The 144,179-nt window shown below is 36.1% G+C and overlaps 1 protein-coding gene across 1 annotated transcript; it reads right to left on the reverse strand.

Moving 5' to 3' along the window:
- Positions 1-6,571: 6,571 nt before the first annotated feature.
- Positions 6,572-110,792, reverse strand: LOC145675236 (putative tubulin polyglutamylase TTLL9). The gene is made up of 12 exons (XM_081745619.1): positions 110,419-110,792; positions 109,573-109,894; positions 104,159-104,251; positions 102,551-102,714; positions 99,920-99,995; positions 93,578-93,684; positions 57,585-57,777; positions 54,218-54,358; positions 51,387-51,583; positions 44,232-44,345; positions 25,662-25,798; positions 6,572-6,864 (listed from the first exon to the last, which is right to left on the reverse strand). The coding sequence occupies exons 1-12, from the start codon at positions 110,790-110,792 to the stop codon at positions 6,728-6,730; spliced, it is 2,055 nt and encodes a 684-aa protein (XP_081601745.1). The 3' UTR covers positions 6,572-6,727.
- Positions 110,793-144,179: the final 33,387 nt, after the last annotated feature.

Raw genomic sequence — 144,179 nt, forward strand, 5'->3', positions numbered from 1 at the left:
TTCTCCCCAAAATATGTTAAATCGCCTATATGTGTGATTTGTTTACATTACGATGTCTATATAACACTTAAAATGTACCCAAAAGGGGGTTCGAACCACCAACCATATGAATACTGGGCGGGTGTTCTTGCGACTTCGCCACGGAGGTGAAGAAGGAGACATCGCTTGTAAATGGATAAATCGTTGAGATCCTTTCAGTTTGGTGAATCAGAGTGCTCTTTTAGCCGTATATAAGTGACGATAACTGTTTGGGATAAGATAAAAGTGTTCGCCATGTAATTTTATAACAAAATCACGCGTGTCTATTTACTTTATTTCATAGTTCTCCCATACTCACTTTCTAATGATCGACGACAGTTGCCATCTAAATTCATACAATTATCGCACGCAAGATTTTTCACTTCATGATGTTGAGGCAGAGGTTATTCTTGAGCCCCGTAGCTCACTTTAAGAACAAAATCGTCAGGAAAAAATAATATATAATAATTACCGCATACATATGACTGGCGATAGTTCGTGTTCGTCCCTTCGCGATTCTCCGCGACGAATCGAAGGAGCGCTGACCAAAACGAAGTCCTCCCTGCTACGCGATGGTAACTTCAACATCCCGAATCGACGAAACCCTGCCTGCAGTGTGAACCCAGCAGCAACCCTTCGACTCGTCTCTATATTGACGATCGACGTTTACCCGCAAGTGGGCCACTAGATGTTGGCGACGTTTACGGCATGGCATAGATCCATGTTTGGTATAGCCTAGCTGCTGAAAAGAACGTTAAACTCAAAATCAGCTCAACTCAACTCAACAAAGAATACAGTGCTTCGCATCATATATCCATACATGCTTACTATGCGAGTTATAATAATTACTGAAGCTTGTTTATTATGGAGCGCTTAGAGCATAGGACAATCAACCCATAAAGTTCTGAGAAAAATAGACAAAATTTGTAATGTAAGGTTCTGTATGTTGGTCTACGTACCTTGATTAGGGACTTTCAAATTTCATCCGTTTTGCCACTCAAAAATATCGATAATTCAACACGGAAATAGGTACACTATGATAATTTGATTGAAATTCATCGTAATTTGCCCATGACAAACACTTTACCATTTTATATCGTAAAGGTCAGATCCATCATTATTGTAACAGAGCGGTGCTTGAGGGATTCACCGTAGAAATTCAAACTCCGATTAGTTAGAATTTGACATCCTGGTTTTATTACAAGTATAAACTCTTTAATCGGTAGAAAAGAGGACGTGGATCATGTGTCAGAGTTGATGACGATGTGTTTTGGTGGATCAGTGGTTCATGGTGGGTGGTGGGTCGGAGTGGGTCCTGTGGGTAGTGGGTCAGCGTGGTCCAATGTGAGTGGTGGATCACGGGTCAGAGTGGGTCGCGGTGGGTGATGGGTCAAGTTTTCACTGAGCCATGCCATCTCTAATCAAATCTGTAAAACCAAATCCAACAAACAGCAATATTACTACGCAAAATGCTCAACATCTTAGCTATTCATGACAAACTATTGCATGATCCGAATAACTCTAGTATATCCACAAACTATCATTTGTCATATTTTACCGAAATACGTCATGACTTTTCCGACAATCTGATACTTTAAATGTTAATACGCAAAGTTCATTGATCTCATCACTTATTCACTTATTCTCATCTGATCGTCACAATCTTTAGGGTACTTCCCGTAGATACAGAAAGGAGAAATATAGTGTCCAGGCTTGGTGTAGCGTGCAATTAAACAAATGAAAAGCAACAGGATAATATTTTCCTCCTCCAAACCCCCGTAAATTGGAGTGTGTTGATTATTCAACAAAAAGACTTGAAATCCAATCAGAAAATTCATAAAATATAAAATATGTAGCCAAGTCTTGGCTTTGCAATAATAATAATAATAATAAAGGAATAACAGAATTACAAAATCAATTACGTAAAAATTCCTTACAATTATGAAAAAATATTCCAACGACGCAAGGCCGTAACTTGTGGGGGCAGTGGAGCCACTGCAACCCGGGAAGCTCCGCGCCGTTCGAGGGATTACCATTTTAAGACAAAATTTTCTTACTCCATATACGATACGAAAATGAAATTATAAGTGAAGCATCAAACAGGTTCGCTACATTACATAAACAGAACAGCACACTAAGGGTAAACAAAACAATAATGAGTCGTGGGTCCATTTCAGTAAAAAAAAAAAAAAAAGTCTACTATTAGAGGCACTAGAAATAATATATATTCGTATATTATTGTCAGATTTGTCAATATAGTCCCCTTAATTAATTCGTCGTGTATGAAACGGGCCCAGAGGCGTAACTAACGACCTCGCAGACTTTGGTGTGCGGGAGATTCTAACAATTTCAGATAATTTCTGATCTTATTGGCCGATACAAATAGGACATCAAGAGTCATGACCTACATATAGCGGAAATTAAAGCCAACTGCTGTTGGCCCTCGTGACCGAGTGTTCTAGGGCAACGTTCTAGTAATGAAAATAGTTTTTGGCGTGGGTTCAAACCTTGCCCAAGAATTTTTTAGATTTTCATAAAACATTTTTCATTAAAATAAGTTTCCAGTTTTACTATACAGATCCATAGTGAAAATAATAATAATAATAATAATAATAATAATAGGAACTGGTAAGAAGCTTCGTAGGGGTTGGTTAGGTTCTGTTCTCTTGCTCTAATTTTTCTGTACATTTTACATGACTAACTTCAAAAAGCTGGCTAGGGTAGCGCGCGAGTACTGAAATTCTTAGGATCGGCGGAAATGCTGCCGGATCTTCTTCTTTGGAAATCAGAAGTTACGATAAGGAGGAATAGTAGTAATGTAAATCGGGAGTAGTTAAAAACTATTAGGTAGCCTCAACTTGAACAACGTTTTGTGATGTTTTCCTCATTGACGAAGTTCTATATAACTTGCTTTTGAGTTAAAGAAGGAAATCTCGAGTAAGTCATTGACACTCATAAGGAACGTCTTCTCCTATGAGCATTAGTAGTTTGTATAGTCTTACATGCAACGATTTTAACTAGCTAAATGTTTATATAAAAGGTTAAGTGTTGCCGTAGTTAAGTGGTTAGCGTATTGAACTTCTGTTCGTCGAGCCCGGATCCGAATACCGGCCAGAATGAAACTTTTTCAAATGTTTCAATTTCAGTACATATTCAGTGTGACAAGAAAGGTCTTCTCTCCTCCAGAAAGAAAAAGATGTTGGAATGAAGAGAATTGGAAACGGTCTCTCAATGAACGCAATCATTTACTAACTTATTTCCAGCAGTTGTTCTAGGTTTGATATTTTCAGCTACTTTTACCTAAAAATTTAGAAGAATCCATGGCGCCAGGTCCGTAAGTGCTCGATGTGTTTCCCTTGGTTCCTAACAGTAGCCAGACAGCGTAATTTCCACTGTGATAAGCTTCTCTGTATAACTGGGACGGGAATCTTGTCCCATTACAGCAATCAAAATGCACAATAGTCCACAGGACTTGCATCTGGAGATTTAAGAGGTGCCTCATTGAAAGGTAGCATCTGTATACCATTGCCTCCTCCATCTTCCTGTAGAATGCAAGGGACGATCGTGAGGCATGTGATGAGGCCTTGTCCATGCGAATGCGCACCAGATTGGCGTCATTTCCGCACATTGTTGAAATCTCATGTTCGTAGATCGGCCTCATGATCTGCTCCTCAAACACTGCGAATTTATTTTTGCAGTTCTTCGCCACTCTACGAATCTTCAGTTTATCTCGGTAACACTAGCAAGTAATAACCATGAACCCTTTTGGAAAGGATTCTTTACAGACGCGGACGAACCTTCTGAAGTTCTTGGCGCCTTTCTCTCGGTATATGATGGCTCTCGGTTTGCCGCAGTCGGAAAGGTAAATCCATGCTTCAAGGAGCCTTACGACGTACATCCATCTTTGTTTAGCCAGATGCCGTTCGTACAGCTTCCGGGCGTTACACATTCGTTCCTTTTGGTAGATATCCGTGAGAAGATGGCCGCAAGCTTTCATGAGCTTTTCCAGCTTGAGTTGATGGTGTAACGTCCTGCTCACAGTCCGCAAAGACACATCAAGACGATTAGCCATACACCTTTGTGTTGGGGGATTTTCTTGCATTGACATTTTGTGAAGTTTCCTCTGCGTGGTGGAGGTGGCCTTGGTGCACACCCGATTCCTAGGCAACTTCGTTTGTGATCCAAATGATGGAGCTTCGTTGCTCTTGTACTTTTTAATAACATTTTTATTCCACTTAAACTGATGCTGCAACCATTCTTCTTGCACTGTTTTCTGATTACAGAAACACTAAAGTGGGCGTCATAATGAGCTGCAACATAGGCTTCCCCAACCCGGCGTAGTTTGGGCGGCATTTTGGTCAGAGATAGGAAACGCACACACTTGGAAACAAATTTAACACAACACTCACAACAATGGTCCTGTTTTGTGCGTTATTGTCGTCCGCGCGGGAAAACAACTCCGTTCCCAGGAAGCCACTGCACAACACTCCAGGACGTCACGAGCCAGGTCGGGTGAGTCCATTCTGCCCGGGAGAGTGAAGGAACGAAATCGGCCAAACGTAGGCTGAACAACCTCTGTATATGGTGTTCTTTGGTAAGCACGATCCGAACCATACAGATTCATCTTACAATGGAGAATTGTTTCGTTAGTCGCTACTTTGCAATTTTACATGCATAAACACCCGGATCAGGGCTACCAACTGTTGTGAGTGCCGAGAAAAGTTACGTGTAAGTTCGGTTGCATCTGTCTAGGCATTCTCACAACTGAAAATTACGTGGACCCCAAGCAATGGAATTAGAGCACTTAGGGGGAGATACTTTTGTGGTTGAGTGTACAATACTTAGTAGTTGTGACATAAGATACCACTAAAGAACATTTGCTTTTTTTAATTCAACGTAGAAGAAGACGAATATTCGCAGCAATTATTAAAATGGGATGTTCGTATCTCGGAACTCCTTGAGGTTACAGAAGTGAAATTTGGTTTTTGAACTTTTCATTTACGAGAAGTAATCAGAAAGTAAGGTTACAAAGCCTGCAGTGAAACGTGTAAATTTTAACTCATTTAACCAATAGTACATACATTATGTTAGTTTTCGACATTGTTTGCATATCGGTTGAGACACTTGTCGTAGCGTGGGATGAATTGGAACATTCCCTCCTAGTAACCTAGAGTTTCACCTTCTTGTATGAACCAAAGAGACGGCCTCCTAGTTGATCCTTCATGTGCGGGGACAAGTGAAAGTGGCGAGGTCTGGACTGTAGGGAGAGTGGTCGATGACGTTCCTGTGAAACTGCTTCAACAAAGTGGTGGTCTTCTGAGGAGTATGTGGTCTCGTCGGTGACGTTTTCTACATCAGCCGCAAACTGTCGATACCATTCTGGGACATACTGACGAGACTTTACATGTTTCGCCCACAGAAATTGGATAGCTGAGCGGATTTCTTCGCGAGACCAGTTTTCCAAACGAGTCGCCATTTGTGTTTACCTACAATTATCACCGTAGGTGCACAGTTGCTAACTCTATGTATGAAAAATTACTGCACAATCCTCACTCCCCTATAACAGACAAAACTCCAGAAAAATCGGCCTTGCAACCTTAATTTCTGCTCCTCCTTCGTAAAATATTTAAGAAGTGCTTAAACATTTTTGATATTTGAATTAGAAGGGAAGAAAAGGGGATTGTATAGTTTACTAAGATACTCAAATTAGTGTTTGGATTTCGTGCAAGACGCCTCCGCAATTATGTGTGGAAGCATTTGCTAGTATCTCAATGAAAACCTAGTTCACAAAATCTTCTTAATGGTAAATTACATAAATCCGGCTCTTATGTGATGTTTTCGAACACCCTTTATGAATATTTCCTGTACTTCAAAACGACCCGCTTGGGAGAGTAATGCTCCCAGAAGTACCTTTTTTTGCGCTCTACTCTAGCCAGCTGCTTTACGCGCTATCCTAGCCAGTTGTTTTAAGTTGGTCACAAAATTTATATCAAGGTCACAAGGGGAACAAAACGAGCCCTATATCATGGAGTACAACGGAAAACAAAACAAGCCCTGCGGAGCTTCTAACCCGCTCCTCCTACTACTACTACTTATCTGCACAAAAGTAAGTAAATCACCTATTTTGAGTATTATTTTCATATTATTTTAATTTAAAAAGTGTTAAAAAATGTAAAAAAAATTTCCTCGGGCCGGGTTTGAACTCACGCCAAAAGAGCTTTTTGTTACTAGCATATAGCGCTAGCCAACTCGGCCACGAAGACCGACAGAAAAAAACGTTTGATTTCTGCTATTTGAAGGCAACGTGGCAAGAAGTGGATAACGCCAACCAATCAGAACTGTTTTTCGTTCCTGCTTCCGGGAGCATTACCTTTCTGAGCTATTTCTATTTCAAATGGTAAAGACTTTGTAATACCATATTTCTCTTCACAATTACGTGTCACTAATTTACTGATACTCAAAGAAAGAAAATAAATTACAGTAGCGCAGCGACGAAGCGTTGTCAAAGACACAAAGGACAAGGGACAAAAAAATCATAGATCTGAAACACACTTCTGTAATTATTTTATTTGAAGCATAAACAGAAAATTCTGTACAGTAAATTTTAATTAATTAATATATTTCATTTTAGTGTGTTTAATTTTAGAAAAAAAACGTAAATTTCATTTGATATTGTGATTCATTTTCTTTTATTTTATTTCCAGCATCACTAATGTTGACTACCTGTTAACTTCTCATGTATTACGGCCAAAATATCTTCATCTTGTAAATTGTCCTCCACCCTCTTCACCTGCTGAATTCTTTCTTTTAGTTCTTGAAGCTGAATCTCTCGATCGTTGTAGCCACCTACAAAATAAATATTTATTCGTTTTTGTATTCGTATAGAGTGAAAACAAACATGCTTAAGTTGGAAAAAGCAATTTTCACATTTTAATTTTATTTCTGCTCAACAGCATTTTTCGTATGGTGCAAGCATTTTACAAAGGGAAACTCCACGCAATTCATTGTTGACTCTCTACTTCATTGACCGGTGAGTACCAATGGGTATGTAGAAAACCGTTAGGTTCTCTAGGTTATGAATATGTTAGTTTCTATGTTGTAAAGTGCGATGTGCTCGAACAAGAGTCGAAAAACCGATAGGCAATCTTGCTAGTGTTCTAGTCACTTCTCAGGTCACAGTGCGCCAAGGGAGAGCCTTCCAGTGGAGATCTTTGGGTCTAACCTCATCTCCTGAATGGTGCGTAATTCTATGCCCCCACGATGCCCCTGAAACCACAGAGATTCAGCAGGATCTTCACAAGAAGTGACGAGAACTGGCCCAGTAGAACCGATTATTTACTTGTAGGAACATGGATCTCCGGTATCCGACGAGCCCCTCGGCTAGGTGAGCGTAGGAAGAACGGTCAGACACGCTAGTTTCCGAATATAGAAACCCCAAATCCGCATTTGGAGGTTCCCAGTACCAGTGCACAAAACAGCAAGACAGCGCTGGTCTCTCTCTACTATTGCGAGCAATGCGTCAGCTCAGTTTGGTTTGATTTCAGTTGAAACCCATTCTTGGGCTTGGTTGTGATACACACCAGGCCTATTGCTAGGAGTGTGTTTTGGGGGAGGCCTAGTTAAATATGTTCCCTGGCCCATACACATACATGCACAAACCAAGCTCAGTGACACATGAGTCGAAATAGCCGAGAGCGATCAGCAGTGTCTAGCTGTTTTGGGCCGTGTCACAGGAAAAAATCAAATTTATGCTACACGGAAATTTTAAGGTATGTTGTCACATTGCACCTGTGTTTGCAATTTCTGATTTTTATTTTAGTGCATTATGCAACACTGAAGTTAGCAAAGAACAAGACCCAGAGTTTAAATTGCTTCCAATATACATGGGTGCTATTCAGCCGGTTCGCACCTCACTAGAACCAGTTGTTAAAGTATTTCCAGTTCGCAGAACCTATTGTTATACCCAGACACAACAGTAAATTTTCCCAGGTATACCCAGGGACAGTAAATTTTAGTTTCACTGTCTTTGTTTTTAGAAATTTTTACAGCTACAGGATTAAACATTTGATCTCTTAGAATAAAGTATAAAAGTGTATTTCTTAATCTCAAATGCTCAGATTTCAAGAATGGGAACTGGGAAAACATGAGTGTAGTGGTGAGAGTTATTTCCATTTCAACGCATACATACCACTGTCAACAATTCTCTATTCATTGCTGGATTAAGGTCTTTCCAATACTTTCTGGCAAGCAGCTATCTTGGATAATTCGTTTCCAAGATATTTTCAGTCCTAGCTAATTTCGTCATACTACCTTGTATGAGGATGCTGTGTAGGTCTCTACGTGGTATCCAGTAAAAATTTATTTTGTCTACCTAGCAATATATATATACATATCGAGAGAGAGAGAGAGAACCGGTTCTTAAAAAATTAGAGTAACACCATTGCCAATAAATAACCGTAAACCACATTTGCACGTAAGTTTCATCCTTATTGACTCAATTTTTATCCTTCAGCCTAAAGGGCATCTCCTTAAAGCCTAAAGGGACGTTGTAAGGAAAGGAAGTATAAAGTGGCCAGGGCGGGAAAAGTAGTCATCGGCACTTTTCTAACCTATACTTGACACATACCGTAAGTAGGAACCAGTTGCGCTAGTTGCCATTGTAGTTCTAGACGACAAAGAGGAAAGACGCAATTGTTCTGCTTGTATGAAGAAAATGTGTTTTCATCTATTGTAGATCTAAGGATAAGTATTAGTTTAACAATGATTTTCTCCCAACTGTATAGAACCTGATGACTATATAATATTTTTATTATCTAGTGTAATGCTTCTTAATAATATTTCTATTATTTAGAGGTGTTTAAGTTTTTTGTTCAGAGCGAAAAAAAAATGTGGTGCCTCCAATCGGGTAAAGTAGTCAGAAGCAGAGGCGGATAAAGTGGCTATCTCACTGCGCCTGTGGTCACTTTGCCCGACGCTTCCAATTGTTTCAAATATTGCTAAATTATGTAATAAATTTGGCTCAATATTTTAATAGTCAAATAGCCGTTCACTTATTATATACTTATAACGCTAGATACACTCTATAGACTTAGGTTTATATTCTTCATCGAGAGTAAGAGTAAAGATTTTATATGAGTGCGTTAACGACGAAATAATAAAGAAGTTATTCAGCTATTTTCTTCTGTTAACCAAAAAATGCATTTGACTATTTTGAAAGGTGTGGTTTTGAGTTGACTTGATTTTGAGTTTAACATCCCTTTCAGCAGCAAGGCTATATGAGACGGGTCCTACTGATTAACGTGCAATCCGAACCACATTAGCTCCCGCCGAGAATCGAACCCGGGTCTCCCACGCCAAAGGATAATACGTTAACCGCTTAGCCACAAAGGAGCTCTAGTTTCTAGTTGAAATCTCTATATTCAGTATTCTTACGACTACAGGTAACCTACTGTAATAACAGTTTCTGCGAGTCTTTCAGATTAGGTGGACTCTTAATAGATGACTATTGGATATAAAGATGCATTTTAACCACCTAAATTAACAAGTCAATTGTAGTCCATAAGTTCTCACACCGTATCATGGCACTGCGATTGATATCCCGTAAGCAACAGACATTGTGGGGAAGCGTGTCCACTTCATGCGCCTAGGTTGGATAAAGTAGACATTTTCTGACTTGAAATTATCAATAATTACTTCCTAAAACTTCTTCGAAACAGGTTCATTTTAATATATATTTTACAATTTAAAAACGAAAGTACATTACAAAACTTGTATTTACTTATTAACATGTTTTTATAAGACTCAAAAAAAATCTTAAGGTGGTCACTTTAGCCACCTTTCCCCTATATGCTTATGTTCTTAAATGTTCGCGATTAACTTAACTTAGTTGGTAATGGACTGTAATTTAAGAGTGGAAACTTCCAATACTTGTTTCTAGTTTTTTTGTTGTAACTTACTAAACACTGGTTATCACTAACACTTCAAATAAACCACGCAGTACATGTAATCACTGCACTATTGTTCATTGCACTTAAACAACAAACTTAAATTGAAATTTTAGAAATAATGATAGGTTTCTCGTGCCTAATGCACCATCCTTCTTCAACACCCTCATCTTGAATAACAAACGAAGTCTAAATTTCGAAAAAACAGTGTTTCCAGTTCTTAACAAATATTACTATATAATATATGACTTACTAGACATTGAGAGTAAAGATTTATTTACTTGCCAAGTAAGATGTAAGAAAAACATGATTGATTGCAATAGGGCAGGTAGTATAGTGCTTGAAAGGAGACAAATAGGTTCTTAGAAGAATAATACAAAACGTGGGTTAATTGCATATGCGTACATAATATATGACTGTCACCAAAATGATAAGAGAGAAATGAATAACATTTAAAGTAAGTGAGGGAATGGAGAACATAATAAATAATATTTTGATTTACACGGGGTTACATATTCTCGTTCTTATGCTAAGACTGCCATATGCCTATTTCATTACAATAGCAAACAGAGTTCATGTTTGCGTACTTACACTTGGCTGAAGTCCATGATCAGGCACAGTCAATTGACAGCTGAGCCTGAACACCACTAACGCTAAGTTGAACGCCACTGTAAACGATGTTGTGCGAATGCGTTGAGGTTGAATTGTGATTGTAATGTGATGATTTTTGTAAGATTTCTAGAGTATATATATTTATTTTCCATACTTTCATTTTCTATTTCGGATTTGAGAAAATAGGATTGTTCCTTTTCTCCTGTGAAAGTCTTCCGTGTTTACAATATTTGTTTTTAACTTTCACTATTTTTACCAGGATGTTTCTCGATACTTTATTTAAAATATTTCGCTTTTACTAGTTTATTGTTTGGTTTCCCCGAGAGATTAAGAAAATACTTCAGTTTTTAATATCACAAAATAAAAGAATATCTTAATCCTCGGCTCTAAACAAAAGTCTTTTCGTCATCTGTTCTTTTTAACCAGTGACGTAATTAATTTTCATATCACAAAAACACTAACACACCAAAAAAAGCACTAGTAGGTGGGATCACTTTGGGAAAAGTGCACAGATACACAAAGGAAATCCATATGGATGTCCAGAGACCAGCAAACTGGAATGATTTGAAGTGGTGCTGGTTGAATACCATTTAGGAAGTTGCACCAAAGGAGGTAGCATTACAGGTTCATCTCTTCCTTGGATTCCGCAGGAAATGGAACTGCTGGAAATTAGATTGCTGCATCTTGCTGGGATTCTGCAGGAACTGGAAGCAGGACTCTTGCATCTCTCCTTGGTTGCATCTCTTCTTGGGAACTGGAACGGCTCGGAACAAGTTGCCGCATATTTCTTCTCGGTTCTGCTGGAACTGGAAGCAGGACTGGCTGCATTTCTTTTTGGGTTCTTGCTTTGGTTGACAGTAGCCCTCGTCCGGAAATAGCTGTCCATGGCCAGGTGAAGAAAGGGTCCAGGAAGTTTGATGAAAAGGAACTCAAAAGACGTAGATTATGAAATGAAAGTAGGCTTGTGCATGAGTAACTCTGTCAGATTGTAGGCAAGGCTTTTCATTATTTTCATATTGCATTGTAGGAGGAGGAAAGAAAAAAGAATATGGAGAGACAAGTAAAAAAATGATGGGACATGTTTGATACTATGTATGCACCACAAGAATTACTGTTGACAAAGGTCATGGGTGAAAAAAATGTAATCGGTGACAGACGGAAAATGGTGCATTTAGTGCGTGGCTGTTTAAGGGGCCGTGATACCAGGTGATGAAAGTTGATCTTGAAGGAATAGCGGAGGGGTTGGGGTAGGGGTGTATTGGACAACAGAGGACGAGGATCTGCGATGAAGAGGGAGTGTGCAACAGTAAACGTCGGCGAAGGCAGTAGTAAAAAATAATTAGGCCAAGTAGAATGAAAATGAAGAATAGGACCGGAAATGAAATATAGATGTATATCAACCGGGAATCGAAAGCAGTTACTGTCGGGAGGAGGGATAATAGAAAAAGAACTTGGCTGCAAAGAAAAAAGGAAAAAACGTATGAATGGGTAGGTATTAAAAATGTTATGAGTATTTTTATTTTATTTTTTATTTTTTATTTTATTTTATTTATTTATTTATTTATTTATTTATTTATTTATTTATTTATTTTTTGTACTAAAGAAAAGTTGTAATGAATGGATATTAATGGGTAGACAGTGCCAGATTGAGTGTTCGTAGCTTGGGAAAAACGGTAAAAGGCCATTTCGGCTGTAACCCGAAAGTAGGTTACAAAGGTCAATGACTGGCGGAGAAGTGTATTTGTGGAAAAGTACCGGAAAGTGGTTGAAACAGGGTTTGCTGATGTCCTTCAGTATACGTGTTGTACTTCGAAAGAACGGATCGATAGTGAGTGAAAAAAGATGGAATTTCGACAAATGGTTAATACGTATGGGCCGAAGGAGATTACATGAGCGATGTTTAAGGGCATACCGGAATTGGGAAAGGAAAAGGGACCTGAGATTGCCACTGGCTTTTCGGCGGGAGGTTTTGGGGAGGGAAAATTGGAGGAAATACCTATTGTTTATGATGATAAAAGTGACGGGGGGATGTGCGGGAAGAGAGGATAACGTCGGGTGATTAACGTGTACAATGACGTGGAAGTTTGTGGTGTTTGAGATGTGTAAGAAAGAAGAGTGAGGTGATGAGGTGAGTATCACTTTTTTTTATGAAATCATTTGTGATCGCTGTGTGAGTGGAATTGTTTCAGGAGGAGGGGAAATAAAATGTGTTTGGATATGACTTTGAATACGCCTATAGAGGATGTAGATGAAAGCTGAATTCACCATGGAGAGAAAAAAGACGAGTAGGGAAAAGGAACAAATCGTAGGGCTATACGGAATTAGTGAGTGATTTTGATGTACCAAAGGCAAAGGGGTAATAGGGGAGGAAACGACATAGTGGCGGAGTTAGTATTTCGTTGGGGTGGGTCACGACGTAACCGTCTATTGAAGTAAAAAGGAATGCAATTTAATCACGTTGTATTAAGATACTATGTCAGGGATGAAAAAATGGAAAGGGTGGGTGTTTCTGTTCTTATATAAAGAATGTTTATCGAGCGTGAGTTGTATGAAATATTCAACAGATTTCGTTCGTGCATCTTAAGGCGGCAATGTTTGAACAGAACCAGCTGTTCAAGAGTAAGATACAGGAAGGAAATAAGTGAATATAAACGGTACTTTTCCTTGCATGCTTAGAAAAAGGTGTTTTAGAAAATTAAGTGTCGCTATTGTTTAAGTGGCGGGGTACGTACGTGAAGGGAAGAAAGGTGAAAAGGGATAAGAGGTTAGGTGGTATGTCGGGAAGTGAACCAATGCCTCAATATGAAAGCAGGATTCGGGAGGTAAGATATGAGTGCATTGAACGGCCGGAAAAATTATTGCACGGGAGAAAGATTCGCTGTGAAGTGTGGTGCCTACCTAACAGGGGAGTTTAAAATAAAGTTCCTTTAGAAATATGAATGCATGGCAGAACGAGATACGAAGTCGGAAGTTTTGCCAGCTTAAAACGTTAATTAGATGATTTCAAAAAACGCTTATATTTCATTTCGAACTCCGGATGAGGTGTTGTTGGTGGTACGTAATGTTTCAAACGAGTCTTTCCTATAAGGGTAGGTTTACCGTCTATGTCAACTAAGACTTCGTTTGGAGAAACAGTTGACATGAGCCGATAAGAGCCTTTATAAAGTCTGGAAAGTGGTTTGCAAGAATCAGGCTAAGAGGATGTGTCAAAAATCATAACTTGAGAGTCCGGTAAGAACTCTGTGAGCGGTTTTCTGGATTCGACTTTTTTCTTAAAGTCAACGAATGCTTGATGCTTCTTATATTAAACTAAACCCCGCATTTCCTTTAGTGCCAAAAGGCGGTCCTGTAAATCTAGATGTTCTTTCTCAACATGCAGCAAATTATCAACTTGTAGGCGAGGAGGTATTCCATATAACAACTCATGAAATGAGACACCCAGAGATGTACGCGGAGTTTTGTTAAGTGCGGAAGTGGCATGAGGCAAATATTTTGGCCAGAGTTTCTGGTTAGATTGACAGAGAAATTTAATACTATTTTGTAACGTGCCCAGACGTTGCTCAACTTTGCCTAGTGTGAAATGTTGATATGGTAATCCATACTTAACTGTAATATTAAGTGATTTGAGAAAGCTCAGGGATAAAGTGGAAGTGTGGCTTGATTGACGGTCAGTATAAATACAGGAAGGAACGCCAAAGGGAATTATGATTTCATTGGGCATGAAGGAGATAAAATTTTCAGTATTTGGGGTAGTGATGGGTTGTGTAATGGTAAAGCCTGTGCAATGTTCTGTTACGGCATAGAAATATTGGTATTCTCTGGGTCACTGGCTATGAATTTCCCTGCTAAGTCCAAGCTATAAACCGAAAATAGGGGAGCTTGGGGAAAGCGTTGTATATTTGGGTGTTGGGCAAATAATTACGTTTGAAAATTGCACACTGTTTGCAAGATTTGAGTTCACTCGCTAGCCAAGGTTTCAAACGTGGAACGTAATATTTATAGCGTATCATCCAATAGAGTTTGTTAAAGCCTTCATGAGTAAGTTCACCGTGATATTCTTGAAATAAAGCAGATTTTAGTGCGATCGGAATACAGACTAGCAAACGAGTTTGCGAGGCACGATACATTTTCCTATATAAGATGTTGTTCTTAAGAATGTACTGTTTTGTGATACGTTGAGAGGCCGGATCTGATTCATTTTCAGTGTTTAAAGTCGGAATAATTTTGCCAAAAGAAAGGTCCTGAACTTGAAGATTTGGGAGGTCAGTGTTGTTATCTATTGTAGTAAAAATAGTAGGAGGAGTGTCCTCCAAGGGTAGGTGGGTTTGGTCAGTATCGGTCTTATTGGTAAAGAGGACGGCATCGGGAGTGTCATCTTGTTCTAAGGCAATGGCGTCTGCTCAGATGTCTAGAGGAAAACGGCTAAGTAGATCAGCGACTGCATTGGACTGGCTTTTTACGTGTTCGATTGTAAAAGTGAAAGTGTTGATATAAGTGATCACCGGAGATTTTTTGCGTTAGGGACAACAGTTTTCCTAATAGCAAGGAGAGAAATGTTGTCAGTGATCAAGGTAAAATGTTTTCCTAAAAGGTATTTTTCTAATTTCTTAAGCGAAAAGAAAATTGCATATAATTCCTGATGGAAAATCGGGAGTGGGTTGACAGTTTTGGGATGCCTGGAAGAAACATAACAGACGGGCTGAATGACATTAGAGCTAAGGTCTTTTTGTAACAATACGGCCCCAACGCCTAGGACTGAGGAATTGCACATTAAAATATGTTCTATGTTCTTTGTTGAGTACAAAGCAAGAACTGGTGGGGAAGTGAGGGGTGCTTCATCTGGTCGAAGGTATGGTCACGTTCAGGTGTCCATGTCAATTTGTGATTTCCATTCGAAATAGGTTCATAAAGTGGGGCTAATATGAAAGAAATGTGATGGAAGAACTTCCTAAAGTATTTAGCCGAAGGTAACCAACTCTTTAACCTTTTATGGTGGTCGGTTTTGGTGCATTCACGAGGGCAGCGGTTTTGTCAGGATCAGGTTTGACTGTATGATTTTTCACAATATGACCTAAGCAATTAATCCGTCTAGCGTCAAATACTGATTTGTTAGAAGGAATATTTTGTAGCTGTATGAAAAAATGCACGTAAAACTGTCATCATATGGTCAAAAGAATCAGCATGGATATACAGGTCATCTACGAACGAAGTAATATTATTGGTATATAAATCCCGAAAAATAGTTTGCAGTACCTGTTGTAATAAAATAGATGAATTTTTGAAACTCATAGATAGAAGTGAGTTGCATATGATTGAAGGGCAAAGAGAGGCCCTTTAAACTAAAGGCTGTTGCAGGGCGATCATCAGAATGAAGGGATAATTGATAAAAAGAGGAGTGAAGATCAAAACTCGTAAAAAAAAAGTGGAATCACTAAGCGAGTCTATCACGTCCTGTATGGCCTCTAATGGAGAAGCCAAAGTACGGCATTTACTATTAAGAACCCTCAAATCAAATACGGCTCTGAGAGATTCAGAATTCGGTTTTAAAACAAAGAGGATGTTGTTTTTATAGGGAGAGTTTGATTTTTCAAACATTCCTTGATTCAAAAGTTGTATAACTAATTCTCTCGCTTTAGGCCTTAACTTGTGCGGGATTACAAAAGAGTTACACTGAAATGGAGTTTTGTCTTCTAAATCTAACGTTGCCACAAAAGAATATATCTTGGTGAAATGGTCCTTTGCCTATTGAAATAAAAAGGCACATTCGGAAAGTAATTCCCGCATTTGAGCTTGTTGCTCCTCATTCATGTCTGGAGACACCTGAAATTTACTAATATCTATAAGGTGATCAATTTCTTTAAGACGTTTTTCTTTGTTGCGTGCCGCATCTTCGTCTGTAGGAAAATATATTTGCCTAACAGTCAGAATATTGTGGTCATTGTCTCGTTGGGAAAAGAGAGAACCTATAACTACTGGATTATGAGCCTGAATCGTTTGCTTTTTGTCCGATAGATTAGCTAACGGTAGAACAAGGTTTTGTGTGGAAACTACAGTATGTACCATATAACATTTACTTTAATTCCGAGAAATTGGTGTATGTAGGCGAAACTGTGTGACAGGGAAATAACCATTAGTAGCAAGTGGTACGAATCTAACAGAATGAGGGGGAATAATAGTAGTGCGCCGCGCAAAAAATACAACCTGAGGTTTGGAGTGTTTTTGAAACAAATGCGAGATGTTAATAATAACTGGGTTATCTTTTACAGTATGCGGCATTTTTCCAAAATGTTTCAAGGGCAGAGTGCCTTTTGAGTAATCCAAAATGGATTGATGATCTTGCAAAAAAAAAAAAACGTGACGAGGGAAGGTGTGGGAAATTTTTGAAGGGAACTAACCGAAAAAGAATGGAGTAATTGCGACCATTAAAGTTAATTTTGTGGATAGTAGCACGATTTTATTGCACAGGCTTATCGGACAGGCCGTGGAGAAGGGAGGGGAGATGGAAAGTATGTGCGTCTGGTTCCAATAATTCAAATGGAAATAATCCCACGTCTGCACCACTATCTAGGCAAGAAAGTAAATCTTTGTTTGCGTAAGTGTCTTGTATATAGGGGGATTTGCCCTCAAACTGCAAGGGAAGGGTATGGTAGTCCTGGTTGGTCGCGGTGGGAGAGGAAGTTCAAGGGAAAGGGGAAGATTGGGTGGTTAACGCGCGGGTGGGTGAGTCCTGCTCTAATTTAGGCCGTTGTTTGATTTCTTAGGCGTGTTTTGTGTGGTCCCAGGGGCAGAAGGAGGGAACGGAGGTGGGGGATACTGGAAAAAGGGATGATAAAACGGGTATGGAGGAATAGGTATTTGGGTAGATTGTTTGGTAAAACTTTCTGGGATGGAGGTTGTTTGTTCCGACTGCAGCGCCACTGTTTCTTGGAGTTCTTTTGTTTGGTATTGTTTGTAGATGAAGGTTTGTTTGTGGAGTTATGAGAAGGATGGGAAGGGGTTGAGGAAACGTGTTGGCGGCATTGATGTTGCTGTGGGTTACAGTTAATGCAGCAAGGTGTACTGAGATTGGTAGTATGGGAATGTGGGAGGGTAGTGGAATGCGTAGGGCAAGGTGCACATGAGGTTGACGTGAAAACAGTGGAATGAAAATGTGGAGAAGTCGGCGAAGAGCAGTGTTGGTAGGAGGGAATGAGAGAATTGGTGGGATGGGAATGTGGGAAGAAGGAAGAGGAAGGTGAGTGAGTTGGGTTCGGGGAAGAAGGTCGGGATGGTTTGAAGGAGTAGAAGCGGTTATGAGGACTTGGAGAACGGGAACGGGAGGGCGAAAAATGGACAGATGCGGATTGGGAATTTGAAAGAGTATTAACATGGAGACGGAGTTGAGGTATTTGATCTGTTAGTTCGGAAATAGCCTGCGCTGTGGGAATGGTCGAGGAGGTGGAATGTGGCTTTGTTTCGGTTTCCCGTTTGTGAACAAGGTGGTTGGTTCGTTCCAGCAAGGATACTTCCTCTAGGAGGGTAGAATAGTCAGGAAATGAGCGTGTCCCGAACCAACGAATATATTCAGGTCACATATTAGAAACATTCTAACAAAAGTTCCTGAAAGTCTAGCTGGGTATAAGTTTGGACTGCTAAATGTTTTTTTTTTTTTTTTTTTTTTTTTTTGGAAAAGATATAATGGGAGAGAAGTTCGTTGGGGAACTGAACGCGTGAACGGTATTGCTGAATACGGGAAAGAGGGACCTGATCTTGACCAAACTGACGTAAGAATTTTCATTGGATAGTTGCCCAAAGTTGGGATGAAAGGTTCTGGGTGGAAAATCAGAAATGAGCGGGTCCAGCTAAGGATTTTTCAAAAATCTGCACACATTTCGAGTCTGACCAATTATTAACTAAGGCGATTTTGAGAAAATTGTTTAAAAATAATTGCGCGGACGGGTGCGTACTTGGATCATATATGTCGGGAATTATGGAAATTGTACCAGAAATATTATTGGTATTGTTGTCTGAAGTGGAATTCATGGTGAGGGGTATGAAAGATGCTTGTTTACGAGTTATAGGCATATCATAACAAGAAAATGAAATATGAAAATAAAAGACTTGCCTTACAAATATATGAAATGTACACAAAATAGTCTTAACAACGAGAGTTTAAATTTCTCGGTAGTATCCCCGCCTGTCACGCCGGGGACCGGGGTTCGATATTCCGCCGGGGAGCCATAAGACGTAAAAAAACGATTGATTGCCATAGGGCAGGTAGTATAATGCTTGAAAGGAGACAAATAGATTCTTAAAAGAATAATACAAAAAGTGAGTTTATTGCATATGCGTACATAATATATGACCGTCACCAAAATGATAAGAGAGAAATGAATAACATTTAAAGTAAATGAGGGAATGGAGAACATAATAAATAATATTTTGATTTACACGGGGTTACATATTCTCGTTCTTATGCTAAGACTGCCATATGCATATTTCATTACAATAGCAGAGTTCATGTTTGCGTACTTACACTTGGCTGAAGTCCATGATCAGGCACAGTCAATTGACAGCTGAGCCTGAACACCACTAACGCTAAGTTGAACGCCACTGTAAACGATGTTGTGCGAATACGGTGAGGTTGAATTGTGATTGTAATGTGATGATTTTTGTAAGATTTCTAGAGTATATATATTTATTTTCCATACTTTCATTTTCTATTTCGGATTTGAGAAAATAAGATTGTTCCTTTTCTCCTGTGAAAGTCTTCCGTGTTTACAATATTTGTTTTTAACTTTCACTATTTTTACCAGGATGTTTCTCGATACTTTATTTAAAATATTTCACTTTTACTAGTTTATTGTTTGGTTTCCCCGAGAGATTAAGAAAATACTTCAGTTTTTAATATCACAAAACTAAAGAATGTCTTACAAGATTCAGTCCAAAATGCAAAAAATAATGGTATTGGAAGATACTCTAATGATCATACTCACCCAGTTGGGCGTGTGCTGTTTGGTCAATCATTTCATGTCATGAGTTCTAGCACCACAATTAAGTTTCTTTTTCGTAAGATATCTCTGTGTATGTGTGTATTATGGTGCGAACGTTCCATTGTTCCTGAATAGATATGTAACGTTGATCCAACATTATGAGAAATTGGAAGCTACATAAATGTCGAACTAGCAAACGTTTGTGTAGAAACCAAAATATAAGAGCGATGGGAAATGATATCCTAACGACCAATCATCTTAGAGAAACTCGTTTCGTGGTGATATTCTTTCGTACGATATAAACCTATTCACATTTGTTTCTTGCTAATTAGCTTAGTCATATAATGCCCAGAAAACGCAATAATCAGCTAATTTGGTATTTCCATAATACGTACCTATAGGGTACGTAATTGAACATTATTTGTCGTTTAATAGACTTTGACTTCATACTACTGTAATAATATAACAAGCGTTCAAAATCATTCGAAATCTAGGTACAGAAGCGTTTGTGAAGTCCTAATCTTCGCGCTCGAATACATAAATTTTCCCTTAGCCTCATGAATAACGCGCTCAATTGCGGTACACGCAGTTGAAGGTTCAAAAATTTATTGCACTAGAAAGCTCTCGACGCAAATCAAAGTGATGATATACAATCTCTTTTATACCCTTGATGGTGGTATTGCATCAGATTCTTAAACCTTGGTGGTGTCGCATGAGATTCTTAAACTTCGGTAGTGTCGCATGAGATTCTTAAACCTTGGTAGTGTTCCATAAGATTCTCAAACATTGGTGGTGTCGCATGAGATTCTTAAAACTTGGTGGTGTCTCACAAGATTCTTAAATCTTTTTGGTGTCGCATGAGATTCTTAAACATTGGTAGTGTTGCATCAAAGTCTTAAACCTTGTTCGTGTCACATGAGATTCTTAAACCTTGGTGGTGTCGCATAAGATTCTTAAACCTGGGTGGTATCGCATGAAAGTCTTAAACCTTGGTCGTGTTGCATAAGATTCCTTAACCTTGGTTGTGTCGCATAAGATCCTTAAACCTTGGTGGTGTCACATGATATTCTTAAACATTGGTGGTGTCGCATAAGATTCTTAAACCTTGGTGGTGTCGCATGAAAGTCTTAAACCTTGGTGGTGTCACATGAGATTTTTAAACCTTGGTGGTGTCGCATAAGAGTCTTAAATCTTGGTGGTGTCGCATGAGATTCTTAAACCTTGGTAGTGTCACATGATATTCTTAAACATTGGTGGTGTCGCATAAGATTCTTAAACCTTGTTCGTGTCACATGATATTCTTAAACATTGGTGGTGTCACATAAGATTCTTAAACCTTGGTGGTGTCACATGAAAGTCTTAAACCTTGGTGGTGTCACATGAGATTTTTAAACCTTGGTGGTGTCGCATAAGAGTCTTAAATCTTGGTGGTGTCGCATGAGATTCTTAAACCTTGGTGGTGTCGCATGAGATTCTATAATACCTGTCGTCTCCTGCTGTCACTCTCTCTCTCTTTATAACGGCATTGAACGATCCCAAGGAGTAAGACAATGTTCTTAATTATAAGCCCTGATTTCATTAATATTCAAACTTTTTTGACTATCGACGCAGTTTTCTGAACGCCCACTACACCCCGATACACTCATTAGATTTTATTAATCTTTACATGAGGATTGAGGAGTAAGTCATAGCAACCCAGTAATATGTCGATTACACTACTCAACAATTTTTTACTTTTTCGCTGTAACATGAGAGAAAACACATCATCGTAAATGACCTTTTGGCCCTGAATTCGAATATGCATTCCGTTTTTCCCCATCACGTACAGATATTCCGTGAGAGAGGGATTTTAGAGAAATTCCCTCAAAAATACCTTTTTTTCGCGTATTTCACCACACTAGCTCTTGTCCGCTTACAAATAATAACACAAGAATTAAACCAAAGTAAACACTGATTAATATTCAATAAACCCTCCAAGTTTCAGAACAATCGCATTATTATTTCTAGAGAAATAAAGATACTTATTTGTATACTGTGTGTTTTGTTCATTGCATCATACTTCAGATCTATTGATTTGGGGAAAAGAGTTTTCTTCATTACCCCACAAGCTGTCCTTTTACATAATAGAAAACAAAACCCAGGGTATATTACTTGAGCATTCAGTGAAGATTAAGGAATCCTATGACATGTTAACTTTGTTAAATCTTATACATTACAAGGACCATTGTTGGCCAATATGTTGTGATCTCAAGGTAGTTGGTATTTTACTAGGACTGCAGTACCAATGTTTTTTATGTTTTTGGGATAGCCGAGCTGAGGACAAATATTATGAATTGAAGGACTGGGTACCTACAGTGAATTACTTTCCTGGAGAATGCAATGTCAAATATGCTCCTTTGGTAGATCCTAACATAAGACTACTGCCACCACTTCATATGAAGTTAGGACTTATGAAGAACTTTGTCAAAGCCATGGACACACGGGTAAAGGTTTCAAACATTTGCGATATACGTTTCCTAACCTGAGATATGCTAAGATTTCAACGGAAGTGTTTGTTGCTCCCAAGATTAGGAAACTCATGCTCGATGATAGTTTTGACAGCACGTTAAACAGTGCCGAGCTTACTACGTGGACAGCGTTTATCTGTGTTGTGCGCAGCTTTCTGGGCAATAACAAAACGGTGAATTACAGTGAAAAGGTTCAGGAGATTCTACAGAAATACAAAGAATTGGGTTGTAGGATGTCTTTAAAAATTCACTTTTTACTTTCTAAACTTAGCTTCTTTCCTGCTAATCTACGTGCTGTCAGTGATGGTGCTGTCAACGACGAACGAGGGCAAAGATTCCACCAAGACATAATGAAAATGGAAAAAGAGTACCAGGGACGATGGAATCCTTCAATAATGAGGATTAAGGTTGGGGTTTTGTGACAGAATAGAATACTTGTCAAAAGAAGGAAGTAGTGTACATGACATTTTTGTATATTTGTATTATTGTTTGTTGTAAATTGTGATACATCTAAATTGTATTGTAACCTATTCTAAGTTTGTGCTTGTGTTAATGAAGCAAATCATGTTTTTACCAAATCAAAATATCTGAAAGCATAGACATATAAATATCTTTATTTCTCTAGAAATAAGAACGCGATTGTTCTGAAACTTGGAGGGTTTTTTGAGTAACAATCAAAGTTTCTTTGGTATAATTCTTGTGTTATTATTCGTAAGATAACGAGAGCTAGAGTTATGAAATAGGCGAAAAACGGAATTAAGAGAATTTCCCAAAAATCCCTCTGTCGCGGGAAAACTGTACGTGATGGAGAAATATTTAATGCATATTTGAATTCAGCGCACACAGTTCATTCAATATCAGGTTTTTTTCTATTATGTTACAAAAACCTGGTTAACTACTGTATGCGAAGAATGTGTTAGAAATGAGTTATATACAACCAGAAGAGTATCCGTAATGGATATTTCGTTGGTAGGAATTATGAAAGAAAATTCAAGCATATCTGTGACAATGCTCATGTTTTAAAACCTCATCTCATTGTGATAAACTCTCAAAATACGTCATGGTAACCCAGTAACTTTTGTCAAGTGCCGTGTTGGAAATACATCAGTCCGTTATATGAAAAAAACCAAGTGGTTGTTACGTGTGGTAGAACTTCTTCAACATCATTTTAGGTAGAATGATCAAACATTGGACTTTGAAAGTAGTCTTAATTCGAACAAAATTCAAGAAAATGGTTTCAATTGATAGTTAGAAACTATCCCTACTATATTAGAAGATTGAATAAATTTCCAATTCTTCGTGACCAAATTAGTGCGAGAAATTTTAAACTTAGTAAGTTGATAAAGGTTTTTGAGTTAAACACAGTGTGGCTCACAAATTTCCGGACTGATTTTATTTAACCACTCTCTTACAACGCTATTTGTGAGACTAGGCCTACTTAACAAAAGTGCAAATTGACGTTACTGCAGTTGCAGTAGTTTAGAAGGGAAGGCATGTAATCGACACCGCTGTTTTCTGTTTGTGCCGAAGTGTAAAATAAACAAGAAGGACGAACAACATTTATCAATTAAATTGTACTGTAAAACCGATATGTCTGCAACAGTTAACACGGAAAATAATTCAGAAAGTTTGTAGTGATGCAGCAGTAAGTCAAACAGTTGTTTTTGAGTGCGAAATTTAACCTGAACTGATGACAATATCCTCATCGCAAAAGTTGTCAAAGATATCGAAAAGTGACGTCTCGGTTAATAGAAGATACACTCAGCATAGCGAAAACTGTGGTTTTACGAATTTTAATTGAAAACTTAAGAAAACAGAGTTGCGCAAGATTGTTCCACACTTTCGTAATGAGAAACAAATCTTAAATTTGTACCATGCCCTTTACTCTACAGACCTGTCTCCCCGCCCGATAGTTTCCTGTTTCAAGATGAAGTTGCAAATAAAAGGTGAAAATTTTGATATCACCCAGGAGATTCAAAAAGCTGTGACCAACCAGCTAAACAGGATTCCCGGGCAATCAAAATGTTACAAATACGTGCTCGGCAGTGATTGCTTCAAATGGAGGCTATTTTAATTTTTTAAAAAAAATTATGTTATCAGCCTCATTTTTCTTCAATAGTTCTAGTCCGGGAAATTGTGGATCCCAGTCTGCATATAGTTTTGAAGGGAGGATCGACAATGTCATTGAAACACAGCATTGGCTGAAATGTTGATGCATTATTAACATCGATTTCTCTAAGACTATCTAATTATAATGGCCTAAATATGTATGTTGATAGTTGTTATAATGTGGATACATCTAAATGAGAATATGTATGTAATCGACTATGTTTCTCACAATGTCCAAATTTAAGATTTTTCTTCGCCATGACTGCATCAGATAGCCAAGCCTCGTACGTAGATGTTTATCAAAATTTAAATGACTTTGAAGAGACAATTGTGATCTGCTATACTTTTGAAAAATAATCAACTAAACTGAAAAATTCGCTAAGTGTAGAAGAGATTTGTGTTACTAACTCAACGAATTCCTCTGAAATTGAGTACGATTAATCAAAATAGCCAGCTTTAAAACTTTTCTGATGAACATTAAAAATTTAGTGAATAAGTTTTCGTATACTCACCTGAAAAAATGTATAATGTATAAGCTATTGTTGTTATTAGCACTGTTATCAAACATTCAACAAATGCATAAATTTGAATATGAGTTTCCAGAAGCATTAAAGAATTTCGTTTGTAGCAATAAAGGAAAAACAAAACTCTATTGTTATTGAAGTTTTTCGCTCCTTTTTATTACCAAGCCTATGAAAGTGGGCCTAGAGTTGAAAGTTGAATTCGAACCACCATAATGCGTTCAGCGCTTTCCCATCAGAATTCAAACACCGGACCACGTGCACCGAAAGTGTACGCGCTAGCGTCTAGGCTACATTCGAGTTAAATTGTATGAACATATACTAATGATGACTTCCCTCCTAGTTAAATGTTTAAAATAACTGTCTTTGGTGCAGAAATCAGGTAGAGTATACACACATAATTCGAATTTTATGTTAGCGGATTGTAATACCTTATTGAGCGACGATGGGATGGTGAAAAGTGATATTTCAAGTGACTTTGTGGGTGGTATTGATTACAAACGTTTATGCTGTAAAATTACCTAACTAACTCTATGGAATATTGAACCCGGAGTTTCAATGCCGCGTTCACAAAAGCTTTCCATTGACTTCTATCCTTAGCCAACAGGATCCAGTTTCTACTTTGTATTCCTATTTATGCAATCTTAATATTGTCCTCCTATCTGTGTCTAGGCCTTCCTAATGGCCGCTTTCCCTTTGGATTTCCAATTAAAACATTGAAAGCGTTCCAACTTTCTTCCATTCTTGCTGCGTGACCTGCGCACATAACCCTCCTAGATTTGATGACCCCATCAATGGTATTAATTATCCGGTACCTCATTATGAAGTTTTCGACATTCCCCATCGCTGTTCCTCTTGGGTCAGAATATCCGTCTCAGGATCTTGTTCTCAAATACTTTCAATCTTATATTGTAATATTAGGAATAATTAATGAAATTTTATTACTAATAAAAACATAATTAGTAAGTATATATTTACCAAGATATGCATTGAGTAACATTTTGGATGATTTCGAGGACGATTCACAACTTTCTACTCCAGGAACCCTCATATACACTGGTCCATCGTCGTAGACAAGATCAAAGCCACCCACTCGTCTCTCTTGTCCTGTCAATCTATCATTACGAAAGACATAAATTTAATAAGCATAGTAACATACATATAATAATTATTTACTTATTTATTAACGAGAAAGCTAAGTGAAACCAAACTAATGGTCTCAGCGATAAATCAAACGCCATTATATCTCTAAATCCATAGCTGTTGCTTTGCTTTGAAACCTCATAAATCTAACATTATCAGCAAAATAGGGAATCTTATGGCCATATAAGTTATATAAATTGATAGTGTGAATTTTGCAGTATTTGTTAGTTTCTTTTAAATCTTGCAATGTAGAGTAGAGTTTGCAGACATAAGTTGTCAGGAGAGGTGAAGAGCTATTCGAAAATACCTTGTCGTTATTAAAAACGTTCTATATTATGTAGTAAAACCTTTCATGAAGATAGCAAGTGTCCTGGTATACTCTTATCAGTTCAATATTAATGAAGTATAAATAATTTACTTATAATCTTACTTCTCCCCATCTATGATTGAATTTCGTACGTTAAAGGTTATCATAAAATAGCTAATTTAAAGAGATAACTGCGAATATATATGTAATCTAAACGCCTTTTGAAAAAAAGTCGAACTTATCTTAGTAACATGATTTTCGAGAATCTTCAGGTTACAGCATAACTAGTATTATCTCGGTATTGAGATATCAAAGTTGCGAATAATTTGGAAACCGTTCTTCATGCAGTGCAGCAGTCATTTACGTATGCGATAATGGAGGAGGAAATATTCCCGTAACTCGGTGCTCACAAGCTGACTGTAAATGTTCAATAATACGATATTAAATTCTGGAGCTTACCCTAGCCAGGAGACTGAAGTTCATCCTGATGTAACTAACCACGCCCACACAGGTTAAGTTACATGCTTTGAAGAATTGTAATCTCAGAAAACTGCGTCGTCGTCTATTATTTTGCTGCAAATGAAATGTCCGTTACAAGTGCATCATTTTCAAAGGCCAAGAAACTGAAACTGTAACAGCTGGTTAATCAAACTATACGCCATCTGCAACTACACACCTCTGTTATCTTTCAGGCAACAACTGGATTCCGCAGCTAAACAAGTCTGGCATCTGCGATTGCGAAAAAGTCCTCGACCCTCACCTTACACTAGTCAATCATGAGGAAAGAACTCTCTTAAAAAGTATTCGAGATGCCGTAAGATATGATAGTAAGTGAGAGAGACGTTAGGAGAATATAGTGAATGAGGAAGGATTTCATATTGTAAGTCTTGGAAAGTGTTTAATAGCGTTTGAAATAAAGTTTTATGTGCACTGTTGTGAAAGACGAAGACCTTGTTATATCTTTTGAACATTTTTGGATGTTTGTAGATAATATTGTGTTATACTTCATACCCTTGAGCAATGCAACGATCTGCAGAAATAGTTTCGCCTCGATAGAGAATGATATAATGAACCAAATCCATCGTAGTTCACCATACAAGCAGGGCACCAACATCTTCTAGAGGTTTGGAAATCGTCCTGTATTTTAATTAAGATCCAACCACTGTGCCCATCGTTTAGGGTTGTCACAACAGATTCATTTTCATCAAAAGTGTTAATACGACACAGGAAACTTTCTCGGCTATTTCTTACACACAGAGAGAGAGAGAGAGAGCCCGAAACGACTCAAATCGACACAAAAATGCATGTCTTCAAATTTGGACATACTTTAATGTATACATATGAATTGCTTTCTTATGGTAGACATAAGGAAATATGTCGATTTTTTACATTACGGATATGTCCGCCATGAACATATGAGCAACTATAGCATGTCAAAATAATCTATTGACTAGTTTTCATTATTTTTGACGGATTAGTATGTTATGTTCTGAACACTGGGGCAATGTATGAGATGATATAATTGTACGTCAAAAATTTATACACATGCGCGGAAACGCGAGGCGGTTGTCATTTGTCTCTTGTTATCAGCGTTACCAATGTAGCAGTATGTCGCTTGATCTAGAAATTTTTAAGGATATTTTTATCAAAAACAATTGGTTCATTTATCATTGTTACAATAGAAATTTGACACCTTTCAAATGTTGTCTAGTGACTAAACTAGCATTATTTCCATTAAAATTAATATTTCTAGCGTCTTCTTGCAGTGTGTTTAGTGACAGTATTATTCACGTTGTTGGCAGTGTGTTTAGTATCATTACGATATGTGTGTGTGCCCTATTACGGACAGGTTTGACATATATTTTATGCCATACCTTGTCCTTCGGGCTCTGTCTGCAGGAAGCTGAGCACCTCCAGATGGCGATTCTTGTTGGCCTCTGTTAACTCATTAATCCACGTTTCTTAACGATTGGTTGGCATCACCAAATGAAAGGTATTCCCGGCTCGTTTGCTATAGCACAAACACTTTTCCGATGGTCTGTTTAAATGTTCTTGCTGAGTAACCTATCCAAATATGATGTTGGTAGGTACCCATGGGGCTTGTATTGAAATGCTGCCATCCGAACGAAAAACGACAACCAACGGAAAATGATACAAATCACTCACAGTTTTCAGTTTTCTATAGTGCACTTTCAAAAGACTCTGTCTAACAATACACTACTCCCTGACTGCCTGAATAGCCTAACCACACGAGTAGTTTGTGACGCTGGACGTATGACCCTAGTCCATTGCTGTGTTGCGCTGCTTAGCTAAGTATTCCATCCAACATGAATGCGGATACTTAATTCGCATCAACCTAATATATAATCATTGGCAGCAATTGTTCCTTTGAAATTAATAATAGGTTCCTATCTTCCCTACTTTTGCTATGACAGTCATATTTTTCCGGAGAGGGCTCGTGCCTCACTAGCCGTTTCTCTGCAGAAAATATTTTTTTCGCTTTTGCTATGTGTACTATCTTTGTACGCAGTTTCGTTACAATCTTGCATTAGTTAAGTACGTCTGAGCTATCTTTATCAGACATTTTGACACTTCATGGTCATTGTTTGGAAGGGACTGTGTTTCAAACAACCATTTCATCAAGGAAAATACGAGACACGTATTCTCTTATTTTATATCTACTATATCTATGCGTAATTTCATTGGCTACGTTCTATACTTCTCCCAACACTTTTAGCGTCCATTAATTTGGGTGATGCCCCCCCAAAAAAAACAGTCATTTCCGCAGAAAGAGAAAATACATATTCCCTTATTTCACGTCTATTATTGCCAAATTTCATCGAAATTGTCTTGCATCACTAAGTTGGTGTTCCTTGTTAGTAAAAATGTCTCATTAGCAATTTTCCACATGACTCAGTGACATCACACGTTCATGTGGTAACATTTTACAACATAACATAGATGTGATAACGCCATTAACATCCTACCAAACGTTTCTGGGTATGATATTAATTTCCGGTTGAACGAATTTGTCCTTCTAAAAGTAAACACAAATTTATGCATGGCTATGCTAAAATATCCTACAGTACTATATTCTCCATTTTTAAATCATGGATATAAGAAAGTTAGGTAGTCAACAGAGCCGGACTTAGTCCGATTGATTTGATTGTTTCCAATTAGGTTACGCGCTCCAGGGGGCCTCTCGCAAGCATGTAATCTACTCTTGGCTTTTCAAAAACATACAAAAACATATAACAAAGTACGATTTTCTTCACAATTCCAGTGTCTGTAGCATCTGGAGAAAGGAGATTTTTCCAAGTTGAAACAGATAAAAACGTAAGTTTTGGTTGCCAATACAGCAAGAACATTTTAAACAATTTTGCAATTTTGTACATTGAATCTGAAATAAGAAGGAGTTTGAACCTAGACAAAATTCTGAGTTTATGAATGTTAAGTGATTTTTAGAAGTTCAAAAAATATGATTTATTTTTTATTTTATTTTTATAGAAACAGAGAATAGAGCAATATTAAGAAAATGGAAGGAAGCGTAACGGGTTAAGAGAGAAAGAAGTGAAAGATTAATGAACTGTATAGATGGACTTTAAATACATGAATTAATGGATAGATTGTTAGAACGAATTGAAGGATAACAGTCATGGATATCAAAAATTATTAAGAGAAACAATAAAAGCAAAATTATATGATAGAACATTGAATTGAGAGGAAACTTCAAAATTAACTGATATTTGGAATAATCTGTTAATATATATAAAGAGTTGTCGTGCATCAATGACGGAAAATTCGGGAGATGAATCTTTAGGTAAAAACAGCAAAAAATGTCATATGAATATTGGGTGAATGCGGCTTCGTTTAGACGCTAGAGGCGTCTGAAATGTCACATTCCGAGGCGGCAATTTGCAATATCTCAAGAACGGAGAGAAATACGAATGTCGGGTCAAAACATATCAAAGGAAACCTCCATCCGGAGAAGCCAATTATGCATAAGTGATTGTGAAACAGTGGCGCCGCTAGAGGGAGGCACAAAGAAAGTGAATCAAACATGGAGAAAAGTGAACAATTTACACTGAAAAATTGTAGGAGAGGATATTACATGGAACATCAGGAAGAAATGTTAATGAACAAAGGCAACAATGTCTACGCTGTAGGGACACTATGGGAGGCGGAATGTAGGAATACAGTATCTTTGTAACGCAGACAAATAGAAATGTCGGGTCAGAAGATATCAGAGGAAACCCCATCCGAAGAATCCAATTATGCGCACGTACTGCGGCACAGTGGCGGCGCATGGGAGCTACAAAGAAACTGTTAAACACTCTTAGTGATGATACGTGCAAATCGTACAAAACACGAACGGAAGATGAAGCCCAGTGTACTGTAAAAACAAGAGGTATTGTACTTACCGTGGTCAACATAATCCTGTCTTAAAGGTGTTCAATATATCCTCCTTGTTCTTCAAGACAGACAGTTATACGATGGTGTACGGATTCTCTGACTTTTGGCAATAACGCTAGAGTTTGCCGTAGTGTAGCAAATATAGGTCATACATACTAGCGAAGATCTTCAATGGCATGCACGGGCCGTGTATACACGAGACTCTTCACGTAACCCCACAGGAAAAAGTCTAGGGTATCCAGAACGGGTGAACGTGGGGGCGATACTCCTTTGCTTCCATGATCTATCTACCTGCTTGGAAATTTTTCGTTCAGATATGCACGAATAGTGGGAGATGAATGATAAGGGACGCCATCATGCACAAGCCACATATACTGTCGTGTGCCCCGTGGCACGTCTTTAAGTAAAATAGGTAGGCCCTAGGTCAGAAACTGGAGATACGATATTGATTGCGTCCAATCGCTGTGGTAAGAAGTGTTGTTTCACAACGTCGTCATCAGTAATACCAGCCAACACATGGAATTGGAAACGCTGATGATGCTTCGTCTCTACAATTGCATGCAGGTTGTTGGGTATCCATCGATGGTCATTGCGGACGTTTGTGATGCCACCCCGTATGAATGCCTCACCCGAGAACAACATATGTGCTAGAACTTTCTCCGCGTTTCATTCACTTTCTTTGTGCCTCTTGGGCCGCCAGTGCTTTGCGATCACTTATGCATAATTGGATTATTCGGATGGGTGTTCCTTTGAAAACTTCTTACCCGACATTCCCATTTCTCTCCGTTATACAGATACTGTATTCCTACATTCCGCCTCCCATAGTGTCCCTACAGCGTAGCCATTGTTGCCTTTGTTCATTAACATTTGTTGCTGCATGTTCCAAGTAAAACCCCTCCTACAATTTTTCAGTGTAAATTGTTCACTTTTCTCCATGTTTCATTCACTTTCTTTGTTCCCACTTCTAGTGCCGCCACTGTTTTGCCATTACTTATGCATAATTGGATTCTTTGGATGGGGTTTCCTTTGATATCTTTTAACCCGACATTCGTATTTCTCTCCGTTCTTGCGGTATTGCAAATTGCCGCCTCGGAAGCTGGCATTTCAAACACTTCTAGCGTCCAAACGAAGCCGCATTCACCCAATGTTCATATGACATTTTTTGCTTGTTTTTACCTGTAGATTCATCTCCCGAATTTTCCGTCATTGATGCACGATCACCCTGTATATATATATTTGTTCTCTTCACCATAGGTTGGTGGGCAGCATAGAAATTTAGAACTTTTCTCTTCCTTGGGAGAGCTGTTTTATAATTTGATAAGGTATCTTCTTCGTAACTGCATCTAGATATTATATCCTTGGTCTTCCTCTTCCTGGTTTCCCTCCTGTATTTCCCTCTATCAACACAGTGATCCAATCAGAGTGCCGAATAAGATGGCCAAGCATGCTGTTTCTTCTTTTTCCTATTATCTTCATGATCTGTTTACTTCATTAGTTTACTTTAGTGCGTCTTCATTCCTTTTCCTTTCGGTACAAGATACGTGCAGCATTCTGCGCCAACACCACATTTCAAATGCTTCCAGCTTGGATAGTTTAGCTTTTCTCAATGTCCACGTTTCTGATCAGTAAAGCTCCACGCTCCATACCAGTATCTTAATAAATCGCTATCGAACGTCCAACGATACATTTCTTGATGTTAACAGTATTCTTTTTCTATTGAGGGGGCCGCGGTGGCTCAGTGGTAGAGCATTCACCTCTGGTGCTAGGAGTCACGGGTTCAAACTCTGCTCCCGCCAAGTGAACTTTGTGGTGGACAAACACCGTGTGCGTGGGTTTTCTCGGGGTTCTCCCGTTTCCTCCCACTTTCTTCATTCCACCATTTCACTCATTACTCATTCACCGTCTCCTTTAGCCTAATCGGCATAACCGTGGGACGTAAAACTGAAAATTTCATTTCATTTTTTTTCTTTTTCTATTGAATGCTTATTTAGCCTGCGCTATTCTGGAGCTTATGTCTTTTTCACTTCTTCCGTCCGAGAATATTAGACTTCCTTGGTAAGGGAACGTCTTAACGTCTTCGATTTTCCCTGCTTCTAGCCATACCTTTGCCTCTTCCTGTCCTGCTCTTGTGCACTTTATCACTTTGACTTTTCTTCTTATTTATCTTCATTTTGCATATTTTCTCCAGTTGTTCGTTCAAGACTGAAAGTGTTTCCTGCAATTCCTTTTCACTCTCTCCGCTATCAATACTATCTCATCAGCGAACTTTATTGTGCTGAAAACCTAACCATTTACTTTTACGCCTTTCTTGTTGTTATCAAAGAATTCTGTCATAGCCTCTTCTACTGTATATAGACGTTGAACAGGAGAGGTGAAAATCCGCATTGTCGCCTTACTCCTTTACTTATTCTTGCTTCCTTCTGATGTCTTCGTATATCAACTGTCGGGTTCCTGTAAAGTTGGTATTTTATTCTTCTGTCTCTGTAATCCACTTTCAGATTCTTCAGCGCTCTGAACATGATATTAAAATATACGTTATAATAATAATAATAATAATAATAATAATAATAATAATAATAATAATAATAATAATAATAATAATAATAATAATAATAAAAGAGAAAAGTAAACATAATAATGATTACACTGGTCAGCATGGGTTCAGTTATCTCAAAGGTAATAGCTGTTTCTTAATAATGTTGACATGCTCATTCCGAAAATGAAAACTGTTTGTTTCTATCACGTATAGTTTTTCCACAAAACTACACTTATTATTTATACTTTCCTTACTTTAAGAGAAGCAAGTGTTGTTTCAGATGTTGTTAGATGGCGCAATGTAAACATGTATTTTTACGTTACAAATCTTTCATTTTGCAACTGAATGTGAATAAAAATAATATAAAGAGAAGCAAGTGTTGTTTCAGATGTTGTTAGATGGCGCAATGTAAACATGTACTTTTACGTTACAAATCTTTCATTTTGCAACTGAATGTGAATAAAAATAATATAAACCCTTATTTTGCATTGTGTTGACATGCTCTTGTTAAACTACTTTAACTTTGGGTATTTATACGCCTATTTACTTATAAATATCCATAGTATTATTAAAAATGTGTTATATGAGTTATCGCGTGCGTGTAGTTATTTTGCGAGTGCTATGTTGTTCTGAGTGTTGTGTTGTTCTTTGATGGGCTGAAAAATAAAACGTACTTATTTGAGCAGTGTTTCTGGTTGACGGGCATTGACTGAAGCGAACTAATTTGAAAAGAAGTTCCTATTCTGCTTATTTTGCCAGTGTAGTGTTGTTCTAGTTAATGTATAGTGACTTAAACTAGTTAACAAATATGTTTTAATGTACTTATTTCAGCAGTGCTTCTTGGATAACTTGCGGTGACTCAAGTTAGCTATTTCAAAATATTTTAATGTGTTGGTACTTATTTTGGTAGTGTTGTGTCTTCCTGGTTAGTGTAGTTACTCAATTGTTAGAAAATGACCGCGTAAATGTTTAAATGACCCTGATAGTTTCTGTTATGTGCGTGGCAGTTACACCGTGCTCAAACAGAGACTCCTTATTACAAGTTTCATAAAGAAAGTGTACTTTTCTTATTTTGGTATCAAATTAGGCGATTAAGATAAATTGTGGGCACCTCACAGTGTGTGCAGAATATGTGTAGAAACACTGAGATCGTGGACGAACGGTAAAAGGAAAGGAATGCAGTTCGGAATACCTATGGTGTGGAGGAAGCCTCGAAACCCCCATGATGACTGTTATTTCTGTGCAAAAAAATGTTAAAGGATACAATGCAAAGAACAAAAAGGGTATTCTGTATCCGGATAACATACCAGGGCTGGAAAGAAAAAGTGGCAACACTGTACTATCCCCGCACAGGGAATTTTTAAGAGCTGTAGTTGGCAACAGTTGTAGTAGGTGGATGGAGCTATACAACGTGGGTGGTGTCGCTAGTGTAGGCGCCGCAGTGATCATAGTGAAGTGTGTTGAATGCACGTTGGCAAAGCACACCGTTCTAAAGGTGACATTTTCCAAGTTAGAACAACGTTCATGGATAAAGATCGAAGTGACCCGTGGCAAAAGCGCCACGGAATGTCACTCCGGACTACGTGAAGCATGTGGTAATGACGCATTGCCGTATCGGACTGTGGTACGTTGGTTAGCAGCGTTTCGTGCAGGACGTGGCAGTGTGCAACAGGAACCAGGTGGAGGACGCCATGCGGTCGACAACTGAGTCATTGAATTGATGCAATCGTTGCTGCATGTGGACAGGAGATGGACTGCGAGGGAATTGGCGAACGAGGTAGGAACATCCCATACCACAGTGTTGAATGTGTTGCACAATGTCCTTTGGTACCGAAAAATTGCATCCTGGTGGGTACCACACCACCTTACAGACGTTCAGAAATGGCTGAGATACGCCCTCGCAGGTGATTTGACACGATACAGACTGGAAGGTCGCGCGTTCCTGGACAGGATTATCGCACTTTACGAAGCATGGGCGCGCTCGTATGAGCCAGAAATGAAGCGCCAATCAAATGAATGGCGCCACCCATCATCTCCCCGACCCAAGAAGCAGCGTCAGGAACCTGGGAATGTGAAGGTAATGCTGATAGTGGCATACGATGTACAGGGTGTCATTTTACGGCATGCATTTCCTCCAAACCAGACTGTCAATGCAGTGTACTACTGCACGTTTCTGGAAGAACATCTACGTCCTGCACTCCATAGGAAACGACCCAACTTTATCAGGGATCCACCCATTGTTTAGCATGACAACGCCCGTTGCCACAACGCAGGTGTTGTGAGGGACCTGTTTGAACGATGGGTTGGCAAGTTCTAGAGCACCCACCCTATTCACCGGACATGAGTCCATGTGACTTTCATCTGTTCCCTTTGATGAAAGAACCACTGCGAGGGATGCGTTTCGAGCTATAGGGCTCTCTCTTGCAGACATCAACAAAGAGGGCACCGCTGCTTGTATCCTGCGACTTCCCCACATCTGGCCACGGGTGCAACATGCTGCAGGGGTTTACATTGAAAGCCTGTAGAAGTTTCATGATTGTCCAATAAAGAGTTCCTGAATGACTTGTGTGTTGCCACTTTTTCTTTCCAGCCCTCGTAGTTTCAGCAATTCAGCCCGTTCCTCATGGTGAAAATCTACCGATTCCCAATCCGCCAGCCTCTATGGGTGTTTCATCATCATCTATAGTACTCGCGCCGAGTCATGAAGCTTGACCTAGAACTACCGATTTCGCCACCCAATAGAACGCGAGGATATGTTCCAGTCGTCAACCCCCACCCATCAAATTTTGTCAGTGTCTTCTCTCGCGCTACACGGAAAACATCTCCCGAGAGTACAGTGTTGTCGGATTGGCGTCAAGTTCCGCTTTTGTTAATTCCTTTTCGTTGCGTTATATTTTCGTTGTTACTATTTGTGCTATTGTTTTCATTTTAGAATAGTTGTTACAGTAATTATTATTGTGCAGTGTTATTATTGGTAATTTTTAAATGCCTTTTTTATATACTCGTTTACTGTCTTCAAAGTTTGGCAACATAGTTGGTGAATTCAGCTGTTCGACGTTTCCCCAAGTGTCCGCTCGGGAAGTGGCTCTACGAATTTTACCGAAGTTTTCCGATGTGTTGGAGCTCAAGCAAAATATTTCTATGATTGGTTTAAAGCCCACGCTTCACGACTCAGTGCGAGTACTATAGTAGTAGTGAAGCAGATGTTCCATGCGAGGATGTGTGTTGCCTACCCTTCTCTTCCTCACGTAGATGAAGGCCGAAGGGAGTTACTAATTGATTTATTCTGTCCTGATTTACTTTTGGAAAAACATAATTTCTTTAAATTTAGAACTGTATCCAGATTGCGAGTTCGGAAACACGACGGTGTGGCCCTTGGAAGAAGGTGGATAATCGGATGTAATCTGTAAATCCTAATTTAATGTACACTTAGTTAAGTTGTAGAAAGCAATATTTCAAGTAAGTATACTAAACACGTGACAGACTGTTACAGCTATGTAACACGAACGAACCATGCAACGACCATGAAATCAATGTGAGCATTACAAACATATTTGCATTTCATCTCAGTTGCAATTCATATAATCTTACTCCTTTCGACTTAACCTCACATGTGTACACTAATACAATTGCTTCTGTTCATCGTTGCAATACTATAGCAATATGCCACTAAATAATCATACGTAGAATTAATTAACATATTCAATCTTTTTTTAAGAAACATTTATATTAGTGAACGGAGAAATCTGAATTACAACATAAATGAATAAGTATATTGATACGATTTAATACATTTGTGATAAAACATCGGATGGTCAAGTTAACGTGTCTTCAGAAATCATGTCGTGAACTAAATAGGATGACTTCAACAACTTACGTGTATTGATAATGATAAATTAGAAGTACATCCGATATATTTCTGCACAGCAAATGTTAGGATATAGTATACATGAAGCTGCATCAGTTTCCGAAGGAGCAGGACGCTCATACTTTTAGGGATTATTCATTGAGTATGTACGAACTTACAAAGGGGGTAACAAAGCGACTTTTATTTACTTATCGACTGATACGAAAATATAAAAGAACGTACCTGTACTTTATATCTGCATGTGTAGTGTCCTTGTACTTTATCTATGACTATGTGTGAGGGGGGGGGATTTAACGCATATCGCATGTCTTGTGAACATGGATACTTCTTACTATTGCACTACGTAGAAAATTTATGGTATTTCATGTCGAAGTGGTAATAGAACACAGAAGAAACGCAGATCAGGGGGTTTCTTTAGGATTCCGAAAGGATATTATTTTATAGACCTCTTATGCCATCATTTTCTCAGACCTCTTATGCCAAATCAAACAAAATTAATTTCAAAGTAATTTGCCGTTACTTTTTCTTTTACGACGACTACACAATGTATATCACGCTATAATTTGTATCATTTATCATTCTAAGTTACAAAACTTTCAAATATTATTTAAACCTCCCAGAAAATCAATTTATAGCATTCTACGTGCAAATAAAGAATACAATCGCATATCACGAGAGACTTAATAAACAAAATGGAATATGAACTTCATTATACATAAACCAAGGATCTTATAAAATAGAGGATCTGCCCTTACAACAAAATCTTGAAGCCATACGCCACAGTTTCACCACCCCGACTCTGCCCACAACGCCCAATAGGATCGCAATGTTTTGAGCCAACAATCATGGCAGAAAGGAAAGTACCCAATCAGTTGATGGCGGAAACGAGAGTAGCCAATCAGACGTGTCTATGCTCGGTTGTTTTTTGGCTTCATCAATTTAATAGAATGAAGATACATATGGGCAGATCCTCTATTTATAACATCCTTGACATAAACACAAGATAATTAACAAACACGTACAGATTGATATAATTTCGGCAAATAACAAATAAAATTAAATCAGCCAATATTGAAAAGCTGAAATAAAAATGAACATTAAGGAATTAATTCATGACATATTACTCTGTAAACGGATCGGTAGAAACGGTCCGTTATAGATGATATCAACTATCCTAGCATGATTCCGCAGCTGTTTACACAATCAGAACTTAATTGTCTTGTTCGAGATTTAAATCTACCAAAGGAGAGTGCAAAAGTTCTTGGGTCTAGGCTTCGTTCGAAAAACCTTTCGGCCAGTGAGACATATTACTCAGGCAAAGGCGCCGATTTCTCTGTAAATTTGGGGGGCCAATTCAGATGCAGAAAGTATATATATGAAGATTTTAAGACAAATTGCACTCAAATTATGCCAAATATTGTACATACATAAATACAATAGGAGGGCCCACTTGATCTTTGGTGGGACCCGGGCCCTCTCGTCCCCCCTAGGATAGGCGCCCTTGTACTCATAGTATAGGCACCGAGAGAGAGAATTTCTTCCTTATTTCTCTGAAGAAGACGGGTTAGTGTTCTGCAACAACATTCCAGTTGTTGTGGATGCATTGAGTGCTTCTTATAGCGCATCTGATTGGAGACTCTTTATAGATGTTTCGAAATCCAGCTTAAAAGGAGTTTTTTCTGCATAATGGAAACAAACTTGGATCAATTCCTGTAGCATATTCTGTTACATTTAAAGAACCGTACAATACCTTGAAATTAATACTTTCTAAGTTAAAATACGAAGAACACTGTTGGTCTGTTTGCGAGGACTTGCATGTCATAGGTCTTCTAATAGGAATACAGCCAGGATATACAAAATACCCATGCTTTTTATGTGAATAGGATAGCAGGGCCAGAGACAAGCACTGGAATTTGAGAGAGTAGCCTCAGCGCTGTGATTTGTCTGTAAGTAAAAAACGTAAATTGCACACTCCACTAATTGATCGCAATAAAGTGCTACTTCCATCACTTCATCTGAAACTGAGACTTATGAAGCAATTTGTGAAAGCTGTGGATTAGAATGGGCCCTGATAGTGTTTGCAATATATACTAAAACTTTTCCATCACTGAGTGCAGCAAAACTTACGGAAGGTATTTTTTACAGGGTCACAAATTAAAAGGCTGTTAGTAGATGATGCATTTGAAAATTCAATGACCGAATTGGAAAAGAACGCCTGGCTAAGTTTCAAAAATGTTGTAGGTAACTTTCTCGGAAACAAGAAACAGCCTGACTATGTAACAATTGTAGAAGATATGTTGATCCATTTTCGCGCACTTGGGTGTAACATGAACCTCAAGATACATTTTCTACATTCTATCTCGACTTTTGTCCTGCCAATATTGGTGAGGTCAGCGAAAAGCAATTGGAAATATTAACACAAAGATATTTCTGAAATGGAGAGCAGATATCAAAGTAGATGGAATATCACAATGTTGGAAGACTATTGTTGGATGATGAAGAGGGATCGTAACAGTTACGACAGAAGTTGTAGGAAAACAAAGAGGCGTGCATTTAAAAAGGAATAAGTGGTTTCTCATTGAACTTGAGAACCAACGCAAGTAAGTGCATTCAACATTATACCGTAGGAAATAATGTTTATGATAGTATTATGTGTGTATGACATGTAACCAGAGCAATCTATTTGTTTAAATTGTTTTCTTGACTTGTTCTGCAGTATTATTCGTGCCTTCCGAAATTATATAATACTATATACGTATTCTGCTATACTATATACGAAATTACAGGTATATAATACTACAATATCCCCCATCAGCCATCCCAGCTCAAGTATTTTAAATATGCCAGGGACAATAATTATTGAACCTTCCTCGTATACGTAAAAATCATTGACAATGACCCCTATTAGTGCCGAATCCGTAGTTTTCGGGATCGTTGTGATGAACAGTGGCACTTCCGAAGCAATTTAAAACCGAATTCAGCCATGCAACATGGGGAAAGAGAAAGGGGAGAAATACAAAAATGCTCTAAAGTGACCGATATCAGAGAGCGTTTTAGTAGCAGTAAACAGTGACTCATTAATGTAACTTTTTTTAATTTAACCCTGCGAAGTGGGCAATTAATGCTAGTTTTGTATATTGGGAAAATTTGCCCAATTTAGAAAAAAAAACAGCCGTTGTCTTGCGATTCCGTTTCGGTCAAATTTTGCTGTAGTTATTCGTGATTCTATGAACGTAGTTTATAGCCCAAGACGTACCTGGAAGATCAAAAATAGTCCCCATCAGCATCAAAGACCTTCTGCGAACACTCAAGAAAGACGTAGATTCCATCGCGCTAGAACTGGGTGGACCGTGAAGCGAAGAAGGTACCAAGTACATTTTGCACATCTACTAGGGGTTTGAACTGGCGTCCTCTAAGGTGACTGTACAAGGAATGGAACAGGTGATAATCGGACGGTGCAATTTCCTGAAAGTATGGCGGATGCAATAGCATTTCCCATCCAAGGCGTAGAATAGTGTTCCGGGTCATCCTAGCCACAAGTAACAGGAGGACCCCTTTGCGATTCAGAAGTGCTAGATCCAGAGTTTTGAGTTTTCTTGAACACGGCTCAACTGCTGACAGTACACAGCTGCATTGATGCTCTGACCAGCTGGTAGCAGTTCCCCATGAACGATACCGCGAATAGTTCACCAAACACACAGGAGAATCTTCTGGTGCAGTGATGGTTTCGGCTGTTTTGGAACAGGTTGATGAGATGCTAACCAATGATGAAGGAGCCGTGGAGCTTCGTATAGGACCCACTTCTCACCACATGTCAACACCGTCTCCATAAATCGCTCTTTCCTCAGATGAAACAGCAAAGAAACATATGTGACTGCTCGCGTTGCCTTCTGGTCTGAAGTCAAATCATGTGGGAGCCGTCGACCCAACTTTTCTTCCCAAGTTTACACCGAATGGTTTCTCCACTCACACTGAATTTTAGTCCCAGTTCCTGACATGTCTGTCCACTGTACGTCTCAATTGCTGCCTGAAGATCTTCATTTTGTACACATGTTGGTCTTCTGGCACGTGGTGCGTCTTCGAGTGTTTTTTCACAGTCCTTAAACTTGTTAAACCAAGGCTGCACTGTTCACGTAGTCATGACACCCTCACCAAAGGCCTGGCATATTTTCCGCTTCACTGCAGCGGCGTTTGACCCCAGTTTGAACTCGTACAGCATACACGCTTTTATGACGCACTATGGAGGTTCCATGTTCACTCTATCCTTACGCAAGTTCACGGTGTAACTGAACTGCCACAACCAGGTACTATGTTGAATATATCCACACCAACAACTGACCTTTGCCTTATCTCCATTCGCATTCAACTCACGGTATGACGGCACGGTAAGACCTGCACAAAAAGCGACAGAACTTTCTTGGTTGCCTTTATGTAATCTACCACTTCTGATTGCAATAAAGGGCTAAGGTCGTAGGTGTAATCCGTTCTTGAGTCACTTAATGTGTATTAAAATCGTTTCTCCCTATCTCATAACTTTTGCTCTATGAAAATCAATGTAGCTGGAAGTTTTGCTGTATTTTAAGGAAATGGTTTTACCAAAAACTCCTTTATATATTTGCATTATCTGTATGTGTATCAGTCCATTGAGAAGAGAAAAATATCTCAGGAACTACTGATAAATCACAATAAAAATTTTAGCTAGGATGTAGAGGGTCAGAACCTAGGAATGGAGGTGATATTAAAACCGAAAGTGGTTGAAATAAACAATTTGTAATTTTAAAGTTGGTTACCGCCCGGGCCGATTGCCCTCTTCTGAAGGACTCGTCCTTAAAGTAGTACTTTTTCCCTTCTACAGAGGGTTTCAGGATTCACTTTTTTCAACCTTCAGAATATTTTCTTTTGGGCGAACCGGTCTTAGTGTGCGAAAAAAGCCTTTAGATAAGTATGTATGTTTGTCTCTTCAACTCGAAGTAATTTTGTCATCGTGCGTAATCGACAATACTGCATCCACAATTTAGTTTTGTGGCTTTGGTGAAAGTACATACGGCTTCCGGTTATTAAGTTAAGTTAATTTCATTAATAAAATATTATATACAGGATTTTCATAAAGTCTGCACGGATTTAATTTGCTGATAATTTTCATCAAAATGCTCATAATGAAATCAAATAAAGTGCAAACGGTAGCGGAAGGATTAAATTTTTAGTTGGCAACACTGTTACCGTATCAAAGATGGCGTCGGTGAAAGAGAAAGCGCAATGTGTTCTGTGGTACGCAGAGCTAAAATCAATTCTGGTGTGTCGAAAGTTCACCAAAGAGTTCAAAAAGCCGGCACCGACTGAGAGTGCAATCCGAAAGTGGCATGCTAAGTTCTTGGAGACAGGAAGCGTCCTGGACCGTCCTCGAAGTGGGAGGCCGCCAACATCGCCTGCAACAGTGAGCAGGGTAAGGGAAAGCATCATCAACAGCCCACAGAAGTCGATTCCTAGTGGCGCCCAGTTGGAGGTGTGGCGGTGAATGAACTGAGCTGGTGCAGATTACAGGTAAAAATTTAATCCTTCCGCTACCGTTTGCACTTTATTTGATTTCAATATGAGCATTTTTATGTAAAGTATAAGCGAATTAAATCCGTCCATACTTTATGAAAACCCTGTATATTCAGTTTTATAGAACCCTTTGGTTTGAGCGCATGACTAAATTCCTTTGCTTGGTGTGCACAATCACTATAGAGCAGAAACGGTAGAAACGTGTAGAACTTACCTGCAATCAATTAAGTGTCCCAAACATGCGTTTCATCTTAAGCCTTAACTTTCTACTAAAACCTGAAGTAATAGAAATGTAGTACAACTTCTGGCTTCAATATTGATTCGCACAGCGCAAAAAAGATAAGAGACAACGAGAAGCTGATTTTATGATCGATTTCGTGCGATAAGAGTATTTTCTCTTAAGCCTCTATGCAAACCGGAAGTATCAGAAGAAAACCACATTTGGTTTTAACGTGGATCGTTATACAATAAAACCCATAACACATAGCGAGCCGTGGTTTCCCACAAGCAATTAAGGTCCCAAAAATATAATCATCTGTCTTCACCTTAATCTCTCTACCAAAACCGGAAGTGATATAAATCTACTATCACTTCTGGTTTCAATATTAATTAACCAAATACCCCGCCATACAAACAAAACTCTTTCACGTGATGTACACGTGCCACTGCTATTTGTTATTACTACCAGTATGATTTTAGGATTTAGGATTTAGATTTCTGGGCTTTCGGCATCTAAGGCCATTTAGCCCTTCACGTTTTGAAGAATGACGTCCCTCGGCGAGCACACAATCCGGGGAAAGGGAAGGAAGAAAGGATGGAGGAAGGAAGGAAGCGGCCTGGGACCTACATGTTAGGTACTACCCCGGCATTCGCCTGGTGAATGAGGAAAACCCAGGAAAACCTCATTCAGGATGGCTGGCCTGAAAAAGCGTTATACACTTTTTCGACCGAGTGACCCCACCGGTACTACCAGTTTGAATAGAAGGATAAGACTTAACGTAAAACTCTTGAAATTCTATCAAAAAATCTCTCGCCTATCATTCCTGTTTTCGCTCCATGACAATCAACACTGCTATAAGTGATACCAGTTTGTATCATTCCCCGTTTTACTAAGGTGATAAGAGTGCAGGCAGATCTATTATTAGGACGCTAAACATATTGCATAGGCAGCGGTGCCTCAATGGTAAGGCGCTCTCCTCAGGCACGTGAGGTCCCTGTTTCGTTTCCTTCTCCCGCCAACTGCGCTTTCTGGTGGACGAAGATGTGTGTATGGGTTTTCTAAGAATTCTCTCGTTTCTCCCTCTTTCACCCTTCGATTATTATCACCTATCTGATCATCATCATCATCATCACCGTCTCCCTTAGCCTCGGTGCATAATCGTGGGACGTTGAAAAAGCAAAAGCCATTGTAACTGCTTTTGCTCTATACGAATAAACGTTGAAAGTGGAAATGGTTTATTTCTACCGTACAATTTTTGGATTGAATAGAAGGTTAAGGAAAGAGATGGAAGACAATTTAAAATAATGAATCCATATTTTGAAAATATCCATGTCTCAATACTTCTTACCGTTTTTCTTCTGAATCTGTCCACTGATCGACAGATGACCATTCCCACTCTATAAGACATCCCATGAGTATGCATATCATAGTTTGTGAGTCTACAAACATAAAAAAAAAAAAAAAATTGAAATTGAAAGATCATAAACTAAGTTAGCATCCATTATTCAATCACACACCTTCCTTCCATATCAATTACGTTAAGTACGTCTTCAAGTAGCGCGTGTTTCAATGCATAGTCCTCGGGACTGGTAGCCATCATAGCTGGAGAAGCATTGGCTTCCAACAACCACCTGCAAAATTGGGAAACAGCAATTTCAAAATTATTATATGCAGTACAATAGGTCCATGAGTTACGAAACCCTCGTTTTGCGGGCAATGAACTTTGCTAATAAGTTTTGTGAACATTCTTTCCCTCGGTTTACAAACAATATTTCGGGATATAAATGCACTCACATTCCTGTACTGGCAATTCCATGCACCTAGGAATGCTTTTTCTCGTTTACCGTATATATCACAGAACAATATATATCATAGAACTACTAGTCAGGAACCCTGTCTTCAAGAACTACATTTTATATGGTTTTGAACCTTTTCGAGCACAGATTGATCAGATTTTAATTAGTAATAGTACCAAGAACTGTTACAGAAAAATAACTTCAGTATGCTTGATTGTACTGAAACGGAATGTCTATACAGTTATATCGCTTATTTTTTATTCCTGCGTACATCAGTAAGATTAAAGTACTTGAATTCAAATTACCTATATTCTTCAGAATATATATGCTATTAAATATTCCACAACCATTTTGAAAAACAAATTCAAACCATAATTTCTGAACTGCATACTAAAATTTATTTAGCTATTTAACCTGATGAAACAGTAAGACGTGGGCTTTGAATTAGTTCACCCTCGGGTTAAGATTTTAATCTTTTCCGTAATGCTTTTCGTAAAGCAAAATGTTCGTAATCGAAATTATTTTCCCCACTGAATCTAATGCACTTACAATTAACCCACTCTATCCACAGAAACATGGTAATTTTTTTAACATTTTGAAGTGCTTTTCTGTTACAAAGAATATACAATGAATATAACTATCATTTCAAAGACAAATAAGTAACAGTAAATCAAATAAAAAGTATGAGAAATAAATAAACACAAAAAATGTAAGGAAGAACATAAAGTCGCTTCTGAACACAGAACTCTGACAGATAATGTTTACGGCAAACGCACAAAAATATTCCTAGGTTTATGAAATTGTTGGTGCAGGCATGTGTGTGCGTTAGTATCTGGAAATATTGTTTGTGAGCATAGGAGAAACATGTTCAGAAAACTTGTTTATGAACCGAATTTTTCGCAAAACGATAAGTTCGTAACTTGTGGCTCCCCTATATAATCCCATATCTGACGATATATCGCCCATTAATATAAGGATTTTGAAAAGCTTTATTGGTTAGATGTTGGCCGTATAGATGAGACGCTTCAGTGAGCTTCCGTGAAGCATAAGCCTGGCTCTGCTTTTAGAAACAGGGCTTATTGAACCACATTATCATCTTTTAGTCATTGATTTGGAATTTCGACTTTTTTATGCTATTACCTAGGTACATTGCGTCGGTAGTCAGAGAATAGTGAATTGAAGGCCGACCAGGATGATGAAACTATACAGATTTAATTGGACTATGTTTGTAGAATGAGAACCTCCCAAGTGTTGTTGCAGTTAATTTAGCAGCATTAAACCTGCTGTTCATTGTGTCACTACTCCTCGCTGTTCTGTGGTCGTTCTTATATAGCCTTGATTTTCGTCCACTATCAGTTTCGTTTGATAAGCTTTTGCCACGAGTTCTGTTTGTCGCCACCCTGGAAACTGTTCCTTTCGCTATATTAAATATTCAGCTTTCACTATTTGAAAATCGACGAGGTACAGGTATATCACTTTGTGTCACCATCATCTGTCCTACTGCAGACATGAATCTACTCTTTTGTTACACAACACAAGACAAATATGAATCGCATAATTGAAGTTTATCGATTCTTTTCAGAATCAAACCTATACAAGATTATATATACTTCTTCAGGTGAGGTGTAAACCGCTACTTGGATTTTTATCTAACAAGGAAGGGTCACGCAGTGGCTCCGCTGAGATCCGAACGAGACAATTGTGTTTGCATTTGAAATGCTATAACTAGATGAATCCCAAAGTTATACGTGCCATCGGGAGGAATATCGTGAGTTACAACATATTTTGTAATGTAAGAACTACAAAAAAATTACATGGCAGAATAGTTTGAACCGAGTCATTTGTTCGGAAACGGTTGGGTAAGTGGAAAACTCGGCCAACACGTATCCCATCATTTTCAACGACAACCTTCTTGGGATAAAAATCTTTGTCCCAGGGTCCCCCGCAGGGTCCCAGACGGGGTCCAACTCAAAATTTTCAAATGGCAAGAGGGGTTAAGTGGCACATCATTTGAAAGCCGTTGTAAAATGAAAGAAAATGCAGCAGGTCTCGACTCTCTACAACAACCCTGTGCAAAATGGCGACGGGTCAAAGTGTAAACAAAAACAATTGAAAAGTCCATGGTTGCCCCTATAAATCGGAAATGGTGAGACAAATGTGAAAACAAAAAAGGATGTGTGGTATTATTTTCAAAGTATAACGCTTTAAGTGAAAACGTCTTGTCCCAGGGTCCCCACATGGTCCCAGGTGGGGTCCAACTAAAAAATTTCAAATGGCAAGAGAGGTAGGACATCGTTTGAAAGCTCTTGTTAAGTGAAAGAAGATGGAGCACGTCTCGACTTTCTACGACAACCCTGTCCAAAATTGCGGTGGGTCAAAATGTAAACAAATTGGGAAACAATCCAAGATGGCCGCTTAAAACCTATATCGAAAGGATAAGCATGCCAAACTGCTGAAGCTAGGAAAACAAATTTGGCATTAATGTTGATTAGTAAGTGACTAAAATATGCAAAATGTTCAAAAACGCGACATCTTGAATTCAAAATGCCGCACTATGTATCGAACGCATATCCAGCTCACACCACTGGTGTTGGAGAAGTGAACGTTTATGGTTAGTAGTCGACAAAATATCAGAGTATAATCTGTAATCCAATATGGCTGCCAGCGTGAAAAATGAGTTTGTACATAAACATGTTATTTCTTGGAATACTGTACCAAGCCAACAAAGTTTACGCAGTTCGATGTACTGAAATGACTTACATATGTTTGGTACTACTTGCCAATCTTGCAAATGATTTTTTTTTTTATTTGGTATTGTTTGAAGTATTGAGATCAAACCAACGAATGACATACAAATGTAACCATCACGAAAACGTTACAATAGAGCCCCCAACTTACTGGTGCAGCAAGTTCTTTCTGTATGAACTACGTATGACAAAATTAGAAAAAGACCCCAAGGTATTCAACTTTTTTTTTCACTATGAGTAGGAAGTCATAGTTGTATGTTCATCGCATATTCGTTATATTCAAGTAAATAATCTCGAGAGAACCGTGAAGAACGTGCATTAAGAAGAAACCATATATGTGTTGTTACCGAATGAAATAATAGTTGAAGTGAATCGAAATTCAATTGTTCTTTAGTCTTCCTAGTATTTCTAAATACATAATAGAGAAAAATAGAGATTTAGATTTGTACTGTTATGAATGACAGGTTTTAAGCACCTTGGATTCAAGGTGGCCATATTTTTCAATTAAGCTTTTATTTACATTTTGACCCGCCACAATTTTGGATAGGGTTGTCGTAGAAAGTCAAGACTTGCTCCATCAACTTTCATTTAACAAGGTCTTGCAAACGATGAGCTTCTTAACCTCTCTTGCCATTTGAAACTTTTTAGTTGGACCCCACCTGGGACCCTGTGGGTACCCTGGGACAAGACGTTTTCACTTAAATTGTTGTACTTTGAACATAATGCCAGACTCCCTTCCTATTTTCAAGTCCCACCATTTCCGATTTATGGGGGTGACAATGGACTTTTCAATTAAGTTTTTGTTTACATTTTGACCCTCCGTCATTTTGCACAGGGTTGTTGTAGAGAGTCGAGACCTGCTGTATTTTCTTTCATTTTACAACAGCTTTCAAATGATGTGCCACTTAACCCCTCTTGCCATTTGAAAATTTTGAGTTGGACCCCGTCTGGGACCCTGCGGGGGACCCTCGGACAAAGTTTTTTACCCCAAAAAGGTTGTCGTTGAAAATGATGGGATACGTGTTGGCCGAGTTTTCCACTTACCCAACCGTTTCCGAACAAATGACTCGGTTCAAACTATTCTGCCATGTAATTTTTTTGTAGTTCTTACATTACAAAATATGTTGTAACTCACGATATTCCTCCCGGTGGCACGTATAACTTTGGGATTCATCTAGTTATAGCATTTCAAATGCAAACACAATTGTCTCGTTTGGATCTCAGCGGAGCCACTGCGTGACCCTTCCTTGTAAGGCAATTCTATCCACCGTGAATAAAACCGTCAACCATGAATACAGAACTATATATAATAATGTAATACTTGTTTTTCAACTGTCTATGGAAGTCTTACAGATGAATTTCATATTAAAATAAACTATATAGTACTAAGTAAATTTCGATTTCGAGAAAGATATATATAACTATGATTCTACACTAAGTACATAGTATCCTGGAAGTACTCGTACTCCGAGGTTTGAAAATCAAGAGAACATTGTTAGTGTAATTTTAGTTTTCGTATTGGTTACACTGCTTTTATTATCAGAAACAGTACTGTCTGGTATTTTTTTGCGTTCTGCGTCATGTGGATCTTTTCAGTTGGAAAGCCATGGTCGATTTTAATAGTTGCACCTGTTAGTGGAGTGTGTGCGGATGCACGAACAACCACACAGGACAAGCACTGACTCCGGTATATAATTACTGCGCTTTGGGAAGATTCTCTTAGTAAAGCAATCCTGTTTGATCGGGAGAAAGTGTGGAGGAAGCAGCGTTGCAAACAAATAGGGTAATTATCAAATCAGAGGATAATTTTCACTCCCATTCGATGTACTATAACTGGCGTAAGTAGTAGGAAATATACGATAAATTAATAAATCATGGTAATATGCAAATTAATCCTGTAGATACTTAAAATCGAAAGAAATGTTATTCATTGTGTGAAGAAAAGGATTTGAATTTTGTAGCCTATGTAACAAATGTATTTCTCCTCCTCCTCCGAAAATATAGTTAATAACCTCACAAAAACGTTACTAACGCAATTAAGACAAAAGTAATTAAACAGCAATTTGATTTTTTTTTACTTTACGTTTTAATTATAAGGTGTTTCAAAATCATATAGGCAATTTAATATAGTGCTTTTGATGTTTTTACTTGATATCAACATACTTCCTACACATATAGGTTATTACCTAACAGCTTTGATGGTTAATGTTTTGAGTTTAACGTCCCTTCTCAACGGCGAGGCTATATGAGACATGATCTATCTACTGTTTAAAGTGGGAGCTAAACTATTTTAGGGTTTGTATCTCAAGCAAGTACTTACACCGGAAATCAAATGTAGATCCACCCCGTTAGCAACTTGATCAAGAAATACTAACACATGAGCTTTCACAATTGGAAGGGATTATTATTATTATTTTAAAAATATAGTAATAATTAAAATTGCCATTAGAAACCTGCAAAACTGTAATTTTATGAGAAAAACGTTAATTTCGAAGTGCTACGTACAATAATCTCTGCTGAAGGTTAAGAAGGCTGGAGGGAAGCCTTTTGAATGATAACTTCTCAGATGTTCCGCAACATGTCAAGGAGGACATGGAGACTCATACAGGGAGTAGACAAAAAATCTAAAAACACTTCATGCAGAACCCGTAAGTTTGGCTCACCACTGTACAACACGTGTTGAGGTTGCTGATCGTTTTTTGTTCTCAATGTTTCACGTGGACCTTCCTCTTCCGTCAGCAGTAACCAGTTTACCTCTGACTGTCGTGGTGTGAAAGTGATGCGGTAAAATGTGCGACCTGACAGATTTCCAAACAGGCATGATCGTTGGTGCCCGTCTGGTTGGAGCTTCAGTGACAACAGTGGCAAACATTGTGGGGGTATCGAAAGGCACTGTGTTGAATGTCACGAGGGAATGCACAATTCATGGGCAAACGACGTCTGCAAAGCACAACAGTGGTCGAAAGACAATCCTGTCAAATAGAGACCGGAGGGCATTAAAACGGATTCTAGCAGATAAAAAGAAGACCACTGCAATAAAAATTAAGTCTGAACTCAATTTCAGCCTACAAAACTCTGTTTCATCGAGTACAGTGGGACGGGAACTTCATAAAATGAAAACTCATAGCAGGACCGCTATCGGCAAACCCCTGGTCACAGCATTAAATGCGAGGAGCCGTTTCCAGTGGTGCAAGGACTACAAGGCGTGGATTCATGAGCAATGGAAACACGTAATGTGGTCCGATGAACCGACCTTAACCAACCGGTCATAGAACACCGTCGCAAGCCTATGATACAGACTGTGTGGTCCTAACTGTAAAGCATGGGGGTGGTTTTGTTACAGTATGGGCAGTGATATCGTGGTTTTCTGTAGGTCCCATCATAGCCCTGCATGGAATGATGAATGTTAAGGCGTATGAGGCCATTTTGGGGGACCAGGTTGTACCCATGGTCCAAATATTGTTCCCTGATGGTGATGGCATCTACCAAAATGATTTGGCACCCTGTCACGCTGCAAAAACGGTGAAATCATGGTTTGAGGAGCATGACCAGGAGCTATCACACCTCCCCCTGGGTCCCACAACCACTAGATCTGAACATCATTGAGCCATTGTGGTCTCAGTTACAAAGGCGTGTTCGGTCTCATTACCCTCCACCAGCATCCCTTAAGGAACTGGAGCATGTTTTGGAGGAAGAATGGTATCAAATTCCTCACACCACGATTCAGGAGCTGTATGTGTCCATTCCACGTCGGATTTAAGCTGTTTTGGACGCAAAGGGAAGCCCCACACCATACTAGGTATGATTTTCAAACTTTTGCAAATGTTTTAGATTTGTTGATCCAACCCCTGTATATCTGTGTATACAGCACGATGGAAGGCATGCAGATCCACTGGATATATATTTCGTATATCTATGTACACTAAACTTCTAACTGAAAAACTAAAATCCAACTACAATTCTCCTCTGTGATGCTCAATTCTAGGAGCACGGCATTTCTTGAACACTTATTTATTCCGCATGAGTTTTATGATTAATTTATCTTTTGATATTCTCTTTGAGATGCTGCTAAAATTTCCTTTCAGAGCCTCATTCAAAAATGGGCCTTAAAACTCACATAGATACTTACGGTTGAAGGGTACTGTCAAGCAGAATGTCATAACCATAAAGCTCAAAGCAATGCCTGTCTTGGATAATAACACCTTGGACACTTCTCAGACTAAGAACAACAATTTGAGCAATTCGATCCATTAAGTACTCGATTATCTTTACTCCATGCATCGCTGTGAGGTACTGGCGCAGACAAAAAAGACTCCACTTCAGTACCTGCAAAATAATTATTAAAGTTTACATGTTCGTAATTGTGTAGATTAATATAAAATATTAGGTAAGGACATTGAAAACGCATATACATTTAAACAATTAGCAAATTCGCGAATAACACCTACCTAAGAATAAATTTTATTCTCCATTTTAGTTGCACTTTTACCAAACTTTATATGTTGTTCCAATGCATACTGAACTTGTCAACAAGTAAAGGTATTTATCATCAGTGGGTATATGTAGTAAAGTATATGGGTCATTGTTAGGGGCATATGTGTCATTGTTAGGAGTGTGTGTGTCACCTTTAGACAAAACAATGAACAATAAATACAATCTGCCAGTCAACACGATTTTTTATACACAATAGAGGATAACCAAAAAAGTTCTTGTTGCTTTTGACGTCCTATTAGTCATGCGTCCCCAGAGACGAATGGGAATGACGGACGTGTCTGCCAAGTGATTGGAAGTTAGTTTGACCATCGATCTTCAGTAATACAGGTACTCTGCACAGATACAGCAGTCGTAACTCGTCCAGTGTCGAAGAAATGGAAGTATCTAAACAGCTTGTTCATGTGTGTTTGTTGTATGACTAATAAGTGGGCCTGTCAGGTGCTTCATATGCCAGGCATTTGGGGAGGATACCGTAAACGAACGCACCGCTAAGTATTGGTTCTAGAAATTCCGTCAAGTATATGTGAGCATTTTCGGATCAACCTCGCAGTACTCAACGACATAAGTTACATGGCGAGGCCCTGAAAGCAGCTATCGAGGAAGACGATGGTCTAACGTGCGATTAACTTGCAAAGAACTTACGCATTACCGCTTAAATAGCCAGATTGCACTTGCATGGGATAGGGAATTTATAGAAGTTAAGCAAGCGGGTACCCTACACGTTCTCAACAGTTAACAAGAAACAAGAGTGACACCTTATTTGTCCTTGCTCACTCGACACCTCACCACACTCATCTTTGATTGTTTGCTCACTGGTGACAAAAAGTGCGTCCTCTGACACTCCCAAGCGTACCAGCTATTGGTTGTATCCACGTAACCCTGTTCTTCACACCTCAAGACTACCTCTGCACCTACGAAAGGTTATTCTCTCTGTATGATGGAGGTATTGGCAAATGGTTCATTACGAGCTCTTTCCACCTGGTCACACCACCACTGATTACTTCTACTCTCTACAGTTGCAAAGAGTGCATTGTGCATTGTGGCAGAAGCAGGCGACATTTATGAATTGCAAGGGTACTAGTTCTGCACGACAATGCCAAGTCATATGTGACAAAGAGAACCCGGGAGACCCTTCAGCAACTTGGCTGGGAGACATTGTGTCATGCATCATAATTACCGGACCTTGCGCAAAACATTGAAACCTGTTTCATTCCGTCCACAACTATCTCCGTGGGAGACCTTTCGCAAATTAGGGAGATCTGCGGAACGCACTCACAGACTTCTTTGCATCCACGACCGCCGAGCTTTATCACCAGGGTATTGTACAATTGCAGGAACGTTGGCAAAAGGTGTTGGATGCTGGTGGAAATTACTTCGAAACCTAAAGGTAGGTACCGTCCTGTGTATTGTTCTTTGTTTATCATTAGTCTAGAACGGCAAGAACATTTTTGGTTAATTTGTACATAAATAAACAATCTGTTCTAACACCAAACAATTATGAACTATTATTCCCAACTAACAACATAAAACTCAACAAAAGGCCAACAAATGAGAATTACCTACAGAATTCGATTTTGTTAAGTCTTATGTGATCTATCGATTGATATACAAGAGCTGGTAATTTAACATCCACAGTGTTTTTATTTCTCAAAAGTGTAAATTGTAGCTCGGAATCCTCGTCACAAATACATGGGGTAAATATTTCATTACGATCTCAAAGATTTATAGCTCTCCTAAACTTCAGAATTTAGTGATACGTAATTATGTGTGGTGTTGGTGTTTAGTGTGATGGTATCCCTGTCGTATTTTAAAATGTGTGGTCGTCAAAGAACATAAATAAATTATATGTGTTTTGACGTTCCCTATGTGTTAAACGTTGAATTGATAAGAAATGTCCTCAACCTTCGACATTCCTAAGGTGAGGATGGTATATAGAAAATCTTGAATAAAAATGGACGGCTCGGGTCAAGATAATATTAAATCACACTTTTTAATTTTTAAGTGAGTGAACTGAAAAAAAAAACTCCAAGATTCTCATGCAATGCAAACCATACAAACAAGCTTTCCCTGAAATGTCCAGCACATTTCCGAAATTAAACTACCTGCAAACTGTTCTGTACTCCAATCCAAACCCATTTTCCCTAATAACTCAATTTCATCGGAAATATCGATTACCAATGTCTTCTCCCGTGCCACTCAAATATTCCTGTTGATATTTTGAACCATACCGCCATATTTTCTAAGTACATTTCCCACTAGAAGGTATATAATATTATAAAGTGTTGTCTAAATGTATTGAAAAATATTACTTCATATCGCATATTACTGTTTGTTTACGTTTTTACATAAGATTGACAAATGTTTCTGATATGCCAAAAAATCTATTAAACATAAGTTTAGATATCGATAGCAAATTAACACTTGTTAAGAACAATATATCATATTCAGAAAAGTATAATTATATACCTGATCATCTTCTTGACAAGCTCGTTGGACGGCTACGTTCGTTAGATGAATTCTCGTGTCTTCTATTGCATCTAAAGAGAATTGAGAGCCAGAGAGACGAGCAAACCCATCACGAGCTAACCACACTTTCAGCGGCATAAACTGAAAATCAATAAAATAAGAGTAGAATAGGCAGTGAAGTACGTATGACCAAAATTTCGGAAATTTATTATTTCAATGTACTTACATTAAATCGTGGTAAATAAAAGGATCAAAGACAGAAAAGATTACATCCATAGGCAATCAGAATTGAGGATGCTGTGTTGTTATTGTTATCTGATATTTCTATTACCTATGAAACAGAAGTGACCGTTTTTTTATTTAGTTTCTATACTGAATATTAAGCTAATTTCACAGTTTCTTTCCCTCCGTTACTTGAAAAAAATCCTCGAAAGTATGATTACCAGGATAAACACAATCAAGCTTAGTTTTGGTTTATTTGCTTACATTTGTATTATTTTGTAATATTTCTTGGAAACATTTTCATACAAGACATATCTTGTTTTTGATTTGAGTTCAGTTGATTTTGAGTTTAACGTCTCGTTCAGCAGCGACGTTATATGAGACGTGGATCTAATGATTAACTTGGAATCCGAACCACATGAGCTATCCACGGCAATCGAACCCTGGTCTCCCACGTAAAAGACGCGTACGCTAACCACTTAGCCACGAATGAGCTCCTAAACAATTTGGAGAATTACATAATCACTCCTTTTTTGAAAAAATAACATTGTTATCATTATTTTTCTCGACTTTGATTTCCATTATCATGCTTGTTTGTGATATACAAAAATTCTTTATTTTGCTATTTCATGTCCACGTAAAATAATAAAACAAATAATATTAATAATAATAACAATAATTTCCTTCGTTACCGAAAATGGTATACAAAACTTATAAATTCCTACGTAAATTTAAATTTGTTCAGCAGTTTGCTACGCAAAGCATAACAAGTAAGAAAGAAAACTGACACATACATATATAGGGTGATTTTTTAAAACTCATGGATTTCACTAGACTCTAGAATTTCTAACTGAAGTCCAATATTCATGCGATTTGTGGCAAATGATCAAGGAAGGACGGAAGATTTATGGAACCATGTGTATTGGTTTAAATTCATCCGGGGTAATATCGACCACGCAAATATTCCCCAGTGTACTTTATGATTGGAAATAGATTTTGGATTTTTGAAGCAAAATTTCAGAATACAAATTAAGTGTTTGTGAGAATACAAATTAAGTGTTAGTGGTTACAGCCATAAATCACATGTTGAATAGCTAAAGCAGGTTTCTTGCAACAAACGACGGAGAAATTTCTTGGGCGACCAAAGGAGTCGATAACTGACATCTTCCACAACACCCGCCTGAGTGGTCAGATGCTTCCCTGTCTCACTCAGAAGCGATCCTATTTCTTCTAATTTAATCACTAGCGACCATATTATGTTCCTGTCTGCGGCTGAACGTGAGGTAAATTTGTTTCTAAATGCGTTTTGCCTAGCAACAACAGATTCAATTTTCCAAAAACTTTTAACGATGAACTCATGTTGCACTATTCTCACTGTGTCCTGATGATACACAGTAACACAGAACTGTACAGCACAATTCCCAATGCAACGACCCAGTTTCCTGTTCCTCATTGACCTTGGCTAGGTTGTCATCTAACGAAGAAAACTCAAATCTAGACAGCACACAGCACTCATCCCAACTGTAAAGTACACTGGCGAAAATTTGCTGTTTTTCTTGAGGCGTGGCCGATATTACGCCGAATAAATTTAAACCAATAAACATAGTTCCATAAATCTCCAATCGTTCCTTGATCATATGCCACAAACAGCACAAAAATTGGATTTAAGTTGAGAAATTCTACACTCAAATGAAATCCGTAAGTTTAAAAACAATCACTATATATATAAAAGCGTCTTATTCAACAGGTATCGCATTGCAGCTAGCTACACAAAATTCTAGAAATGCGATAAAATCAAAAAATTCTATCACAAAATGATGTGCACCTATGATATCATTAAAGTACGTCGATGTATGCTATTTCGACAACAAACAGAAAACAGTATAGGCCCTATCATTGTATTTCCTTTATGAGAGAATGGTACTCTTTCATTCTTACATTGAGATAAAGCTCATGATTAATTACCTCGGAAAACGAATCTTTATCTTTAAAAGCCTGTTACGCCTCGAGAATACAATCTACAATTGACTACAAACCAAATTATTGGAAACTGATCGTGGAATTCCCGACAGAGACCATATTCGACATAAAGTCTCTTCGACACTTTATTTGATCTGTGAAAGAAGTGACGCAATGGATTCTCAAAATCGAAAATTCGAGTTTACATTCCGGAAACTAAATTACGAGTTAAAACCTTAGAAATACTCTTTTCTGCTCCCAATTTTTTCATAGTATTGGCCTGAAAATGTATATTCGTTTTGTAACGCCTTCCTATTTTACATTGAAACGACGATAGAAAAATAGTGTTCGGTTTAAAACGTTAAGAAATGGATAAACGAATTGGATACTAGTAGCAGTTGGCTGCAATTAAAAAAGAACATTTGTGTGAAATTAAGATGCTTTATTTTCATCGTTAACAAGAATCTTCACTTCATGAACAGAATGATTCCAATTTTCCTGTTTTCTTATGACATTGCGGATTTGAAACTTAATAAAGATTTTTTTTAAAAGACAAACTTATCGCAAAGTAAGTACACATTCAAAAACAGCCACCACCTTAAATAATATGTTGAATAATGATAATAATAATAATTACTTTGCTCCCGAGAATGTGATACAAAACTTACAAATTGCAATGCAAACATAAATTTGTTTCGCGGTTTCCTACGATAAGAAAGCAAAATCTAGAAAAACCCTAAATCTAACATATATCCAGGGTGGAAGGTAATAACATTGAAAACCTTTAGGAGGTGATTCCTTATATGAAATGAAAAAAAGAATTCTAATAAATGTGGGTCAAAAAAGTTCAAAGCTATGAATCACCTAAATTCGAAAAATTACGTTTCAAAATACTCTGGCTTAGAAACTATAGGACCTATCCCAAGCGGTTGAAGGAATTACACAGGAACTAGTATGCGCTCTATAGAAATGTCGATGTTTTATATCCTCCATTATCGGCGAAACGAACTCTAAAAAGAAGTTATGGCATATGGATACTCCTCTAAGTAATAATGTTACGGTCGTTTCGCTGGTACCGGTGAATTCTCAAACATGAATATTTAGACAAAACTCATACTTAAACCGCTTGGGATAGGCTCTATAGTTTCTAAGTTCAACGCTGGAGACATAATTGAAGTCTACTTACTGATGTTACAAGAACATAAAGCCGAATATCGAATTTCCTTCCACCAACGAGATAAGGATTTTCTATGTACTTCTGTACGATGTAAACGTCTTGGTTCGCCACATCTCCATCCCCACTGATTCTGTTGGCACTGTTAGTTGACTGGGTATCCTTTCCTAATTCACGGTTTTTCCACTCTGCAAGCTCTTTCAACCTGCAGAAAGTCATTGATATTTTTAAACATTTCTCGTTAGCACAAATCATTCTTTACGAAAAGCAAACAAAATCTTGTTTGTTAGGTAATAAGCATTCTTTCCTTTCGTGAAGGAGTTAGTGTTAGATTTCCTATGTATGTAGTTCTTCCGCTTATGTCATAAATCCACTGTTATATAGTCTTGCTACTGAAAAAGTGTGTCAAACTCCTGAGAAATTTAAAAACTCAAGTGATTAGAAGTGATTAACATGCAGTAAACTATCAACTTACGATAGAAGCAACTTACGACAAATTGTAAAAAATAGCTGGACTAGGTGGTTGCTACTATCACAAACTTATGATAATAAGAAAGACAATAACAGTAATAACATAATAATAATAATAATAATAATAATAATAATAATAATAATAATAATAATAATAATAATAATAATAATAATAATAATAATAATAATCACTAATGAAGAAAAGATAGTGTTAGTAATTAACAACTTTGTATATGAAAATAATATTACATGTTTACATTGCGATTTTAGAAATAAACGAAATTCAATAACTAACTCTTCACATTGTGCCATTATTTTTTCGAAGTTTCCACGAACTGGCAAACGTCCCATTTTCATGCATCGCGAACCAGTGAATGTGCAAAATTTGATATTTTGAGTTCTGACAAAGACTGAAGTTTTCATTAAGTACTGATCAGGAGATTTTTACAATGTTTTACAAGTAGCGCAAAATTTGCTAACTGCAACTTCATTTTTCTTAAAATCCGCCCGTTTGTGCTGCATGGGAGCGAATATATTCAAGTGTTCGTGGAAAAATTGAACGATTTGAAGGCATCAAGACAGTCCTTCAGCTGCTTTCCAGTAGTAAAAATTTGACTAAAATTATTTGTGCGGTAGCGGTTACACTGGAACAGAATTCGTACAAAATTTAGTTGTGCGAACTGTCAATAATTTGTGTTAATCGAACAAATTCGTTCATGTTAATAGATGCTTAATTGTATGAATAGGGCGGAATTCATGGAACCACGTCTATAAACATCATTTCTTTTTATTATTTCTGAGAGTACGCACGACCAAACTTTGTACACATTCTGATCCAGTATGACTGCAATCTAAAACGTCGATCGTTGATTAATCAAAATTATATTTTATACTGTTTTTTTGTATCTTATGCTATTTGGTCAACTTGCGACAAAATTGACATATGACTTCAAAGTCATAACCGTAGTCGATCGTAAATGCAATACTAACTGTATACAGGGTTCCTAAAGATTTTTGTGAATTGTTTTCTCTGTCTTTCCCTGACAAAAGTTTGTTCAATTTTTAACGTATATTTAAAGGGTCTAAGAGATATGAAATTATACGTGATCATACACACGGTATTAAAACTATCAGCTGTTGAGATTCATGGTCCAACCCCAAAGCCTGTCATTAGATCTTGATAAAAAATTATATGGAACATGCGAGAAAGGATATTCTTTGAAACTAAGAAAGAATAATCAAATTCTATATACGTGTGTTGAAGTTATACATGAGTATGCACACAATGAAATCAGTTATTTAAGATATTAGCACTATCAACCATTGGGAATTTTATTGTCTAGCTCAATGACTATCATCAGATCCTAATGAAATTCAGACAAAACAACAGCGAGAACATTTTATTTCAGACAAATAGTAAATCAACAAAACTAGATCATTTATGTCTAAATTATGAGTGATCATACACATAATTATATTATGAACCCGTCAGAAGTTAGGAAGTTACATAGTTTAGTTCCGAAGACAAACAGTTACATAGAATCTCATGAAATTTATGTGGAACAATCAAAAAAGAATACTCCTTCAAACAATCAAAAAAAACTATTAAAATCCTTGCACGTGACGAAAGTAGTTATGGGGCATCTAGTAAACAATCATGAATATTCATGAGTGTTTACTTTTTTGACATTTTAGCAGTTCCTAATGCACGTTTGAAAAAATGGATACACCCTTTTACGCATACTAATGACACATAATGTATGCAGGTGCGGCCGGAGGTTGTATAAAGAACATGACATATAATAAATTGGTTTCCGGTGAAAAAGAAATGTTAATTGGACAAGCAGAATACAGAAAAGACCTTTCGGAATTAAAATATGCAGATCACACACGTAGAACAAGGCAATTCATTAATATGTAGCACATCTAACGCGGCAGCTGCTGGAGAATATTCTAGAAATTGTGTTCGTTGGAATGAGTGAAAGAAAGTACTAGAAACTTCCAGATCTTTTTCTAAGCTTATTATTGTTGGAATAGGGGAAAGAACACACTCGAAACTTCTGGAAAGATTGAAAGGTATAAAAAAAATACTGATGCATTTGCATGATGTGTACATTTAGAAAGAATACAGCAGGAACATCAAGTGTTAAGTTTGCGAAGAAGATATTTTACTACTAGGAGAGATTGGAAGATTGGTAAGTAATAACGTTGTAGTTTTCTTGTATTATACTTGTTTACTTTTATATGGGAAAGGGACATATTGTAATTGTTTGGAGTATAAGGGGGACGGAACTGTTTGGTTTTATCGGGAATTGATTGTGGATTTTCCGGCATTGAAAATGATATGACTCGGTGTACTTTTATGGAATTATAACGTGACTAAGATATAGTATAATGTAATATGGAGGGTAGAGGGAATCATCATTAATGATTGCACCGGGAATCGAACCAGAGCTTTTCCACGCGAAAAGCCGTACGACAAACATTTTGCTTAGCAGATTTTGTTACTTATATGTAGCTATGAATTGTGAAAGACATAACAGGTATATAAAAATATATTGTACAGAAAGTTAGCAGAATGCGCCCCGGGACTCGAATTACTATTCTCCCACGTGGAGAACCGTACGACAATCATTTTGCTTGCAGTGCGAACTTGTTACTTATATATAGTTATGAATTGTGTAAGACATAACAGGTATATATAAATTATATTGTACAGAAAGTTAGCAGAATGCGCCCCCGGGAATCGAATGAGTATTCTCCCAGGTGGAGAACCATACGGTAAATTTTATGCTTGAAGTGTGAACTTATTACTTATATGTAGCTATGAATTGTGTATGACATAACAGGTATATATAAATTATATTGTACAGAAAGTTAGCAGAATGCACCCCGGGAATCGAACCAGGTCTATTCCACGTGAAAAGCCGTACGATAAACCTTTTGCTTAGCAGATATTGTTACTTATATGTAGCTATGAATTGTGTAAGATATAACAGGTATATATAAATTATATTGTACAGAAAGTTAGCAGAATGCGCCCCCGGAAATCGAACCAGGGCTATCCCACGTGGAGAACCGTACGCTAATTTTTATGCTTGCAGTGTGAACTTGTTACTTATACATAGCTATGAATTGTGTATGACATAACAGGTATATATAAATTATATTGTACAGAAAGTTAGCAGAATGCGCCCCCGGGAATCGAACCAGAGCTTTTCCACGTGAAAAGCCGTACGACAAACATTTTGCTTAGCAGATGTTGTTACTTATATGTAGCTATGAATTGTGTAAGACATAACAGGTATATATAAATTATATTGTACAGAAAGTTAGCAGAATGCGCCCCCGGGAATCGAACCAGGGCTATCCCACGTGGAGAACCGTACGCTTGCTTGCACTGTAGACTTTTTTTCAGTTATAAATGGTATATTTTACAAACTTATATTGGATAGGTAGTTAACAGAATCTGCACCGCGAATCGAACCATGGCTCTCTTACATGCAAAGCCAATATTTTTGTAATTTGAAAAGTCGTAATACGGTAACTAATTGCAGTTTTTCTTTTCTGTTTTAGGTGCTGAAGCAAATAAGTGATAGAATCGAGAAAAGCAGAGAGCACGAAAGACGTGGATTGTAATTGGATCATCACTTAAACAGAGGTAAACTAATATTTGGTAAGTGTTATTATTATTATTATTATTATTATTATTATTATTATTATTATTATTATTATTATTATTATTATTATTATTATTGTAAACTTTTGTGTTTTGTTTCATAAACGCTAGTGTAACAATGAGGTTATATGGCGACAGAACGTTTAACGTTACCGCAGATTGAACTTAAGGGTTTTTCATGTTGAAAGCTAATGCAATAAAAAGAGACCCGAGATTGTTTGAACATATTACCCAGGGCGAAATGTAGTAGTGAAGTTGAAAGGGAAACTTTATACGTATATTTTGTAATTGGAAGTCGTAATACAGCAAGTAACTAATTCTTAATTTCTTTTATTGTTTTAGGTGGTGAAGGAAATAAAAAATCGTAATAGAAATACTGGAGAATAAACCTTATTTTCCTGAATTGTTTGCTGTTGAAATATAGCGGTGTTTTTTAGTGAAAAGGAGTTATAGATTGGTTTTAAAACATGGATTCAATGAAACCGTTGGATCTTAGTACAAGAGGTGAAAGTGATTTTACAGAATTGTCATCTTTGCAGGGAACAGAGGTTTTATTCCAACCGGTGGTGATTTCGCACTTTCCACCACTGGAAACAGAAGTTACCCCGGCCAACTTGGATGTATTACCGGAAACAGAAGTTTTACCCAACCGGTGGTGAGCCCGCAACCTCCACCACTGGAAACAGAAGTTACTCCGTCTAAAGTGGATGTATTACCGGGAACAGAAGTTTCATCCCAACCGGTGGTGAGCCCACAACCTCCGCCATTGGAAACAGAAGTTTTCCCGTTACTTGATGTTGAAAACGAAATAGAAGAATATCCCCCTACACCTTCACCAACAGCGAGTAATTCCCCGGTGTAGAATTGGGAGTTGGAAGAATTTTTGAAGTTACTATGTGAGTGTACTGTGGAACGTACATCATTGGATTGTATAAATGAGTGTATAATATATTGGAAACCAGACGATATTTGTATTTGTATTGCATGCGGTTTTTTGGAAGGTGGACAGTTAAAGCATGATTGTTTGATATTGGATACGGAATGTCTTGAACGGAAAGCTATAGAAACCATAACAAAAGTTGAAGTTCGTAAAGAATTATTATCAATTTACAGAAAAAAGCATGGACATTTGTTTTGATTACATGGAATTTTATTGAACGTTTCCGAGATCTTGTGTGTGACTTTGAATACAGGCCCACTCTACTAAAAATTTTACTACAAAAAGATTTTGGGAAATATAGTGAGGAAAAGATTTATTTTGTATTGCCTTGAAACATATTATTAAACAGAGAATTTGAATAAAATATTATTTGATTGTAATATAAGACACAGAATGCATAGAAAACTTTATTAAATGTAAGGAAAAAAATGTGTTTTACACATGCGCAGAAGCTTTTATTGTAGGTATATAAATAGATGTATCACACTTGAAAAAAGTATTTATTTGATTTGTTTTTGCTGAAGAGCAGAAAAATGAGTAACATGGAGACCGTTTATGTTTCACCTAGAGAAAAAGAAATTCAGCGTGAAAACGAAAAACCTATACTGTTAATTCAGCCGTCTGACCCCGATTTGCCAGATGAATTACGTGATAAAGTGAGAATTATATATCCAACACAGGAAATAGAAGAAGTGTATTATTTTAGACGTTATAATAGATATAATGATGAAATACTCCCGGAAAGTGATGATGATGACAGTGTTTTAAATATTAACTGTTTTGAACTGGAAGCTAATGAGTGCGAGTGTACTAGTTAAACTATTAGTCATACATGTGTTATACAATTATTTAATAAGTACACACCAAATTCAGTATTTTTATGTGAAGCATGTGTTGAACATAATGAAAATGAAAAAGATCACAACTGTTTGTTGCAGTATGATTACGAATTATTACAAAAGGTGTGGACGATCTTAATTAAACGTGAAATGAGAGAGAAAATCTATAAACTTTATATAAAGAAGCATTTTAAAGGTTATAATATTAAGAACACTTATACTTTGGAGAAAAAATTTAATCTGGTATATGAATACATTACAGAGTGTGATTGTTATATCAAAGAAATAGTAGAAATGTTTTTAGAGAAAGATAAAGAATTATTTAATTTTGTAAATGAACACTAAGACACTGTAGCATATGCATTTGATTGTGTATGTATAGAAGAACATATTTAACCTCATATATATATATATATATATATATATATATATATATATATATATATATATATATATATATATATTAGGGCTAAATACTTTGATGTAAGTTGAGAAATTACAAATTGTTACAGAGAATTGAACTGTTATCTATATTATTTTATAAATGGATCAATTTGTAGTATTGTAATATTAGGAATTTAATAGATTACAAACATTGGACTAACACATGTAAATAATAGTTAGAGCTAAAATACTGAATTACTGGCAACTGAATTGTCAGTGAGAGTAATGTATTTTAAAGAAATAAACTGATATTAGAAAAAATAATCTTAGTTGTTTGTATGCTATATGAAGAAACTAGTGTTTAAGAAGAATATTGTAGGAAACTGAAACTATTTAATACTTTATTTTAGATTTTTAGAGACATTACCAACGTAAGTAAATGATGAACTATTGTCGATTGAACGGGAATCACTGAGGTTGATACCTTGTGTTTAGTTTATGATATGAAGATTTTAACATTCTTGTTTACACAGTTACTTTTAAATGAATACTACATATAATCTTGTATGCAGAATGGATTGAATTAAGGGCATACTTACGCAAGGGATTCATTGGATGCGGACCACATTTAAAACTTTATAACCCAACAAACATTTCAACACTTTCTTAAGAGAATTATGGTTGCAGTAGGAGAGAAATGTGTGATATACTGTAGAAAACTCGATGTTACAGTACTCTTGTACTCTTTATGTCTTATAAAAAGAAGTTAGTGTACTCTTTTGCTGAGAATATAGATGAAAATATTGTAAAATTACGTGTCGTTTTATTGCAACTAGAATAATGTTACTTCAATAATGCTTAAACGCAGTCACTGTTAGTGCAGAATCCACCCTCCAACAATTTTCAGGATGTGCAGACCCTTACTTGGTATATGATTTTAAAAAGAATAAACATTGTACGGTAACCTCTTGAAACTTGTAGACCCACAGTGAAGTATAGTCGGATATGGGGTAGGGCACGGTGACTCAGTGGTAGAAGAGATTTTGATGTTTGTGATTTAAAAACCGAGCAAGTGAACTTTGTGGTGGACAACATCTCTTTTCTCCTGGTACTTCCATTTCCTACATTTATTTATTGGCTTAAATAGCTTACCCGATCTTTCTCTTTTGTAATAGAATCATTGCAAGGCTATGATCATACCTTATAATTATTATTAAATAATCCTTATTGAAGGTTTAATTTACTTCATGATTTCTTTGGAACAATAAAAATTTTTTGCTTGAGATGGATTGTTTTCTCAGGGAGGAAATGTTAGAATCATGAGAACTTGCTTACATTCTGTGTGCCAAACATAATAAGCCCTTGGCGGGCTAAGATCGAACCATGGACCCATCACGCGCCAGAGGTGAACGATTTGAAGGCGATGAAGAATATTTTATAATCCCACAGTAGTATTAATAATTGTTTGAGATTCTTAGTATACTATGTGATACACAGGTTACACGAATTTTATTTTGTTCTTTTCGAACTAATGTTTAAGAGGACCAGAAGGATAGATTTCAAGAACCACATATGGTTCAAGGATTACAGTTTTAAATTTTACAGCTTTATACACATGCATTCAAAATTATATGGCCATTAGATGGTTGTATAAGATTCTTGTTGGACTTGATTTGATTTGAGTTTAACGTTTCTTTTCATCAGCGAAGCTATATGAGACGTGGACCTACTGATTAACGTGGAATCCGAACCACATGAGCTCCCGCCGGGAATCGAACCTGGGTAGACTTTTGTTGGAATAAATGTTTTCGCTGGAACCTTTTTTAAAATTTAATGTAAAACTTTAAACATAATGAAGAAAATAAGAACATACTGAGGTGAAATAAACTTGAAAACTCCCACCGTGCAAAAGAATTAAGGAAAACAGCCTCTGTTTTCAAGCTGAGACTATCCATGGTTGAGATTGACCACCAAATATAACGATTATTTTTCTCAGATGATGAGTTTGTATGCTTATGCCAGTAGCTAAAACTGGAAAAGTGAACCAGGTAGTGTTTGCAAAATGTATCTCCTCACGTCCAAGTCTATCAATTCGCTGACGACACAGCATTTCTAACAACGGCTCGTACTATCCAACGTATCAACGGACTAATGTAGCCAGCCATCAACACATTTGTCCACTGGTGTGACTTAATCTCAGAACATGTGCAATTGTGATGGACAAAAATTCCATGGGTAGTGGGGCTGGTGGACAACAACAACTTCACGAAACATCTGTTGGTATTAAAATTAACGATACATGAACTTTCAAAAGACGAAATGTTTCTTTATCTGGACTGTTAATACTTTTTTGAAATTTCATTGGAACAAGCATTCAACTTAAACTATAATAAACGAACGAACTATCTAGTTGCATTATAGGAGGGCGATACAGGTGTGGATGAAATGTTTATGTATTGATTTTTGAATACGAGTTGTGTGCGAGTAATTCAATTTTATTTAACTTTTAATATTAGAGATTATTTTGTACGACCATTTAATATTTTATTATTTCTTATACATATTCGCTTTCATCATTTGTCCATTGTAATGTTAGTAGAAAAAATGTTTTATTTAACAACATGAGCACGAAAACCTACAAGAAAAATATTAGACAACATTCATAATTATCACTGTACGGAATACTTCTTTAAATGGAAACAGTTTGATCCATTGGTAGAGTGCAACCATCTGGCACGAAGATCCCTAGTTCAATCCGAAGACCGTGACAATTTGTGATGGACAACACTCTGTGGATATTCTCGGGGTTCTCCATTTCCTACCACTTTCTTCATATTCAGCATTTTTACAATCATTAACCATTCAACGTTGCCTACTTGTAAAATGTCTCGAGTAGATGAGTATATAAGACTCATGCCAGAACAAAATGTTTTCTCTTTGCTCTCAAGCCAGAAAAAAAGCAGAAACTCATATCTACTTGCCAGAATAAGTGTTTTCGCTTTGCTCTCAAGCCAGAAAAGAAGAAACTCGTATCCACGAAACTTGTGAAATTCAGCATGTTCTTATTTTCTTCATTATGTTTAAAGTTTTACATTAAATTTTAAAAAGGTTCCAGCGAAAACATTTATTCCAACAGGAGTCTTATACAACCACCTAATGGCCCTATAATTTTTGAATGCAAGTGTATAAAGCTGTAAAACGAAAACTGTAATCCGTGCACCATAGGTAGTCCTTGAAATCTATCATTCTGGTCCTCTTAAACATTAGTCCAGAAGAACAAAATAAAATTCAAGGAACCTTTTTATCACATAGTATATTAAGAATCTCAAACAATTATTGATACTACTGTGGGATTGTAAAATATTCTTCATCGCCTTCAAAATCCTTCACCTCTGGCGCGTGATGGATCCGTGGTTCGATCTTAGCCTGCCAAGGCATAGAAATCGTATTATTATTCAATTCAAAATCTTTTGTCGTTGTAAAATTCTATCGAGGAAGTTGAGGTTTTAATATACATCGACAATCGTACCTGTTATACTATATATTATGAAACATGATAGCTTCCTTACTCTGAAGAACGTCCTTTAGGTTAAGGGATAAGCCAATTAAGCCAATAAATGAATGCTGTAGGAAATGGAAGTACCAGGAGGAAAAAGGTGTCCACCACAAAGTTCACTTGGTCGGTTTTAAATCACGACTATCAAAGTGTCGTTCTACCACTGAGTCATAGTGCTCTCCCCATATCCGAGTATACCTCACTGTGGGTCTACAAGTTTCAAGAGGTTACCATACAATGTTTATTATCAGGATCAATAAAAGTAAAGCGTCTGCAGTGTGTGTCAATTCATTATACGTAGGATTTCTAGTGGTTGTCTAACAAAAGGGTTGTGTTTGATTTTCAAGTCCAAGGTAATTATTCACAAAAGTACAATCTTGTCCTTTTACTATATAAAATGGAATAAGTATTTCACGTTATCATCTTAATAAGAAGAAGTATTTTCCTGCATATTTCTATGCATTTCATAGACATTTTATCCTTTACCTCAAAGTATTGAGCTCTCTAAGCTTTATTCTTTTAAAAAAGCATATACCAAGTAAGGGTCTGCACATCCTGAAATTTGTTGGAGGGTGGATTCTGCACTAACAGTCATTGCGTTTAAGCATTATTGAAGTAACATTATTCTAGTTGCAATAAAACAACACGTAATTTTACAATATTGTCATCTATATTCTCAGCAAAAGAGTACACTAACTTCTTTTTATAAGACATCAAGAGTACAAGGGTATTGTAACATCGAGTTTTCTACAGTATATCACACATTTCTCTCCTACTGCAACCATAATTTTCTTAAAAGTTTTGAAAAGAAAAGTTTTTAAAGTCTTCATATCATAAAGTAAACACAAGGTATCAAGCTCAGTGACTCTTGTTCAATGGACAACAGTTCATCATTCAGTTACGTTGGTAATGTCTGTAAAAAAAATCTAAAATTAAGTATTAAATACCTTGAGTTTCCTACCATATTCTTCGAAACAATTATTTTTTCTTTTAATGCACTGCTTCTTAAACACTAGTTTCTTCATATAGCATACAAACAACTAAATTAATTTTTTTCTAATATCAGTTTATTTCTTTAAAAATACATTAATCTCACTGACAATTCAGTTGCCAGTAATTCAGTATTTTAACTCTAACTATTATTTACATGTGTTAGGTAGTCTTATAATACAGTTCTCTTGCAATTACAATAATATAAAAATGCTATATACTAAGTGATTAATGTTCCATAACAGTTCATATACACAGCAACTGCATTAAATTTATCTCTATTGTGGTTCAAAACCCATATTACTGTTATATTGTTCTTTATAACATTGTTGTTATATAAAACATAAATTAAAAATAATCCAAACAGTAGTCGATAACCTAATATAAAATAAATCTCAAGACCGCTTTAAAATATAATTTACTAATTTACTTATCAATCAAAAGTCCCAGGTACAGTTAAAATAAATCTTGTTGTAAGCAATAGTAATTCAATTCGTTGTGCAAATATTCGTTTTCGTATTGCTGTCTTACACACAGGCTACTTCTCATCTGCGTAAAGTCCACACTTCCCAATAGATATATATATAGTTTCTCGTTACAAGCATTAGTAATGGTTCAAATTCCACTTTAAACAACAGCCCTCCCAAATCATTCATAAAACCAGTAAAACAGTAACTAAAATCCAGATATAGTAAGTTCAGTATTTCAATCCAATACAACTGCAGTGGATAAAGAGCAAAACCACAGTTCGTCTTAAATTACCAAATTTAACTCAATAAGTGAAAACTGCACAATATAATCTCTTTAAGGTTTAGGAAGATCTAATTTCGGGAGTACATTACTTCTGATATGTTATAACTGGATGGCATGTATTCACTCACAAATATATCTGCACTGTATATGCAGACAACTAAAACATTAAAATACTATTTTCTTATGCATTTGTAACAATTACAATGAAGTTTAAAATTGTCGAAATTCAGACTAGTTTTTATTAAAGTTTAAATTGACAGATATCTATTTCAACTTTAAAAAAAGGACATGTTAGCTATTATTTCGCTTCTAGCGACTATAACATCATTACAAGAATATTTTCTTGTTTTTCTAACTTACAAACAAGACCTATAAATAAAATACCCTTTCTAATTCAAACAAACATTAATCATACTTCAAATAAAATACAAAATCGTATCAGACTGTCTGTAAATATTATATGCAACCGTCAAAACATTTATAAAATGTTGATTGCATAATTTTCTAGGTGCCAAAGTCAAATATTCATACTCATTATTATTATGTATGCAAAATGTATCTGTCTCTCCAACACGCTAATTCCCATCGCTCACAGTCCTGCTAATAGTTATCGCCAATGGTGTTGGTTACCTTGTACTTAATGTTATGAGTTCTAAAGTAAAGCAATTTTAACCAATCTATACGTTCAAAGTGCTATCTCTTATTTAAAGCAATTGTTTCCATCTCCATATAAAACTAATCTGCGCTGTCAAATAATTGTCCGTCTCTTGTATTGCCTTAAGAGTCGTTACCTACACTGCTTAAATAATGTCAAAATTGTCCCTAACGTACATTACGTGTTATTAAATATATCTTCTTTACTAGTATGTATCAAGTTATATAAACACCTAGTTTTGTATAAAGAGTTTCAAAGTTTCAAAGGAATTCTCCACTAACTGCTACAGTAAGTTTCTTTCCTCGTTCATAAACATTAAATAGCGCTGATCATAAAAATAAGTCACTTCTAAAACAAAATGCTTTCCCTCATTCAAAGTGTATTTATAGTTTAAACATTGTGTGAGTGTAAAGTTCTCCCGTTTCCACCTACATTCTAGTTCCACCAACTTATACATGCGTACTTTTATTCATCCAAATATAATACATAGAAAAAGCTATGGTGGGTACGCAATACAGTGTTCACCTCTGGTGCATGGGGTCCTTGGTTCGATCCCAGCTTGTTTCAAGTTAGCTTTTTGGTGCACAAACACTATGTGCGTGGGTTTTCTCGTGGTTCTCCTGCTTCTTCCCAGTTTCTTCATTCCACCATAATCATTCATTACTCATCATCACCGTCTCCTTTAGTCTAGCCAGTATATTCGTTGGATGTAAAAACTTATAATAACTTTTATGTCGATATTTCAGTATTCAATAATCATATCACACATTATCCAATATTTTCGATATTTCATACAACTAAGATCCAACGGATTCAGTAAATCCATATTTTAAGACCAATCTATAACTCCTTTTCACTAAAAAAAAACCTCCGCTATATTTCAACAACAAACAATTCAGAAAAATAAGATTTGTTCTCCAGTGTTCTATTAAGATTTTTTATTTCCTTCACCACCTAAAAACAATAAAAGAAATTAAGAATTAGTTATTTGCTCTATTACGATTTCCAATTACAAAATATAAGTATAAAGTTTCCGTTTTACCTTCACTACTACATTTCATCCTGGGTAATATGTTCAAACAATCTCGGGTCTCTTTTTATTGCATTAGCTTTCAACATGAAAAACCCTTAAGTTCAATCTGCGGTAACGTTAAACGTTCTGTCGCCATATAACCTCATTGTTACACTAGCATTTATGAAACAAAACACAACAGTTTACAACAACAGCAATAATAATAATAATAATAATAATAATAATAATAATAATAATAATAATAATAATAATAATAATAATAATAATAATAATAATACTTACCGAATATTAATTTATCTCTGTTTAAGTGATAATTCAATTCAAATCCACGCCTTTCGTGCTCTCTGCTTTTTCTCGCCAGCACCTAAAACAGAAAAGAAAAAATGCAATTAGTTACCGTATTATGACTTTTCAAATTACAAAATATAATATTCAACGTAACAATAACGTTCCCAACGATATTGGCTTTGCATGTAAGAGAGCCATGGTTCGATTCGCGATGCAGATTCTGTTAACTACCTATCCAATATAAGTTTGTTCATACACAGTAAAAATATACCATTTATAACTGAAAAAAGTCTACAGTGCAAGCAAGCGTACGGTTCTCCACGTAGGATAGCCCTGGTTCGATTCCCGGGGGCGCATTCTGCTAACTTTCTGCACAATATAATTTATATATACCTGTTATATCTTACACAATTCATAGCTACATATAAGTAACAACATCTGCTAAGCAAAATGTTTGTCGTACGGCTTTTCACGTGGAAGAGTTCTGGTTCGATTCCCGGGGGCGCATTCTGCTAACTTTCTGTACAATATAATTTATATATACCTGTTATGTCTTACACACTTCATAGTTATGTATAAGTAACAACATCTGCTAAGCAAAATGTTTGTCGTACGGCTTTTCACGTGGGAGAATACTAATTCGATTCCCGGGGGCGCATTCTGCTAACTTTCTGTACAATATAATTTATATATACCTGTTATGTCTTACACAATTCATAGCTACATATAAGTAACAACATCTGCTAAGCAAAATGTTTGTCGTACGGCTTTTCACGTAGAAGAGTCCTGGTTCGATTCCCGGGGTGCATTCTGCTAACTTTCTGTACAATATAATTTATATATACCTGTTATGTCTTACACAATTCATAGTTATGTATAAGTAACATGTTCGCACTGCAAGCATAAAATTTAGCGTACGGTTCTCCACGTGGGAGAATACTCATTCGAGTCCCGGTGCAATGGAAAATGTTGATTCCTTGTACCCTCCATATTACATTACACTATATCTTAGTCATGTTATAATTCAATAAAAGTACACCGAGTCATATCATTTTTAATGCCGGAAAATCCGCAATCAATTCCCGATTAAAACCAAGCAGTTCCGTCCCCTTATACTCCAGACAATTACAATATATCCCTTTCCCATATAAAAATGAACAAGTATAATACAAGAAACCTACAAAGTTAGTGCCTACTAATGATTTTTTTTTCTTCCGGTGCCTTCTATGTATCAATTTTCTTCTTCCAACGGTATATTTGCGTTTCTTATCTCTTATACGTTGTACGAATCATGCAAATAAATCATTATTTTTATACCCTTAAATCTTTCCAGAAGTTTCGAGAGTGTTCTTTCCCCTATTCCAACAATAATAAGCTTGGAAAAAGATCTCGAAGTTTCCACTGCTTTCTTTCACTCATTCCGACAATCAAAATTCCAAAATATTCTCCAGCAGCTGTCGTGTTACATGTGCTGCATATTAATGAATCCAACAATCTATTACCTTGTTCTACGTGTGTGATCTGCATATTTTATTTCCGAAAGGTTTTTTCTGTATTCTGCTTATCCAATTAACATTTCTTTTTCACCGGAAAAAAGGTGTATTCATTCTTCAAACTGTCATACTATAAAAAAGACCGCCCGTAAAAACAATTATTATGTACAACATCTCCACGGAATATGTAATTCAAAGCTATTCATCAATGTCAAGTTTGATTTTAACATGCAGAAAAGTAAAGCAGATTGCTACGTGTCATGAATACATAATTAGGAACTTACTTTTACTTTTGTCTAACAAGCTGCTGACGAAGAGTTATGCTTGAACACGCGCAACATATGTAAACGGGTCCTTTTCTTTTGAAGTCGGTTAAAAAGACGTACAGTATGTATCTCAGTTAAGAAGGTCAGAGACGCCACACTCTGCCTTCATTAAAAAATTCGAGATACTGCAGCTAAGTTGATTTTTGAGTTAAAACCCTAACCACAAGTCAAGACACAACACCTTGATATAATTTAATGCATCTGAAACCTATTACTCTGTACTGTATTGCATGATCTCTAAATCCCAAATAACAATTTTATTTCAAAGTTGCCTTTACTCTCGAGAACGACTACTTGGTTTCTCTGACATTAAAGAACTTTTCAAAATTTCCCTGACATTAAAGAACTTTTCAATAATTTCCGTAACATTAAAGAACTTTTCACTAATTTCAGTAATTTTCCCTGACATTCCCTGATTTTTCAAATCTGTGGAAACCCTGGTATAGGTAATAGATGGTCATAAAGAAATATTATTTCCCATGCAAATCTTGTGTATAAGTTGCAGCGCCTTGCACCGTAACAATTTTGGCATTTATATTCCATTGGAAAGAAGTAATGGCTGAGGAATATTTCGAATTTAATAGTGCTAATATTATTGTAAGAGAAAGACCGATAGAAACCAGTTAAATGTTGAGTGTTATTAAACTATGAATCTTTAATGAAGCTACATGTAAGATATTGTTAAATAACTACACATTCTGATGTGTTACTGTCTAGCCTATTAGTTGTAATATTAAAAAAAGTAGAGCAAAGTGAGGAAATTGTGCGCGGTGGATAATCGTGCGCACCGCAATTTCTCATATTTGGAATATCATAAGCGACTCCAGTGAGGTGCTGGTTCCTAGGTGTTTCCAGGCGAAACACTGCAGACATGACCCAGTGCGTTCAGTTTTAATGTGGAGTAAGCTAGACGAGACGGAAGAAAATTCCTACATTTGTTGTTACTTACGAGCTGTCGAAAATAAGGAGATAAGCCTACATTTTGCAACTTATGACATTAAAGTAGGTATAGTGAGAAAGTAAGTTCCTTCCTGTAGAACATACTATAATGAGGTTGCCCTGACGCTCCATGTCCCATTGTTACGAATACGATTAAAGTTTATTTCGACGGCAAGTATGGGGTAATGGTGCGCGCAAATGTGTGTGATTCCCCAATCCATTCAAATATTGTGGAACAAGTTCTAAGTTCATTCTTCATCAGTTTTCATTACAGATGCCGCGCAGGTGCATTAGGAAAACAACAAAAGGATATCTATTCGCAAGAAATTTTGCAAAATGCTGTCGATGCAATACGGAACGATGTCATAAAAAACGAGAGAAGTAGGAAGATGTTACAACATATCAGAATCAATATTGAGAAAATATTTGATACTAAACCAGTTATCAGTACCAAGATTAGGCAGGCATTCAGTCCTTTCCAAAGAAGTAGAGTTAGAACTAAGAGACTATGTGTTTATTCTGGGTAAAGTATTTTATGTCTTGACACCGAAAGAGCTTAGGCGTGTGCAGGGGGCCCATCCCCCCCAAAGCTGATGGCGCACTCCCCCCCCAAAACTAATAATCTCTTCCCTCCTCAAAACTCAAGTCCTCTATAAACAATTGCCCAGTGTAGCAGTAGTTTTTTATAGTACTAGTAATTGTTATTTTTGTTGTTGTTTTTATTTCCTGAAGTAGTATTATAAAATGCTTGTAGTAGTAGTAGGGGCAGTAGTAATTATAAAAATGGCATTACTTTTATTAGTAGTCTTGGTAGTGTACAATACTAAATATGTTCTATAAGGATATTGAAGGGTATAAAAACTTCTACACACTGTGTATGGCACAGGTTTTTTTTTTTTTTTTTTTACAATTAGTAGTATTATTTTTTCTTTACAAAATATTGATATAATTCCCTTGTACATGAAAAGTAAGATGCAAGTTACAAGTTATTGAGTTTGATACTAAAAGAAAATGTTATCCTCGTAATTAGCCTACAAAAAGAAGTGATATCCAACAAAAAACATTCCTGTAAAAGAGCCAAGTACGAGTGGCCTTAAAAATAATTGAAATCACAAAATTAGACGCCAAGTTCTGGTGGACAACAGTTACAAACATTCACTGGCTCACTTCAAATTTAGATTTGAAACTTGGCTATTGTCTGTATGGTTACCACTAGCTCACAATTATGTCAAACTACTTTATAATTTTCAACAGACAACATAAGCAAGTTTCAAATCTAAATTTGAAAGTGATTCCTTGAGTGTTTGTAACTGTTGTTCATCAGAACTTGGCGCTCATTTTTGTGATTTAACTTCTTCTCTTTCTATTGTTCGGTTACGTTTGCATTTATTTATCATTTATTTATTTATTTATTTATTTATTATGGACGACATATAATACGTAACAATATTTTGTTACTACTTGATGTATGATGAATGATCATATTTTCTATAGTTTTCTATGTGTGTGAATGTGTGATTACATTTTCCAGGATCTGCGAAACACGAATAACTGCCTAGCTGGCTTCACTCTGTACAATACATGGAGCTGAATATATAAAATACTACTGGAGCGACCTCTCACGGAAATCTCTATTGTACACAGTGATGCAGTGTTGCCAGACACGGCAAGCAAAATTACACACACCTTCCGTCCAAATTGCACAATTTTACACACAAGCTGGAAGACAGTGCACACAACATAACACAATACATAACTACCTATCTATATGTATATTATGTCTAATGACGTACATACCTATACGTACACTCATGTCCAAAATGATTGTCGCATATCTATAACAGGCTTTTTGTGCGAGTATATTTGGATAATGATATCGCAGGGTACATTTAACATTCTTACTATGTGTATAATCGGCAGAGACATGTATGTGGTAAATTTCATGTCAAAAGTTCTGTAAATAAGAACAATATAACGAAAAAAACTTTTCTTGTCCATTTAGCAACATTTTGATGTACTCATTCTACGAGGGCTATCCAGAAAGTAGATTACGTTTTGCAATAAAAAATCAACAAAGTATAGGAAACAAATTTTATTATATGCAGATGAAAGCCACACACAAATACTACTTTTCGACATAGTCACCATTCAAATTAAGGCATTTATCGTAGCGATGTACGAGCTTGGAAATTCCTTCGTCGAAAAATTCGGCCGCCTGCGACTTCAACCACTTCGTTACCTCTTCTTGCAGCTGTTCGTCGTCATCAAAACGCTGCATAGCCAGCCACTTCTTCATTGCTGGGAATAGGTGGAAGTCGCTCGGTGCCAGGTCGGGACTGTACGGCGGATGAGGAAACAACTCCCACTGAAAAGATTCAAGAACTTCACGCGTGACATTTGCCGTGTGGGGCCGGGCGTTGTCGTGAATCAACAAGATCTTAGAGCTCAACATTCCTCTGCGCTTGTTTTGAATTGCTCTTCTGAGGTTTTGCAGAGTTTGGCAATACCTTTGAGCGTTTATTGTAGTGCCTCTTTCCAGGAAGTCCACCAAAATCACACCTTTTCTGTCCCAAAAAACAGTCGCCATCATCTTCCTTGCCGACATTGTTTGCATGCATTTCTTGGGTTTTTGGGGAGAACCTGTGTGCCCCCACTGCATTGATTGCAATTTCGTTTCACAGTTCACGTGTTTCACCCATGTTTCGTCACCAGTAACGATGCGATCGAGTAAAGAGTCACCATCCTTATTGTAGGCGTCCAAAAAGTGCAACGCTGCAGCCATTCGCTGATTTTTGTGGTCCTCTGTCAAGATTTTTGGAATCCATCTTGCACAAAACTTGTGGTAACCAAGCTTTTCGCTGATGATTTCGTGCAACAAACTTCGCGAAATTTGTGGAAAACTCAAAGAAAGTTCCGTTATTGTGAACTTTCGATTTTCACGGACTTTAACATCGACTTTTTCGACAAGTTCGGCAGTCACTTTGCTGGGTCTCCCACTTCGATCTTCGTCGTGAACATTGGTTCGGCCATTTTTAAATCTTATGACCCACTGTCGCACTCCACCTTCAGTGATAATGTTGTCCCCATACACTTCACACAGCTGCCGATAGATTTCTATCGGTTTACAGTTTTTTGCTGTCAGAAACCTTATTACTGCACGCACCTCGCAGCTCGCGGGATTTTCAATTAACGCAGACATTTCAAACCGTCACAGTATCTTAACGGAGCACAGCACGAACCTCTCACTAGCACGGCTAGATGCCGACTGAGCTGCGCAACGCTCTGACCCCAAGATGGCCGCGCTAGCCCCGCCCCTAGCGGATACAGACGAAAACGTAATCTACTTTCTGGATAGCCCTCGTAATTTTCGTATTTATAATTTTTTCTATGAAATTTAGCACAAATATACATTTTCCGATTATACAGATAGTAACAGTACTAGAAGTACCTTGCGAGTTTATTATCCAATTATATCCGCAGAACACGACCGTTATAGATATGCGACAATCATTTTGGACATGAGTGTACATTGGCCAGCCATTGTTCAGGGATTCAGCGCTAGATTTATTATTATTATTATTATTATTATTATTATTATTATTATTATTATTATTATTATTATTGTTGTTGTTGTTGTTGTTGTTGTTGTAAAACCGTAACCTTCCCGCTCATTGTCACTTTCATTTTACTTTCAATCATGCGCGCCGACTACGTGGGTGCTCCAGGGCTTCGGCACCCACATAAATAATCTTCTGGGTGCGGCGCACTCACAATATTTTTAGCTTGAACCCAGGTTTGAACCAGTTTCTCTTGCGTTTAAATCAGTCGTGTTACCGACTGAGCTAGGGCAGTCCCAATTTATCCTTATAGTACCGATATATTTTACTTTCTCACAGCACAGGCCTTTATGACAATGTTCATAAAATAATTTAACTGAAAGTAAATCAATCAAACATCGAGACTTCCCTGAAAACATATAGGCTAATATGAACTGCCATTGATATGCACCCACATAAATCTTGGAAAGTCTGCGCCATTGCTTCCAACGTACTTAATGTTTTTAATTGGACATCGGCCACTCTGTCGTTCATCTGTTTGAAAATGGCATTTTCTTCACAAGTGGTGAGAAGACAAGACTTCTTACCACCTCCGCCTCATGTTTTGGCCAGTAATGAGGGTCAACATTCATTCACATTCCTTGCTTGAACAAAGTGTCTTTGCTTGGGGATGTCATGACACCCGCCTCTGAAAAACAAGAAGTGAGGTACCAAGGAAGCAAGATAGGTTTTATCATACTGTAGAGAAAATAACAAGAAATTAACAATAATAACAAATAACTTGTTATTTTCTCTACAGTATGATAAAACCTATCTTGCTTCCTTGGTACCTCACTTCTTGTTTTTCAGAGGCGGGTGTCATGACATCCCCAAGCAAAAACACTTTGTTCAAGGGTTTTATTGCGCTGGCCAGGAGTCAGGCGTTGGAGCTCGTAGTTTTTAGAAGACAATTTTCAGAAAAAAAAAATGGTGGAAATAATAAATATTTGAATGAAAGGAACTTCGTAAAAGTCATCAATGATCAAAATTTTTAATTTGCCAAATTACACAAAATGCACACAGATTGGCATTACACACAAAATGCACAAACAGGCCAAAATTGCACACATTTTGTGCAATTACACACACATTGGCAACGCTGCAGTGATGCCACTTTTGAGCTGGTTTTCCGTTTACCGCAGGCCCTGGAAAATGTAATCGCACAAACAGAAAACTATTTATATATACAAAATATTATCATTAATTCATTTATTATACATCATGTAGCAATTGAACAGCATTACTTATTAAGTGTCGTATATGGTATAAATAAGAAATAAATAAATGCTCCCAGCAGAAAATGGGTAAATTACCTACACAAAGCGATAAACCGACCAGTCCATCCTTTCATATAGCAACTTGCGCGGTACTTCATTCATAGAGTTTCTAAGGGGGGGTAGGGGGATTCATTCTCGAGATTTAAAAAAAAAATCGCATCGTGTTCCAATGTTATTCTGACGACAGCAAAATTACTTATTCGACATTAGAGTAAAATTCTTCCCCAATTTTTTTTATTCTCCCCTATTTTTTTCTCGATGGCACAACTTGCGCCATTCATCCCTCCTGTGGGCGGCCCTTCTCTCTTAAAACGAACCAACCTTTCCTTTCATACGGCTACTTGCGCGTTACTTTATTCATCGAGTATCGAAGCTGAGGGTACGGGGGCTCACCCCGGAAAATTTTTGAAAATTAGCTTCTCAAAATCGTGTTTTAATGCTATTTCGACTGTAAAATTGCTAGTTCGAAAGTAGAGTAAAATCCCCCCAAAAAAATTTCTCAATGGCGCAGCTTGCGCCATACATCCCCCCTGTGGGCGGCCCTGGGCGTGTGGCATTTCCATATGCTGAAGACATGAAAATGAAGAATAATTTAAGAAAGACGTAGGGTTAGCAGGAAACGAGTGGCTATATTGATTCCTACTGTGACACCTTGATGTTAAAGTGAGGTAGCCTGCGTCTTACTTTACTCGACTACTGTTAATAAGGTGTGAATTACAACTGAATTCAAGTTTTCATTAACTTTCGGATCTCCAGATTTGCTGCGCACCATTACCCAGCCTTCTGCGCCCATTTACCCCATAGCATGTAACCTTGTATGCACACACATATCTTGTTTTATTGCAGTAAATTTTCCTATGTTTAATTATAGACCTAAACTAATATTACTGTATGACGGTACAATAGAGAAAGAACCTATTCAGGTAATTACTATTTCTTTGTCCTCATTGTCAACACCACACGAACGCATTTGGTTTAGGTGCGCACAATTCCCCCACTTTCCCCTACTATGTGTGATCGTTAGGATTCATGAAATCGTTGCTATATAAGTACGTTAATGAAATTAATATATTCTAGTACATACTAATTAAATTAGGTAAGAAGGTAAAATCGAAGTAGGTAAGAAAGTGATACAGCACAGAGTATGAAGAATGCACATGAATAGTTACCACTGTGAAGATTAACAGATAGAAAATAAACTATCAGTATAACGTGTTCTGGATATTATTTAAAAAATGATATGTCTAGCTTGCGTGATAGAAAATATCCATACTCTCCAGTATGAAGAACTATGAAAAATGTTACACTAGGAGACACAGCATGTTTATCATGCAGAACCATAAAAAAATGTACAAATACTGTTTTACCATGAAGCACTATGGAAGTGTAGTGTAGCTTTATAAAGATACATAGAAAACTATTTTAAACGGCGTAATGTTTGATAGTTCAATATGCAGAACTAGTTTAAGACCAACAGGATGAAAAATAATTCAAAACTGACATACATACGAATTTGAGTCGTTGTGCAGGGCAGAAATGTGAGCAAGAGAATCTATAGAGATTCGGAAAGACAAAGAAAGGAAGTTAGCTGGAAAAACCTTATAAGTGACACATGGACCAATAGAACATCGATGGTATAACACCAAAATTAAAATTTTTCATGAGAGAACTTTGACTTTACCATCCCATATAAATCATATCAAGAGAGTGTTATTCACTATCACCATTAGAAAGTAAACTTCAGAATTATGTTTCTAAAAACTGGATCGTCTATGCATGGCGACCCACAAATACTCCTCAGACTTCGTGGAATTAAGTTACCTTGAACTTAACCTACTGTTTAAACATAAAAGTTCCTGTGTGACTGGCGACATTCGGATCTCGTGCACAGAGTACAGGCCTAGAAGAAGAAGAAGTTAAAATCTGAATGACTCTGGACAAGAACCTCTTGGCCTTGATGTCTCTAGTATTTAAACTAACGTATTCGATGTCGGCACTTACATGTAACGTCGTAGACTGTCACTCTTCGTCTTTTTCTTTAGATGCCCGTGTTATAATGCGTACAATTCATCGCAGTATGATGTCCGATTGTTTACGTATTCTATGAATCATCCATGTTGAAGATTTATCCACAAATGCGAGGCAACGGAAGGCTCGATTTAGTCACAATACAGAGAAAGATCTCTAGAAAATAAACACGCCCTGAATAACGCTCTCTAGATTTGATACATGGAAAGCTGTCATCACGAAGTTAATAGATCACATACAAGATTAATTCCCATAAACCAAATGGGGATAATGATTTTGATACATACATAAGAATATGAATGAGCTGGAAAAGAAACATGAAACAGTAGGTAAGCGTAATTATAAGCATAATATCTGCTTTTGAGAACACTGTTAATGATATTAATTATAAAAGTCTGTTTTTTTTCCTACAAGTTTATTTGTCATTGGAGACTTGAAGAATTATCTTCCTACAACTACGAGGACTTCCCTAATCTTCAGGTAAATGTTTAATATTTTAGATACGTGGAATTGCTAGAATGAATTGTATTTAAGTTTGAACATAGTATTAGCTAGAAAGTATATTTAGCTTTAAATTTGTTAATAGATAGTACTAACTTGCCGTAATTATCGACGATATTTAATAGATATCCGAAGATTATTAGAATGTGAAATGATAACACACATGAATGTATTTGGAACTTTTAATTAATTTTACGTAGCGAAGTATTACGCAGTAAACATTCGCAATAACTTCGTTTCACATTTTAATAAACATTCTTCTTTAATTCATTCGTTACTTTAAGCTTGTGGAATGCTTAAATATTACTTATTTTATTATTTCATTCTATTTATTTCATAATTCATGATTATCATTATTTATTATTTTATATTTCTCTTATTATCTCATTATGTCGACATGCGAGGCCTGTTATGCTAAGCGTCGTTAAATCCACTTTGAAAAAATTGAGAGGAAAGCAAAAACATCAACATTTCTGAGGGAAAATATATGGTTTTAAACAGCAATGATATGGATAAATATGATATAAGTTCATTGTGTATTATGTATGTATGAGAAGAGCATGTATTTTTTGCTCTTCTCTCAAATTGATCAAGCTTGATTTAATGAGGTTTAGCATAATAGGCCGCATGTGTTCATTCATTCAAATATATATCATATATGTACTCCATTTATTTATTTATTTATTATAAATCGTTCACCATAATAGTCATATTTCAATCAATTACTTAATTTCTTGTTTCATTTCGCCTTCAGAGCTCCTTCCTAGCTAAGCGGTAAGCGTACGCACTTTTGCATGGGAGTCCCGGGTTCGATTCCCGACGGGAGCTCGTGTGGTTCGGATTCCACGTTAATCAGTAGGTTCACGTCTCATATAGCCCCGCTGCTGAACGGAACGTTAAACTCAAAATCAATTCAACTTGTTTTATCTTCATGAACAGAGTTACTGACGTACAAACACATTCCGGGTTTGGAACTTACTTAATGCATAGTATCCCTAAGAATAGTACGTTATTTCTAGCTTATTGTAAGTCTGTTTACCATTACCTGATCATTTCATTTGACGGTTGACAATCATACCGAATCTTCAACGCAGTACTGTGTAAATAATACTAAAATTTTCAAACGTAAGATGTGTTGTGGATTAAATCATGCAATTGGAAGTGCAATTTGTATGGGAATCTGGTTTTGTTTGTAGCTATACCACTCCATATTTTCAGCTTTTTACATGACTAGAATGTGGTACTTTTTATGAAAAAGTATATGTGGTTACTTTCTGTGCTGCAATAAAAAACGGAATTGTAATTCTATTTTTTCTCTTCTATTTTGTTGCACTGAATTTTCTAGCACAGATATTTACCACTTTTTGGTCAGTAATAGATCCAATGTTTTAACATGCAGATTATTAAGACGTTGGAAATAGCTAAAAGTAAGATTAATATGTAAACAGATGCATTGATGAGCAAATGAACAAAATACAAACGTGAGGATAAGAACACGGAACTTGAATTGAACACTGCTTTCAGCGCCGTCCCGTCGGTTGTAAGCACCAGTGGCGAGAATTCCCAGGCGCCTCCGCGGTATGTTATAAAAAACAACCCGAATTTATTCTATACTCCTAGATTTAAATATGGAATTTAAGATCATAATGTGAACCAAAATAAGTTGGTATTACGTAATTTTTTAAAGTGAATGATTTTTGTAGTTAAAACATAAAAGTTAATGAAAACATGGTTTTTGCATTATCAAAGTCGAATGTTATTCTTGCTTATTTTGAACTTGATACACATCAAGATAGTAGTAGCATAGAATCTACAAATAAAGATACAAAGATTTAAAAAAACTCTTCTCACAGAGGGCTGAGAGAATTCCAGTTTGAATAATCCTAGACGATATTTTACTTTACCGGTAATTTTCAAGTTCAATATTCTATCGGGAGTCCCTCAAGAATCTAATTTAGGTCTCCTGTTGTTTCTTCCTGTTATTATTGATATTCCTCTGTGTGTTAAAATTACCCAAGTTCTTCTTTTTGCCGACGATCTCAAATTATACTTCAAAGTAAATTCAATTGATGACTGAGTGAAACTTCAATAGAATCTACAGAGAGTACAAATATCGTGTGATAAGAATAATTAGTCCTGAATGTGTCCAAATATAAATTTGTATCTTTTAAGAGGAAAGAGAATCCAATTAACTTTACCTATACAATAAGTCTCACTTCCTTGTCTATCCAGAACACTATCAAAGATGTAGGAGTTATGCACCTATAAAGACCTAGTAACGAATTTTAGTTTTCAAACATTAGAAGAACGGAAACGGGGATTTGATCTGTTGTTCTTACATAAATTATTAAACGATAAAATTGACTGTCCAGAATTAGTTTCAGAAATGTTATTACGTGTCCCAACAGGTAAGACTTGAACAGGAAACACTGAGATATTATATTGTAGAAAAGCAGGAACTAACATATTACATAAGTCTCCTCTGTGGAGAATGAGTATTTCATATAACAAAATGATTAGATTTCATGTATTAGATGTATTTAGTATATCCGAAAACAAGTTCATGACAATAGTCAGGCAATAATTTCTGCATAACTAAATGACGTATATTTGTGTATGTATAATAGTGTATATTAGATAAGTATGTACAGCGGGCCACAGAAATTCTTGAGGTACAAAATCCGTGAGACAACCCAACTAACTCCTGCTCCAAGATTAATTACGCCTTGTAGTAGCTACCACAGCATCGTTAAGTTGCCCCCAACTGTTAAAAGCACAAATCCTAAAGTGTGTTTTTGTGCAGAAGTGGAACGAAACGCTGGCTGATGAAATGACAAAAGGGAGTCTTTGCATACTTGTACTCACAGTACTTCTTGTTTGTATGATACACACGTAAAACTATACACAGCCACTTGAAAAATATACAGATATAAAAGGCGCTGATGAGAAGGTAACAGTCGGGGGACTTAAATAATCTTATAATTAACTCAAATAAGGATTATATAAAACAGTTTACTTAGTTCAAACAACTATACATATCCGCGTATCAAATAATATACGGATAGATTATGCGGTGCATATGGTAGGTTACTTTTTTTAACTAACTCAAAGTGAGTTTTGAAACTATTAACAGTAGTCCTACCTGCAAATCAATTAAAAGTATGGATGGATCATTTGGGGGGGAAGAACCCAACCACCAATGGAAATTTTGGGGGTCTAACAGGGCGTGAGCTCATAGGTTCCGGTGCTACTGATTCATACGTAATACTACTTGGAAAGAAGAAATTGTTGATTTCATTATTCGCTAAATAATTTTTGAAAATTCTAGATATTGTTGTGCAGTAACTTGTTTGTAAATGTTAAATGCAAAATTCGATAACACTCACACGAGTTGGAGAACTTATCCGTATTAAAGTAGGCCTACTTCTCGTCAACTTGCAAATATAACTGAGGGCTCGTGATTTGTATAATATTTGTGACATTTACACATTGAGACACAAGCAGAAAAGGGGAGAATGTAGTGCCAATAAACAACAACTTAATAATGCACAAAATTAACGGATAATATCAAATATAGAACGATTAACAGAATTAACTCTGTAGCTCGTTTTCAACCAGAAATGTAACATTTTGCAAGAATATTTCAGTTTTGTTTAGTGTTGCTCAGGAGAAGAGGAATTTCTCATCTGGTTTCTCAAACAAAATAAACCAAATTGCGACGAGAGTTAACATTTTACATTTAAAACGGGACAATGCTAACTCAAATTATCGTCTAACTTTGGAGATGGAAATCGAGACGAGACGAAAAGTATCGTAAACATTTCTCGTTTTATCTCGATTCTCGAAATAGTGTATGTCCATTCTCTAAGTAACAATTGCTTTGTAGACTCAATCTTATACACTATTTTGTTACTTTGTATTTCGGAGATTGTTGAATTTATTATGGTCTCTGTAGGTATTTTTATAACAAAGCTTTTATAATTACTTCTGCATATCATAAAAGTTAGTTTATTATATGCCTTACTATTCAGTAATATTAAGTTATTTTTATTACAGTTATCCTCCACGGTTAGAGTACGCGCCTTTGGCGTGGGAGATCCAGGTTCAATTCCCAGCGAAAGCTCATGTGGTTCGGATTCCACGTTAATCAGTAGTTTCACGTCTCATATAGACTTGCTGCTGAACGGGAGGTTACACTCAAAATCAACTCAATTCAAAACGTACAGTAGAATACTTTCAGCATGAAACTTCAGTGGAACGCTTTGGTTTAAAATGTTCGTAGTTGAGGAGATTAGTCCTCGAGGTCCAGACACCCACCCGAAATCCCGACTTATCTGTAAGTTTTGTCTAATTTTAGGCAACTTTAAACATTTTAATACCATTATTATTATTATTATTACTGAAAATTTAAGACCTCAATATTACGTCCTATTGCAATGTAAATAAGCGTACTGAAATTGATAGGAAAAGAAAAAGAAAGTATAAGAGGTAGTGATAGAGAAGGGATAATAGCGATTAGTGTCCAAAAGGAAATGAGAGGAGAGAAAGAAGGTGTCAGCTCCTGGATAATATTAATATCGAAACTTCGGATGCCTAAACAGAAATTAAGTAGGATTTGTCTTCACCAAGATACAGTGTAATAAGCTTTCTTTGGCTAAAAGGCTGGATTGTGTATGCATTATATTGATATTTTAACAAAATATACATACCAATACAGAAAGAATAGTTCCTATTTACAAATTTTGGTTGAACAGATATATGGAACGTGTTGAAAAATGGCGGGCGAAAATATTATTATTTCTAACAGTAGGAGTAATGGTGAAAGACGTTCAGAATAATTGCTTGGAAACAATATCGTTTCAGAGACATTTATGATTCATACTAGGCCCTAAGCATGATCCTTAGGGGTCGTATTCATGAATTGTTTGCGAAACATGTTATGTTTTCCACCACAGTACGAATCAAAGTTGTAGACAGACATGTGACGTCATTTTGCTAGTATTCCCCCTGTAAAGAAAGCCGTCTCCACTCTAACTTGTAAGACCGAAAGAAATTGAGCATTTTTCATTTTATTATACATCAGAAGTATGAATATTATAGTTCATAGAAAGAACTTACCGCAGCGAAAATCGAACCCGAGACCCCTGAATTACGAAAGGAATGCTCACGCCACTACGCCAAGACTTCTGTGTTAAGTAAGAGTCAAAGAACACTCGTTTATGAAGCAAATTGCACACGTTTACGATGACGACGAAACACACTGATTTGTCATGATAAAATACTATAGTCGAGGGATTTCAAATTTAAATTAAAACACAAAAATAGACATATAGTGCCTCAGACCACTTCCTTTTCTGATTCACCGAAAGTATCTCCGTATCTTGCTATTATTGCAATTACAAATATCAATATCTGAAAATGCCTGAAGTTCGTTTCTCACTTACAAGAAGAAAGCAGACTTTGGTAAATTAACATTGGGGCCATTTTAGCAAGGCAATTGTGACCATTTAAAATGTTCATATTACATTCTGGGAGAGCGCAATAGCTTAATATAGCATAGAAAAAGCGTCTGAAAGTTTTCGACTTGCCGCATATGTCGTACGTTGCGCGAATTTATTAAGTGACGGCGTGGCAGAGTCAGAAGCATTTGTGACTCACGTTCGAAGGGTTACAGGTTGATTCCCGCTATTGTCAACTTTCTTTGGTTTTCTGCTTCAACCAATAAAGTAGCCACTTGTGGCCACAAGTAAAATGTTAATTCTCCATATGTTTACAATGAATGAAAACAATAGAAATATTCAAATCAGTTCTAAAATCTTTCGATATTTCATCGTAACTGGCAACAAAATATAATCTATTTCGTAAATATATTGATATAACAAGTTACCGGAGTCGGTAATAAAAATGTTCTTATACTTCGTGTCTACATCTGTTGACAGTGTGTGTATTACAAGCTCTGCCACAAATGACACGGGGGGATGAAGGGGACATGTCCCTCCAAGATTGGAACTGGGGGATTGTGGCCCCAATAATCCGATTTTAAATGTGTTTTTGGGGAGAATTGTGATGATATTTGTCCGATTGCCACAAAGGAAAATGAGATGAAATTGATATCCCCCAGAATAAGCCTCAAATCTGCCCGCCTCACTATGTTGAAGACAACGCTGCTCCCCTTTTCCTCCACAGTATTTATTTCCAACATCATAAATATTTTGAACATTGCTTTGAAAAATATGGGAACGCTCTTACCCATCCTTCTCCCCTCTAATATTGGAGACAGATTTTCGCCGCTTAATAGAAGGGGAATAAGGCGTAATCTCCTTTCGTTATAGTACCATCCAGTATTACCAAAGAGGATTTCCTTCTTGTCCCGCTAGTAATTTTCACACTGTCAACAGATGTAGGCACGAAGCTTCAAGAATATTTTTTTACACAACGACTGTGGTAACCATAGCATAACTCGTGATATCAATACATTTACGAAATAGATTACATGTGGAGAATTGGGAAACACGAATTACCTTATTTTACATATAAATATCTACACACAATTTAAATCGCTTCGATTCCCGTACTTCTACGATAATATTTACTTTTTTGTGGAGGAGGCCTGACCCCAACACTGTTTCTCCGCACAAGTTAAAAACATATGTTTGCTTATTTTTTGCCTATTGTCCCTACAAAAGTATCGTTGCAATCCTCCATTTCTTTAGGCACTTCAGACGTATAATCATTAGCACTTTAGATAATTCGTAATTAAAGGTTTGGATTTTTTAAAGGGAAATACGAAACACATATTTCCTCATTTTATGTACACAATGTCTGTACACAATTACATTCAGTCCACTACTTCTTGCCTTTAGGGCGTCAACTTTCACAATTTGTGTAGGGTTTTTCTCGCAGAAAACAAAAACACAAATATTCGCTTCCCTTTTGCGTATTGTCCCTACACAAAATTTTGTTGCAACTCTTCATGACCTTTAGGCACTTCTGACATACTGTTATTAGCAATTTTGATATTTCATGATCAAAGGCTTTCCGGAATCCGTACCCACCCAACCTTTTTTCCAGGAAAATATGAAACACGTATTCCCTCATATCGGGTCTATATCTCTGTGCACAATTTCGTTCGCTTCGGTCCACGTCTTGATTTTCGGGCGTCAAAGTTCAAAAATTAGGGTGGGGGCTTTTGTACACTAACACAATTTTTTTCACAGGAAATAAAAAAAACTGTATTCGCTTATTTTTGCGTATTGTCTCTATAGAAAGTTTCGTTGCAACTCATCATGTCTTTTAGGCACTTCTGGCATACTGTTATTAGAACTTTTGATATTTTGTGACCTTTGCGTTTAATGACCCACGATTATGCCTGTTAGGTTAAGGGAGACCATGATTAAAGCAAGTGAATTATGATGGGCAAATTAGGGAAAGGAGAAAATGGGAGAAAATTGGAGTGTGTCGAGAAAACCCACGAGCACGATGTTGTTCACTTCAAGCTTACTTGCCTTGGGAACGTAAGCAAATCACTTTTTTGAGTATTATTTATCATATTTTAATGGAAAACGTGTTATGGATATTTAATAAAACTTAGAATATACAGATTAAAAAAGTTTCTTTGAAGCAGGTTAGAATCACGCCAAAAGTAATTATAATTACTAACCAGTTGTGCTAGCAGTCTCGGCCACGAAGACCGACAGCAGTAGGTAGTTGTTTTCAGCTATATTTATGGTAGGTGGCGAGAAACGGATGACTTCAACTAATAAGAACCGCGTATTTAGCTCGTATTGCTAGGGTTGAGCGTCCTTTAAAAATGTTTCTGAATACTGGTGAATTTGTCTACGTTTTACTTTCAAGGCCTCCATTACCCTTCTTTTTTTATTTGTTTCTGTTTACTTGCGTGAGATGACTATCTCTAATAAGGTGAAGGCAGAGTTTGATATGTGAACTTCGGGGCCACTTTTTGCGCAGTGGTAGTGCACGACTAAAGAGTTAATATTACAAACAAGGAGGGCGCAATGGCCAAAAATAACGGAGAAAATCCGTCTTAAAGTTTTCTATTCGCCGCATATATCGTACGAGGCGCGAATTTACTAAGTGACTGTGTAGCAGAGTGAGTAAAATATGTAACTTGTGTGTAAAGTGTCCCGGGTTCTGTTCCTGTTCGAGTCATACATCTTTCTTTTGCTTCAACCAATAAAGTAACCAATTGTAACTATAAGTAAAATATTAATTCACCGTATGTTTATAATGAATAAAACAATAGAAATTTTCAAATCACTTGTAAAATCTTTCAATATTCCATGTTAACTACGGTAGGAACAAAATTCAATCTATTCCCTAAATATACTGATATCAAAAGTTATATTATGGTTACGACCAGTGGCGTATTTACGATTTTATTTCGCGGGGGCTTTGCCAACTTTAGTCCTGGAAATGTGAAAATTCTCCAAGATATTCCATTTACTTTAATATAGTAAATAACATTTCGGGGGCTGAAGCCCGAAAGCGCCCCCCCCCCTTAAATACGCCACTGGTTACGACGGTCGTTGTGTAATAAAAGTTGTTGACACTTCTTGTCTACATCTGTTGACAGTTTGCGAATGAGTTGAGGGGGACATCCCCTTTGCTAATATTGGATGTTGTTATAACCAAAGGAGATTTCCTCCTCATTCCCCTTGTAATTTGCATACTCTCTACAGATGTAGACACGAAGCATCAAGAACATTTTTTACACAACGACTGCGGTAAGAATAATATTTACGGAATAGATTAAATTTTGTTCCTACCGTAGTTAACATAGAACATTGAAAGATTTTACAAGTGATTTGAAAATTTCTATTGTTTTATTCATTATAAACATATAGTGAATTAATATTTTACTTATAGTTACAAATGGCTACTTTATTGGTTGAAGCAGAAAAAAGATGTATGACTCGAACAGGAATGGAAACCGCAATCCTTTAGCCATGACTCAAAGATTCTCCTCACTTTGCCACGCCGACACTTGATAAATGTTTGCATCGTGCAATATATGGAGCGAGTAGAAAACTTTAAGACGTTTTTTCTCCGTTATTTTTGGCTATTGCGCTCTCCCAGTTTGCAATATTAATTCTTTAAATGTACACTACCAACTCGAAACAAATGGCCACGAAGTTTACTTACCAAAATCCGCCTTCTCCTTGTAAGTGAAAAAAAAATCTTCAGGCATTTTTGGACATTGATATTTGTAATTGCAATAACTGTAATAGGGCTTAAACTACTACTTAACTTTCAAGACACACAGCCTGTAAGGTTTTTAGAGGAACTAACTAGTGGAAACAATACATTTTTGAATCACTATAATATATAAATTATTATATAAAAATGGATTAACTATATGATCCTGATCATCACGGCCAAATTGCAAAGTCAAATAAAATAACTTTAAGTATATAGTTAGGCCTTAATCCGAACTGGGATGTTATCATATCACTTTCATTATAATAATTTCTTAAGGGGGTAGTAGGGATCCGAATTTTTGCGAAAAAATAGGTATCTCACAAGCCGTTAAACTTAGGAGCTGAAATTCAGTATATTAACTGTTTATTGAAAACGAACACAACGTCTCTTAGCATTTTTTTAAAAAATTCTTCTTTATGACCGGAGGACGACACTTCCTATATATGCAAAATTAGTAGTGGGTTGATTTGTAAAAATAATTGAAAATGATCGATATTAGATGAGAAACAAATTCACAAACAAACTGAGAAACAAGAACCATGTGCTTTCTACTATAATAATTGCTGAAGCTTACGTTTATTATATGGAGCGCTTAGGGTACAGGACAATCAATAAAGTTGTGAGAAAAATAGACATAAAATTTGTAATGTACGCTTAATTACACGGAAATTTTAAGTTTGGACTGTACGTTGGTCTACTTACCTTGATTTGGGACTTTCAAATTTCATGCGTTTTTCCATTGAAAAGTGTCGATAATTTAACAAGGAAATAATTATGCCATGATAATTTAATTGAAATTCATCGAAATTTGGCCCACGACAAACACTTTACCATTTTATATCGTAAAGGTCAGACCCACCGTTATTGTAACAGATCGGTGCTTGAGCGAGTGACCATAAAAAAGTCAAACTCTGATTAGTTAGTATTTCACAGCCTGATTTCATTATTACAAATATAAACTCTTCAGTCAGTAGAGAAGAGACTATGTGTCATGCGTTAGAGTTGATAACGATGTGTTTGGAAGGTTTTGTCCTGCTGTGCAAACCAACCCTCCACCTCCGCAAATGGTTTCCCAGTGCCTCGCGTAGCACCGGAGAGCGCATGAACAGAAGGGTCATTCTCATCACTCTTAAAGCAGGTCAGAGATATTCACAGAGTGATTTTTGAGCACAGGTTGCACCCATGAAATTATTTGGGAAGACACAACTTCATTGATAATGGAAATTAGGAGAGTTGTGGCCCATCCCATGGAGGAATAGGCATCTTTGGGCAGGTTTGTTAATCCAGTGTAGCCAAAGTCATCGCTTTCCCTCATGTAAGTGAGGCAACATTATACAAGGTATTGCGTACTCTTATTCTTCTCGAATGATTTCGACTGACGTATTCTCATAGATGAGAGTATCTTCGGTAATGTCGAGAGGGCGATACTATTTAGCTATGAGAGTAGTTTGATATAAGATAGAGCGAAGTCCTACAAGTATCAATAGACGCAAGATAAGTGGAAAATTCCAGGGTGTATTGTTACTTGCCATCACTACCAACACTTAGCATTCTGATCTGGAAGCAACAAAATACACATCCCGGTCCTCTGTGATCTTCATTCAGGTGAGCATGGCTACGGGGTGAAAACAGGAAATATCATGAAATCACCAAAAAGAAATTTACCTGGAGAACCATTTTAATACACTATTCAACGTATTCTCCCCGAAGCTCAATACACTTTTCACAACTATGTTGTAACATTTCTAACTCTTGCAAATAGAAGGTTTTGTCCTGCTGTGCAAACCAGCCCTGCACATCCGCAATGAGTGCCACATCGGATGGAAAATGCTTGCCTTTGAGATGTTTCTTGAGATGTGGGAAAAGATGATAATCGGAGGGAGCCAGATCAGGTAAGTAGAGTGAGTGAAGTACACAGATGAAACCCAGATCCACCAGCAATTGCATGGCTTGATGAGCCTTGTGGAAGGACGCATTGTCCTGAAGAGACTGAACACCACTGCTCACTTTTCTCCGACGTTTTTAATCAAGAGCCTCCTTCAGCCCAATCAAATAGTTGGAATAAACCCCAGCATTGATGGTTTCACCCTTTTAAAGATATTTGATAACGGTGACAGCGTCCTTGTCCCAAAACACCGATGCAAGGACCTTTCCAGCTGATCTTTGGCTTCGAAACTTCTTCGGTTGAGGAGATTCACTGTGGCGTCATTCCATGGATTGCTTTTTAGTCTCTGGATCATAGTGCTGCAGCAACGCTCATCAGGTTTTGAAACTTCTGTAAAATTTCCTGTGAAATCTGCACTCGTGTTCTCTTCTGGGCAGGAGGTTCATCTTCACTTTCATGATGACCAGTCTTAAAACGTCTCACCCACTTCGCTACTGTTGTATTGTGTATCCAGGAGCGTGTTCCTCCAAAGTATCCTGCAAAGGTTTTTGACTTTTCATAGAGGATTTGTCTTGCAGCACAAAAAAAACTTGATGAAAATGCGAAGCTCATTCTTCTCGAATTTCCTTAGATCCTCCGCCATGTCTTCTTACAGAATCTGTACCAAAGGAAATAGCAATGATAAAATGACCATATACGGGATGAGAGGTTCACAATATAAGACCTTTCTAATGACTACAATGATATGTTTCAATTTTTATTTCTTCTCGGTGATTTCATGAATTTTCCAGCCCATCTCGTAGTGTGTTGTACATGTGATGTTGTCAATCCTGTCCATAAGCTTAGCTGGACCCTTTGCGATATCGTTTCTCCCTGCAGCATATTGGGGTATCTACCAATATTCTCTACTCGCTGTGATCTTTCAAGCTTGACCTCATAACTGTGAGGAACATGTGAACATGGTGGGAAGGTGAGTTTAATATAAGTTGGTATACACATATTTACATTCTCATCTTTTAATCATAAAGAGTAAATTACAAATTTCTTCCTACTTTGGTGTTTGATAACTAATAGAAAGTACGCACATGTTTTCCCCTATAAGCAATTTGTCAGAAACTTTTATTGTAGTTCTACTGTTAACTTAATGACTTACTTCTGAAAAAGAAAGATGCCTCGTCCTTGAGATCCACACACAGGCTTCACAATCCATGTTGCGCCTACATTTCTTTTATATTCCTCTACAAACATTCGATATTCATTCTATATATAAAAAAAGATACAATCTTCAGTTTAATGAAATGTTATAGGTGAATTTAAGGGCGCATTTCTTTACTTATACAAATTAACTTATTATATAAACATATCTTCCGAATGTAATGAATATACTAACAATTGATGATATGCTTCATTATTTGACTTTAACGTCACACAGTAAAGCTCCAAAACTCAGGTAGATGATGATATAATAATGAACAAAATGGTAAAGAAAGTGAAGGAAACGAGAAAATTAAGAGAAAACACATGAACATGGTGTTGAAAACCAAAAACTTACATGTCTGGGATAGAACCACATACGCTATATAACATTTTCACTCTACCACAGAATTCAAATTACATAGCAAGTAGTAAAGATCGAAAGTGATGCAAAACGGAAAAACTAGCACAACAGCCACTTGCTTGCTCAGAATCCCAACTAGAACGCACAATGGTTTAGTGGTAGAATGCTTGATTCTCATGCCAGAGATTTCTAGTTCGATTCAAAGTCATGTGAGTTTGTTGTAGAAAATAAGAGGTGCTTTAGAAAGTAACTTTCCCAGAGGTCTTGAACAGAAACAAAACACAGTTAAATGGAAACATTTATCGTATTAAATACAGGATGTGGTTATTAACTGTAGTTGTATTCGGTATGTTTAGCTATTTTTCAACATATCCACCACTGGAATTCGGACATCTGTCATACAATGCGACCAATTTGTCTATACCTGTGTCATAGGACTCGGCCGCCTGATTTGAACCCACTGTTTGACAACTTCCTCCGCCTCTCCGTCATTCTGAAAATGCTGGTGTTGACCTGACAGGGATCTCTTGAGGTGTAAGAATAGATGGTAATCGCTTGGAGCGAGGTACAGGCTATACGGCGATCGTCTGTAACGACGGTTGGTCTCCCAATGTGCTCCTCATCATGCACATTTTGGCGTCCTGCTGCAAATTGTCTACACCAGCAACGCACCATCTGCTTGCTCATAACGTTAGGCCATAGATCTGGCACAGCTGACGATGTATTTAAATTAGCCCTATGCCCTGTGCATTCAAAAACTATCGCTGCTTACACTTCACACGCAGTGGTAGCTGGAATAGAAATATCCATCTTCAACCACTGCCGTGACACTTCTCAGAGAACTAGAAAAGTTCCACTGGCGCATGCGCCATGCTATGATTTTACTCTCTCACGTGCACGCAGTCACTTCGAGCAACATACGGATTCCTAGCTACGAGACGCGTGGGAAAGTTATATTCTGGATGTGCTTCGCATCATATCCATGTGTTTTCTCGGGTTCTTCCATTTCTTCGAACAATCTCATTCAATAAATTTATGTTAAAATAATTTACTTTTATTAATCGTCTGTTTCCTTTAGGGTATAGCCTTGGAATGTCAAACTGAAAGATTTCATTTCCATTAGGGTGGTCCTTATTTTTCAACTTACGAGTTTCCTCGAATCTCATCCCTAAAATTATTTCTTATAAGACCTAAGTAACTCATGAGAAAATTAGTTCGATTGAATTTCATTATGCCCCAAACGACATGGTGTTGGATCAAGTCTTGGATCCATTTGTAATATACAATAAGAAGCAAAAGTACCTTGTAAGTTTATACGGTTAGTGGGAATACCATATTTTGGATAGGAGTAATGAAGATAGAATTTCATCTATTGCTGTATAGTACTATCAGAGCAGCCATCATGGATTCAGGTCCACAATTGTAAATAACAAGGAGTCCTGTGACACGATTTAAAGTGCTTTCCACCATAAACATACATATGACGTTATTTCCAATCTGACCCTAAACATTTAATAGTTATTAATTTCATAATATACGTTTATTGTTTTACAATAGTCTTTCCAAACTTAGTAATCCGGGTTTCACATCTAACGTCTGCCGCATAACATTACAACAATCTTCCAGCGATTGTATTTGTTTATACTGTAGCTGCGGCAAAATATAGTACTATTGTGTCTTCCGTTTATTGTTGCTTGGAAAGCGGTTGCGTCATAATTAGAGATGAAATTTTTTGTAAATATTTGGATATATTGTAGCATTAATTATCACAATTTTCGCATTTATGTCTCATTTAAGTTTTTAAATGTAGCACCAGTTTTTTTTGTTTGTTTGTTTGTTTGTTTGTTTGTTTGTTTGTTTGTTTGTTTGTTTGTTTAATATGATACTTGTAAACAGTAGATATATTTTTGGTAGTAAAGTGTATCTAATACAAAAATGAGGCTATACCTCATTTAGAAGGTAGCTCGTATTCACTGAAATATTGAAATTAATCTAACCTCATCCTTAGTTAAAGGATAACATGCAGCAAGACATTTCTTCTTTTAAGTTTGTTCTCCTGTCAGTAACAATCATATTATACTTGGAAAAGAGTCCCTCGGCATCAACACTCGAGACTGGCAACCATATTAAACGTAACGAGCTGACAGCAAATGACCTGCGGTTAACCTTTAAACTGTTTAACAATGATACATTGTCAACTTCCTTAACCTCACTGTTGAGAACTTCAATAACCTTATTTTTAAATTCATCGTAAGCAACCAACAGATCATGAACATTTTCACCACAGTCAAAACACAGTCAACGATTTAAACAACAGTTCAGTTTTGTTGATGTCTACATCTTTATCAAGTGAAACAGTTTAGGATCAAATAACTCGCTGAGCTTTTCGTACTCTCCACACAGAATTGTCATCACTTGCTTGAGTGTAATTTTGCAGCTTCATCAATACTTCTGACACGCAGATTTTCAACTTCACTTCAACTTCAGCCTTTTTAATTAACTCTGCAGTAGCAGACCCAAACTTTCCTGCTTGAGCTAACTTTAATTTATTTCGCGAGTTTATCGTTTTCCCAACAATAAGGTGAGCATAAGGGTCCCGGCTGGTCTTAATGACAAACACAGAATCTTGAAAATTCCAGAAAGTGGCAGCACGCCATGCAAGCTTACGGATTTTATGGAGAACTTAATTTAGTGTCGTGTGCCTTTTCGGTAAAATGCAACAATTTTTAAGTTAAATAATATTAGAAATGTGGTTTTTAGTTATTATTAGCAATATTTCCACTTTTTCGCTTTTATTCGCATTTATCGCAAGTAATGCCGAATTTCGCAAAAAAAAATCGCGATAATATAAACGTGATATCTGGCTCTGAAACGAAAAATTTGAAATTTCCTGAAACATATACTCGTTTTCTTAACTTTTTGCACATATCGCATTTGCGAAAAAGTTTCGTCTCTAGTCATAATGCATGCCCCTGTCGAGTATTTTCATTGCTTCAACTGAAACTTTTAAACATGTTTCATAGTAAGTGATAATCTACGTACAACCTCAAGCATTAAGTTTCTCTATTTTTCTGTAATAATGTACGAGGGCGATTCAGAAAGTAATGCCTCCAAGGTGATATCTTTATTTGTGTTTGACAGATAGCGCCGATACAGGTATCAGTGGAAAGAGTCCAATGTCAGCTAAAAATGGTGGCATCATTTTTCAACACCTTTCCCGTTACGGACAACACACTTGCGCCAACGCGGAGCAAGGTTTTTCATGCCGTCGGCGAAGAATTGTGGTGGCTGTTGGCGACACCATTGTCCAATTACTGCTTCCCCTTCCGCGTCACAACTGTAGCGTTGGCCCTTAAGGTAGGGCGCAAAATTTCAGTCAGACGCACTCACCAATCCAAAAATGATGGTCGCCCGTATCTCTCATGTACAAATTATGAGAGTTAATCTCTCTCCCCCTTCACGACCTTTCGTTTGACAGAGAAAGAGACTACATCAGGGCATAAAATTTCAAAACCAGACAATTAGATTCAGAATAATCAATTTTGAATTGGGCAATTCATATACTGTGCATGTTAAAATATCTTACCGTAACACCACATTTATGTTATGCTCTCTCTCTAAACTGAAGTACTACTTGTCGATTGCAGTTTTCGGATCAGTCCTTAAGTGAAGGGCCATTGATAGAAATTGTCAGTAAATCATCCAATGTGTCAGTGTTTAATGAATACCTTAAGGTAATCTTAAACCGGTTGAGACTGTTGAAGACCCACTCTCACGAAGCAGTACTCACAGGTAAAACTGCACACGATGTGACAATTGGAAGCAAATTTGGGAATCTCGTAATGAAGTTTTCGATTGAAGGTGGGAAAGGAGGGCCAAATTATAACGTACTGAAGACTTAACTTTCCGTGTCCGTTGGAAGACTTCACATTCTGTGGTTTCTTTCGTTTAGTAACAATTATTTTCGTGCAAAACAGAAACTGCACAGCCCTGTGAGTTTAAGCAAAAACCATTCATACTGAACACTAGTTGCCAGCTCTAAATTTCTAGTCGCCAATGGCTACCTGGAGACCTGAAATTTTGCGCCCTGCCCTAAGGTTGTCCTTAAGTTTGGGTAAGAGCTAAAAGTCCCCGGGCGCAAGATCCAAAGTATAGACAGGATGAGGCAAAATGTCAACAACACTTAGCCAGCAGGTGAGACAACTTTGAAAATTTTTGACTGAGGAGCGTACCTCTGGCGTTACTCCATCAACTGATGCTTCGTTTCCGATTCGTAATGGGTTATCCACGACTCGTCGCCGGCGATGAATATTTCTAGGCGCAAACTTTCTGCACTCAGAAATTCAATGGCAGCCCGCTGTTTCAACCTGAAGTCACTGCTAGATCCCATGGATTTTTTCAATACTTTGGAACGAGAAGAGATAGAAAGCTGAAAGAAATGACGTTCTATAGCATAAACGCCAGTGCATTATTGATAAACCCCTCAGGATATTTGCAGTACTATTGAATATGTAGTGGGCTTGAAGGCATTGCTTTCTGAATTACCGTCGTACATAAATTACATTTAACGAAATATAGTACTGTATGTAAATGGTAACGAGTAAATTTAATTTCAGACAATCTCAGTAACCCTGCGCTTTCGCTAATCCATCACTTCTCTTTGCAAGAAATGGCCGGAATACAGAGAATCTAGTTTAAAGTGGCAATTAAATCGTCACAATATTTTTAAATCTGAAAATTGCTCAAACTCCAGCGTCATGATTAGTATCAAACAGGCAGCTAGGTAGCGATATCTATTAAGCGATTGTTAACTATCAGAAATTAGCGTTATTGTACAAACTGAAACCTTTACTTTTACGTAGTTCGGATAGACAGTAGTGGGAACACTGTTCTTACGTCGGAGCGCTGTGTCTCAGCACTACAAAAGTTCATAGCTGGTAAAGGAATATAAGGCGATAAAGAGTTCCGTAGCTGATAAAGGAATATGAGGCGATAAAAATTCCATAGCTGATAAAGGAATATGAGGCGATAAAGAGTTCCGTAGCTGATAAAGGAATGTGAGGCGATAAAGAGTTCCGTAGATGATAAAGGATGTGAGGCGATAAAGAGTTCCAGAGTTCCATAGCTGATAAAGGAATGTGAGGCGGTAAAGAGTTTCGTAGCTGATAAAGAAATGTGGGGTGATAAAGAGTTCTGTAGCTGATAAAGGAATGTGAGTCGATAAAGAGTTCCGTAACTGATAAGGGAATATGAAGCGATGAAGAGTTTCGTAGCTGATAAGGGAATATGCGGTGATAAATGTTGCAAATGGTAACGAGTATTCATTACTCAGTCAAAAGCAGCAGTGTCGTCAAGTAGAAAAGGAAAGTGAAAGCGCCATGACAGTATGTTTCGGAAAGAGGAACAACGTATGTGAATCTAGATGGCACACACAATGTCTTGAGAAACTTCGTGAAGGCATTCTCGCCAAATCACTTCGCGGAAAGCACTACAACGTAAGAGAAACCATCATCCGTGTCATATGGTGGTCCTTGTGGGACACCAACGAAAATTGATACTCTGACAGTGTACGACGTTTTTCATAAGTGTGGCAGAATGTGATAAAAGTCGAAAGTAATTCCATTGTAGCAGCTGTTCTTTTATGAATAGAGCCAGGTACGAATGATAGTAATGTTGTCACTACTGTTCATCCAGCCCTTGTATAATAAAGCTACCGAATTTTAAGTAAGTATTTAAATAACATCTTGCAGAAAAGTACATCATGTATTATTCCTTAAATAACTGCACAAGATCACATGACTGTTTTCAGTATTCATAAAAATAGAGAATTATGTATTACTCTAAAGTTACCAAGTGTATTCGTGGAGATTACAATATTAACTATGCTAGACAATTGTACTCTACTGTGCATTACTTATGAATGAAAAACGCTCTTACAGGAAGTTCAAATGTCATAGGAATACAGTCACACATCTCAGCCTCCTCCTGTCGCCCCTCTCGCAGCATCTGCTTCCTACAATACCAGGGAATAATGTGTCAGAATAATAAAATAGTATTAATTCATCTATATACAATATGTACTGCCCAAAGTTTCACGTGCCTTAGACAAGGATGATGAAAGGCTTAAGCATAAGCAAATAATTTTCAAACGTACTTACCTAAGGAAATGCTACGGTTCTAGTGGTGAGTAGTTTTGGAACGATTCGCTCGAAAAGAACGAATTCTTAAATGAAATGAAATGATTGAATATCTGAAAAAAACAGGATTGACTTCGTCTGAATCATGAGACAGATTCACTCAATGTAGTTGACGGGTTGGGTCAGTAGATTCCGTTCACGGACAAAGGATGAAACCAAACAACAAACAGTGGATCCAGTTAATGGATTGATATGGATAAAAATCAGAGAAAAGCAATACTACAGAACGGAGGTAGTTTACAAAATGTGACAGAAAAGCTAATCATTAACTTACTGCACATGTCTAAATACAAGCAACTTTTTCTTTGTTTTTGTGTCCCAACTTAGCATAAAACAAGCAAGAGTTTAAGAAGAAATACAAGAGAGACTAAGAAGAAATACAAAGTTCTACATGCGATTCGAAACATAGTTATCTTTCCTTCCCTTTTAACCCAAAATCAACTTTGCAATCAAGTCTCTATTCTAAATCTGCTTCGACCAGTTTGGCTAAGAGCAGGAGGAATCATTGGAGAAACATGTGAGAACTAGAAATTATTCAATTCGTTGGAATCCAAGAGAGGATTGAGCTCTTACTTGGAGAAATCAACTTGGTGAAGCACGGGAGTCCAAATCATACTACGTTCCGAAATCAAAGGAAACCAGAGGAACAAGTCCTAATTTGAAATGAATTGAAAGGAAAAGAGCCAAAATGACATCACTAATCTGTTCTACCCTATGTCATCAGTGTAATTGATGATCATTCTACAGTACTATTTTTATCGTAGAAGCAGCATAGAATAACGTGCATGTCATTCTTTCCCATTTCTCCCAGTTAGTTTTTAAGAGATGTTTAAGATTTATGTATGGTAGTGATTGAGACGTTATTTGCAAGTCTCGCGGTGTAAAGTATATTTTCAGATGAGCGTGCTGCAAACACAAAGTATCTCGAATGCATCCGCCATGACACTACACCAATATTCGCACTGCACTCTTGTGAATAGTTTACGAATTATGGCCCTGGTTCGTCTCACTCACAGGGTAGGAATATATCTCTACCGGACTTACCCTATATCAAGAGACCTTTCATGATTTCTAGTGACTTAATGGCTTTCTTAGTGAGACATTGCTTTTAATTCAGCTTTAGTATTTATTTTTTATTCCATTATACCATTCAAAAATTAAATTTAAGAACATCAATTATATTTGTGAATTAGGCTTCAGCTAGCTGGAGACTTCGTCCCCAGACTCCCGTGTTTGCTCGGCTTAAGGCCTTGCTCCTCATTCAGCCGTTGCTTTTGTCCTTCACACTGCAAGAACACGTTTAAGTATGATATTATTATTTAGAGAAAATGTAAACCCCATTTCCCACTTATGCATTTCAATCAGTGAAACAATAAAAACTCATGTCTGCTCAAGTGATAACTGTGTTCAAAAATTCATTTCAAATGATTCGCTCGTTTTCCTGTAATAATGAGACTGAAAACCTTGAAGTCATTTTTATACATTAAGAACAAAATTTGAAATTGTTTCTTTCTCTCTTTAAAATTGGAATATTCGGAAACGCTGAAACATACTTCCACTTGTTTTGAATAAGGAATTTATATACCAAATTTTATATGCCTAACATATCTCTAAAGGTCATCTTATTATAACAAGAGATATGGTCATCTTATTATAACAAGAGATATGGTCATCTTATAATAACAAGAGACAAGGTCATCTTATTATAACAAGAGATATGGTCATTTTATTATAACAAGAGATATGGTCATCTTATTATAGCAATTTCAACCCCCATTCTTTCTTCTTCTCATCTTTTCTCTTCCCTTCCGAGATAAATATCAATAAACACTGAATTATACTTTAGTTATTCTAATTTAAAATTCTAAATATCAATTTTCATGTATCTCACCTTAAGAGATCTCCAAATATGGCCATCTCAACCTAAGTCCAGATATGGCCAATTGTAACTCTCAATCTGTTTTCTTCTCTTCTACGGAAAGTATCAACAAACACTTAAACACGTCTTCAATTATTTGAAATGAAATACCAAATTTCATGTCTCTAACCTTAAAGAATTTTAAGATATGTTGAGGGAACATTGAATCCATAACAAGAAACTATTTTTCAGTATTTGTTATTGCTTTGGCTCCGAAAACTGTCAACAAATAAGTAGAAGGATGGATAAAGTCGTTACACAAGATTTCTCATATTTATATACAGAATAAGTTGTACTAAAATAGATGAATAACGAATATTGTTGAATCAAATGATTCACAAATACACCAATTATCTTAAACTGTAGCTAATTCATAACATTTCATTATTAATTCCTATCCTTAACTTCTAAATATTCTGATAAGTAGTATGTCATTGTGAATGCTATACTTACTTGTATTTCTTCATGTTCCTAGCTAAATAACTTTTCCTGGAGAGCTCGTAGTGATTTCTAAAATGAGGAATTTTCTGTCGATTCTGGAACCTCATGTCATTCAGGGTTGTCTTTAAATGTGTCACTTCACACCAAAATAAATCCCACGAGTCATCTTCTCCCACCTGTGACAAGTAACAGTTATTATATCTTAATAAGTACTTCCGAAAATTAATAGATACTATGGTAAATCAAGTATTGAATACTCTTTTCTGTTTATGTCCGATTGGTTTGGCAAATTACTGTCATTTGCGTAGTTGCGCCAGAGCCATGAAACCCGGGATATTATAAGTATGGTGTTGCAGGTGTAGGAGTGTCCTGTTAGTGCTACTCAAATACCATCAAAAGTGAATTGTTGTAAGATGCAATGTGAAGTTCTTAATCCTGTGCTTTAACGCAGTTTATACCAATTTAAATTACAATGTCAAACTATGGTCCATAATGATGGTGATCTGACAGAATTCAACCGGTAGTGGTGGTACGTTTTTTTATAAGGTAAGTTTACTTTGAAACTCGGACGAATATAAGCTGATCAACTTTCTGTAGTATCCCATTGTCTTGAAAGTGTATTTAACGCTCACAGTGGTGTTTCAGGAAATGAATACCGATTGGCATTATGAACTTCTGTAGGAGAAGTATGGGCAATCAATATATCGAATCCGACTTGGAATCGAGTCCTGGATCTCGCACACAAAGCACGGGAGTTAATCATTTGATTAAAAGAGAAAACCAAACTATATAACCTTTTGAAGAATTAACTTTTCACTTTCGAAAGTTTTAAACTTGCTCACGTCTTTCAGTTGCTTCTCTAAAATTTGTCAGAATTAAGTTATCGTTCAAGGATCAGCAATTATTTCCAATATTATTTCGGTTATATATAGCCAGAATGGAAGAAAGTAGGAACCCTTTCAAAGTTTTAACTGCAAATCCAATTGGAAAACGACAATTAGGAAGGACTAGTTGCAGATGAGAGGACAATATTAAGGTGGATCTCGCAGAAATAGAAATACAAAGTAGAAATTGGATCCAGTTGGGTAAGGACAGAAGTCAACGGAGAGCTTTTCTTATAAACACGTCATTGAACATATATATTGACTGACTATTTGCTGTCTATCTTTAGATTTTCCTTTGCATAGCGTCGATAAAGAAAATTTGAGGAACATATTTGGAAACCGTTTATATGTAGTTTATAGGTAAAAAGACGTTAAATAAATGTTTTTTTTTCTTTCTCTAGGTGGAAACCCGAACGAGTTTTCCGCGCAACCAACAAACCGACCACCACTCGAAGAAGATAACTGAGAGACTCACATATGAACCTATACTCCGGTTTCGTCCCGTTTTATTAATAAGATAGTCCTACTATGGTCTCTAGTAAGACTTAGGATTGAAAATGCTACTATTAAATTAAAAAAAAAAACTACCATTAATTTATAAAGTAAATCATTCTGATGGTGACTCGGGATAATTTTCGCTTGTTGGAAGTTAGTATGTCTTAATTTACAAATAACTTTTCCCTATCAAACCAAAACAACTTGATACGGACATTAAAAAGAAGTATGTGTATCTTACCTGTACCCATCCTCGATCTTTCAGAACGTCCAAAATTGTTGACGAGCCAACGCACCGAAAGCGTATTTTCTCTTTTGATATCCGTGGAGATTCCTAAAAAATAATAAGAAAAAATTGTCATTCTGTAAGAAAAAAACTGTCACATGGCCAACAAGCCTAATTGCAACAAAGTAATAGGAATAAGGGAAACATTTCAGTGACTATTTTAAAAAATGGAATTTCATTTTGGGAAATATCAAAAATAAATCTGTAAAAGATATCTGAAGCATTCTACCAAAGAACGCCGTATAGCACATTTTCGCATATACTGAGATACAGTAAAATCATATTATACGGTTCATGACTGACATATACTGAAAGTCTCGCTTCTCCAATGCCCTAACTATGGCCCTACTGTAGTATGCTGATAAACTGCAATCAACGAAAGTAACTGGAACAAAGCTACATGGTGAAATGATAATATAAAACGATTGCAATAGATGGTTAGGTATACATGATACCTTTGCCACTTTGCATCCCAACTTTTGTAGTATTTGGATTGTTATCATGTGTTTTACAATACTATTAACGTTATGTAGTATGATGACGGATTGTAATGTGCAAAAGGCAAAACTAATATGTCACATAAGCATGTAGCAACTTCTTACAGGCAAGGTAGTACATCATCCTACTTCAGGTCCAGTCTTGGGAGAGATATACCATCTGGAAAAATGGAACTTCACTTTAGACATTCACTGTTCCAGAGAACCTACCTGTTCTGTACAATGGCTGAAGAATGGTCTGATGGATATACTATGGAAGTTTATGAAAAAGGAAGTTTTACAGAGTTTTACACAGAATTGCCATGTGAAGATGAGTGAAGTGAGTATTTTGGGGTAATCGATACCATTTTGGTTGAAAACTGGGATAAGAGTAACTTGGCAGAGTGAACTATGTGTTCTAGTATAACCAATCAATTTCTTTGTCTTTTTTTTAATTTGGTTAAAGAACTAGTGACACAGTAACTTGCCATACGACAATAAGTTTAATGCTTGTTTTAACGCAACAGATCATTCTTTTTTAAATAAAAACAAATTTCGGTACTGTTGTCGTACTACTAATGTTCATGTATCCCATATTGCGCATACAGCGTTATTCCACTGAGAAATTTTCAGTTGCCTGCCATGCGGTTACATGCTACAAATTAGCCACTCATAAAGTGACATATTCAACCACTGGTAATATATTTGCTTAATATTTTATTTTTTCCTTTTAAAGTTCAGAAAAGTTTTCTAGACAGGTTTTCTTTGTTCTTCCAAATTCACTTAAATGTGCCATACGGCATTATTCGGGCGAATGTTTCAATTGATGAAGTGTAAGGAAGGCAGATAAAAGTAGTTTATTTATTAAAACATCATTGTTTATAGTTTATAGTGTATGTCATTTCTTAGCGGCATTTTGTGAAATACGTAATTATTTTGTTGTTGTATTATGCCAGAAACTATACAGATCAAATTATAAAATCAATTCTAAATCAAAAGAACTAATTTCACTTAGTGCAATTCTTCAGAACCTTAGTGCATACATTAACCTTTTCCAAGATCACTAAAATGTGCAATTTGAAATGAAAATTAAATTTCTAGGTTTACGTCCAGCACTTATGTTCTGTATATTAAAGGAGTCGAGTGATTATTGAAAGTAGATTAGTGCGAAGGAATTTGTGGAATGAATGTGCGAGAGAAAACTTGAGTAGCCCGAGAAAGCCCACAGGAACGATAAACGTAAACAGAGGGAGAATCATAACTTTCATTCCTTCGTTTCAGAATTCAAGTAGAAAATATTATTTTTACGAAACCGAAGTATTCTATTTCTTCTCGCCATTTATTATGAAGTTGATTTGTAATTTACAGTGTCTCAAGTTAATGTATACACTTTTAAAACAGAACATCTCACGGAATAAAGCAGACAGGTATACGATTTTTGTGGTATCTGTGTACCACATTTTGAGAAAGTAAATCCCAACATTAAGCGGGTTTGTATATTTACACTCCTTACTATGAAAACATTTATTATCACTCCAATCTCAATCATTTCACAGATTGAACCTGCTTTATATAAATTATTAGGATGTAAAAATGAATGTAATGTATTCGAAAAATACCTTTAAAGATTGCAAGATCTGTAACGTCCAAATATTTTTACCGATAATGTGTATTCGAATCGGACAAACAAATTGAATCTCTATACAAAAATCAAAGATCTGCGATTGCATACGAAATGACAGAGCAGTTTGGATCAATAGCCTGTCAATAAGATGTTTGTGTTCTAGCTCTGTAGGAAGTCAAGTTTTTTCTTTGAAATGTGTTGATATTTTCATTCAAAGACTCAGCATTTTTTCTGAATAACTCTTTGGCAACTTCTTTCCTTTTAAATTCAAATAGAAGGGAACATTATACGAATCGTAAATCTAAAATCAATTTCTGAACAGACTACCTTCACTATCCTCTAATTTGGAACGAAAACCTATTCATAAACAGTGGTGATTTCAGAATACTTTCCCCAAAAGGATCTTCAATATGCTGGGGAGCGAATACTACAAACACACTGGTAATTCACAATGAGCACGATCGAAGATATAGCCCCGAAGGGGAAATTTCTGTGCTCGAGCTGGGTGCGGAAGTCCCCTAGACCCGCCCCTGGAATCATTACTGTTTAAAAGGTTTCGGTCTCCGAACTTATTCCCGCTAGTTTTCTTTCTTTGAAGAACTGTAAAGGGCACAGTGTACGCCGAAAAACAAACAAACAAATTTAATTTGACCACCAAGTTTGGTCTTGTATTTTGAAAGTGACTTAATGATTTTTTCAAGCATCCTCTATATATGCGAATAGCCTGAAAAAAAGTATAAAAGCCAAACGTTACTTCTATATTGCTGTTAGACTTCTGGAAACAGAAATTTATGTTAGGTTCTTTTCTACCATGTTTAAATGAGATGTTTTTATCTGAGCTCCCTTTTCTTCTTCTTCTTCTTCTCTCCTCTTTTCTTCCTTTGTCTAACTTCTCTCTACCTCTAACAGACATCCATCGGTTTCGGTTTTTCACTGTGTGTGGGTTTAAATTTCTCCCTCCATCAACTTATGAATCTTCTTTCATCTTGCTTTTATTCTTTCATTGTATTGATGCTGTGTATTTTAAAATTAAAATTGTGCTCATGTTGTATGCTGATTTTCGTATGGAATAGATGAAGGGAGAGGAAAGAGAGAGGGTCTCGTTACCAGACACGATCATGGGATAAGAAGGTGTCATTTAGGTGACCTAGCTGCACGACGTTTGCTGTCGCAATTTATTTTATGCGAAGTGTACCAGGCTACAAGGTTACAGTATTCATACTTTTGTACATTTTCTATCACACGTTGATTTTCGATCTCACTCGCGTGTGATTTTGGCTTTACACGACAGTGTAAGCCTGTACAAGACCCAAAATTAAAGATCACTTTACTCATATTTAATGAAACAAATACTAATTACCAAGTATTCTAATATCAAAGTATCTGTGCAAATCACTTTGCATCCAAACTATTTCCTAGCTTTTTTTAAAAAATGAAAGTATTTTTCAATCAGAATGAAATTTGATTTTAGTTGTTGCAGCAACTGCACTTCGTCCCCGGAAGAGGATACGAACAGCAAATTCCATCTTATTTAATTAACAACACTAATACACGGTGTAAGCTATTTTTATTGAGAAAAAAAATACGTTAATATAGTTTAAACTTTGTTTTCGACAAACAAATTATTTTGCTCATAATTAATTTATATAGCATGTTTCTTTTTCTTCAAAGAGACATTACAGTGGAAATGAAAGAACTCCGCAACACGCGGATGAGCAAAATTTGGGTCCGTTGCAGCACGGAAGGAGATACCTTTCTGATAAAACTCGTAACTGTGGACGAATTCTGGGCTCATCACTTCGAGTTCGTGACTAAACCCCAGTCCATGAAGTACAAATAGTCATTCTCTTCCCGTTCTAACAAGCTCAAAACGCAACCGTCTGCAGAAATGTAATGGTCACTTTGTTTCGGGAAGTGAATGTGTGGTGCTAATTTATTCTTTTGGCGACAACACAAGCCTGTCAACTCCGATTGCTACGTGCAGGCAGTAATAAAGTTGTGTGTACATCTGCATTGAGTCCGTTTTCACAAAAATACAATTCTTCAACACGACAACACAGTCCTGCACACTAGCCGGGAGACCACCGCTGCGTTGCCGAAGGTTCAATTCGAGATTATTTTCCCGCACTCATCTTACAGCTCTGATCTGGCTCCCTGTGACTTTTAGCTGTTTCCAAACTTTAAAGACGAGCGTTCTGCATCCGATATGGAGGTAATCAAGACAGTGTGTTCTTGGTGTAGTCAGCAACCGGCCTTATTCTTCACCGACGGCATGCAACACCTACTGCATCGTTGGCGTTGTATAGTTGACTCCGCTGGAGACTATATTGAAAAGTGAAAGATTCCTCGGAAAGCGGAACTTTTAAGCTTTCTTTTGGGGGTAAAAATCTCACGGAAAGCAATTAATGAAAAAATAGAGGGTTGGAGACGAAATTTATTTAACACTCGTATATACCAAAATAGAGGTATCTATTACAAAATGGCTAAATAATCTGTTTACGAAATTAGATAAGAGATTTTTCAGAAATATGAATTTATAATGATAATGTTTTCGGATCTTTTTTGTTTCCCTTCAAACAGTGTGAAACTGTTGCATAGTTACACTGATTCTTCTTCAGAATTACTTCCTTCATAGTCTAAAACATGATCTGCTGAATTTTCACACTCATCTCCACACTGACACAATTCCGTGCAAGGTACTTTGCGTTTTTTGCAACGGCACGCATTGCATCCAGTTTTACAGACACAGTGACCATTCAACAAAATTGCGTCCGGCGCCGGTGGTTGCAAAAACAGGATAGGCTGGGAACGATGTTTTTTTCTGTCCATCTGTAATTTGTTGGCATGGAACTTCGGGATGGAGAAGGTAACTGTTTCTCCACACAAGGCACACTCAATAGGCTCTCCAAATGTGAGGTTTTAAACTTGCGCATGTTGGTGGAAGTCGTTCCTCTTCATTTTTGCGAGAGATGAGTTGCCATCGCAACTCTGAGAGGTCGTTACTGGAGTTACTGAATGCTGAGTACATACCACAAACAAATCGCTCTAAATTACTGCATGTTTCCTCGGTTGGTAGGTCCAGAGTCTTTCCTAAAGAGGCAAAGGACTCTAATATTTTTTGTCGCCGTTTTGATAGATTTTAAATGCTTTCTTTTCGATTTTCCATCAAATTTTCCAGAAACATCTGTGCCAATGAATGCATGGAAGCCTAATAGTCCTCTACACAAATCAGTTCCGAGAGCTGAATAGAGATCCCAAAAGTGAATTACGCGTCTTCCCTGGAGATCGCCGACAAAAGTGACTTGCGGGGCAATGTCTTCAAAGTAATGTAACAGAAGCAGTGCTACGTCTGTATCTGGTGAATGTATTGTCAAGTGAGCGTCAGGGTATTTTCTTCGAGCATGGATTGAATGGAGAATAATGAGTGTATCCGCTTCTTCATGACTGTGCTTTTTCAAATCGTCTTCCAGCAAATCTGATTCTACTTCTGCGCAATCCTCCCACACAATGATGACGTGCTTCTGTGAAGACATATTTCGAAAGTAATCGATGGTTTCTTTCGCCAAGAATGCTGTTAAATGTCGTTTTGTGCTGGAATGTGAAAGAAAATATTACTGATGTTTGTGGAATCATCCACACGGAACTCGAGTGATGTACCTCCACTTCGCTTAGCTCGCCTTTTTTCTTTCAAGGAATTTTCGCTGTACTTATCGCATATAATGCGAATTTCGTCTGATGATCGTGAGAACTACTCTATTTTTTCGTAAATTCGGTTGCAAAATCACCGCAAGTTTTCACCGTCGGGATCTTCTTCATGCTTTGTACAATTGACATTCCATCAATTATCATGATGTTTTTACTTTTAACACTCCTGTTTGAGTTTTCATCAATTTATGGCTCGGTATTGTTGCGTGAATCTAGCATTCCTTGCAAAGTTCGAATAATAGTGACTTTATCTGTGCGCAATAAAGCGACTCTGACTTTATCTGTGATGTGGAACGAACCATCTGCTGCAAAGAGTGCTCCAGGGATTGTAGATAGCTCAAACTCTCCAATAACTTTTTTTTATGTCTAAGTCATTGCGTGTACAACAGATGATTACAAAACGCTCTAACAAACTTCTCTCTTCCTTCAATTTGATGATTTTACCGGCTACAGTTTTTGTTAGCTTCTTCGCCAGATGTTTGAAGGACCCCATATTAAGCTTCCTCACTTTATCAAACACTGTCTGCGCGGAACCGTGAAGTTGAGATTTCACGAGCTGATCTGCTTGCTCTGTCCTCTTGTCATCACGGAGAAGAATATATGTGTTTATTTTCTCGGGAACAACTGCTTTGGTTGTGATGTTTACAAGTTCTCCTTTTCCAGCAAAAGGATTATCATAGTGAATTAAAATCTTTCTCAAGTCGTCTGCATTTTGCAGCACTCGAGTTTTTGAAGTTCCAACGACACGATGATGGTTATGTGACTGCTTTGAACCATTAAACATTTCAAATTCTTAGAGGACTTGAGTTACAACGAGTGCCGACTAAAGATAGCGATCTAGAGCTGACTCATTTTGTGTTAATCCAGTGATGCCTCCTGTTACTTTCAGTGATCGAATCTGATGTTCTATCCCGTGATCTGAGCCAATCGATGTAAAAGGATGACCGGACTTGTTGAAGCAAAAGTTTCCTTCTTTTAGATTTTCAAATACTTCAGGCTTGCTTTTCTGCAGATCTCGCATTTCTGCACAATACAGAGTGATCATTCTGGAGTAGTTTGTATGGTCATTTGCAAAGAAATATTTTATGAGGTCTTCTTGAGCAGAAAGATGAAGGGACCAGTTGACCTCCCTTGTGGCCCGAATGTAGTGCAGCATAGCTTCAAATTGCTTCCTATAGTTCCTTACAAACTTAGCCATATCACTCAATTGTCCATCTTCCTCTTCCAAAATGCTTCCAAATTTTTCCTCCTGAATAGTGCACATAACATTGTTACGTTTTTCTCTAATTTCCTGTGCGCTGTTGGATCAGAAGATACCGCAGTAAGACGCTTGTCTAAAGATGGATATATTTCTGTCTTCTTCTCTGCATATTTCTGCCATAAGCAATCCAGATATAGGGAATAGAGAGCACCATAGACATGTGTGATTCTATTCCTCTGTATAAATGTTTTCCCTGAATAATTTGACGGACGGTAGTGGGGCTATAAATTCCAGCAGCAACCCAACAGTCATCAAGCCCACTATCTTCAATATAGGATCCTAGTGAATGCAAGCATGCCAAGACAGTGTGGAGTTCACCCAAACGGACGCAGTACGAATTTTCCTCTCATATCCTCGCGGGCCATGAGTTTATGTACTTTCTCGTACAAAGGCATATCAAGGGTTACAACACACGGCGAATTGAAGCCCATAACTAAATCACAGATGCGTCGTGCATTCATCAGGGCGCTAAATAGTCCTGAATATTCCGTGGGTGGAATTCTTAAAATGGGTATAATAACTGAAACGTTGGTCTTGTTAACTGGTTTGGACAGAAAACCGTTGTACGATGTCATGAACTTCGCAACAGGTTTTGGCCCACAACGTTCATTTTCTTCTTGTGAATCGCATGTGCTTGAATTTGCTATGCATGCACATGATGACATAATCCACACCATGTCCTTGTCATTGCACATCTGCAGTTCGTCACTTGGTTTAGAAATACAATAACCTTTGTGAGTCTGTGGCTGAGGAACTGGAGCTGAAAACTGACGAATGCACACACTTGGAGCAAGTTTTTCGTGACTGATCTTACCTTCAGGATTGAAGCGCAACTTCTCAACCATCGTTACTTCATTGGAATACTGCTTTTGATACATTACGTGCAAGTTCCATGTAAAGTGTCTTTTCCTCTCGCTGCATCTTCATTAAAGTCGATGTTATCAATAGCAAACTACACTGGCTACTCTTTAACTGTGAATGAAGGTATATAAACATTATCATACTGTCTCACTTCTGTCTGCATTGCAAGGGCAAATCTAACTTCAATGTCCTCTATGTTCTTATAATTAACTCCGATTCCATAGTTCTCCAATGCATTTACGAGCTATTTGCTTCTTGTTTTATGATGAATGAGTAGCGGAAGCCCAATGCTTAATGGTGTATCAGCTTGTTGTCGGAAATTACTATCGTCATGTTTTGGATGATAGTTAATTTGACGATTAGATCTACAGCAAGCGACAACCAATTGGCATAAGTTGTTTACGGCTTTATTAACTTCTTCAGCTCGTCGTGTTGTCTGAATCTCTGACTTACAGCCTGAATCAGCTAACGCATGAACTGTTGGAGGATTGGCAGAGAGCTATACCCGTCAAAAGATCAATCAAATTTCCAGTGTTCACTGGCAAGGATTTCGTCACGAAGTATTTGTGATTATTTCAGTAATGCAGTTGCGTCAGCATGAGAAATGTTTTCGAAGCTATGAACGGCCTTTTCAATCGTCTTGGAAGCGCAGAGATTCTCAGAAGAGTTCATTTGTGGTGGACGGACAAAGTTCACATTTGGTAACTTCTGTATTTGTGATTTCAGATGACGCTTATAGTTACCATCAACTGTCTTTCCACTTTTGTTAGAAAGAAGATTAAGATAAGTTGTATTGACATGCCGCATACTTATTATAGCATCTTTATCCCGATAAAATGTTCATTGCAAAATATTTAGTAATTCGATGTCAGCCAAAACGTCTGCTGAAGATGTTAACAATCCAGTTTCATGTAGTTCTGATAAAGATTTTCTTCCTTCAGCATACACCAAGCATTTTAAGTGGTATTTGAAGTCATATGCAATTGCGTCCCCGGGTTCGTTCAACAAGGCGAGAAGGCGACACTTCAATTCATCAGAACTATTTTCAACAACGTTCTTAATTTTTTGCTCCATGGACAACGTCTGCACTAAATGAAGTTCACCCTCAGCCTCTTGATAAAATATGCATATTTATTTTTGTCAAATGGGAAGGTAGAAGACCTTGTTAAACTTGGAGTATCCACTGTTGTCTTCGAACTCGCACTATTCACTGTTAATTTCGATGGACGTCCTTTTTTCGCAACTGTAGGCACTATGCATCCATGTTTTAAAGCCTCCTCATACCTCCACGTCGATTTATCATAGTGTCACTTGTGAACTAAACTAGAGTAACAGACTTTGTGGAAGAATGCTGCCTTTTCTGCAGATGCTCAGGCGATAACGGTTTAAGAAGAGATGCGACCGCTGAATACTGAAGATCACCAAATGTACTTCTCTCCACTGCAATTGTTATTAGCTTTTCTAGAGTTTTCAAGATATGGATTTCGAGTTACGTCTCCTCTTTTCTGATCCTGGCACACGGTACAAAGATTATAATCAAGTTCTTTCGGATTTGGTGAGTCCATCTTGTAAGTTAATTACATAGTTTCATTTCTGAAAATAAAAGAAAGAATTGAGGAAACACTTTAGAAACGAAGAGTAACTCACAAGAGGACTAAAGGTAACGTAAAGCAAGTGATAAGATACAATATTTACGTTGCAATTGAAATTCGGCAAGTAACCGCACAGTTTCCCCTGCTACCTGTGAGTATTCCACTTCCAGCTGCACTTATATACTTTGTCCGAGTACTAGAACGTTCCAGAAACTTCCACTGAATTCTAATTGAACTTCTAAAACCCCATTGAATTCTAATGGAAAGTTCTAGAATGTTCGAGAAAGTTCTAGAACATTCTATAATTTTCAAGAAAGTTCTAAAATGTTCTTGAATTTCCGGGTAAGTTCTAGCATGTTTGGGCAAGTTATAGAAAGTTCTATAATGTTAGAAAAAGTACAGAAAGTTCTGGAACATTTTAATAAAATGCCATGGAAGCGTCTAGAGCCTCCTAGAACTTTCCATTAGAATTTTATGGCTATTTGTGGAACTTTCTAGAAGTTTTGCATAAATGGTGATATACTTGAGGTGCGCTAATAGGGCTGTGTGTCAGGATATAGCATGCGACATATCAAACTACTTGTCTTGGAGAGTAGACCACGGATTCATGGTTGGTTTTCCTGTAGGTCTCGGTCTCCCTCTACTCATGTGGGAAAATCAAGCAAAAAAAGGAAATATACCAAACTGAATGATATACATGACAATTTAAAGACAATTTATTACTCTTTTAAAAGGTACACAACGTTGTTTTCAATTATTTGGCGTTTACTTGTTATTTTCAAAAAAGTATAAAGAAAACACAGCATAAAATATGCGAAATTTGAAATAAAATTATCTCTCACGTTGTTATTTGCATTGATAAGTGATAATTCTTGTCACTTTTTAACAATTTATAATTTTCTACGTCGTTTGGTGCTTGTTGCATGCAGATTGGTCAATTAGTTTGAGATATAGGCTTTTAAAGACAGCGTTCTGCATTCGCTAAGGCGGCCATCTTTGATAGCCGCCATATTGGATTTGGATGAACGAAAAAATGGCAACCGTGTCAGAATTTTAAAGCATCACCGAAACAACAAAAATCACGTATTACTTCAATTTTAACAAGAAATGCACACGGATGTGTAATTTCAGACATAGCGCACCCTACCATTAGAATCCCTCGCTTTTTAAAACTTGGTTTTCAAAACTCTGTTATTTAAGTGGAGCCACATTTTAAAAGCTTTAGGAGAAAGAAAACACTATTTTGTGGGGAGTAGATATGTCTAGGATTCTACACGACAATAGGGCTATTGTTCTCTTAATTACTTTACGACTGTGTAGTTTTTATGTCAATATGGCTGTGCCGTCCTTGGGGAGGTTTTAGGGGAGGTGGTTTTATTACCATGTTTGTTAGGTGGTTAGACGGGTTCCTGGAAAAGGTTGAGTGTTAGGAGGGATGGAGTAGTTTCTAGAAAAGAGGTTGAAGGACATGTATTACATGATTTTGATAGGGTTGTTTCTAACAGCTATGCTATGATCAAATTAATTATTCTTTTATTTTAAAGGAAACTTATTCTTATTTGTATTTTTCTAATAAATTAGTCGGAACAATTTGTATTGGATCGCTTGCAGTGCAAACTCCTTATTTATTGGATCGTTTTTTCATTTTTCTCTTCATTAGAAGCTCATTCTTATTTGTATTTTCTAATAAATTAGTCGGAGCATCTTATTTTACGGATTGATTGCTAAGCAAGTTCAGAACAGCTACGCTGCGAACCTATGAAGAATATGAACATACTAAAGGAAAGCTTGTTGTTAAATTTGATTGTGATCATTTTTTTCCCAAATCGTATGCTAAAGCATACTCCATACAACAATCTCTGATTGTGATCATGTTAATTAATTTGACCATTTGCATAGCAAATTCAGAACAATCTTTGATTGTGATCATATTAATTATTTCGTATTATTTATAATAATACTCGTTGTTATAAATTGGAGGGAATAAACTTTATTCATGCGGGACTTTTTAATTTGACGGATCGTATCTATTATTTTCTCGAACACTGTGTGAGCATACTAGAAATTTCGTGTACGGAATACATATACTTCGGTACGATAAGCAATGCTGGTACATATACAGAGCGTAGTTCTCGTACGTCTTTCGATGGTGAACTCAAGACATGAACTGAACTTTTCGCGTGCTTTTTTGGAAAGTGGTTGGGCAAGAGGGAAACATGGCGTTGTCGGGTAACAGGTGCATGTTAAAACATGAAGACAAATACAAAGGAAAACCGACGACGTGTTTAGTACACATCACAGAGTGCCGACAGAGTAATAAAAACAAGTTTGGCGTCAGGGTAGGTGAACACAAGACATTGTCGGCGAAGAATACAAAGAGGATTGAGGTTGTGGCAGGTAAACATGTTGAATCATGCCCCTATGCTAATTGGTAATAAAAACAAGTTTGGCGTCAGGGTAGTTGAACACAAGACATTGTCGGCGAAGAATACAAAGAAGGTTGAGGTCGTTACAGGTAAACATGTTGAATTATACTTGTATGCTAATTGGTAATAGAAAAGAAGTTTTGCCACGCGTTAGGTGAAACACAAAACAATGTCGATGGTGAATACAAAGAAGATTAAGCTTGCGGTAGATAAACATCACAGAATACCGACAGAGTAATAAAAAAACAAGTTTAATAGCATGGCAAATGAAAATAAAATATTGTCGAGGAGGAATACAAAACAAGTTTGGCACTGCGTTAGGTGAACACAACATATTGTCAATGGTGAATACAAAGAAGATTACGGTTGCGGTAGATAAACATCACAGAATACCGAGAGAGTAATAAAAACAACTTTAATGGTATAGGAAATGAAAATAAAACATTGTTGACGAAGAATACAAAAGAAGTTTGGCACCACGAATGGTGGTACATGACGCGACACTGAACGGAAATACAAAAGAACTGTTGATCCTGTTGAAACATGAAGCGGCACTGAATACAATAGAAGATTGTCACATTGATATGATACCGAAAGAAAATACAAAAGAAGTTGCAGTATGAACTGTGTTGACACTTTTCTTTGTACGTAGATAACATTTAACTGATTAGTACAGGATACGAATAGCATTATTGAGGGAATACCGTTGTAAGATGTGAATGATCGTGACACAATGTAAATAATATTGACGATGTTGTTTCAAAAGAATGTTTGATCAATAAATGATACATGAGTACATAAATGAAATGTAAGTATATGTTTTCTCCGTCCCTTATACCTATTGAAAGTTGTATAGAGAATTGGGAAAGTACATCTGAAAATATTTTAAATGATGTAAGGAGCGTGTTTTAAAGTACCACGTGATATGACGTCGACATAAGTTTTCCTTATATACGGGGTATGATCAGAAGACTGGTATAGTATCATCATGGATTCGTCTGCCAGTATAGTACAACGAGAAATTCAACTTTGCAACGAAGCAGATTGGGATTCTTCATTTGATTATGTTCAATCTCCCAACAAAAACTTTAAATTGAATAGAGAATCTCCGGACTTGTTTATTGATGAAGAAACTTGCTATTTTTCTCCGGCATCCCCAGATGTTATTATAGAGGAAGAAACTTGCTATTTTTCACCGGCTTCTCCAGATGTTATTATAGAGGAAGAAATCATTGATTTAAGATCCAATACTAATTCCAACTTTGCCTGTTGGATCAAGAACAACTTCACCAGTACCAGTAGCAGGAACACCGGAGCAAAAGTTTCAAGTTCCAGCGATAAAGTGGACACTTGCTGAAGAAGAACAAGAAGAAAGATCAACATCTCCTGATTTGTTTAATGAGGAAGAGGAGGAAGAAATTTGTAGGTTATTCAGTGAGATAGAAGAGTGCAAACCCAGCACGCCATCACCAAGTGTTTCACCGTTGGACTTTCCATCTTCACCCCAAAAGGTTCCACTGGATTTGCGTGTGCAAACGAAACAGTGCCAGTGCAAGTGTAGTAGTGAATTTGTAAGTGAAACATGTGTTAAAGATAGTATTTTAAAGGGGGAACCGAATACAGTTTTACTTTGCCCTGGTTGTACCCTAAATTATTTCAATCAGTTCGGGCACAGGTGCCTTCTTGTGAATATATTAACTCTTGAAGAAGCATGGAAAATTATGGCTAGCAAAAATGTGAGACAAAGTGTATGAAAATAATGTGAAATCGCATTCTGCTAACAAAAGAAATGAACATTTATTTCATGAAAACTATGACAATTTATTAAAGAACGCAAATTATATTGAAGGACTAGTGAACATTTTATTAGAAAAAGATAGAAACGCTGCAAAGTGATTTCTTTTTTTTGTATGTAATATAATCTGTATATATTATTTTTATACTTTTGTGTGTCTGTGTGTGTGTGTGTGTTTGTACATATATATTATTTTCTATACTTGTTTGCTTGTATATATCTTTATCTCCAAATAAATATATACGAATTTCATTTATTGATTTTATTTAATAAAAAACTTCCCTAAATAAAAGGTGGAACTCATTTATGGTTTCTACCGTTTACTTTTGGAAACTCGTTTAAAATTGGTATTTGATAAATGTTTTATATTTTTTTCTTGATTTTACTAATACTTTGAAGTATTTAAAAGTTTGATGAGTATTTTACAAGTTTGCGATTTTCGAAACATAGTTCCTCAAAGTTTGTGTAACAAACAAACATACCTTGAATAAGAAGAGTTTATGTAACGAAAGATTCACATAAATAAATAAGAAAAGAATTTGTGCAGCAATTATTTGATGAATTACACTCTCTCAGTATTGTGTTAAGAAAAGTAAGCAGAGTTTCTCCAATAATTTTTATTATATTCACAATCAAAGATTGTTCAAAGTTCCACAGAAACTTTTTAATATATTCAGAATAAAAAAATTAACACCGAGTTTGCAATGAGAAAGGATTTTCTAAGTTCACACTTAACACTACATAACTATGATGATGTAAGAGTATTACGGTAAGTAAAACGAAATAATAATAAAATAAGAAGATTGTTCATCGCATTCTTAATACGTTCACACAAAGTGTTCGAGTAAATAATTACGAGATATTAAATAATACAAGAGAATAAAATATTCACAACAACAACAAAAAAATTAACACCGACTTTGCAATGGCAAAAGGAGAATATATATAAAAACAGAAACTGATCTAATAATGAATTTAAAAACTCAGTAATATTATAGTATGATTTATATACTTACCTTATAAATGCAATAAGTTTTCACATACATGTAATATAACATGCAGAAACTGATTTTACAAATGCTAATCATAACAAGCAGAAAGTTTTCACATACATGTATTATAACATGCAGAAACTGTTTTTACAAACGCGAATCATAACATGCAAAAAGTGTTTTACATACAATCATCAACACGCAGAAAGTTTTCACATACATGTATTATAACATGCAGAAACTGTTTTACAAACGCGAATCATAACATGCAAAAAGTGTTTTACATACAACCATCATAACATGCAGAAAGTGTTTTTACAAACGCGAATCATAACATGCAAAAAGTGTTTTACATACAATCATCATAACACGCAGAAAGTTTTCACATACATGTATTATAACATGCAGAAACTGTTTTACAAACGCGAATCATAACATGCAAAAAGTGTTTTACATACAACCATCATAACATGCAGAAAGTGTTTTTACAAACGCGAATCATAACATGCAAAAAGTGTTTTTACATACAATCATCATAACACGCAGAAAAAATTTTTCACATACATGTATTATAACATGCAGAAACTGTTTTACAAACGCGAATCATAACATGCAGAAAGTGTTTTACATACAACCATCATAACATGCAAAAAGTGTTTTACATACAAGCATTATAACATGCGGAAACTGTTTTTACAAACTCGAATCATAACATGCAGAAAGTGTTTTACATACAATCATAACATGCAGAAAGTTTTTCACATACATGTGGTATAAATGTCGAAAAGTGTTATCAAAAACAAATAATTAACACCAATTTTAAAACGTTCACAAATAAATTTGTTCAGAGTATGTATAATATACGATCCGTAAGAATATGAAGTGATTGAACAAAATTAAAATTAAAAATGTAACTTACAAAACTAAAAATGCAAGTTGTCAAAACTAAAATGCAACTTGTGAAAAATGAAAATGTAACTTGTCAAAAATGAAAATGTAACTTTCAAAACTAAAAATGCAAGTTGTCAAAATGAAAATGCAAGTTGTCAAAACTAAAATGCAACTTGTGAAAAATGAAAATGTAACTTTCAAAACTAAAAATGCAAGTTGTCAAAATGAAAATGCAAGTTGTTAAAATGAAAATGCAAGTTGTCAAAACTAAAATGCAACTTGTCAAAATGAAAATACAAATTTTAAAAACAAAATGCAGAACCGTAAACTAAAAATGTGAAGTTGTTCACATGCATGCAATATAAAAATGTACAAACAAATTTGAGGCACGCGGATCACAACATACGGATTTTTTTGTTATATGCACATGTTAAAGTTTCATATGAACATGTTAAAGTTTTTAGTTGAATGAAATAATTTTCACAGAATATTATAAGTACGATAATGTAAAACGCATTTACACAAAAGAAAGTTTTAAAATCATACATCTAAGGAAATAATAAAAATGAAAACAAGTAATATACAATGATAAAATTTTATTTACAAATTACAGTAAGATATATATAGTTTACATACAGATGCATTTCTGATTTTAACATTCCTTGATATATTGTTTAATACAATCTATATTTATATTAGTATATGCACAATTACATGTTGACCAGTTTATTGCTGAAAGATTTTTAATCACTTGTTTTTGTTAGTTTATACACATTGTTTTTATTATTTTGTAATTGATTAACAGAAGAGTTTTTATTTTCCATTATTACTATTTCACATGGATATTATAATGTAAGTCTTTTTGTAAGAATAACTCTGTAATTAACTGAATGTTATCTTTGTTTAACAAAATGTTATATAATGTATATGTAAATGTCCAATCATCAATTTCAATATCACAATGCACTGTTGCAAAATCTTTATATAAGTCATCAAAAGTTTGTGTGCTTACCATTCTACGCCATGCATTATAGCATAACATATCATAGTCTAAAGTAAAACACGCATGCTCATTTAAATTAGCGCGATTTTGAAAACACCCGTAACACAAAAGTTCTCGCTGTGGTTTCCAACGGTCAATACATAATAACAAACACTGTTCATCTATAGAAAAAGAAGAACACCGATATTCGCAATAATCGTATGTATTTAGGAAACGACATTGGTATTCACAGTATGGATTGTTGATACACATTTTTATCGTGTTCAAGATATGTTTCTCTTAAATCAGAAATGTGATAATCATTAAATGTAATCTCCTGATATGTATAGTTAAATTTGTTTATAAGATGCGGAATAATGTTTACGTCTATATATTTCACATGAATCTTTAGATATTGTTTTAATATTTCTTCTCGTGTTGATTTCTTAATTAGGGAATTCCACACAATAGTATTTAATTCTTCATCACTTTCACTTACACATTTATGCTCAGTTTCTTTCTCACTACGAATTGCACAACTTTCACAAAGTAGTGGTTCAGAAAGTTTATATTTTTCTAGTAACTGTTTTACACAAACTTCATTTACTTCATTAGGAGTACCTCCACACTTCACATCATTGAATATCAGAATGTCCTTAGAAATTGTATTTTGATCTATCAATACTACTTCCTCTTCAAAGGGTATTTCATTCGGGTATCTGAAATTTCGTCTATACACAACATCGTTTATGTTAACTTCTTGTGATGGATAAATAATCTTATATCTTTCAGCGTCTTCTTCAGCAATATCGGGATCATTTGGATGTACAAGAATAATTTTCTTTTGTTTTTCAAGTTCAAAACGTTTTTCACGTGGTGAAATGTACTTTACATGTTTACTTTGCGATAAGGAAAGATTGGTTTCAATTTCACCTTTCCTTTTCTTATTATGAAAAGAAGAATATGTTCTTAATTGTTTAACATTATGCAGGTCTTTATTTATTTTTCGCTTTGCAACTGCTGAAACATCTACCTTTTGACTGTACATCTTAACAACGTATCACCCACTTTATTTGTGTTAGTACAAGTACACGCATGCGCAGGATTTATATTGCAAAGGTAGGGGATGCGCGAAACAAATGCGCAGAAAATAAGTATGAATATTTTAAAAGTTTTTCCCCATTGCAATATTTGTTTAGGTATTGAATTAGATTTCACGTATTTTAAATATCAAAAATATTTAATTTGATACGTCAGACTAACTCCACTTTTATTTTGATTGAATATAATAATAACTTAAGAATCACATTAATTATATACATGATCTTATGAAAATATAGTGTGAGAAAGCATGATTTTATTCATACAGATTTAATTGGATGACAATTCAGTATTTGGATGTTACAGTACTATATCCATTTGTAATGTTTCATGATACAGCACATATACACAAAGTAAAGAAATATGCATGTAACAGTAGACATATACGTGTAACGGTTGACTTATGTTTGGCTTACGTTACACATGTAAGGAAGAAGGTATCATTGAATGCACACATTGTGACGCCCAGCATGTCTTAACAGACACATATTGTACCCCAGAACTTCATAAAGCGTTAAAGACTGGATATAAAATTCTGCAATTATTGAAGAATGGGAATTTGAACTGTTCGGCTCTGAGCTCAGTCATTTAAATATTTTTCTTTAAATATAGCAGGAATCTTTAATTTTTTTACCTCATGTCAAATCAAAGGAGACAAAGAAAAATACATGAAAGAGTATCATGTATATAAAGGAATAGAATTAATGGAAGATAACATTAGGACGAACCCATACATGAAACATATTGAAAAAACAATCTACACGTCAATGTACGGAAAATGGACATAACGACCAGACTTACTGCAAAACAAAAGATTTTGTTTTACTTGCTGTTAACGCAACGCCATGCTACGGGTGTGAGGGTAAACATATGTAAACTTACTGCATGCGGTATTCCTGCATTTTGGCTGTGTACCGACTATTGTGTTGAAAAGTTGCAAGTCCGCAAGAAATATTCTTGATCTGTACTGTGTGGACTTCTTTCGTCAAGACAATATGCTGAAAGCTATGTGTGAAAAATTTAGTGAATTTGTGTCTGCAGGGAAGACTACGGGGTTAACTGATGATGATTCCGACGAGTTATTGGGTGTTTTTCGGGGGTTAGTACGAGTTTTTGCACCAGAACATAGTATATGTTTTATATTGTATGGTACAGGCACTCGGGAATACTTTCGAATTGTTAATAGTAGAACTAGGCACTATCCTTATTTTGGTCTGCGTGAAAAAGGAAGTTACCATTGACTGTATGCACACTAGTGGTATCGAAGAGTCGCAAACATATGTTCGCTCATTATTCGAGTTTGTACAATAACATACGATAAATGACGTCAATGATGATATGTATATCGATATTACTATTGAAAGTTGCGTCAAAATTAAACAAACGATGTACATGACATGACGTCCTAAAAAGGAATTGAACCCCGATGTATTGTTCCATATAGTTGAAAATGTTTTAAATAGTAATGAACATTTTGGAAAGAAGGGAGATCCACATTGTTAATTCATGCAAGGGAAGGGGTCGAACCCGTGGATCGGCCAATGGAGAAAGAATGTATATTGTCTTCCTAAGGCTATCATCCTTGGAATGGGTAAGACTGATCAGCGTCGTAACTACGTGTACAAATTAAAGAATCATCTTGAGCTAGTATTAAAACAGGCTAAGGATTTGTGCAATGATCCCAATGTTAGTATTAATCATCAACATGGTTTTACTATTGCTAATGCGAAGAAGTTCGAAAACAAACTAACCTCTGAATACCAGATGATCATTTATGAGAAGAACAAATGAGTTAACAGTATAATATATCCGTGAATTAAAGCTGGCAAACAAAATTTACACCTTGTATGAGAACCAATTGATAACTAACATACATAAACATTTGGAACCCAATGCTTTTGTGGTTATTGTTTGAAGAATCTTAAATGTATTATAGTGAACATCTATCACTTATTTAGTAAAAATTATCTATTCAGTTTTACATTATGAAACTTTTAACACATGGTAACAACTCATCAAGACTTATAAACACTTATTTCCCAAATAATTCTAACAGAAGAGTATCTTTCAATATTTTAAATTGGGTTGTACATAGTTTTCATTTTGTATTGGTGTTCATCAGTTCTTCTTTGCAGCATTTACTACTTTCTTTTCATCATTATCAAAACATGTGTTTAAAATTATCGCACTATACCGAACTATGCAGTAACTATTGTCAAGTTTCTTAGAGAATTACGCTCACAGAAGAAATCAAGTCATATCAAATCCTTTTTACACTTTGTATGTGTAATACGCCTTCAGAGGAGTAACATTTTATCCATATGTCTATTATTTCTTCATATTTTTCAATCACAAACACTATCACTATCACTATGGTTTTTATTCCAAATTAAGAATTTCTTAAAATCTTTCTGCAAGAATATTTCTATCAGTTGATTAAGAAATGTATCATTATGAATGGCATCATCATATATATGAAAAAACTGTTCTAATTTATTAAAAGTATTGCCGTGCATCTTTTGAAACTCATACCAAATTTCATCCTGTATATCAATGTCCATAACAACACTTAGTACTTTTGTTTTCAATATATTTTTATCTAACAGAATACAGTCATGGTTTATTGTGTCTTTTAATCCGCGTGCACATCCACTGCAAAGAAGCATACTTCTTCTTTTAGATTCCCACTGTTGAAACGCATTTATTAAGCACTGAGTGGTTATGCGAATGTTATCGCAGAAACAAAGCCATACGTTTTCAGCATTAGACATTTTTTCAGTTCAAATCTTCAACAGTTTGAAAATATTGTTGTTTTCATGTATTTTTCTAAAACACTAGGCACAAATATTTTCACTCCCCACCATATGAAGAAGAAATCTTTTCATCGACTACAACAGCACAAGATTATTTATATGTACCTTTGTTAACTCTGGTATTTATACGTTTCACCGTGGGATGTATTGTATTATTTGGATTAACCAATGAAAACAGGTTTGAACAAGTTTAAGTAGACCTGAAACACATAGTTTCCACCCCTATTAGTTTTAGATACTATTCTTTTATGATTATGAAGTGATTCTTATATTCAAATTAACTTGAATATTTCATCTTTGCAACAGTTTTTTTACAACAGACAAAGTCACCCGTGCCATTTACCCGCGCTTGCTTGAATATCACATCTTTGCAATAAAATATTTTCATTTTTTACAAAAGTTTTTACAACAGATAAAGTCAACCACCCCGTTTACCCGCGCTTGCTTGAATTTCTATATACTGACATTTAGATTAATAATTAGAAATCACGATACCTGAACACCAATAGGTCCTTTGCATGTGTTTATTTTAATTAGGCTATTGGATTCCAAAGCATTGTGACAGTTTGACTTGATCGATAAATAATCCTTTTAAAATTTGAAGGGGAGATTTTAACAATGTCTACTAGATTCTCCGATTCTTAAGTAGTCCTTTGCTCTTGTTATTTTCCAATAATGATTATATTAAGCTGTACCTAATTATCATTTTCTTACTTTTGACGATACTTAAGTCTCTCTCTCATGTTAAGTTTCCTACTTTGTCCACACTCGTCCCATCCTATTACCCATTGAACCCTTAGCGGTTTACTCCCCTTTTTATTTGCTTTTGGTATTGCTTTTGATTTGATTCCCGCGTAAAATTCAACAGAGTTGACAGCCGGATGGGGTAGTTGTTCTACAACAAAACATTACCTAAAATAATACTGGTCATAGGCAAGATCAAATGGGACTAATAAATTGTTTAAGGATCTGAGAAGTGAACTTTGTGCCGGACAATATTGTGTTCGTAACTTTTCTTGGGAATTTTCCCCGTTTCCCTCATAGTTTTATTCATTTCGCCATTTCCTTTAGCCTAACCGACATAAATGTGGTACGTAATACTCAAAGATTTCATTTATTTCATTGTTTAAGGAGAACGAGAATGTTTGTCAGCATTGGTTAGTGTAGGTTGCGAATATATGTCGCAATTGCATTTGCTGTCCAAATCAGCTATTCTGCTACAAACTTATACAAATTCTCATATTCAGTTGATAAATCTCCGAATGCTGATTTTGATCACAGTGCAGTACACTTTTTTTATAGATAAATAGATACTGAGACCTTCATAGCTAACATGTCCTTAAAGACTGATAAGCTCAAACAAAGAAAGAAAGAAAAAATCTAATTCCTAATAATATTTATAGTAAACTGAGCAAATTATAAAAGTTTCCAACATCGACCTCTGCCCCCTTTCCTTCTTACGTTTCATGAAATTGGAATATATTTTACGGATAAAGTGTAGTATATCGCCTATTTATCTGTTGTACAATCAAATAGCTTTATATGTAATAGGGTACGCATCTCTGATGTGGTAGTTTGTGATTCGATTCCCAACACTCATGTTTTCCTTCATTTATTCACCCACGTGTCTTAAGAGGTGTTCTTCATACCCACTAGAAACAAAGATTTCAGTTCAAGTATACTTTCTGACTTGAGCCCATTCAGCTTGTTGGTATTTAATAGCTTCAGCTATATATCAGGTCTAATTTTGAAGTGCTTACTTATCATTATTTAGTGTTTAAACAATTTTAACAAGGAGACTGCTACGCATATGCACTCTAAAATAATAATACGAAAAATTACAGTGAGAACTATGAAATTGTTGACAAATCCATCATTAGGTTAGTTCTAGCTTCGTATTGCTTATGAGGAATTCAATTGAATATGAAGATCGTAATGTTGTAAAGAAAGATAGGAACATATTTCGCAAAACCATGAAGATTATTGAATACAAACTTTTTTGTAGACTGCATTGGCTCAGTGGTAGTGTACATCTCTCTCTCTTCCTCTGTCTGAACTTCTCTCTCTCTTCCTCTCTCTGTACCTCTCTCTATCCCTATCTCTCTGTACCTCTCTCTCCCTCTCTGTACCTCTCTCTCTCCCTCCATCTCTGGACCTCTCTCTCCTTCCATCTATGGACCTCTCTCTGAACTTCTCTCTCTCTTCCTCTCTCTGTACCTCTCTCTATCCCTCTCTCTCCCTCTCTGTACCTCTCTCTCCCTCTCTCTCCCTCTCTGTACCTATCTCCCTCTCTCTATACCTCTCTCTCCCTCTCTGGACTTCTCTCTCTCTCCCTCTCTCTGTACCTCTCTCTATCCCCATCTCTCTGTACCTCTCTCTCCCTCTCTGTACCTCTCTCTCTCCCTCCATCTCTGTACCTTTCTCTATCCATCTCTCTCTGTACATCTCTCTCTTCCTCTAAATGTACATTTTGTTTTGTTTTGATTGTCAGCATTATTCATTTCTCTTAGCTTACAGAGCATAAGGAAAGGAGATTACACTAAATGATCGATGTATCTTAAATATTAGATTTTACATCCCATATAACCTCACTACTAAAAGTAATAAGAATAGTTTCTCTCTTTGTTCTAGCTTGCCTATGAGATGAGACGAGATGAAACAAAAGTTTGTATGGTTAAGCGGATAGCGTACATGTGTTTGACATCTAAACTTTATTCGTACTTATATTTTTCTAATATCATTTTCCATTTATTTCACAAGTAGCTCTTAATATGTTCATAGACTTTAGTGTTTCGAAGGATTTTTTTTATTGGCTCACAAATAAATTTGTTCATAGCTTGAACAAGCGAATCGTTAAAAATTGTAATTGGTAAGTCAAAATACATGCCGCAAAGCAAATAACCCAATAAAAGAAATACTCAAAAGAAGAAATAAGTAATAAGAGGATTCGATTCCCAAGTGGAATGTTTAAAAGAACTTCAAAGTCTATCAGTTTACTGTCTAAGGACTACAAAGAAAATAGCTTTGATGATGGTGAACTAAAAACAAATTCATACATATCATGACTATCTTACGTAAAGTTTTCCTTAATCCTGCAACGCAAATGTGATGTCAAATAAAATAAGATTGTTTTCAAATTACGCTCACAAATTCAAAACCAAGGGAGGTTTACACCAATTAAATGTTAGAATGAGACTTGACATACAACTTGCTTACTGTTCTATCCTCACGAATACCTATTTTCAAACTAATTGTTGAACCAAACTTCACCTTAGATGGTTGAGATCTCGGGTTGACCAACTAAAATTATCGCTGAACATATTGTGTCTGTAACTTTTTTTCTTGAGCATTTCCAAGCGTTCCCCTCAGAGTTTCTTCATTTTACCAATTCCTTTACCCTAAACAAAATAATTGTGGGGTGTCAGATTTCATTTTAATACACAGTTAAGGGAAATCATTTCAATACATAGCGAAGAGAGACCACTAATTATTTATTTAACTAGTAAAGAATCTGATTTTAAATTTCAATATAAGACAGCAGTGGGTCAGTGGTAGTTTTTACCGCTGATGGGAGTACCACCAGTTAGACTTGTAGTGAACTTTCTTGGAGTTTTCCATTCACTTTTTCAAGACGAAACAACATTAAATCATTCATTTCTCATAATTACTGTCTCCTTTAGCCTAACCAAGTTTAAACTTTGATTAGTTTACCACAAGACAAAGAGAAATATTACTGGTGAAAAATCAAATAAGCAATTACCAATAAGAAAATACTACTTCAATTCTCTCTCTCTCTCTCTCTTTTCAATTGTTTTGAAATCTTCAAGGTTTGTACAGTATAGTTCCGTGTACAGTTTGTTTTCTACTGAAAAAAATCATGTAAGTACCAACTAAAATTGTTTCATGGCCAAGTGGTTAGTATGATCGTCATGGCTAACTAAATAGTACATCAGCGTTGGACATTTAATATTTTTTTTATTTGTACGAAAGCATTTTCTAATATCACTCATCGAGGATTCGATTCCCGAAGATAGGTCATGTGACAACAGATTAATTCTTACAAGGAATGTTCTAAGAAATTAGAAAAATAGAGACTTCTTGCTGAAAAAATAGAGACTTCTTGCTGAAAAAAATAAACTCAAAATTCAACCATTCATCAAAATAGAACCTGCATTACTTTCAAGTATATATAAAAAAAGAAACGTTATATAATTTGCACAAAATGAATTTTCATTACACATTAGTAATTGAGACTATTATCAAAATACCTCACTACTGTTAAAAGTTAGAAAGGTTTTAAAAATTCAGTGGAAAGAAAACACAAATTTCCCAGCACCCATCCAACAACAACACACGATTTATTTACAAAATATATACAACTTATTTTATTTTAAAAATTTTTCTTTTAATTTTCTCGCCTTCTCTAATCTCTGCCATTTTTCCCATGCCTTCACTACAACCCAATCTTCCCCATCGTTCAAGAATATTTGAAGTTCATCTGCTCCCCCGCCATTACCCCGCTCCCCCACTATTTCCACTGCTACTTCTTCCACTGGCCGAAGTTCTTTTCTTTCTTCAGTTAGTGGCACTGCTACTTCTTTCACTGCTGTAGCTTCTTTTCTTTTTTGAACTACTTCTACCACTGGTGAGTAGCGCTTCTTTTTCTTGTAATGTCTCCCCATCTCTTCTCCTTTTCTTTCCCTCTGCTACATCTAAAAAATTGTGTATTTTTTCAAACCAGTCGACATGGTTAAGGGAGGAGGAGGAAGAAGCGGATGATGATGTTGATGGTTGTGGGTACCCGTCCATTTCTTCTGCAAAATAATAAAAAAAATTTTATTAGTACAACATAATTTCATCAAAATAGTGCAAATTATAATTAATGTTTTTAATGTGTACAATATATACTTAATATTTAATAGAAATAAAAATTCTGTTATTCTATCCACGTACGAAAATCAGTTTCTTTTAGCGTACAAAACCTATAAAAACTATCTTTAGTTTGCAAGAGCTATGTAGGATTCTGGCACAGTACTTTATACATTTTCGAATTCTCAATAAATCTGTACAAGCAAACTATCTGTGTTGGTAAGACCCAAAGCTAAACGTACCGTTAAGATCAAATCTAGTTTTCCCTCACAATATAATTGCTAACGCTCTTGCATTCAGTGCGAGCACCACCGGGTTCAATTCCCGGTAGGGGAACTAGTGTTCCCCTCACAGCGTAGTCGCTAACGCGTTTTAGCTTTAATGCGGGTGGTTCCGTGTAGCATACTCGTTTTCGCTTTTGCGTTCAATGTAAGCGGTCCCGGGCCCGATTCCCGGTATAAAGGTGTCGCGACGCGTACGTACCCGAAAGGGCCTGCGAATTCCGGTCCGAAGGGGTGAATATATTCACAAATGGTTCTGGTCCAATTACCGGCGGGGCATTCAGTTAAAAAAACTGAATAATTTTTATGATATTCTGAATAATGTTTTTTCTCATTTACACCAAACAAATGTATTGCGTGATACCTAATTTTCCTCTTTTCCCGAATAGTGTGCTCGCTGAGAGTTGTCTGCCCTCACAGGTTAAAATGTTTAGAGGTCGGAAATATAAAATCAAATCAATATTTCATCAACGTATAAAAGATAAATCTAATTCAGCCGCAAAAACTCTTGCACTTGTAAAATCCTATATCTCAATCCCGATAAAAAAAACTTATATGACTCCACTCCAACAACATAACAAGCAAAATTTTGATGCTATAAAACGGAATTCATACAAAATTATTTATTTATTTAAAAAGTGGTAAGGTGTTCACTTCATATGTTTAGGGGGTCTGTAGTTCAATCCTAGGTCATGCAAACTGAACAAACACTATGTCTGCGGATTCCTTATACTTTTTTATATACTAATACTACCAATATGTTTCCAAGAAAAAAGTTCAGAACCAGTATATTAGCAACAGTGATTTAATACTATTTTAATAGAACTACTAGTGACACCTAGCGGCAAAAGTCATAATTAAAGATTAGTTGTGCGTTGAAAGTTCAGCACTGCTGACGCGTGTGTAACTGAGTATCGTATATTTCTCAGGTGAGTATAGTATATATGTTTTCAATGTGCAATAAACCATAGTAGAATAATACGCATCCATAGTCCATTTTTGACCTTGAAAGTACTTATACTCTATGTACATACTGTTAATGAAGTAATGAATATTGTAATTACTCTAAGTACTCTCATTGAAGTAATAAATGTTTTAATTGAAGTACAAAGTTTTAATTGAACTTGAATTATTACGGCTTTTTACCGGTACTTTAGGAACAATTACTGACGTGTAATTATGCTGTACCGGACTGTACTCTCATTACTTCAGTGGCGCCTGTTTGCGTACGTAATAACGACCTACATATTTTTTGTCTACTTTTCTTTTATATGCGTTCCTTTGTAGAGCATATTAAAGTGACAGGATGAATTATTTTTTGATAAAGGTTTAAATATGAAATTGAACGAAACGGTCGGCTATGTTTGTATTCCATGTGGATTAATTTTTTTTGTGTGTATTTTGTAACATTTTGAATGTTTAATCAGAGCTCGCCCATCTTTGCATTTGGTCTTTATAAAGTGATAAGTTGAATGAATTTGTAATGAGGGTGTGACATTAGATGGATTGAATCGGCAGACTTTGTAGTGCTTTGAATTATAGCGACAAATTTAAATAAAACAACGTTAGTTACTGAAAATAAATTGTTTTGGGTTTAAATGAGAAAATAATGTTAATTTAGTTTTGGGTATAGTGGACATTGTAATATAAAGGAAGTAATTAATAATGTAAAGAATTCACGCATGGTTCTTGAAGTGTATAATTAATGTCAACCGTTTGATTTTAAAAGACTTTTTGAAACGGAAACGGAATCCTTTAAAGATTAGTTGTTTGGGTAAAGAACAGGTAAACACTGCAACGTGACAGGAAAATTAATTCAGAACGAAACATGGAACGCGGCAAGGGTTCTTTAAGAAAAGAGACCACCATCTGTTTTAACATAAGTGCCCGCAGGGAAGGTTGATAGTAATAAAATTGTTTCTAGAATTTCGTAGAACCTTCTGGATTTATTTTCGTTGGTATATAAACTTTGATGCAAATCCAGTGGTTTCATTTGAGTTGGTGGATTGGTGGAGCACGATGTGTTTGAGTTGGTGGATTGTATTCTATAGAAGTTAACAGAGAAGAATAATTTATCTGTAAGTACTGGCTTTGTGTTTCTTTTCTTGTTTTATGTTTGTTTTCTTTTTTTATATATGAGAAGGGACATTGTGAATGAAATACATGCAAATCACAGTACTTTTTGAATGTATTAGGAAGATTACAGGGGACGGATGTGTTTATCCCTTAGCGGGAATCGAACCTGAATTTTCCGACATCGAAAACCATATTATTCGGTGTACTTATATGTAATTATAAATTAACTAAGGTGTAGTGTAATGTAATATGGAGGCTACAAGGAATCAAGATTGTTCATTGCACCAGGATTCGAACTAGGGATCTTCCACGTGGAAAAACGTACGCTAAATCTTTTGCTCGGTGAAATTTTACTAATATGTAACTAAGAAACGTATATATTGGAAACAGAGTGTAACGCTGCCGGGAATCGAATCAGGATCTTCCGCGCCGAAAGCCAATACAATAAAAAATAGCAAGGAATTTTGGATTGTTTGGACCTCTCCGTCAGGGCTAAACGCAGTTATTATTTTACATATTAAAAAAATAGTTGCATAGAGACACAGACAGATAAATTTCATAATAAATTTGCGATTATTTTCTTGCTCATAGAATCCTAGCATCTCTTCAGAATATAATAACTTAGTGTTACATGAAAAGACCATTAAATGATGGGTGAAACTGATTATTTATGTAATGTAGTATTAATTGTTTATTATTTTTGTGTGTGGTATTAACATTTACAGTAGGGGAAAGGAACTGGGTAACCTACACCTGCTTTGAATTTTATCTTTAGTAATATTGAACTGAACATAAGTTTGAATTTTGAATAATATTTTTATGTTTGTTAGCATATGTCAGTGGTTCCCAACCTTTTTCATTTTGAGGCGCATTTGAAAAAAAGTTAACTTTGTGAAATGCAGGAGCTGAATAAAGCTTGGTATGTGATGTTTTAATTGTGATACTTTTGTAATCATTTTATGAGAAAATTTAGATTTTTTTTCCTATCGTTCCTTGAAGGTACAAATAATCGTATTTGATTTGGAGTTTAGCGTCCCTTTTTAGCACCGTAGTCATGTAGGACATGGACCTACTGATTAACGTGGAATCAGAATCCTTGAGCTCCAGCAGGGAATTCAATCCCTACGCCAAAGGCGCGTACGCTAACCGCTTACCCACAAAGAAGATTTATTCATGTTTAAAACCGTTACGTGAACTAAAATACGGTATATTCACCTCGTGATTTACAGTGGTCGTAAACTAATAGATAGGATTTTTGTGTTGTAAATGGGAGGAGAGTATTTGAAAATGTTATTTTGCTTAAAGTCGCGTCTGTTTTATTAATTGAATGCCGGAGAAGCCCCTTTTGTAGGTATAGAGCATATGGTTTTTCACTTTAACGCCTTAGGCTTACACTTTCTGGCTATGAAAGATGCGAAACTAGTTTAAAAAGTAAAACGATTACTATGATTTACATGTAAGAAGCACCGTGAATCGAACTTGGACCTACGTGTACGAAAAGCGCCCATGCTAACCATTAAATTATCGGAATATATTAGACAGTATGGAGAACAAGAATTAGTATAAAGAATGTAATTTTACGTGCGTATGTGACATACAGGCTGGGACGTTTTTATACTAACATTATCAATGAGATTATTTTGTTTCGCTAGTATTATATATCTAGGTTTTAGGGTAAAGTAGACGGATGAGAGCGAATACTTATAAGTAATTTACGAAGGGAAGAAATATTACTGGTAGAGAGAAACAGACATAATGTTTCTTCGGATGAAAGGAAGACATTTCGTATGAGACATAACCATACTATTTTATTGAGGCATTAGATCATAAATTTTTGGAACAAGAACTTTTAGATGGGGATAATGTAAAAGTAATTAGAACATGATATGGTATTAGTTAACGAAGAATCCTCTTCATTGAAATTCTGTGTATGAAATTAGTACACAGTACTAATACTGTGTACTGCAGTGGCTAAAATGAACCAAAAAATAATAAGTTGTCTAATATTAATCACGTTGATTGCATGGTTTAAAGGCACTTTTTAAATATAGAAAACATATTTGTTTCTCGCCGAGCGACTTTGTATGAGAAGTGACCAGTAAGAGGAGATATATATGTAATAACAGGTAGTGTACGTCAGGGACAACTTGGTGTCATCTAAACAAGGTAGGTAGCGACACTTTTTTGTTACGGAATGTAAGAGATAAACGTTTATTCGGCAGCGCAGGTAACGGCATATAATAGTGTGATTAATGTACGTATTATTAGAATTAGCCTTATATACTGATTATAGTATTTAAGTTTATGACAAGATTTACTAGCTTTGAAATTCTGTATGTCGTTCACAAATTTCCTGTACACTAGCGCCATGTTTGCCGTCAGATACGAGGCAGCTCAAATAATAACAACTATTGGCTTAACCGACTTATTAGGAATTACCGTGACTGAGTTACTGAGACGCCTTGCTGTTACAATAAGGATAGTAGTTTTAATTCGGTAACAATATCTACTGTATAAAAACAAGCAAATGAGAAGTAGCTTGTTTTAAGATAGCACTGGATAAATCATGCCCTTTAATTGGCCTACACACCGTCTGCATGATGTAACTAGCTCTATTAAGAGTTAGGATGGCTTGCATTTTAGATATAACGAAAGCTTTACGCAGTATACTTGACATTTATGCTACGTAAAAATAACGTATTTTTAAATAATGTTTCATAAGTTTTTTTGTAAGTTTTGTGATTTCTGTGACAAAAAAAGTTGCATTAGGAAGTGTGCTGCAATCTATTTTGTATTTATATAATTATTACTATAATTATATTTGCTATACTCAAACAAAATCGAGACTTAGCCCTAATAAATGACTGCTTAATATTTTTAACAAAACATATTGCATTCAAATTGTTTGTTTGAAATATAATTGTGTTTTTATATTTGATATTGAGGAATTTCCGGCTGTACTATGATCGTAAGACTTCTAAGAAGGAAGTGAAGAATAGCAAGCGAAACGAAAATAGCCCCAACTGTGTGTAAATCAGCAATTCACAAATTTTAATGCAAGTTGGCTACTAGTATGTAACTGACAGATTGTTAGAAACTTGCAGATGCTCGCTTGCTGCTAACTTAGAGATCAGAAAACTTTTTAAAGTTCTGCAAGTCTAGTACAAGTGAAGCGCAAGCTTATGCTATGTAGGATGTGACATACTCTGCAATGAAGCAGAAACGGAACTGGTGGGTCACATACCTAGAACAGATAGAAGATGGACGAGAAATAACATACATTGGATTTTCTAGAGATAAGAAGCGATGTACATAGAAGACAATCGAATACAAAATGTATAGATATAACCTGCCGTTTAGCAGAAACTGTACAAATGGAAAAGATCAGCTGATGGAAACATGTAGAAGAAAATGATGGAGACCTTCGTTCAGGAGATGATTGATATCATTTGAATACATATGAAAGTTACACTTTTATATTTAAGCTGAACGTTACATTTTTTTTACAGCGATAGGAAAATGATCTAGTAGTTGGCAGCACTGAAAAAACGTTAGAAGCACAGACTGTGGATGATTTAAATTATTTATTTTTACGTCCTAATAGTGTTTAGTCTCACATACATTAATTGTATTTTCGTTTCTTTATTATAAACATGAACATGCAAAGCATTTTGTTTATACGGTTAGTTTTAATTATTTGATATTGTACTGATTGGTATATTATTTCAATTACTAGAAGATAGTTGAAAAGTTTTGTGTAGCTAGACGACTATGGAAACCTTAGAATATTGTGATATGAGCATTTTTAAGTTACAGAAGAAGGGTGAAACAGAATCATGATGAAAATTTGTAGAAGGAGAATGTGTAAGGAAATAAGAGATTGGTGAATTTAGAGAGACAATTGAAATCATATTTAGTTCTTAAACTAAAATATTTGATAAAGATTTTTAAAATTTTCTATAATTTTATCTGACATATCCAGTTAAAAATGCGCACGTTATTCACAAGTAATGTAGTTAGACACGTATTTGAAGACATTTAGTGGTACTTTGATACATTTTTAAAGATATGCCTGAATATTATTTTTAACGATACATAATTGTTTTGACTATATAGCTGAAAAGCAATCATACTGATATGTATTTTGGCTATATGTTTTGTTTTCCAAGGTCCTAATACGTGATATAAGCTATTCAGCATTTTTATGAACTTATTTTGTTCATCCACTACTAAATTACATCCATCAGTTGCACATTTAAGTCAGTAAGTTTTTAACTTATGAACCAAATAGTTATTAGTGTGAAGAATACGTTACATCATAATAAATTATAATTGAGCAAATTTATTATTTCTAAGTCTTTAGCAGTGGAGGTTCAGATGTTAACTATCTCAATTGTTCAAAATTGGATTCCAATTGTAAGTGCACTTGTTATGATTACTTTTGATATTTTAGTTTCATATTTAAGTATAAAGTTTGTTTGTTTATTATCTATATAAGTAAATGTTTGTATTCATACTATTTAAAAGTTCCTATAATACATTTTCAATCAAAGGAAAATTTTCTGCATTTTAGTTTATCCGAAGAAACAATATGTCGTGTATTCCCCTGCAAGAGAAATGTTTTTGAAATTCAGTTTAACAGAAAAAGTTGGTAACATGTTAATAAAAATTTTTAGTGCAAAAGTTAATGTATATTGTAACCAAAACGTTTCTACATTTTAGTTTCTCAGAAGTTAGAAAAATGTAGTGTCAATTTTCTGCAAGAAAAGTTTCTGGAATTTAGTTTAACAACAAAAATAAAGGTTTGTAACGAAATGTTAGTAAAACATTTTTATTGCAAAATTTATTTGTATAGTGTTGTAACAAAAAATGTTACCGAAAAGTTTATTTATTTTTAGTTTATCAGAAAAGTTAAAAAATATATAGTGTAACTTTCTGCAACAAAAGTTTCTGGAATTTAGTTTTAACAAAATGTTAGTAGCATAATATGTTAATAAAAGTCTTTAGTGCAAAAGTTAATGTTTAATGTTGTAACAATAAACATCCTACATTTTAGTTTTCTAGAAATGTTAGAAATACTATGTAGTGTAATTGTCTGCAAAAAAAAGTTTCTGAAATACATTTTAACAAAACAGTTACTAACATAATGTTAGTAAAAAAAATTAGTGCAAAATTTTATCTGTATAGTGTTGTAGCAATAAACATTCTGCATTTTAGTTTATCCGGAGAAACAATATGTAGCATAATTTTCTCAAGAAAAGTTTCTGAAATACAGTTTAACAGAAAAAGTTGGTAACAAAATATGTTAATAAAAATTTTTAGTGCAAAAAGTTAATGTTAACGTTGTAACAATAAACATTCTGCATTCTAGTTTATCAGATTCGTTAGAATCAATATGTGGTGTAATTGTCTGCAAGAAAAGTATCTGAAATAGATTTTAAGAAAAAGTTTGTAACAAAATATGTTACTAAAATTTTTAGTGCAAAATTTATCTGTATAGTGTTGTAACAATAAACATTCTGCATTTTAGTTTATCCGAAGAAACAATATGTAGTGTAATTTTCTGCAAGAAAAGTTTTCTGGAATTTCGTTTAACAAAAGAGTTAGTAACATAATGTAAGTAAAACACTTTTAGTGCAAAAGTTAATGTTTAATGTTCTAACAATAAACATTCTGCATTCTAGTTTATCAGTAACGTTAGAAACAATATGTGGTGTAATTGTCTGCAAGAAAAGTTTTCTGGAACTTCGTTTAACAAAATAGTTAGTAACATAATGTTAGTAAAAAATTTTTAGTGCAAAATTTTATCTGTGTAGTGTTGTAGCAATAAACATTCTTCATTTTAGTTTATCAGAAGAAACAATATGTAGTGTAATTTTCTGCAAAAAAAGTTTTCTGGAACTTCGTTTAACAAAACAGTTAGTAACATAATGTTAGTAAAACACTTTAATGCAAAAGTTAACGTTTAATGTTGTAACAGTAAAAAATTCTGCATTCTAGTATATAAGACTCATGCTAGAATAAGTGTTTTCCCTTTGCTCTCAAGCCAGAAAAAGAAGAAACTCGTATCCACGAAGTGAAATTTCTCGAGTTGCTACTCGCCAAATTTCACAAGTTTTGTGTATTCACGCAAAAGAGCGCGTTCACTAATTTAAAAGTTATGAGGGAGAATTCAGTCTTAAACATGTGTATAGTCCCCTTTTCTCCACGCAAAAGAGCACGTTCACTATTTGGAAAAGTTATGAGGGGGAATTCAGTCTTAAACACGGGTATAGTCCCCTCTTCTCCACGCAAAAGAGCGCGTTCACTATTTGGAAAAGTTATGAGGGGGAATTCAGTCTTAAACACGGGTATAGTCCCCTCTTCTCCACGCAAAAGAGCGCGTTCAGTATTTGGAAAAGTTATGAGGGGGAATTCAGTCTTAAACACGGGTATAGTCCCCTCTTCTCCACGCAAAAGAGCGCGTTCAGTATTTGGAAAAGTTATGAGGGGGAATTCAGTCTTAAACACGGGCATAGTTTCCTCTTCCCTACGCAAAAGAGAGCGTTCACACTGCATTGGATTCTCTTTCTGCATCCCTAACAAGATATTTCGTATTTCATTTTTACAAGGCACGTTGCAATCATTTAGTTTTTCTGTAGTTCCAATATTTATTTTTCTCACTCATTACCTTGCTTAATATAGAGTTAGTATGTACAAAAAACCATGTGAGTACCATATGATTAAGATTCTGAATACTGCAACACATGTTAAAAATACGCAAGTTCATATTTCTTACATTTTTCAAATATATTCCCAATACTTATTCAGAAATAAAGAACATCTACCTTAAATTTCTCTCACTTAATTACATTCTTTTATTCGTCATGTCTTGGAAAAAGAAACATTTGAGTATTCACTACGTTTCGTGATGGACAAGCTATTCTAACACGAATTCAAAGGGCAAAGTCCACTGTACAGTTCTATGATCTAAAATGAATCAATGAACGTAGTTCTTTTCTTTCGAGTCTAACTGTGGGAAAGTGTCATACATTTAAAGAAAAGTCTACACATTTACGTAAAATAAAATGCAATATTCGCATGTATCTTGGGAAATTGCATCCACTATAACTGAGAACTCTTTATATAAGTACATTTTTTCACTATAAAACATTTTTGCTCGGTTCTGAACACTTTTGCTCAGTTTTGAACACTTTGTGAATACATCTGTGCACTTAATACTGACTGATTTTCTAAATATTAGGGATACAAGCAAAACAAATGTCTATCTTTTCTCTTGAACTTAATTATTTTACACTAAACAATATATTTTGAACATTATCTGTAGTAAATATTGAATATGTGTGTTCTAAAAGTGTTCTTTATGTGTAAATTGCTTATTTTCCGAAAAGACTTCCCAATATGAATACAGATTCTCAACAAATCATTCAGACACAATGTATTTATATAAAATCTACCATCAAAAAAATTGGACAGTACGCAATTCTGTTTAATCACAATTTCAGTTATAAAGATTCAAAGAAATTGCACACTTGATTTTTGCCGTAAAGTCCATCAGTGGCAGGTCTTAAGGCACATTGCCAAACATTTCTAAAACTATAAAGTATCTCATTGGCGGTTCTTAAGGGATGTCACCACGCATTTTTCTCTAAAAAGATTAACACTGCCAAGATATTTTCTCGTGTAAAGTTCCCCCACATATTCTTAACTACAATAATAATAATGCTAGTTCCATTCTTCACTCTTTCCTGTGGTTAACTTGCCCAAGAAATGCAACCGAAACGGAATCGACACTCAAACATAATCTTCAAACAAAAGTTTAATTATTCGTAAAACAATTCCTGGGGCGCTAACACCGTCAACTAATCTCTTTTTAAAAAGCAAATATTTCGTTCCTTCGTGGTGGTGGGCCAGCCCGTTCAGGAAGCTAGCTTTTCCCGGTGTTGGCAAACACGTTGGGCGTTATGGCCCATGCCTAGTTCTCCCCGATTTTGGTAAACACGGAAGGCGTTATACCCCATGCGTAGTTCCCACCGATTTTGGTAAACACGGAAGGCGATATAAGTCATGGGAGGTTCCCGCAATTTTGGCAAACACGATGGACGTTATGGTCCATTCATGGTTCCCCCCGATTTTGGCAAACACGGAAGGCGTTATAAGTCAGACGCGGTTCTCCTGTTTGGGGGCGCTATGGTCCCCCACAATTTAAAACATATTGACAAACTCTTAGTTCGTTTCTACACTGTGTTAATTATTTTCATAAGAAAAAACAATATGTGTCAATTTTCTAGGATGGGTTCCCCATTCGATACTTATGCAAATATATCTAATCAATTATAATGATATAAAACTTACATGAATATGATATCTTCTTCTTCGAACAAGACACAGAAAAATATCCAGAAAAACACTTTAATAAAGAAACAACGCAAGCACGTCGCAAGAAAGATTCTCAATACAGGGAAAATGTACTGCACTTATATAATATAATTTTTTATTTATTTATTAACATAAGGGGAATGGAATAGTGGGGAGAAAAAAATAAAGTAAATGAATTTGCCTTGTAATACAGAATTGCATTACTCTACAAAGAAGAAGAAAAGAATTGGGGTATTTCGTTTGTCGGTATCTTCCCGAATCGAAGGAAATATTTCTTTCTTTCTTTTTCTATAGAGGTAAATGGATAATACATATCGTAAAGTAATACCAGGGAATTTTCACACAATGCCTAAAGTTTGAAAAACATCGCCAGTATGTCTGAATTCGTACCTCGAAAACGCCAAATTGTCGTACTTTTCACGGCAAATAGTTGTTTACCAAGCAATAAAGAAATAAAAATCGTTAAACTCGGCTCAAGCGGAATGTTCCTAAATTTTTAAAATCTCGGCTTTATTCAGTGAAACTATATAGTTATCATTTTCAACATCTGTTTCAATAACTTGTATTTTGCCGAAAAGAACAGCACAATTATTTTATGTGGCAATACACAAAAACCATTCTACAGGTTTTTTTTGTGTGTTGTTTTGCAAAACTCAATATGAAGGACAACCGTTTATTCATCAGGTTATTGGCATTCAATCCAAGGCCAGAGTGGCACCCATCACCTTGTTTGTTTGTCCGAATGGGCGGGGAAGGTTGTTGTTTCCAGAACCAACCACCAAAAGTGGTTTGAGAAAAAAAAGAAGTAAGCATCCTTTGTGACAAGGAATGTATGTCAGTTGTCGCGGAGTGGGGAAAGAGGGTATAAGCCTGTTCACACAAAAACATTGATGAGGCAAAGAGAGGAAGGGGTAGGGGGATCTTCCGTTCACTCAAAACTAGAGGTAATGATTGGTAGGTAACTATCTCCCATGGTTAAACATTGGAGGAGGAACAAACTGGTCTTTCCTGGCCAATCATATCGCAAGGTTGTTTGCACAGGGTGTGAGAAATTAAACTTCATTCTCCCAACCTCAGTATTGCATTGGAAGTTGGAGAAAGAACACATCAGTGTGCGTATCTGCGAATTTTGTACTGAGCAGCGCTGAAAAATAGCAAAGTTAAGTCTGTCATTTAAGAGCCAAGCAAGCTAAACGAAAGAAGTGCAGTTCGCAACAAAAAATAAATGAAAATAAATAAATATTTCTTCCTTCCCTTCTCTTTCCTTTTTTCCATCTTAATACTTTACGCAGTAAAACAAAGCACCATTAAAAATCATTGGTAAACAAAGGAGCCCAAAGGGTGTAATCATATTCATTATTCATAATTTTTCTAGTTCAAATAAGAGTGTTCAATTAGTTACAAGCTTTACTAGTCAGATCATAATTAAATTAATGGGGAAAAAGCTTGTGGGAGCTAGGGACCGCGTTTTAATCCATATACTGAAGTTCTAATTATCTAAATCGTAGTTTTAATTTTAATTTAATTATAATTTTTAAAATTTCGATTCAAGAAACGTATAGGTTCATGTTTAAAGTTAGGAACCCCGTTCAAAGCCGTATCCTGAATCAAGAATCGTGTTGGATCGCTTTCAAAGCCGTATACCGATGTTCTAATTATCTAAACCGTAGTTTTAATTCTAATTTGATTATAATTGTTAAAATTTCGATTCAAGAAACGTATAGGTTCATGTTTAAAGCTAGAAACCGCGTTCAAAGCCGTATCCTCAATCAAAATCCTGTTGGGTCATGTTTGAAGCTAGAGATTGCGTTAAAAGCCGTATACTAATGTTCTAATTATCTAAATCGTAGTTTCAATTTTAATTTAATTATAATTTTTAAAATTTCGATTCAAGAATCGTATAGGAACGTGTTTCAACAAGAAAGGAGGTCATTCCACTTTTCCAAACAACCTCTATTGCACAACTAATAAAACCACTTCCCCCAAAAACCTCCCCCAAGGCCGGGGCAGCCTCCCCAAGGCCGACACGATCATATTGACATCAAAAGTACACAGTCATAAAAGCAATTAAGAGGGCAATAAAAGCTATTCAAGTGTACAATCCTAGACATATCTACTGTGGGACCGTGAATAAAGAGTTGAGAAAAAGAATTATAAAATGCTTCATGTGGAGTATTGTACTGGATGAGTAAGAAACATAGATATTATTCAAAAATGATGAAAAATGACTGGAAGTTTTCGAAATTGTGGGCGTGGTGAACAAGGGCGCCCATCTGGAGGCAAGATGGGGCGCTCGCCCCCTAGAGGAAATTGTACTTTGGAATATCGAAAACCCAACAGAATTTTAAGAATAGTTAAAACAAAATTTAAAACTATATTTGAAATGTCGCTTTACTTGTCCTCCCCCTTGAAACCACAACATGGGCGCCCTTGGTGGCGAAGAATTGAGAGAATTAGCTGGGTCGAGCGCAAAACGAATGAGAGGGTGTTAGAAATTGTGGGGGAAAAGAGAACAATTTTAGATAATATTAAGAAGATGAAGAGAAACTGGTTGAGACATTGTCTAAGAAGAAACTGTATCATGAGGTACGTGTTAGAGGGTACGGTAGCAGGAAAGAGAGGAGAGGACGAAGGAGACTACAATTAATGAACGATATCAAAAGAGAAAAGTCTACGTGAAATAATAGCAGAACCTATGATAAATATTTTTAACATACATAATTTACTTGAAATTTGTAAAAGAGAAATGTTAAGAAATTTGTATTTTAAAGTGTTGTTTCAGTTAGACAATGAGGCATGTTTATTTTATACACAGATATAGTTCTATTTAGAATGTTGTATATTTGTTTACTTGTGACGTTTTATTTTTATATCTTCATATACCGTAGATTAATAGAAAACACACTAACAGTACTAAACTATAAAATTACAGCTAAAATATATGAGTTTGAGTAGGGACCAAAAAAAAATGTTAATCGATTAGTTAGGCTTTGAATAATTTTTATAATTTGATATTAGTTTGTGCAGATTTGTCAAATCTGGCTACTATTATTTGAAAATACTTCGTAAATTTGTTCAAGATTCTTCAATATAATTTATTTGATCAATACTCGTTTTTTCTTTTCTTTTTTCCAGTTTGAATGTCATTACAAGGAAATGAGACTTAGGTTCAAATAGTGCAAGAGTTGAACAACAGATGTCACTACAAGAAAATAAGATTGGTTCAAATAGTCCACTCATTGAACAACAGATGGCAGGAGCGGGAGCGTTCTCTGAAGTTTACCAGTAAAACAGTAGCGTCATTTCAGATTTAGCTTGGGGGGGCAAGACCCCTTGATATAAGTAAAATTTCGTGTTTTTCACTGACTTACTACTATTATATTGATAAAATCTATACAAATCTCAAACTCATGGGGGCCAAATGCCCCTCCCTGCCCCCACAAATGACTTTTGAGTCTTCTTGGGTTAGAAAAGTACTTTCAACTGAAGAAGTGCATTCCTTTCTTGTAGGTAAAGGCATTTTAGTAGTACCTTGTAATTATGTAAAGGAAATTATAGACTATTTTAGTATACAATGTCGGGATTAGGGGTGAAAACGATTGTGTTGGATTATTCGGTTAATGTAATTTCCTTAGTTCAGTATTCATTACTAGTGTTGTAAATTTTAAAAAAAAACGTTTGAACATATTTTTTCAGAAACTGACAATTTTTTAGAAAAAAACATTCCCTCTCGTTTTTTCTATTTTTTTAAATTGTTATTTGTAATGTTTGTAACGTCTATTTAGGTATGAAGTATTTTTATGTAGGTAATTACCGTAAAATACAATATAAATTAAACGCTAGGTACTGATA

Source organism: Thermobia domestica, chromosome 18, assembly GCF_964235325.1.
Source record: "Thermobia domestica chromosome 18, izTheDome1.hap1.1, whole genome shotgun sequence".
Lineage (NCBI taxonomy): Eukaryota > Metazoa > Arthropoda > Insecta > Zygentoma > Lepismatidae > Thermobia > Thermobia domestica.

Excerpts from the sequence above, each read along its gene's own strand:
- LOC145675236 (XM_081745619.1), bottom strand. The coding sequence starts at position 110,792 with ATGTTTAATGGTTCAAAGCAGTCACATAACCATCATCGTGTCGTTGGA. Across the intron at positions 93,685-99,919 it reads CTATGACATTTGAACTTCCT|AATGAATATCGAATGTTTGT; the intron begins GTAAGAGCGTTT and ends TTTTATATATAG. Across the intron at positions 44,346-51,386 it reads CTTGACAGTACCCTTCAACC|GTGGTTGTTGGAAGCCAATG; the intron begins GTAAGTATCTAT and ends CCAATTTTGCAG.